This window comes from Diuraphis noxia, unplaced genomic scaffold (assembly GCF_037042655.1).
Source record: "Diuraphis noxia isolate RWA-SAM2 unplaced genomic scaffold, SU_Dnox_SAM2 contig0002, whole genome shotgun sequence".
In the NCBI taxonomy this organism is placed as follows: Eukaryota; Metazoa; Arthropoda; class Insecta; order Hemiptera; family Aphididae; genus Diuraphis; species Diuraphis noxia.
In genome coordinates this window covers 81,156,808-81,300,986 of record NW_028301712.1, presented here as the reverse complement: position 1 = coordinate 81,300,986, position 144,179 = coordinate 81,156,808, and the positions used below count along the sequence as shown (strand labels likewise).

The 144,179-nt window shown below is 27.0% G+C and overlaps 5 protein-coding genes across 5 annotated transcripts; 4 read left to right on the top strand and 1 right to left on the bottom strand.

Moving 5' to 3' along the window:
* The first annotated feature begins 15,212 nt into the window (after positions 1-15,212).
* On the top strand, positions 15,213-46,168 carry LOC107165650 (leucine-rich repeat-containing protein 23-like). Its single transcript, XM_015513990.2, has 9 exons — positions 15,213-15,385; positions 15,618-15,839; positions 15,964-16,112; positions 17,276-17,456; positions 17,650-17,728; positions 39,432-39,601; positions 39,678-39,814; positions 43,811-44,050; positions 46,108-46,168. The coding sequence occupies exons 1-9, from the start codon at positions 15,371-15,373 to the stop codon at positions 46,166-46,168; spliced, it is 1,254 nt and encodes a 417-aa protein (XP_015369476.2). The 5' UTR covers positions 15,213-15,370.
* Positions 23,516-24,982, top strand: LOC149058986 (52 kDa repressor of the inhibitor of the protein kinase-like). The gene is made up of 2 exons (XM_089220853.1): positions 23,516-24,554; positions 24,636-24,982. The coding sequence occupies exons 1-2, from the start codon at positions 24,410-24,412 to the stop codon at positions 24,980-24,982; spliced, it is 492 nt and encodes a 163-aa protein (XP_089076979.1). The 5' UTR covers positions 23,516-24,409.
* Positions 46,169-61,826: 15,658 nt separating the features above from the next.
* Positions 61,827-66,766, top strand: LOC149058985 (uncharacterized). Its single transcript, XM_089218518.1, has 3 exons — positions 61,827-63,221; positions 66,110-66,212; positions 66,744-66,766. The coding sequence occupies exons 1-3, from the start codon at positions 61,827-61,829 to the stop codon at positions 66,764-66,766; spliced, it is 1,521 nt and encodes a 506-aa protein (XP_089074644.1).
* Positions 66,767-82,295: 15,529 nt separating this feature from the next.
* LOC107165658 (ly6/PLAUR domain-containing protein 6B-like) lies at positions 82,296-141,943 on the top strand. The gene is made up of 5 exons (XM_015514007.2): positions 82,296-82,597; positions 135,700-135,848; positions 138,328-138,411; positions 138,466-138,596; positions 140,969-141,943. The coding sequence occupies exons 2-5, from the start codon at positions 135,725-135,727 to the stop codon at positions 141,179-141,181; spliced, it is 552 nt and encodes a 183-aa protein (XP_015369493.1). The 5' UTR covers positions 82,296-82,597; positions 135,700-135,724; the 3' UTR covers positions 141,182-141,943.
* LOC107165657 (aminopeptidase N-like) lies at positions 86,291-93,653 on the bottom strand. Its single transcript, XM_015514006.2, has 12 exons — positions 93,058-93,653; positions 92,710-92,865; positions 90,691-90,978; positions 90,411-90,591; positions 90,082-90,320; positions 89,762-89,945; positions 89,350-89,551; positions 89,009-89,286; positions 88,719-88,903; positions 88,474-88,644; positions 87,456-87,684; positions 86,291-86,705 (listed from the first exon to the last, which is right to left on the bottom strand). The coding sequence occupies exons 1-12, from the start codon at positions 93,525-93,527 to the stop codon at positions 86,373-86,375; spliced, it is 2,916 nt and encodes a 971-aa protein (XP_015369492.2). The 5' UTR covers positions 93,528-93,653; the 3' UTR covers positions 86,291-86,372.
* Positions 141,944-144,179: the final 2,236 nt, after the last annotated feature.

Below are 144,179 nucleotides of genomic sequence, written 5' to 3'. Positions count from 1 at the left end.
ATATTATTATCATTTTGTCAGAAGCTAAGGGAAATTTTGCCTAGTAAATTATTCGGACGAGGATCTTGACAACGATTTCGTTTTTTTTTTTTACTGTATATTTTTCCGTGCGCGACGATTCCAAACGGGGAGAAGAGGCGACGAGATTCATGTATAATATTGTTTATATTAATATATTGATATTAGTTCGTGGACATAATAAAACAATATTATATACGATCAATAATATATATATATATGTGTGTGTGTGTGTGTGTGTGTACCCGCACGCAAACATGCCGATAATTAATTGTCTTTATATAGAGAGACGCGCTTGTAACTGTGTCCGCAGCTTGTTACTTTTGTGTCGGACGTGATGTGAATGAACCCTGACAAGTCTGGGAAAACAGATGTGTTTACCCGGCGTTTCTAATGACAATTTTTATAATTAAACAGATATTTAACAACAGCCATAATATAATAATATAATAGTACCCACTACGTGCGTTATAATATATAATATACGAAATATATACATATACACAATATATATTATATAAATTTTAAATTATATTATATATATATATATATATATATATATATGTATATGTATACCACCGCGAGTACCAATGTAAAACGATGTTTCGTCTATATGTATGTATATAATATACTATATGATATTATACGCATATCGTACTTAAAGGAACGTTTTTTTTATCTCGAATACTCCATGGTTAAGCTCGTGAAATGTATATTATACCGTTTTAATATTTATTTTATCGTTAAAACATTTCAGATAAAAAATTATTTTTTTTTTGCTTTTTGTTTTTTTGAACATTATACGTAGAAGTAGAATATTTCAAATGTTTTGTCTATCTAGGCGTTCAAACGTGGCAGTTAAACAAATGTTTGAATACATTTCATTAAATAACATTTTACTGTAGAAATATACATATTATAACATGATACATATAACTAACACGTATTTATACCAACAATAATTATTGTATAAAAATTCAAGCATTTATTTTTTAAAACAAAATTTTTGGTTAATGCGTTTTATCCAATTTCAATTAACAATAACTAATATAAACGATTTTTTTTTATTATTATAGGTAATCAATTCGGTGTATGCATTTTTCATTTCTTTGAAGCAACTAGGTATAAGTAATTGATTGAACAAGCGATATCAATATTTTACAAAAAAAATAAAAATACTATTAAATTGATGAAAATAATATTTAAAAATGATTTAAAGTTTAAAAATTTAAGTTTCATGTTTATAACAAGTACCTACAATAAACAAAGAAAAAAGAGATACAAGATGGTTACAAGTATAAGAGGATGATAACACTCTTTTTAAAATCGTAAAAAAAATTTCTCAGAAATTTATTACTTCCTTATACATTTTATTACTTTTATGTGTACAATTAATGTTCATAATATAAAACGTTATTTAGATATTATAATAGTATGGACGTAAATTTACGAATATTACAATATTCATCATTATTAGCGTTCGGAACATACCAAAGCTTGAGTACTCCGTTAGTTGATACCTATTACGTTTTATGCATTATAATAATTCATAAAAAAATAAGTCCTCAACGCGTGACTTCCGAAAACATAGAAGACAACTGTTGGCCTAGTATAACATCGACGAATCTTATTTATGGCGTACCATATATTTTACGGTAGGTGAATATCATTGACGAAAAAATATTGGATTTCCCGTCTATCGCAATAATGAAAAATCGCTCTGTAAACATATTTTTTTTTATCTCATAAATATTTAATGCATCCTTTTGGGTAATATATATGACGTGACGTATATAATAATATAATATCACTGTGGTAAAAGAATCCTCATTGATGCGAATATAAATGTAAAATAATATATTATATAGGTTCACGTGGAATCTTGTATAAGATAATATTATGTGCGAGTACAAAAACACGAGTCGGCACCCATACGCGCGTAACACGTATATATTATAATATTATAATGTATACATATACGGTTCTATGTGTATTTAACCCTTTTGGGTGTTCGTGGGAAACTGTCCTACCCTTATGTATATTTCAAACCCGCAGATTTTTTATTCTTCACTTAAAAATAGATACATGTTTATGTCGGTTTTTTCGTCACAGTGTTTTTTTATTATTTTTATACAATCCCCAGATAATAAGTAGGGTTTGGTGAACCCTCACCACACGCAATCCAAACAATAATCACGGTACTTTGATGTTGACGATTTTTTTTTTTAAATCTTTAAAACAAACTATATACGTTGTTCCCTGTGGATGAGATTTAAGTAAACTAAATAAACTATAATTTTGTGTTGGTTATTTTGCGACCCGTATATGAACGTATTAATAGTAATACGTAATAAAGTAAATTACTAAAATAATTTATCCTGTAACCATTCATAGTAGTGGTATAAATTACTACGTATATATGAGCTATTATAGAATGTAAAATGTTTTTTTTTTTTTTAAATTTCGACCATCAATTAATATTTGGACTACGATACTAGATTGATATCTTACATGGCCTTAAGCTAACTGTATTTCGAGTCTCCCTTTGAACATAATATAATACTGTACTAATAAGTATGTTACCATCATTAAAAAATTAACATTGATAAAATCGTCTGTACTCGAATGATTAATAGCTTTTAATCATTTTTATAAAAGTTAAAAATATGGAAAATAATCTATACTTATCTTTATGCTTGTAAATTATTTTCCGACACAGTATATTACCTATGTAAAATAAATAAATAAAAAAATTTAGTTTAGATAATTTATATTTATTTGATAGTATCTCTACTTATACGGAAGCTTTACTGGGTATGAGATCGAAACTCATATAGAACATTGCTCCTTCTATCCACCTCTTACTAAATAATTTATGAAATATAATTTATTAAAACGATTTTAAATTTTTTTTTTTCGTACCTATACTATAAGCTATACTACTAATTTATAAAGAATGGAAAAATATTGGTAAAATTAAATTTTGTTCGTAATGCCATATACTATTGTAATTTGAACCGTTTGTCTTCATTAATAATGAAAAACATTAAGATAAATGAGTTTAAGTATTTACTACTTTTAAAATGTAATATTTCATAACGGTAGGTATAATGGAAGTTACCATAAGTACCAGCTAAGATATTACTTAATATTAATATAGATACGCCAGAAACTATCACAAAAACACAAACACAAACATAAAATTATATAATATATTTACATAGCGCATTATAACCTTCCGACAAAATAAAAAACAACTATACAATTAAACTGTTTTAACCTCGTTTGCTTAATTTAAAGTACGTCCAAATACTCTACATGAAAGATGTGAGCAATTTGCGGCTAGCGACTTATTATAAAAAAAACAAACCAATATTTACGATAAAATACAATAAAATTATAAAATGTATTTATAAATATTTTAGCTCTTGATATAATTGTATTTATACATGTGGTTCGTGGACATATTCAAGATGGACACCCTTGCTATATGGTATTACATTTTACCGACATTTAATTTCTACATCTGTCTAACGGGTGTCATAAGAAGCCTCAATATACTAGCTACTACGGAAACTAGTAGATTTTAGGCTACACTCAGTGAAACATTGCTCATCGTCGAATTAAATCTTTACCAGGCTCGCAAATTAATATTACATTATTTCAACTATAAATTACTGACATAATTTTTAGTTTTTAATTGTAGTCAGTGGTTGAAGATTGTCAAACCAAAAGACCACAATAAAATGTATGTAGTATCTCGTTGCTTGATAAACTAATACGAGTACAATAGACAAAAATATATGTGTATACCTATAGTAGTAATGCGATCGCGAATGGTTTTGTTTAGGTGGAGACATACATCCATCACTTATCTCTAGTGAAATTTATGACAATAAAGCAGACATTATACTGTACGGGCACGCGTCTAAGACAAACTTTTGGTTAAACAGTTTTGATATTTTGTTATGCATGAAATAAACGAACAACACGAAATACACTGAAAAATAAAATATACAATAACTTTTCAATGTTCAAAATTCTAATGTTATTGATATTACATATTATGTTGTGTTGTTTATATAGAATTTATTAGTTCTTACCTAATTGTATGCGTATTACCACCAATCATCATAAAACGTCGTGCGTATAATTTTTAGAGTTTTTTTTTTCAAAATCTTGTATCAAATTTAACTCAACATCAAATTGTACCTACAATAAATATTTATGGTAATTATAATTTTGTTTGTTTTATTTCATGATTTAAAAATGATTTTAGTAAACAATATTGTCAATTGTCAAAATAAAAAGTAACTCAATAAAAACTTTTTAAAAGATAAACTTAAACAAAACGTTCGTGAGCTAAAAATATCATTATTTCGAATTCGACATGAAACTGGATGTTTGATGTTTTTATTTTATATTTCTGACGGTAATTTATAAAGTTTAATGGCTGGTAATTAAATACATTCATAATATTAGACAGTTATACTTTTAAATATTAACTTCATTTATTTATTTTATTGGTATTTTAATAAATGTAAAATACATTTTACTATAGTATTACACAGGATTAATTCTGGCTTAAGAGATGATGTGTAGTGTTACATAATATTATAATGACAATAATTAATATCGTTCGGATTGGTTGGCCCTTGGCCCTACAGATAAATTAGCTACTTTTATCGACTTTCGAGGTTGAAAAACAATCGTCTTAATAAGTTTAATATCCCGATCCGCATTATTAAATATTTGGTTATATTATGTAATAAAAAACACATTATATGGTAAAATCTGTATTAAAATATAGTCACCAATATATTTTTTAGTGTGAAAGTGTAAACTGTTTTGATTTTTTTAAACAAAAAATGGAATAATCATTCACAATTAATTGCAGCCAAGTGTTTTTTTTTAAATTTATGAAAATAATAGATATATGTGAGAATCATTCACTTAACACAAATGTAGAAACTATTATGTATATAGTGCATGAATAGGTTTCCTACACTTGTCATGCAATGAACAAAGTGTAATATTATGGATATTCACATGGAATTACAAAGCTGCATTGTTAAAATTGTGGAATATTTCGAATCAAATACATTAATTACGTTTATTTTTCATCGTTAAATCGTTCACTTTGTGGTGTAGTTTAATGTACAAATTGACTTTGAATAATATAATATTTTGATAGAATGGTAGGATATAATGAGTAAATGTTATTGAAATAGTTTAAATTTATATTAAATTTAACGCAATTTTTTCCCACCTACATAATTTTATCTATAAAATATATTATATGACATATTTTTACTAAGGTATTGATAAAATATAACGATAACGGAGTTACCTAATGGGAAAATGTAATAAATAAAGATCCGTTGACGGTAACTTAGATAGCAGATTACACACAGTAAAACGGACCTCAACATTTTGGACCCTAAAACACCAAATTTCAATGATATTATTGACTATTGTAACCTTTAATACGTCACACTGTGTAGTAAATAATTACCAATTATAAATCCATTATGGACGTCGGACGATAACGTTAGAACATATATTTTGTGAGCAGTACTTTTAAGTTAAAGTGTAGATAAAAAAAAATTTTACAACCCAGACGTCAGACATGTATCCCCTAATCGTATTATCATCATCCGAATTAAGCAAAAAAAAAATCTCCCCCCCCCCCCAAAAAAAAAAACCGTTTCTCGCAGCAGAGCTGCTCTAGTTTTATAGGTTTGTGCAGATTCTCACGCGTTTTGCCTCATAACTTATTGCAACGACGACGTAATTTGACCTAGATAACACGGTGTCTCGGCCAATCTGCACGCGTCGCGACGTACTTCGTACAACCTAAACCAGACCACAATAACGACGACCGCGTTGATGATGATGATAATAATAATAATATTAATATAGTCGGCGGCGTGGGACTGCTTTTCACGCGATTTCGGTTTAAAATTACAAATCATTCATTTCGTCTATCATGGTTTAATTCGGTTTTGGCGCCAAACGATTGAGTAGATTTGGCGCCGTAATTGTGTTCGCAGAGACCGTCGTGTTGACAAAAGCGAATGCGTGTGTGCAAAATGTCCCGCAGCCACTGTGTATAATGTACGGCTAGATTCATTGGCGTGTGTACCTGGTACGCATTACATATGTTATATTGTACGATCGATGGCTGGTGTATAATGTACTGACGAAACCGCCGCCGCCGTTTTTGCCGCATACAATATTATGTATAGGCACACTGTTGTTTCTTGACCAAAGACTACATATTATTATTATATTATTATTATTATTATTATTATTATTATTATTATTATTATTATTATTATTACGGGTCGCGCCTACGGCGGATTATTGCCATTTCGTTACCAATTTTCGTCGGTGACATTCAAAAGTTGTATGTTGCTAATTTCCAGTCAGAAGTTTCGTTGTCTATATTACTATTATATTTTATTGAATACGTTTCGTGTAATTGTACATCTTATAAACATTGTTGTTTTAACAATGCGGGTGAAAATCGTATATTTTAATGTATTATTATAACATAATATTTAATATTAATATACCGTATTATTATGTCCAGAGGTGCATGCAGAGATGATGGACGATCGTCCTTAACCCGAAAATAATTTGTAGTCGAGTTATTAAAACGTACTTCATATTGTGATAATGATAGACATAAGTTAAAAAATGAGATGAATTTAGAAATTATTTCACTGAAAGTATTATCATAGGTTAAATTGTCAAAAAAGTTAAAAATTTTAAAACATCAAAAGTAATCTAATTACGATGATCAGTTATTTAGTTATATATTTAAATTTTAAATCGCATTTTTTTAGTGCGAAATAACGATGATTGATAGCCTTCTAGCTATCTTCTCAATTAGGTCTGTGAAGCTGGACACCTTCCAAATAAAAGTTATATATCAAATATTGGTATCATGAAATTCACGATAATACACTAGCTTATTCATATTGTAATATAATAAACTGAATCTGCATGTGAAATAAATGTTTGGTAGAATCATCTGCAGCAGTTTACCATTCAATAACCCGGTAAACCGCATTGTTAAAACAACAATGTTTATAAGATCAATTACACGAAAAGCATTCTATAAAACAATTAAAATGTTTGTATTATTATTATATTATTACATAAGTCAATATTAGAGTAAATTTTAATTCGATGACTACCTATATTTATATAAATATTAGCTGAATAATCCAGCTTGCTCTTGTGGATCTATATCTGAATTTATGACAACAGTTTTATGAAATTGGTTAATAACTAAGGATTTGTATGAAGTTCATTCATTTTAGATATTTTATGTTATATAATATTATAATATTATGGTAAATATTTGTAAAACGCTATTCACATGTTAAAAAATAAACATATATAATATATATATATATATAAATAGAAAAATATATATAGAATACATATTGATAACCGTGTTAGGTATATATAATATGTATATATATTTATGCGCGATAATATATTATTTTATCCCGAAAGACTGACTGAAAACATTGTACTGGTGAATAACACTGTACGTGTATCATTTTCAAAGTCTGTGTCCACAACACGTACGGATATTTCAAATACCTACCTATAATAGTAGTAACATAGTGCATTATATGTACTACTCCAGAGTCCAGACCATCAATCTCGCGTTGGATCTATACGCACGCCACCGAGCGTTCAAGGTCCGGGATTAAGACGAACGTGTACCTACGAAAAACGACCGGTTTAGGCTTAGTAACTTCATTGAAAACGATTAGTATTGTTTTTTCGACTACGGTCTTTGTTCCGATATGCAGCTGCTACTGTAGTGATTGCCTTACTAGTAGAATCCCCACAACTGACGAGTAAAAATTGTAAGTTGTTACGACTTTTATTCGCACGTCTATTATAGATTTTAAAGCCTAGCTAATACCAGCGTACGTTCTTGTCCTGCACTGGATTTCATTTGGCTGACGGGACATTGATGGCGTTTCAAAATTTAACCATTAAGAAAATTGTCGAATAATCGAACAAGACGAAATCAGTTTATACGAAAAATGCGCAGAATAGGTTTCTAATATTTTTAATTATTACACACTTAATATATTATCATCTCCCATTAATATTAATGTAATAATATTATTTAATACATAAGACCTCTATATTATATTTTTAAGAGACAAAAATTACATTGCTATAATGTAATGAGGATATGCCTTTATTAACAGATTTCAACCTGTGGCTGATACAAAGGCCACCAAATATCATTGCTATTCACATAACTTCTTTCACCATATTAATTTGGTAATTATAGTTATCTATAATAGAGTTACCTAAAAATCCTGTCGATAATGATAATGTCCTGATTAGTTGTATGCAATCTATGAATTGATTATGTAAACTTTGATGTGAAAAAATCAGAGTGAAGAAACCCAGTAGAACTATCACCTATCTTTTCATAAAGTTTCATTATATTCTATTAAAATCAAGCGTTGGCGTTAGCTTTGACAGTGACTATTTTCTTGTATGTAACCATTCATTCCAGTTCAGACAAGCTTTCTTATAAAATACAAGTTAAGTCGTTGTTACCAACTTGATCGATGACATGTTTGAAGTACCGGAGTATGTAATTTATATTTATATATAATAAATATTATAGTATCTACATTATATGACATATTTCCAAATACATTTTAAATTATTTACACAACATATATGTTACAAATGAACTAATTTCATAACTGTAAATTTATTTTGCGTTAACTATTTTTGCAGTAAAACTTTATTTCAAATCAGTCATAACGATGATTATATAAGTTGGTATTCATGAGAATATTTAGAAATTGGAATAACTATTTATCTTTAAGTATGTTAAAGTTTACTGTTAAACAATAATTTATGATTACCATAAAATCCCCTAAATCATTTGTAAACTTAAAAAAGACACAATTTATTTGTTACTATTCACGATTCCGTCGTAGAATAATGTTTGATGCAAACCAAACAAGTTTTATTTGTAAGAAAATGTATCCAGTTTAATATAAACCTGATTTCACATATTATAATATACTGCACAATGCTCCAAATTTCACTGTTAAAATCTGACTAAAAATTGTCTATGAATAAGACTGAGGCAATGACCGTATAGCCACTTAATGATATTATTTTATAATACACTTATAAGTTGAGATGGCTATATGTTTACACCTAATGTCAGTGTAACATTAAAACTTGTTTCAAAAAAAATAGCAAAGATAATAATATGTATATCTTAAAAATCAATCGCGATCGTATCTATACATTCAGTACGATTATTGAAATTAAATACAGAGTTGAAATAAATACCAATCGGCTTGTTATATTATTATTATTTTTTATATTTTTTTATTATATTGAACGCTTTAAATACGTTATACAATCATATTCAGACGTCGAAAATAATGTGTTAACGTGCAGATAACTTTATGTATTTAATAATAACATTTCACTGCAATATAATATTACTATAACTTATAAATCGAAACGATAATAATAGTGCGAACCATAAATTTTTCTATGTTATTCATCCTCCCACTAGAGAAAACGTTAATTTCAGTGTTCTCTGCAGTCACTCGAAAAGAAATACATATACCTACTGTGCTTTAATTTTCGCTTTCCCCAATAATTTTCATTCCATTCTCACCTGTTTTATGTACTTTGTCGATGATCACACTTTTACAGTCTAGATATCATATATATATATAATTTATTAATTTTATAAGTATTTGCATGTGATATATTCTATGTATGTTGATATTAAACTGTATTATATTTATTTTTCAAACAAATATTTTGTGAACAAAAGCATTTTAGTATGACTATTTTTAACTTATCAATCAGTAGTAATGGTACAAATACAAGTAGTACTAGTACGTATATAAAAAGTTTTATATAATTATATAAAAGTACGCATTAGTAGATGAAAAATAGTAATAATTTTATAATTTTTACAAAGTAGAAAATATTCTTGGGTAAAGGGCATCTGCAGAAATATGTATATGATATTGACGAGATATATTTTCTTTATCTTGAAAAAAAATATATATATATAAGTACCTATATGTACTTCTAATATTTATTTTACTTTTCATGTATGATAATAGTAAAAAAAAAGTATTCTATAGTGTAATAACTGAAATAACTGAATGTTAACTCTATTTATCTAGCATTTAAAGTAAAAAGATCCCTAAATTTAATACCTATTATATGAATCCAAATATTACTCGTCGTTATTACCAAATAATATTACTAATAATAGACAGCGCCCGTTCTTCTCGCTGTTTAAATTCTTAAACAATAAATTATATAATTGTATTTTGGTCCAGCCCTATGTGTAACTATTTGCCCTATTTGAAACGATTAAATAATAATATCAATATTTGATATTAAATATATTATTGAAGTATCCAAATAAGTTACAGAGTTTCACAATGCGTATATTTAAATTTGTTCTTACAGCAATTTAAAAGCGAACTCCATTTTTCTCACATTTAAAAAAAAACTAAGAACTGTACGGAGTATGTATTGTAATACATTTTATAAGTAGGTAAATGATAATACATTTTAATTCCAATTGTAGATCCTAAGTGAAACGGTTTTACAATGATGATGTGTTTGTGTTTTTTTTTTTATTTGTATCTATATCTACCTAAAAATTAAAAAAGTTAGAAATTTATAAAGTTTTCTCTTTTTAAATCTAAGATTTTAAAATTTAGCTCGATATTCATTATAATTTTCTCCATGATAATATCGTCAAAAAAATGTTTACTGGAAAGTCTAATTAAATTTTTACTGAGTGTTTTAAGAGTACGTAACAGTGGTATTTGTTATCTCCGTCTTACCAGTGCGTAATATAGCAAATTTACGCTCAGCAGAACACTTGTAGCTCCTTTAGTTTAAAAATTACAGTGAATCGACCTATTATGAAACTTGATGGTAAGAACATTATCAGTGTTTGTACGTTGGTGTTTTACGATAATTCAATTTTTAAGTGAGTTATGAGCATATAATATACAGTACATTAAAAACGCTCATAACTCACTTAAAAATTGGATTATCATTTATCGTAAAAAACCAACATACAAACACAGATAATGTTCTTTCCATTAAGTTTCATAATAGGTCGATTCACTGTAATTTTTAAACTAAAGGAGCTACAAGTGTTCTGCTGAGCGTAAATTTGCTATATTATGATGTACTGGTAAGACGGAGACAACAAATACCACTGTTACGTACTCTTAAGCAGGATATTCACACGGAACATTTTTTCTATTTAGTTATGATTTTATCGTTTACTACTTGATTTTAGTTTTAGTTTTTTCTTTAAATAACAATCAAATTTTATTTATTGGGCCGGAAAGCTGGAAAATATAATACAAGATTCCTGATTTATTGTTACAATCATATAGTTAAAAAATTTTAAAAATACATGCATGATGTTTTTAATAAGCATTTATAAAGTTCAAATTTTGACAAAATGTATCTAATTAAACATTTATATAAGTCGTTCAACTATTATAGCCAAGTACTAAAAATGTATAACAAAGTTCCACATAAGTAGTTTATTCCATAACCAAAAAATCTAAAAATATATAAACACAGTTTTCTTATATAGTATTTCAAGTTAAAATTTGGATGAAATAACATATTAAATAATCAAAAATAACTATTTTAGGTGTACTTTGTAATTCAAAAATATTTTTTCATATTTTCAGATAGATACTTCAAACTTTTAAACTGTATTATTTTATACAAATATGATAATATACGAATGACATTAATTAAACCTACTACAGTAGTAATAATAGCAATGTAAATTTAATATAAAATATCCTAGACCTACAAACCGTCTCAGCTCAGAATCATTTTTTTTGGATACAATGAAATTATAACATTGCATTAAATTTAATACCATCCATTACAGTGACCCACTTATAACTCACTGTATAGCTGCAGAGTGACACCCACTTATTCGCTTTTTTATTATGATTGTGTATTATGTATCTATACATAATTTGGATAATATTTTAAGATAAACAGAGTCATAGTTAAATTATAAAGTTGAATTTCCTCTTTTTCATTTACAAAAATCAAATTTAAAGTGTTTAACATTTGTAATTTATTTGAAAAATTTTAATGGGAACAAATACAGTTCAGATGAGTGCTTCATAAAATATCGGGAACCAATTTGTATGCCGCCAATATACCTTTTTATTGCTTCATATATATATACCTTCTAATAGTCCCGAATAATATTTTAAATAACTTACTACACTAATACAGTGTCCTTTAAAACGACCCGCAACAATCCTGCACTGTATAGTAAGGTATATATATATATATATATATATATGCGTGCACATGTTTTATTGATACTATAGTATAACAATTTCTATTATATAAATTATTCATTCGGCCATATAATATGATGGTATAATAATAATAATTTATATAATATAGTACATTCCTATCTCGATTGCGGGTATAAAATATAATGCAGCTCGGCTATATATGATTGATAATATCGTTTTGATATTTTTCCATACAATGGAAATCATCGTACACGCGGCTCGCGCTCTACACATTGCAGTGACCCGGCCCGGGCCGGGTATTTTTCTGGCCAAAACAGCCAAGTCATGTTTGTGGGCCGTGCCGTCACATTATCCGTGGCCGCGATAGCACGCGGCTCCGTTTTCTATGCGTACGACATGCTATCTGAAATTAAAATCTTAATTTAAATAAATACACAATTTTTTTTCACTTTCGGACATAATTTTCACGGGCCAATCGTTTCTTCTCGTTTTCCCTTCGGTCGGTTTATACATATATATTTATTATATTATTATACTTCATTTTTTATCGTTTATGCACGATTTTGATTGTCTGAGTACTATATGATTTACAATTGAAGCGCTTCCAAGACGTAGTTTGCGTCTAGACAGCGATTTCATGCGAATATCCATTCTTCGTTGCCATCATGTAAAACGTTTTTTACTGCAAATCTAAAATCCAATTATCTCTCACCTTACGCACGACGTACATTATTGACATCCATAAAAAAAAGGTTCTTCGATTTTATTTCTCAGGGTAAGAGATAATAATAACAACAATAATAATAAAAATAATAATGAAATAATCGCACACCGTCGAGGTTGTCAATATAATATTATCATTTCTACATAATATACATAGGTATTATACTTTGTGTTAGTAATCACTTCCTTTATCGTTATACTGCATTACGTTTATACGCATTGTAATTGCCGCAATATAATATGTGATATGCAAATGCAATGTTTAATATGTCGCACGATAACTTGCATAATGATAAATATTAATGTTATTTAATTGGTTTAAAAAAAAAATAATATGAAATGAAGGAAAAAAATTTCAACAATATAATTATTTGAATCAGAAAAATCAATTTATAAAACATTAAATTATATAATATACCAGATATCTATACGTAATATTGTTATACACAATGAACATATTAAACAAAGTTGCTAGACTACTAGAGTGTGATAGAATAAAACAATGTACCAAAGTGGTATCGATTTTTCGATTATACGGTTAATCAACGTAGAGGTCCGAAATGTTTTATACCGGTTAAGTTTAAAATTCGTGGACGAATTAGTATACCACTGAACCACTACCACAAATTATTATTATGAACATTGACGTGAGAAAAGTTAATAAAAAAAAAAGGAAAAATCAGGTTTTGGTAGGGGAGTAATCGGTATTTCTCGATCACCTCTACGTCGTGGCCGAAAAAAAGTAAGCCGCGGAGTGTTTCGTTTATAAATCAGTTTAAAACAGCGCATTTTTTAAAATCGAACAGATTTACTTTTTAAGCGGAAATCTAATCCATCGTTTAAGCCATTGAAATTCTCATATATTTTATTACTATAAATAAAACTATTGTTATTTAATTTAATTTCTAACTTTTTACTAAATTTAGTAGGTATAACATAAATGATAAATGTTGCATTCTCAAATCACCATTGCACTATAAAATATCTTGACATAAAAATTGCTTGAAAAATTAACTACCTATAATACTTAATGTTCTAATATATTATAATATTCTCATTTGAAGAACTAAATGTACCATTATGTCAATACCAAAATATTAAAATATCATTTTTTAATGTAAAATATAGCTGTACACAAATTCATCTTATATATTTGACTCTAATACAATATTTATTTATTCTATATTTTTGTAATTACGCTTTAAACGAGTTAATACGTTTTATACTTAAAGGTATATTGGTATATATACTATAATAATATATATATTCTTAAAAAACCTTTTGTGAGTGTCGTTATAACTGAAAACTATATTCACCTTAAAATTTGTCTACTTATTTAAATGTGAATATATTTTTTTAATGTATTATGTAATTTACCCGAATCCCGCTATATACGTTATTATTATGCCTCCTATAAACTCAATAAATATTGCACATTCTTGTAAAAATAAAAATAAAACAGTATCATATATTCATATAATAATAATGCATAATATGTAACAATTAGTTTATGTCGTAAAAAGATGCAACTACATTACAAAAGGTAAAATCGTGTGACATTTTGTTGGCATTATACACGTAAAATATGTGGTACATCATATGTATATTTAAATATATTATTAGTTTCTTGAAAGAGTTTACATCTTGATCATTGCGAGCGGAGTAAAAGTTTCAATTAAAAAAAAAAATCCATAACTAGACGACACGCACTCGTGAACGTGAAGAAGTGCATCTGGCATTAGTAGTTACAATATGGAAAAACGTCATATTTTTTAGTACACGACACCGTCGCATATCGTGTTTCTGTATATACTTTCTTCCTCCGGTAATAAATTTTAAAAATATAACTCCCTGTTTTCGAAATCCTTTCCCCCCTGACATCCACTATCCAGGAAAGGGTTGAGCAAGACCAACGACCCACATCCCTTCATCATATTTCGTTTCTATTTCGGTTATTTGTGATGGCGATAAAAGAAAAAGATATGGTACCTAACCAGACGCACGAAACACATTTTAATTGATTGTGTCGACAGATCTAGTGTTTCTTAAAGTGTAATTGCTGTTAAGCAGTAACTATGGAATAAAAACGTACTTCTACATAAACTACGGACCGTTTGCTGGTTGCGTTATTTACTGACTTTAGATACACGGTGAAATTATATTTTTATTTTCGTTGTGTTATTTCTACAATATAATTTGTCCAACTCGTTTTGAAGAAGTCATTTATTTTCAGTATCACTTTAATTATACTGGTTATTGAAATGAGTAAAAAAAGCGTAAGTAAATAAAAAGAATCTGTTTTTTTTTTACTACACGTTGAGTGATTGCACATTACCTATACTCGTATAATATAATATATTATATCTTCGTAATCACTGCAGTTATGTACCTACATAATAATATTATTATGATAAATATATAATCGCAGTATACTGCTGTATAGTGTATTCAAGTTATGTTTAATACTATATCGTATCAATGAATATGAAGTCATTCATTTTACTATAGATCGATACTGCATTTCCCGAACCACTCGATCGCACCCAATTGAAAAGAGACAGCATTGACAGCGTTCTAAACGCCGTTGGTAGTGAATTAGGAGTAACGGACGAAAACGCATCATATCTCGAGGCGTCGGTCAATAGTTATGGCTACGAAAACGATGCCGAAGAAGGGTATCCCGAGGATTGCGAAGAAGGATTTGTTTTCTGTAAGAATAAGAGGGTACAAGTGCGTATTTTTAGATAGAATATAAATTTAAAAAAGCTGAAACAAAGTTACACGTATATGCAGCACTATATTATTATAAAAAATTTATCTGACTATGATTTATGGTAAACGTCCTACTTTTTAGTATCCACAACGGTCGAGATCCATATTGGAAGAGGATGCATTCCTTGAAAACCCACTGACCGCCGCCGAAGCCAGAAAAAGCCTGAATCGCATCGGTCAAGTAGGAACGGGCTTAATTTATGCTTTCGTTCAAATCGACGTGGACAATAGGTGAAATACGCTTAAAAATTCTTCTTATAGACATTTCTATAGCTATAGGTGAAAAAAAAATGACTCATCGAAAACTAGAGTCAAAGATATAATTTAACTTGTTTTGTATACTTAGCAACAGTAATTATCTGTAATGTGCAGTGCAGTGTCTAGTGGGTACATGTTTTATGTAAATGCTTACTTATCTAAACGGTATATATTTTAAATACCTACATATCATAGTATTATAGTATCATATGTGACCATTTTAAAATATTTTACTAATATTAAAACACGTTGGAACATTTATAGTAAAACCAGGGAAATATCGAATTATAATATTATATATATCAGCATTATCAAAAAAAAATCTCTTTATCTATTCATAATAAAAATTGTAATTCACACTACATATATGATAAAAAATAAACTTTATATTTTAAAATATGGTTCTTATGCTTTTAGTAAGTGTAGTTAAGAGCTAGGTACTTATAGTAAATGTTGATGGAATAAGCTATAGTAAAATTTTTTTTTAAAGTATAGGATTAGAAATTTAAAAAAATTGGGATTCTAATTAATAAACTTACATATGTACTATAAATTAAAATTTGAGGTTGATTAATGATGTGCTATTATTCTTATATGCTTGATGAATCACCATATATATATATATATATACATAGAAATATGTTCCACCCATCTGTTCATTTAATTTAAATTATCATATTTTATTCATTTAAGTTATACATATTATAGTCTATGATAAATTAGTTTTCATATAGGCTCAGCCCTTCTAAATAAGTTGAACTAGGTCGGAATGGAAATAGATATACTTTCACTACAAAAAAATGTCATTTAAAGTCCTCAACTTGATATAATTTACTCATGCATAGATATCGTAAAAATAATTTTAAAAATTTTAATTTCACTTAATGTATACCTCTGCAGCATAATTACACGTCTACGAGTAATTATGTAATTTTATATCGGTAAAATTAATACTAATATTGTTATGATGCATTATATAGTACTATGCATTGTATAGTACTATAATAGTATAGGTAATATAGGTAATGGATTGTTTAAATAATATTATGTACGAATTTGGCACAGTAAAATTGTATGTGACAACAACAATAACAATAATACTACATAATATTATTATCTTATTTTAATAATTTTAGAAACCTCACAAGCATCGATGAAATCACCAACTTTAAATATTTGTCTTACATAAATGTGTCACACAATCACTTGGACTTAAACGCTTTGGACGTGCTCAGAGAGTTGGGGTACGTGGTTGTGATACAGGCTGATCACAACAACATCGATTCCCTTTGTCTGTCTCCAATGCCGTATCTACAGGTAAAAAATATAATAATTTAATATTGTACGGGATAATCGACTCCTCCGTGGGAGGATAAAATGTTATGACACATATAATACCATTACCGATGACACCCCGACGTATTCTTATCATTAATAATGTTTTTTTTTTTTTTAATCTTAATGAATAACAATAGTGTTGTATAATATTCCTTTTATAATTTTTTTACAGGTTTTGACCCTAAACTCGAACAGAGTCTCGTCGCTCTTGGGCCTTAAGCAACCGTCGCTAAAGTGTTTGGAACTGAACGGTAAGTGGGGTGTGATTTTTTTTCCATTCTACTCACCCTGTGTGATACACGATTGTATATAAAATGTACATATAATATGTTTATATTTTTTTTTCATTAGTATTACTATAATGCATATTTGTAAGGGGTAATTTATCAAGTCACAATCGCCGCAGTCGGACAACGGCCAAGTGTCGTGAATATATTTCCCTATTGTCCATGTCCATTTTTCTTGGTGGACAATTTATTGAATGCATTCAATTATTACCCCCGATATGTATAGTATACAATAATTTATATAATATATGCCATGCACTTATTTATCGGCTGCTGCACTGCATATTGTGCACTAAAGATTACAAATAACATTGGTCTGTGCAATGCCATATTATAATGATAATTCAAAATTTTTATTGCATGTGCATAATATTAATTTCATTTATTTTTCAAAGATAAACATCGTGATATTATGTCATATTTTTGGATATTTAGTCGATATTTGTATAATACATTTAATTTGATTATCCTAATATAAATCAATAACTTTACCCAAATACGTATGTATAGTACATAATAAGTATAATATACACTTTCCGGCATATCATGTTTTATAATTTTAGTAATAAACATTATTGTAAATATATGAAGTGTTATGGTTAATACCTATAGAATTTTTCTAATATTACTGGAGAAAGTTCGAATTTCGAGATTTTACCGATTGATCTTGGCAAAATAAGATATAGGTAATAACAAATAATTCGATCAAACCTTGAATACATAAATTTTACTCCACGGATTTTCAAAAACGATAAATGAATAACTTACCTATCTTCTAAGGCTAAGTTCAAAAAATATATAAACAATAATATAAGTTATGAAGAAAATTATTCATATTATAAACATGTAAAAGTTAAATTATTATTTGAGAATTATTGTTCTTATTTCATTAATAAATGTAAAATATGATAAATACATAATATAGTATTGTAGTACAGGGATATTATACAATTATAAGTTTATACTTAAATGTCGTAAGATTGAATACTGTATAAAATACATTTGATTGATTAAAAAAGAAAAAACTATCTGAATTTAAAATATAAAAACATTTCATAAAAAATAAGATTATAAACACAATTTATTTACAAAATATATAAATTTTATATATAAAATACTATTTATTGAGTACTACATGTTTGACTTCTGACTTTTACTATAACAGGTATGTTATATTATTTTTATCCTATGATTTACCATTCCTGTTTTGTAAAAACTCAAATTACAATTAACTTATATATAGGTACCTTATTAATTATTATAATTGATCATCATAATTGGTAAAATCCAAAATTTGGATATTTATCGGCAGTACTTAGTAAATTCTAAGTTTTAATGGTTCAACAAAGATTTTCCCAATGTTTGTTTAATTTTTTTAAAGAATGGAATATAAATATTTTCTAGGGTATAGGTGGTATGTTAGTCATAATTTAAAAGACAAAATAATTTGGGCAAGCGCTTAGCAAGTACCATAATGCGTTTTTGTATTTTAATTATTATTTATGTATTATTCACTATAATAATCACCATAATAACTTATTGTTATTTAACACCTTTATTATTTATAATCACTAACAATAATGTAAAATTTGCTACCGATATTTACTTAGAGTGCACAATATAGATACATTTTACGGCTATCAAAACAAAAACATCAATAATAATATTTATCTAAGATTTTTCATACTTCCTAAAAATAATACAGTTGTTTGCAATTTATTTTGTACAAAAACACAAATCAATATTACAAATATTTTGCCTTCGGCGGGCGTCGAGGGAGTGATATTCATTTCCCCGTACACACAATCGATAACAAAGCCGTTCATCTTTTGAATGTTTATTTTTTGTATAAACATCTTTTCTTTTTTTAGAATATTATATATTTCGCAAACTTTGAAATTAATATAAATTGTTCTTAAGTTCCCAGTTGAATATCAAATACAAAATATTTTGAAATGTCTTCGATATTAAAATAATTTAAAGAAAGATTTAATACGATTAAAAATAACACAAAAAACTTTGAACCAACTGAAATCCAGTGATTTTATTATTGTAATTCTACGATTAATTGAATGATATTCTGTTATAGAATTACTATTATTTATTATTTGTATATATTCATTATTCATATAACTGTTAATAATTATATTATATGCATATAATTTCTCAAAACATGAGTGTTTAAGAATGTCTTACATTAAAAAAATAATCTATTACTGATTTCAAATTGGTAAATTTCCTAAAATACACTCTAAATACAGCGATAGTAAAAACAATAACTATTCGAGATATTTTGTATTATTAAAGTTAAATCAAAAATATAAATAGTATAATTCCAACGGGAATGAAAATGCTTGAGTTGTCGAGTTGTTAGAGTTATCGCGACTTGGCTGTATTTCATGTCTTGATAGCTTATATTAATTTTATTATAGCGACACTAATTGTTATTCGGACATGATAACACTTTTGGTTTTGTCAAATTTAATAGGTTTAATGTTTATATTTTAATTTGATCTGACGATATATCAAATCGTTAATTATTAATGGTTATAAATCATCTCATTTTGTATCCCGCATATACAGTCGTACTCTGGAACAGCTACATCACGATCACATAATATTATTGAATGTGATTTTCCTTACTAGTTTTTTAATCACATAATAATAATAATATGAGTACCTATAACAGACAAATGCGTGGACGTGATTTTTAATGGTAACTCGTAATTTATTTAATGTTTTTCTTTCAATTTAAAACTATATTCCTATATACGTATGCATTTTCAAAACGATCACTATAACCTGTAGATCCATTATACACAGCGAGTGTACATAATATACTCGATCGTATTATATTGTTTTACACACGCGCATTTAAGGTAAACGTTTATTACTATCGTGTAAGTATATATTATTATTATATTCGTTATCCGTGTATGTATATAATATTATGTATTATATATTTATTATTCAAGTACGAGTGGTGTATAAAACGTATTCAAATACACATCCATCATAACGCTATATTATAATACGCAGTGAATTATATCAAAAATTTCCCCAGTTCAGATATTATATACACTCTTGTGGTTACGTTTATTATATCCATCCTGCACCTTACGGATTCCATTTAAATGAACGTCATAAAGTATCCTGACATTCGTTTAACACAACGGCAACGGTGGCGGGTCGTTCGTATCCGCGTCAACTATATACCTATATGCTGCAGTGTCTAATAGTAATAATGATAATAACAATATTATGTGTTATTCTATTTTTGGAGGCATTTTCTCTCGGCCTCGATTAACCACAGGATGTATAGTATTAAAACCACAAAAAAATAATGTTAAAAAGAAAAAGGAAAAAAAATACCACCGGCGCAAGACACCACTCGAACGACGTAAAATACCGGAATAAAATAAAAACCAACTTGCGCGTTTAAATGATTAACACGTGACGCCAATTCTTTTGACCCCACCCGGGTCTCCCTTTTGGGAAACGCGCTGCAGAGCAGTCGTATGGTATAGGTATAGACGCACTGCACCGTCGTCGTCCCACCGCAGCACGCACGCACTGACAGGCAGCTGTCGGGGTATTTCGTCGTGTTTATGACGTGTAAAATGTCGAAGGTCTCCGAAGAGTAAAAAGAGAAAAAAAATTCAACAAGACATAATATAGAGCTAGCAGATCTACAATTGAACTAATGACTAACATGTTTAATGTATTTTATTATTTTTTTTTTAAGTAAACGCTGTCCTATTATGCGACTCACATGTATTTCTCACATACTTTTTCCCGAGATTTTCACTGAAATCCAACCTATACGAAAATAACCTGACCCGTATATTATGTACACATGATGATGCGTTCTTATATACGCATGATAACGTATTACAAATGGCAATTTATGCACAGCAAAAGGACGATAAATGTGCGACGTATTTCACATTAAACGTACGCTCAATATGAGTTCATATTATGTTTTCTGAAAACGCCTGAATCACGAAAGTTCGCATTATGGTTGGTATTTAGGTATATCTCTTTACCATCTACATAACAGCTATTTTTTAAAAGAAATACATAACTTTGTATAACATAAAATGGGGGTACTTTCGATGTGCCGGTCGACTAACTAATCCATAAATAACTTTGATAGTTGTACATTCTAATAAATTAAATTAACGATTAGGTGTACGATTCAGATTTCGGAGAGAGAATTTGACAATGTTTTGGCTTTCCGCCACCATTCCTAAGCAGGCATTATTTATATTATTTTGACTGTTAAATATTTTAATATTTTTCCTTGATTAGTAAAATTCTCAAACAAAACACATAAGTATAACATCAGTTTAATATTATAATTATATTATAATAACGTTGTATTCGTATGAATACTTTTGTGTGCCGCAATTAGTTGTACCTATTATAATTATTTACAAAAATGTTTTATTATACTTATAACCTTCATTTACAGCAGGTTTTTTAATGTAAAAATAAAATAATATATTAATAGATTTTTTTGTTTTTCGTAATAAATAATTTGTACACACTATTTTAAATTAAAAGATAAAAGAATTTTTTCTAAACAAAATAATTGCCAAAAAAATAACAATATGTTATATTATTTTGTTTTCCACAACAAATGAGTACTATACATTAAGCTTTTAGTACCTTTTTTATTTTTGTAAAATTTAAATGAGGGACGCACGTCATTATATTATATTAACCGTCGCGCGAGAAATAAATTCATTATTATAAATAACAGTCCTAAACACAGTTTTGCCATTGACTTGACCGACCATTTAAAAATATTATAATATTATACCCGTAATAAACATAATATTATATCCAACCAAAGTGTCCGTAGTATTCCGGATACGTCATAAGCTTTTATAATATTAACCAAATAATTAAATGTCGTGTGCTATTACAATATTGATGACGGCAATAATATTATACACAACACATTTTCGTAATGATTTATACAATTCATCACTACTATAAAGACATACGGGAAAGTATATATATATATATGTTATATGCGTATAATTTATTCACACGAGTAGCTACAAAACATAATTACTAAAAATGACATTGTATTAAACTGCATATCGAGTGTATTTCAAAGGATTTCGACGGTTATGCTGACACTCGTATTATGTAAGTATAGAATAGGTAATACATTATATTATATAAAAGTTAGTTAATGACGATAAGCCACTATTATATACAATATACATATTACAACATAATATTACACGTAACGCACGCACACGCACACACACACACACACACATACATTGTATAGATGTATGATATACACATTTTTACAACGCTCAGTTTTAGGGGTGAAAACAACATTTATCTCCCGCGGGGAATGCTTACTAGAATTAATGTTTTCGAATACTTTCAAAAGCGTCAGGTTCATTTCTCTTTCAAAACGTCAAAATTTTTCTACGGTGTTTTTTATTATTATTATTCATCTATACATATTATTATTTTTTACGATTATTATTTTCCTTGTGCAAGTCTCCGAAGGGGTTAAGCTTCCTGCAATGTCATTTATCAAATATATATATGTATATATATTTTTTTTTTTTTGGTGGGGGGGGGGGGGTTGGTTCTTCGACATTTTTTTCATTTATTTATTTTTGTATCATATACAACACACTGCTCAATAACGATTACCTTTTATAATATTGCGGGCTTGTCGTTTTTTTTTTCATTTCAATACGATTATTGTCTAGTGTTTTGAGTATGTTCACGTAGCCTTTAATATATATATACCTATCTGCCTATATACGTTCAAATTTGGTCCGTTAACTGTTAGTCGTAGCACAGCATATATATTGTATAGGTGGCTTATATAACGATGACGAACAATAATGATTCGCCCTTTTAGGTATATTTGCAGTTTCGAGTACGTGTTTATTGGGATCTGGGATTTACTCCTCCCTATCATCCAAATCATCCCTTCTATCCTTACACAACCTTTAAACCTCGAGTTTCGATATAGATTTCACATCGTCTGCAATACAATACTTATATATTATATAAAAGGTCAAATTTTTGTTTTTTCTCTCGTTTGTGCGTATATGGGTAACAAATATACGTGGTAGTATAGTCTTTCGATTTATATTTTCCAAACTCCGAAGCTCACGTTCGTACCTACTGATACAGTTAGTTTGTTTGTTTTATTGACTTATATAGTTATATCCCAAATTTCTAAATGCGTAACTTTTAAAATTTTTAATTGAATTTATAACACACAAAACTACGCAAGTGCAAACAAGCGCCCGTAAGTTTGAATTTATTTTGGCCTTAGAAGTAGCAGTAGAAATATTGTCTTTGACTTTGCCAATATCACGTGAATTACAAGACCCTGGTTTGGATTTGACTAAATGTATTGAAATCATACAGACTGTATTAGATGTTCTTAAAAACAAAAGACAAAATGCAACATTTAACAACATTTTTAATCGAGCTGTATCAAAAGCCGAAAATTTAAATATTGAAGTTAAAACACCACGAATATGCAAACAACAAATAAATCGATCAAACAACATTACTTCAAGTCCTGAAGAATATTTTAAAATTACGGTATACTTCACAGTTTTGGACAATTTCATAACATCTATTCAATCCATGTTTTTTGACAACCAAAATCCAATATTATTTAAAATCCAACAACTGATACCTTATTATTTACGCAATAAATCTGAAGAACATATTATAGAAGGTGCCACTGTTTATGAAGCAGATTTGCCTGGATCCATAGACGAATTAAAATGTAAAAACAATTATTATAATAAATCACTAGGTATTACATTTTTGAAATAAATTATAAATGCATTATTACAATTATTTACAGGTGAAATTGCATTGTGGCAGCTGCATTGGACTCAACAACCAGTAAAAAAGGAAAAAATAAATACAGCAATAGACGCATTCAAAGAAACTGAAGATGGGTATTTTCCAAACATTCGTCAACTTTTACTAATTTTAGCAATATTACCAGTAACAACATCGACAAGTGAGAGGTCTTTCTCAACGCTAAAACGCATAAAAACATACTTGAGAACAACAATGGGGGAAAACCGTTTAAACGGGATAGCTTTGCTTAATATCCATAAACAAATTGATGTAAAACCTGAAGAAGTGTTAGATATGTTTTCAAAATCTAATCCTAGGAAATTACAATTATCTTTATCGTTATAAATATTTACAATATTATTATAATTTAAATATAATCTTCAACAAATAAAAAAAAAATACACATTTAAAATTATTGTCTATTTGTATGTATTTGTTAATTACTGAAAAAATTTAAGATTTGCATTTTGGACTATGGGCCCCCCCCCCCCCAAAAAAAAAAAATTAAATCCTGGATCCGCCACTGCCCGTAACTGGAAACTGGATAAAATCACGATGTCATTTAATTTCAAACGATCTGATTAATGGAGATATCTATTTAGGGGGTTCTAGTCGGTCATTTTCTTCCATTATGTGTCACGTATAACATGGTCATATCAATGTGTGCGAGTGTAAATGATCATTAGTGTGTGTGCGCGCTGGTGTACAGTGTATCAAAATTCTACAGAGGAATGTTGAGAAATGTTATTATTTTTACAGCGTTAAATCGAACCATCCGAAGTCTCACAATTTTGTCATAGCGAGACTTCTAAAAACGATTTTTTTTTGATCGACTGGAACCACCTTAAGAATTTTGTTGACTGATTGAATAATAAATGGCGGTTGATTATAATGTTATACAAACGTATCTACATACGATTCAAAATGTTAGAAAATTGCCTTTGCGTAATAACAATGCATGATTTTGTTCTTTTGAAATAAATAATATGCTAATATACTGTAATAAATTAACAAAGCTTTGATGAATATTCTATGTAAATTATAAAGAGAACAATACGTGAGACTTATTATAAGCCTCAACCGTAATTATATTGTAATACTTGCCATTTTCATAAATTTTATGAAAATACAAAAAAAAATACAAATCAACCGATTGATAAGTTTTGAAATATTATTTATTAATTTATTATGTATTAAATTGTGATATACATAATCACAATATAAAATGATTAAAATTCAAATAAATTAAGTAACTATCATAAATAAAAGCAATTGTCTTCTATACACTTAAAAGTATACAAAAAAATATGTAATCTAATATTTTGTAAACAATATTTTATAAAGATGGTTAGTTTTTAAAATGTTTAATGTACTTTATTTTTATAGTGTCGCTATAACTTTCATCGACTTCAACAGTATATTATATGTGCCATTTATTTCTTTTATTTTGACCTAGTGATCTCAAGACTGAATTTCCTGAACGGTTTTATTAAATCAAACATTGCTAGATCGGTTGTATCTATAGTATTTCTAAAAATGTGTTTTTATCAGTTTAAAATAGTTTTTCAAAGTAAAGGTATAAAATATAAATTAAAATTGTTCTTGGTTATCTGAATTGTGCTAATTATTTATATTTATATTTTTTATATTTATAATAATCAGCTCTATATGGAAAATCGTAATGATTTTTAACGATAAAAATATTATGAAAAAGTGTGACTTTATCGTTCAACTGTAAATTACTCGAATCATTTAAAACACATTTCTAAAAGCACCTATATAGGTTCATTTTATTTACATGTTTTAAACGCAAAAAGCGATTAATATTTAGTCAAAAAACCTCTTAATAATACGACGAACCACGACTATATGTACTGGGATTCTGTTGCGATTAAATTTCTGTAGATATATGTCGTATCTACGTAAAATAGTCCTTCGTTTATAATCAATCACTAGCAGGACCGAAGTTTTGGGAACGTCTTTACCTCCTAAAAAAAATAAGAGCACCTGGCGTCACGAACCCGTTTTTTTCGAATATAAAAATCCATGCTATATATATGTGCAATACCATCAATCATCAATAATCGTCACCACCAACGGCTTCTGTGGAGTACTGTTTTTGTAATAAGGCAGCTATATAGCTTAGTTAAATGTTCACAGAATTCGCGATACCCGTCTATGCAGTATATTGTACATAATACGTTTATTATCTCAAATTATCACTCTGTCGCTCTTCCTCCGGGTAGGTTACGACTATACATAATAACATGGATATCTGCTGGACTGGAAACATCGACGACCCGCGGGAGGGACAACCCATCCACTCGGTATACGTGTATATAACACGCGGAGATAGTCGTACAAACATTTCGTACATCAATCGTTTACAAAGGTAGGTATACACAATAATAGTAGGTAATACCTACCCATACTAATGATACTAATGTAGTAATGCACTATGTACAAATTACATGCATTTCATCTGCCAGCGAGCATTTGATAGGTATTCAACCTTTAGTGTATTTTATACAGAAATCTACAATAGGTAGTGTTTCAACAATATAATAAGTGTCGGATGCATACTACGTGACCGTGTTTCGCACATTATATTATAGGTTTGTGGGATCTAAAATAATAATAATAAAATATTATATAATATAAAGCGTGACGGACACGTTTTTCATTAATTATCATTATGGACCGACGCCGCGTTATGTATGATGATATATTATTTATAATACCCCCGATCCGGGTCAGTCCCGTGGAAACGATCGATTATCGATTAATTAAAATAATATTATATTACATTCGACGGCTACACATACCCGCATGTAGACGCGATATGGCTAAGCGGGATTCTTCGTCCAGGTGTAGAGAGTAATATTATACAAATTACACTATACTGTATGTATATAATACATAATGTGTACAAATGTGTATCTATATAATTATGATCATAGCTGCAGCAGGTATACTCGTGGCGAGCATTATTCGCGGCGTGTTTCTGACGGCCAACGTCATCATAATAACATTGTGCTCGGCGGTTAAGAAATTTCCTTTTCACCCCTTCGTCGACACACAACGGTGGCGGCGGTGGCGGCAATAGCAGTAATATAATAATACAATAATATATTATATTACACAATAGGTGCGCACGTATTTGAATCCTCGTGACATTATACAATTCTATGAATGCCAGCAGCAAATACGACGGTTTTATTTTTCATTTTATTAGTTTTCAACAACCATAACCAATGTGTTACCACACATATTATAACATATACGATCAGCCGACGTTTGAGCACCTATATGGTAATAAAATATTTAATGATACAGATTACCTCGCGTATAAATATTACATTTACATAGCACATGGATGACGAAACCTATAAGATATTATAATTTACAAATTTGAAAAATATATAAAACATCGATATAATATTTGATATAGATGTTTCGCATAAGATTGTGAAATTAAAAAAGGAATATGGCTATCATAAAAATTAGATTATCTCCCAAAAAGTATAGTCATAATAATATGTATTATATAAAATTATTTTTTTAAGCAAAAATTCATTGCCATAATCGTAGTGTGTGTTAAAAATAAAACACTTTTTTGATCTAAGACGTATTAAATGAATGCTCTAAACACATGGTTTTTGAATTACAATTAATTTGCATATATTCATGAAGTTTTGGCAATATAAGATAATATTATTATTAATTATTTCCGATTTCTTTATGAAGGTAAAATAATTTCCCAGAAAAAATATTGTTGGTATATATTATATTAAGCTGTATTATGATTATCTCGTATTATTTAAATTATAATAATTTATCAGAATAAAAATAGTATGCTAAACTGATATTGAAACGAGTTTCCTTTAGATGTCGGTCACGAAACGTAATTATTTTATAATATAGGTTTATTAAGGGGATACCCGACTGTTGTTTTTTTTTTAATTTTATGATCACGTCAATTTATTTAAAAATAATTAAATATTTATTTTAGAATAAAATATATATTAATATTTAATAATACGATCGATATCAACCACGTATAAATATAAATATTGGTGCACACTAAAAAATTTAAAAAAATTTCTCACAAGATTTGAATATTAATTTTTGTTAATTTTTCTAATCAAAATTAGAACACTAAAATATGCTGAAGAATAAAATACAATTATCGCAATGTCACAACCCGATATTAATATAATTTAGGTAAAATCTTAAATCACATCATAGCGTTTATCTACAATAGTATATAGTATTAGGATAATAAACAGTTATTTACACGATTAATTAATATTGATTTCTCCTATTTTATGAAAATTATAGGCACGTTTGTATGTTCTTAAATTGACCGAGATTCAATAAAAATAATTTGAACCAATCAATAACAACAACAAAATTCAATGAAATGTTAAGCAATGAATTTGTAAAAATCTGGTTTGTTGATTGAAATTAAGTTTCTTCTACATATAACATTGATATTTGTAGACGAAATTAAATTTCTTAGGACAATCTACCTAGTATGTTTAATTGGACTCTTTATAGTTATATTATTTTTTTTTTGCATTATATTGTCATAAAATATAATTTTTATCGTCAAAACATTATGCTAAGAAAATATTATATCAAATGCATTAATAGGCATAAACCGTTACAATAATGCAAACGTCGGGTAAAAATAATTGTGAAAATCGAAAAAAAAATATGAATGTAGAACGTTATAATTGCATTATTATTGAATTTTAAATAAAGTAAAACGTCATCATCGTGCGCACACAAATCCTTCGATAGGACAATATTATTTGAACGATTTGATTACGATAATAAATCGTTATCTGTCAATCCTTCCGAGAAAACGTAAAACAAATGAGATAATATGATGTACACGCATAGACGATACGGATAATAAATCATTTTATCCAAATGTTTACAAATATATTCATACAAATTGACTAACTGTATAGCTGTAGCCATATAGACATATAGTAGTGTAAAAAAGCTACTAAATATTATATAGTCTATTATAGGTTTATGTACGCTGTAAGAAAATTACAGCAGGATAATATAATAATAAATTCAGCATTAATTCATGACGTTCGGCTGTTTTTCATTCACATCCATAATAGTTGTTATTATATTATCCTATTAAAATCCGTATTCGCATTAGTCAAATACCATCACCAAACGAGTCTTATAACATCGCGTAATAAGGCATTTGTCTCGGAAGAATATAATTTTTCTTTTCAAAACCTCATAATAATAATTGAGCCATGATAACGATGATTATAATTTATTGAAGGGAGAACAGTTTTTTTTCTTGTTGTTTTCGGGATATGGTTTTGACATACCGTTGTTTCTAAAATATAACGATAGTAAAGTTCGATACGCTACTCACCGAAATGTTACCTATATAAGAAAAATCGTAGTCTCATATGCTAGACAATTACATATTGACTATAAATTATAAATACATATACATTTTTATTTTGTTTTATAATCAACGCATGCAATATTGAGGATACATCATGTGTCGCTCATAATATTAACACTCTTACATTGCATAGTATGTTTTGTCCACACATAACGTCTTAATAATTATTACCAGGTATTGACATCATGTGTGACAAATTATGATACCAAGGAGAAAAGCTTCATATTGGTTATATGACTTCGACATTTTTCATTTAATTGCCGATCTACTATACATACATATATATAGATTTTTATATAAAAAACACTTTTAATAGGTACCTACCGTATTTGGTCTTTAATCACTACAATATTTCTAGCGAGCGATTGACCCAGTAATTGGTTTGTGATTTTGTGACCTACAAGAAATGGTTTTGCATAGGTACTGATCCAGAAATATTTTTCACATTTTACTGTCTGAGTAAGTGTATTGAGAAATCAATTCCTTAGTGATTTATTTTTGTCAACCCGGAGGTTGGTTTACAACTCCTATTCTCCATTCTAACCGATTACTCGCATTTTCTTTAAGTTCCTTAAAGGTTTTGACTTAAGCGTCACATTTAATTTGTCCTATATAAGAGTTCCGGGCCTTCGGGGACGTCCTGCAGTTTTCTTTGCTTCTATCATACCCTCTAATATTATATTATGCAGTTCTTCTCTTCTGGGTGTCTCAGGGCATGTCCAACCATTTTTCATCGTCTTCTCTAATCGCATCTATGAGTGTATGTTTTTCTCCCATTGTTCTAAGTACTTCTTCATTCGTTTTCAATTTTGATTCCAATAATTTATTCTATTAGTTTTGCTTTCACTATATTTATAACTTTTTCGATGTCGCAATTAAAAATTGGTGGTGATAACGTTACACCCTTGTCGGACTCCATTTTTTATTTGAGCGTTAGTTGTGATTTCTCCTTTTTTAATGCAAGCTGTCTGATTCTTGTACAGACTAAGGTTAATTCTTAGGTATATTATATGTATATGAAAATACGAATATATACAAACATTTTTCTGAATACTGCATAGATGAACAATTATTATAAATTCAAATTTTCTTTGACCCAATCGTTCTTGAATTATTCAAATATTTACGACGATTTCCAAAATCCTAAACAACTTAAGGGAGTGCTAAATTAATTTTTTTTCTCAGATTGTCACTTCAAGGAAACCTTATGGCATTTTTTAAAAAGAATATATACTTTTTAAGCGCCTAAAAATGTTTCTAGGCACTTAAAATAATATATTAAATAATATATTATAATATCATAATGATCATAATAATTATAAAATATTATATTATATTATATTCCTTAAAATAGTGAGCCATATATAGGGCGTAAGTTAGTTTATATTTATTTTAATGTTATTGATATAATGATATGTATTTCGTTATTTTTATGTTTTTTAGCATGCCAATGATTCATTTTTTCATTGTTATTTAGGTATTTCTATATTTTGGTATTTTTAATGTTTTATTTTTTTTATTTAAAACTATATTTTACTTTGATACAAAATTGTATATCCTTCTAAGCTAAACTTACAATTAAAATATTATACACTGATATAATTTAATTTATTCAAATAAATTCAATAATACGTAACGCATTATGTCTCCCATAATAATTATATTGTTAATGTCACCATAGTTATATGACGATTCTCTATATCGCCCCGTGTATTGGTACCGCATACACTACACTATCGACAGCACTGTTGGTATATTGTCATTTAACTTGGCCGTAGATCAAATTTTCCTAAATAATTTAAGGCTCTGTCACCGTGCCCATATGTGTCAGATACCTCTGGTTTACAACCACGTCCGGTAATAACATATTAACATCAGGCATTCCGGTAATAAGCCTATTAATTATAACATAATCACACACAAAGGCTTTTACCACGACTTTATACACTCTTAACTAAAATATTACGAAGACTACGTAAATTACCATTTATTATTATCAAACATAAACGGCCATCTAACGGTCATTGAATATTTTAAAACTCAATCTTTAACTCTAAGCCTTTATTCAAAACAACTTAAACCAAACATCATTATTTTCGGACTATTATGTTTGGATGAGCCGTTCTTAAACAAGCTATGGGTGGGTGACAATAATATCCGAACTACCACTTTTTAACTAAAATCTAAAAGAACCACTCCGTAAAATTACTCAAAAAACCTATGATTTTAATTACTATAAAACCCCCTATTTTATGTTTATATGTAAATTGATGTACGTATACCTAATAGTGGCTACCACATGGAGTGATAATTCATAGTTAATACTGTATGTACTATGCATTACTCATTTTTAACTCATTATATTTCCCCCTATATGAATATTATTACTATGAAAAATATCAAAACATTTCTAGATAATATAATATATATATATATTATATATTTAAGTACTACTCCAAATTATTTAAAAAGATGACGAAGTCAGTAACTATGTGGTTGATCACTAAAGCCTTAACATTTACTTACTATCAAAATTATTCATAAAAATTAATACCTACGTTACAGTAGGTAGAAAGAATGCATTTAGCATTAACAGATTAGTGTTAACATTTCTTCTCTAATTTTTTCTGAACTGCCAAAAAGTCGTTTCAGAACTAAAAATTGTTATTTTCATTTTAACAATTATGTTTGTAAACCTTATGTTATTAATTATTATAATTACAACGACGATATCTCAGTTACTTAAATTAATTAATTTATAAAATATATATAACATATATAGGTATAGTGTCTAATATCTAATATATATGTATATATTATCTAATATAGGTATCAGCTTTATCTTTATTTAATTTTTATAATTAATAAATTATAATAATATAATTACAAAACCTACTGCAATTTCATCGATTTATCCTTTCGAAAAGCACTATCATCGTAGCGCAGGTCAACAGTTAAGTGTTTGGGGGTTACCATGACTGGTGAGTACTGAATGTAGGCAGTAAAAATCCGTAAAGGTCACAAGGTTTCTGTACGGATTTCTTGTAGTTTTCTATTTTTTTATGACCTAACATAACTAATAACATTGTGATGAGTTGCATTGTGTGAATAGAAAAACTGAACAATTATTGAAACCATTATTTCACAATTTATGATTTATTTATCTGTAATAATTACCACACTGAATCTACATTTTTTCATAAGATATATTATTACCTACATACTTTTTTGTTTTATTTTATAGAGTATGGATAGGTTAGGTAGTATATAGAATAATAGTGTCTTAATTTTTGAAACTTGAAACTTGACACTGTTTCTTATAATATAGTTAACTATTAACTCTATTAACAATTATTTTAAGAATTTAAATGTTTATGGTGTGCATATAAACATTATAATATATTATTTGGGCACGTATTAAATTATTATGTTTATACGATCACGGCGGCATCGTAATATTTACATAATTTTATTTACAACAATATATATACAACGCCATCTATCAGCGACAATAAGTGAACAAAAAAACTTAAAAACGACAATATTAGTAGATAATATTATTATCATTACAGGGTACATAATATTTTAATTAAATATTTAATATCGTAGACAACAATCCATAATATGTTTTTTTTTTAAATACTTTTTTTACTGGCTGTAATTTAATGTTCAATCCGACGGTTAAAATTTCTCATAAATTGATGTTTTTTAATTATTGGTTTTTTTATTCAAATTGATTTTAAAAATATCCGTAACAATAGGATAAATACGACTAAAGGCTGGGTTACTATTATTATTATTATTCATAATATTATATTTAGGACAATAATATCCTCGTGGTTAAGTTCCTTGCATTTCGGGTGGCGATTTGTTTGTCAAATATTTTAGTTAATGGACATAGGCCATAGATATACTATTGCTATACGGAGTATACATTAGTCTCATTTAAAACGGGAAAATCCTTTAACAGGTGTCCTACTTTGTGAGAATCGAATGAACTCACAAAACGTTTAAAAGGAAAATATACAAGACAGAAATGATGCCAAATTCGAATGAGAGATTTATCGTATTTCTTAGAATCTAGTATTATTTAAAAGAAATATAGGATTGTATGAATCATTTTGTTTAAAATATAGTCATTTATTGGTTACTAAAACTTAATGACGTAAATTAATAAAATTTTAAATAAATGAATGAATTGCATATATGCTATGATTTATAATAAATCTGTTAGTTTCGGTATATTTCACAGTTTCTTAAATAATATACTTGCTTTTATTTTTTAAACATTCGTGACCTACAACTAATTAAATATTTTAATAAATTAAATTTGTATACAAATATCCTAGGATATTTTTCATGATATATTATGATAGAAAAAAAATGAGGTGGATATTGATGAGAAACAAAATTATCTTGCAAATATATTATAGAAAACTTATTTTCTAACACTTATGACCTGTCACAAATCGCAGTAATATTTATTTTATATAATATACATATAACATATGTATTATTTACTAACGTTTTTAGTTCTTTATATAGAGTAACTATTTATAAATGAATACATAACTATTTATATGCTATTGTTATGGGATACATGTCAATTGATCGAACGAGAATTGCTCGAAAACTTTTGATCGAAAACCAATTGCTCGCAAACGACAATATTGATCGAAGAACAACTGTTCGCAAAAAAAAAAAAAATTGTTTGCTCAATAACGCGATAACCCGAATAAGTAATATAATCATTATACCTTTTAATAATAGACCGATCCACTTCATGTTTTTACCGAGTCACATGGATAATAATTTTATACCGTACGTTTACTTGGTGCACTTTGTACTAAGATATAAAGATAATATTGGATTCAACCACGATAGTAATTTTTTATCGTACGTCGACGTGGTGCATGGTAAATCCGAGACAATTATCGTTTCAATATTATAGTGTACTTACTTCAAACAATTTTGACACGTTTTAAGTTTTGCCATCATGAGTTTGGTGTATGTAAACAGTGAAAAAAATAAAATAAAGTTAGAATATAAAGAGTTTTTACATGCACAAGAAAAAATGTATAATGAAAAAGTGTATTAGAAATACTCCGAAAGTAAAAACTGAAATGAAAAGGTCGAGTTCGTGTTGTTAATGAAAATAACGTGAAGTTCATCAAACATAATATTCATGTACCGAATGCAGCAAAAATTGAGGTTCAGATTGCTGTATCACATTTAAAAGAGATTTCTTCCCAAACTACACTTAGTTCATAACTATATTAATAGTGTATTATATACCTAATATAAATATAAAACAAAAATTTTTAAATTAATTAAAAATGTTTTTTTTATAATTATTTACCAAGTACTTTAGCTGCAGATATGCCAAGTCAAAGAAAAGAAGCTTCTCCATCTAATCCAAATAACTTTGATTTTACTGTTCCTGAGCAGTATCGAAATACAAGTAACGTGAGTTATTTTTACATTATGACAGTGGCATAAATCTCCCGCGTATTTTGATTTATACAACCCAAACATTTTTTGGATTTTATGGAGAATTGTAAACATTGTTTCTGTGATGGAATGTTTTGGGTAGCTTCACCGATTTTTACGCAATTATACACAATTCATGATGGTATACGCTATTCAAATGTGGTTCCCAGTGTTTATGTATTGCTATACCTGATAAAAAAGAAGATACTTATCGTCGAATGTTTGATTCATTTAAAGTCATTAAAACCAAATTTAAATCCCAAAACTATAATGATTGATTATGAAAAAGCTACAATTAATTCAATTAAAACAGAATTTCTTAGTACTAAACTAAATGGGTAATGATTTTTTCATTTGTCGCGGTGTATGTGGCGATGGCGTAATGTTCTGGAATTTGGCTTTCAAAAAAAAAAAAATACAGCGAAGACTCTCAATTTGCATTGCAATTAAGAATGTTACTAGCTTTAGCATTTGTACCTAAGGATGATGTAATAAGTTAATATATAGTGTTGTAATTGAAAGTAATTACTATACAGAAAATGAAGAAATATTAGAACAATTTTTAGACTATTTCGAAAATACCTGGTTAGACAAATTAGATAGATGAAGAAGACGAAAACAACTAAAAGTTGAAATTGAAATGTGGAACTGTTTTTTAAGAGTAGAACAAGATATAGCAACAACAAATAATTCCGTTAAAGGTTGGCATAACTGTTTTACATCAATCTTAAGTGGAAAACATCTATCAATATGGCGTTTTATTGAAACTTTAAAGGAAGAAGAAAGCATTAATCGACTCAAAATTGAGCTGCAGTATATATTTGCATATATCTGGCATAGAACCTCAGAAAAAATAATACCAAGATAGAGCTAAGATAATTAAAAAAATTTGCACTGATTATAACGATCTATTCATTTTAGATTATCTACGTGGAATAGCCTATAATTTTCAATTAAAAATTTAATTTTCAATTTTACGTATTTTTTAGCAATTTTAATTAACTTTATTTTTTAAATATAATATAAACAATTATGACTTTTTAATTTATAAAAAATAATATATCAATAATATAATGATAATATAATTTTTCGATAAATTGTCGTTTACGAGCAATTGTATTTCGATCAAAAGTTTTCGAGCAATTTTCTTGCGATCAATTGTTTTCAATAAATTAACGGGGTACCATTGTTATGTATTTATATATTAAACTAATAAAGACTACCAACACTTTTAATAATTTTTAAGTCATAATAAATATATGTAAATTAATTAGTGGCTTATTAATTATTCCTGTTATTAGACTCATAAATCGAATTACTTTAGGTAAAATCTATCAGATGGGAAACATTACATAAACTAACCTAAGAGTCAGGAATTCAATTGAATGTTTAAGACTTCAAGTACTTATTGTTTAACTTCACCTAATGATTAATACAACTATTAACCATAATAATTTACTAGCTGAAATATTCAGGAATAAATAAAACCAAAATGAAAAAATCATCTACAGTGGATATTTATAAATAACATTTTTTTCTTACGTGTACCAAGAGAAATAAACGAATACGTGGTTATGATTATATGCGAATTTATAGCATTTAACAGTGGAAAATTCCTTTGTCTGGTCTATTATTTAAACCTACCACTAATAATCAAAATCGGTTGAGTAGTTTTTGATTTCAGAAACCTCAAACCATACATTTTTTTTTTTGATTGGTACTAATTAGTAGTACGAAAAAATTTTATTGATAATATTGACAATGAAAAATATTGATATTAAGATATTCAAATGTTTTTTTTTAAATATTTATTGTTGTAAAAAAAAATTGTATATGCTATTTTAACATCCAAAAATAAATAAAAACATTTTAATGAAGTGTCTTTGAATTCGTATAATAAATGATTATAATTAAAACGAAGCCACGTTATCTGGTTTTGACTGTTTATGTACTCTCTTTGAAAAAAAAAATAAAAAATAAAAAAAAATTTCAACGAAATCCCTTTTTACGTGGCTTCAGAAATATAAAGACCTGCCTAGTTAATTTATATACTTACCCCTTAATTTAATTACTGATATAAAATTGTGTAATAATTAATAACAAAATATAGAGATAAATGCACTAATTTAAAATTTAAAACACTGTATTCATAGTTAAATTATACTGAAAATATTAAAAAAACAATATTTGAAAAATAAAAATATCACCAACCAGTGGTCAAGGGGCTGAAGGTTATTTTGAATAAAAATAAATTTTATTTTTAAGTAAAAATGATTTATATATTACTATTTAATGTTTTTATAAATCTGATTTACGCTTAATAAATATAACTATTATTCGAACTAGTGTACCTACTACATATATATTAATTTTATCTTAAATCAATAAATCTACCGGTTTTAATTTAATTTTAAATCGTAATTATTTTTAATATTCAACTGTTACAAAAAAATGTAACTCTAAGAATGTTGAAAGCACTAAATGTTGTACTGTATTTATTTTTGAAACAATAAAATTAAATACGCCAACATTTCAGTTTAATGAAGTAAATATATTTAAATATATTTGAATATATTACTAAAGAATGTTTGGGCTCAAATGGATTGATGCAATGTTATTAAAATCGTTGTATTGATTCAATACTATCAACGTTAAAGTTGATGATCATATTAAAATCTTACCTTTATAATATTTTGCTTTGAATAATGCATATATTGCATTTAAGAAAACAAAAATAATAATTAGAGTTGATTTGGTCAACTTAATTTGTATTTAATCGATGTTTTGACCAATTAGCCGTTCTCCAGTATTCATTATAACCTACAACGAAATAGTTTCGGATTTTTTTTTTTCAGAATATTTCGTTTTACCGTTATTAATTGTTGTTTTTTGCAAATAGTGTGGGATAAATTGTGGCCCATATCGAATGACATCCATGTATTACAGAAATATAAAAATATACAAACAATAGTTTATATATAGCGTTACTTTTCGATTAGTGACAATAATATAAATTATATATATCATCTGCATGATCCAATGGTTGTGAATGGAATAATGTTTAAAATCTGTTTCCAGGTGATTCATTTTTACAAGGTGTCGAGATTTTTATTAGTTTAAATACAATAACAGCATATCGTTGATTTATTTCTCAATTTTCCATTATATTTAACAAATATTTACAAATCTATAATTAATAATAAAAACTGTAACGTATTAATATTCGAAACTTGTTAAGCTTGATGATCACAAAAAAAAAAAAAACAAATCTCACGATGGGCTTAACAATACTAAAACTGTATAAAAATTATCTGTGCAAGTTTTATTTTCCTTGAATTTGCTACTCTTGTTTATTATGATTTCCTTGAAAAATTACCAATTTAAAGCAAAATACATAATATTTAACCAATTATAGATATGCTGTTTGAAAACTTGTTCATAATTTCTACTCTAAAAAACAAAACCTGTAAAATGTAAATCACAAAATAGTATGGTTAAGTCAAAGTTTTTCTATCCCCTATTAGTACAGAAAAAACCTCATAAATCAAACAGTTTGGGAACACTTTACGACACTTTTTTTGGAAAAAACAAAATTTCACTGTTAAAAGTGTATAAGTAATTAAAATAATAGAACAAACCAGTAGTCAATAATACTATACAGGCACGTTTTTAATACTAAAGTGCAATTATTTTGATTGATATATTATTCAACTCACATTCTTAAAAATAACAAATAAAGTAGGAATAACTTCATTATAGTAGTTGTGAATGACGTGATAGTTTTATTACAAATGTCATAGCTATTCATCGTATTCTGTTCATGTCATACAGTAGCAAACTTACGTTTCAATATTTCAGACAACAAAATATCTTATCTGACCCGATTGCCGAGCAAAAACCATGATAAAAACTACTTCAGCGAAGAAATTGTTTGCCCGAACCTATCCACATTGGCATTGTCCAGGAACGCCTTGGAGACAGTCGAACAATTTGTGATTGTATCCAATAAATTACGTATATTGTATTTGGTAATTTGATTGAAAACTCATATTATATTGGAATGCACTAACACGAAACACGTTTTTGTTATAATAATGTCATCAGAGCTACAACAAGATTGGTAAGCTAAATGGATTAGACAATTTACGAAACCTGTCTCGTTTACACTTGCGTGGTAACCAGATATCGAACTTGGATGGTTTTACTGATAATTTGATGAATTTGTCGTACTTAAACTTAAGGTAATATTATACAATAGGTACACTCATTACTTAAATAAAATATTAAATTAATACATATCTAAAGATAAAGATATCATCAAAAATATTACCTAAACAAAAACCAGTGCCTACAATAAATAATATTATGATATTATGTTGATGTAAATAATAACCATTGTAACTGGCCATATCGCCGAGGGTAAATTTTGTAAATGAATAAAAAAACAAAACAAAAAATTATGATACAAATATTTTTAATTTTATTTTTATTACATTATATTTTACTAAAAACGAATTGCGTTCTATAATACATTTTAATAACTTTAATACAGAGCCTAAAAACACGTTAATCCTTAATACACTAAGTATACCTACTCACTAAATATTAATATAATTTATGTAAATACATTATAATTTATTATACCTATACATTTAAACACACACGTACAAAATTGCACGAACAATTATTATTGATTAAACGTGTCATAATAATACTATTATCAGTCACTAACTTTCATTTAACGTTCAAAATAATATGCCAAATAATTTGAATTCACTGGGCTGTAAATTGTAATATTTCACATTATTTTGCGAAAACCTTAAGCAATAAACTGTAAGGTTTTAATCAAATTAAATCTATAAAATATATTATGTATATTATATTAGAATACGTCTTGATTAGATAAAGAAACGTAATAAGATGAAAATCCTTTATTTTAATGGTTTCTAGTCAATCATTCAAAAATAAACTAGCTCCAGACTTACTTTAAAAAAAAAAAATTCAATTTAAAAATCATTGAAATGCAATTATTGCGATTAGTAAAAAAAAACAAATCGTTACAAAAAACAATTAAATAAAACAAATGGCGTAGAAGCCCGTTAACTTTTTTACGACAAAACATTTCCATTAGTCCTTCTTCATCAGTTATCCAGATGATTCCCGATACTTCCAAACTAAATTTCAAAAGTTAAATTCAAAATAATAATATTCTATTTCATTAAACATCTGTATTTGCTCTGTTTGAAATAAGTGTTGTCAACATAATATTAACTATTGAATGGTTTTTGAAATAAATATTTAATAATATAATATTTGGGTAAAAATAATAAAGTGTTGGGTATTGCTATTTTGATTAGAATGTATAGGTACTTATTGTATTTGAATGAAACTAACAATATTATAATACTCTTATACGATTCGTCTTATCGATTTTGTATTTTAAACAGTTCTTAAGACTTCTGAACAACTTTTATTGGAAACTACCTAGTTTATTTTAAACATTTTCAAAATGTGATGTATAAAAAATTATTCACAAACATACACCGTGCGATGAATGCATTGATTATTGATTTATAATGATGTATTATATTTTTGTTTTGTGTCTGTATGTGTGTATTATATTAAAAAAATACTTGAAGTGTGGTTTCACGCAGTAAATTAGATCTAGTTTGTACTTTTGCAGGTAAAATTATTATAACATTTCAAGTGAATCGGGGAAAAAAATAGAATTTTCAACCAAAACTGTTTTTGACAAAATCGATAGTTTTTTTCTGTGGCTAAAAAATAAATGTTCAAAAAAAAGTCATTTGAACATTTACTAGATCTGATAAATTTTTAAAATATTTTGTATCTTTTTTACTATTTTTATATCCTTGAAATGTTTATCTTTTTTGATTTAAGTATGATAATATATTTCAATATTTGGTTATGGGGAAACATTTTTATTAAATAAAATATAATGTTCCTAACAAGTTCTTATCGCATTAAATTTTTTTTTTAAATCTATAGATCCAGCGCGACGGTAGTGGCGCGAAGCGGTCACTACCGTAGTATATTACACGAGCCAGAGTTTGCCCATTGAATGTGTGTAAATTTGCCCGTTTTCTTTAGCCAGGGCTACAGACCTAATGAATGAACGGATTGGTCTGTTTGTGGTATCAATAGATCGGGCATGATTTGTAGATTATACCTTTGTCATTTTCGAAAAAATTGGTTGAATAATAACGAATATATTAGCAAAAAAGTCAAGTATTTTTGAAGCAAAAAGATATTGTGCCCGACCGTTTTTAGTTATTACGTTTCACGCAGCAGCGCACGAGACCGTATTACCCCCTCTATTCCGTATACGTTTTCGTCGCGGTCGTACACTGGGCAGCGGTTGCGACTTGCGGACTTCCGTTGCCCGCGTCTTTGCTTATCGTATTCGTAATTTCTGTTATCGACATTCATCATGACAAAATAAAAAATTTTAAATTAAATTTATTTTGTCATGACATTCATATTATTGGCGACGTTCGGTGTAGATGCGTATAGCCGCCGCCGCGCCGGTGGAAAAACTACGTTTTATTTGTTATCTCATTTTATTTGTTGTAGTTGTAGTAGGCCGTACTACCAGCTATACTACTATATTATTTATTTATATTATAATTTGTGATTCTTTATTTCTAAAATGGTTTCTAAAACATATTATAAACAGAAGTCACGAAAAAGGAGAAATTATTGAGAAAAAAAAACGACAAATACAATGTGTATGGATGAATGTTTAATAAAGATAATAAATAAATGGCTACGATGTAATTACACTGCAATACATTTTGAACGATGGCCTCGAGGGGGTAAAAATGTACATATTATAATAATGGAAAAAAAATTGAATATGATTTTTAAAAAAAATTAGAGTATATTAAATAAACAAACTGGACTATTTAAAAAATTTCCATGCCAAATGATACTAAATTTATTTTCTTTATAAATTAATAACTAAGACTTTTTTATAAAACAAATTTAGTATCATTTGTCATGGAAATTTTTTAAATAGTCCAGTTATGAATAGACATGTTTATTTGTCGAAATATATAAATTCTAGCCAAGTAAATATATGATTGAGATAGAATCAATTAATTTAAAATTTAATTTATTTAGCATTTATTCTTGATATCACAGCTTTATAATGTTTAAGTATTATAAATTACTAGTTTTTTTCAAATTTAAGTTATTTATGATATCACATATTTATAATGCTGAAGTCTTATAGATGACTAGTTTTTTTTTAACTAGCAATTTTTTACACGGAGTCGACGAAGTGTTTTTGTAGGGATACAATTTATGGATGAGTTTTAAATTTTAATATTTTACAGCATTCATCAAAATCATTAAAAGTTTTGGAATTATTTTAGATTTAAAAATTCATAAATACAAAGCTTAAACAGTCAAGAATTAATAGTGAATACACTATATTTATGGTTCCACATAAATATTATTCTAAATGTACCTCGAAAAACTTAAAATGATTAGCAACATTTTTCTAGTAAGTATTTAAAAAAAAAAAAAAAAAAACGTTTTGATTTTGACGAAAAATATATTTAAACAATGAATAACGATTTTTTTTTTGTAATTTAAAAAATCACATATTATGATTTATGATGTAGGAACTTGAATTTTTTATTTAGGCCCTAATTATTATTTACTAAACATGAAATTTTCAAAATATTGAGGTTGATTTTAAGCAATGGCTTATTAGTATTATTAGTTATTACTAACTTAACTTATTCACACCGATCCGCAGTAAGTATGACTCAGAAGTTATAACAATTATAATTGGTATAAAATATAAATAGATGTTATATACTTTAATAACAATTGATAACATTATAACAAATACTTTATTCACACAAAAAATTAATTCAATTTATCATATTATTAGTAGCAAAATAAACTACAATAATAATAACAATACAAATAGGTATATACATAGTTATATATTCTTGATAATATGGTCAGATATAATTTCTCCGCTCAGAATGGTTCTTCGTATGCAACATTTTGTCATTGAATTCAAATTTAACACGCCGTTTACAGTGACTTACTTAAAAACTGACAAGATATACACTATTTTTCGTCCTACTATTGAATAGGATAGAGGTTACCTATTTATCAATTTTTTCTATCTTGTCTTTTTGATATACATAATTTTTGCGAATGAATTATGGTTAAATTTATATTATTCCTTGTTTTAGGGAGAACCGCTTAAGCGACGTAAAAGAGCTTAACAAATTGGCCTGTCTCAAATCATTAAAAACATTGGTGGTGTCAGATAATAGTTTTAGTAAAAATTCAATCAGATTGAAAGTGCTGAAGTTGTTACCCTGGCTGGAGAGGATTGACAAAGGAACGGTTAGCTCTGCTGAAAGATCCCATGTAATGTTAAATGGGTACGAGGGAAACGAGGACGAGCAAAACGAGGAGAAGGAAGAGAAGTAAAAAGAAGAATAGCCATATTTTATTTCATGTTATGATAAAAAATAATGACAATTTCAGAGAATATATTAATATAATATTTTTGCTGTTGTATATAATTTTGGATTATATGGGGACGTTTAAAGTTTGGAAAACCAAATTTGAAATTTACCAATGTAGACGACATAATTAATATAGATATATGTTTTTATAAAACACATATAAAAATACATACCTAGTTATATTAAAATGAAATTATTTTATAACAAAACAGAGATGGCTTGGAAGATTTGGCTTTTAGTAACCACAAAGAAGGTATATATTATCGCATTATTTATGATCTAAAAATATAAAATTTTATAATAAAATCTTATATAATAATAATATATAAAATGGTTAAAATGGTTAAAAGTATAAAACAACTATAGTCGAATCTCGAATGGATATTTAAACTAATCGTACACTGATAAACATTGAGTTACCATATCTTTACTACGAGCCTCAGCAGAGCGCTGGTTTTCCAGAACTAGATAAGATATTTTAAAGGGCAAAAAACATGATACATATTATTTATATGTGTTGAAGTTTATATTATTATAGTGGAGTACCTACCACATTTGAAAATTGAAATTTGTGTTAGATATTTTATAATCAGATGTCAGATAATGAGTTCAGAGCACCTATAAGATTTTATTACTAAACAATTATAATCGAAAATTATATTAAAATTTTAGGTAAAATAAAATGTATAGAATATAGGTACTTTTTTTTGTATATGTTGATTCTGTACACTTTGCATCTGATAACTTAATGGTTTTAAAGACAATTCATAAAATTGTACCTATTTATTTTAGTAAAGACCTGCAAAAAGTAGAAGCCAGATTAAAGATTGGAACAAAAAAATTATGGTTATATAAGAATACAATAATCACATGAACATTTATTTTTACTGTGAGAAGGAGGTGATTGTAATGTTGTATAATATTTAAAAGATCCAAGACCTAACTCCCGCAATAAATACTCCTACAGCTCTGAGATTTTTCGATTTTTTAGCTTAATAAATAAAATATTACCAGGCCACCACTTCCACCCCCTTAACTAACTTAAATTATTAGTTGGAGCAAACATTCATCGAAGTTTCAGTCTTTTCAAACTTTTAATTCGTTTTTTATAAAAATAAATCTGAAGTATGCTACATGGTATAGGTAATATACTTAATATTATATACAATTTTCAAAGTGTTTATTTTATCCACTAACGTTAATAATACTGTGTAGGTATTATTGTCATATTTTCGGTAAATTTATATTTTTAAAACATTTGTTTTTACGGATTAGGTAAAACTAGATTTTTTGAAAAAATTACTATTAGATTATTACCTATACGTTTTTAAGTGACATTTTTTTTAGTTTGATATAAAACACGAATATTGAATAATTGTATAATAAATACATATGCCATAATTTAGGTATTTGTATCGCAAACATTGACTGTGGTCCTGACTATAAGTCATACAAGTATATGATTTTATGTGTGTGCGCGTTCGCATATAAGTCTTTCGTTGAAATAATTAATAGTTGAGCGTGTAATCATGAGTTGTGTGTAGTTTGATCGTTATTGTGGCAATGGCTACACACACTGCATATATTATTATAGGAATGTATACCAAAGCGTATATTACAATGAGCGCGATTACTGAATACTTAAAGTCCGTCACCAGATAAGAGCTTTACTAATTTAGTGTGCGGACTATATCCCGTTTGATTCGGGTAAACACATTATTATATTCTGGTATACCTATACTATACCACGACTCACGAGATCAGTCACCCCTCGGTGGACCGTCAAAAAGATTCACGATCAGATCTCAACTTGTTTCTGCAGACATAATAATAATAATAATATTATATTAAACGTGCACCACAACATAATAATTATTATACTTTGTTATTTTATGTAAAGCGAGCGCCCTTATAGCGTATATAAATGTGCTGCGATATTATAATATATATGATATATGTATAGTATATTATGTTTCGTATCAGTTCTTTCAAATGTATATCTATATAATATTTAGGTGGATGTATGTGCCAGTCACGTCTGTTGCAGTGAAGATGACTCCTTTATGTAACGTTTGATCTAAGGTACTGCACATCGGGTCACATATTTCCGTTTAATATCACATCAATTTCTGCTTATGGTCAATATTTTATACATTATAATATTTTACTTACTTTTTGTATCATAACGTAAAACTGTAAAAATAACACCATTATCTATAAACCTATAGATGTATATACATTTATGCACGTTTGTATGGAGCCTATAGAATTGGAAACTATACTAATTACCTAGCATAAATTTACATATTTCTCAATGCTCAAGACTTGGTAAGTGTTCTTTGCATTGCTTTTCAACCCATATAGAGTGGATCGCGAATGAGTTACGTTTGGATTCATCATGCAAACCACTCTCCTGTTTGTGTATATGGTTGCCGGGTTGATATTGGTTATAAAAAAACGGAAAAATTTGAACAAAATTGGTATTAGCTGGATTCACCACGCGTTGCTTTGGGATTTCCGTGAAATAAAATAAACGAATATTCAATTAATTTTTGTTACCTATTCAAATGTTCAACAAAAGCTAATGTCCATATGTTTGTAGCTTATAGACTTAAAAACTACTCTACCTATTTTGTCGAAAGTTTTAGAAATTGTTCTAAGAGATATCAAGAAAGTTTACGGAATAGTTTGAATCATGTTAGAAAATATATCAAATGCTATATCCAACCCATCTCAAGCTTATCTTGGTTGAATTAGTTCACAAAGTGAAGTACACTTATGCCGATTTTCCCGTAAACTAAGGTAAACTAGATACACTGGTTAATTACTGCTATATGTTATGTTTGTTAATTTTTCCCGAACATATTCGGATTAAATACTAGTGTAAATGAATAAAAAAATAATAATAATAAAAAATAAAAAATAAATAAAAAAATGAATTTTCAGTATTACGAAGAAGTTTTACAGTAGAACTCGATTTACAGTACAAATTTCTGTTCAAATAGCTTCAATAAAATTTATTTGATTTAGATTTTTCTAATTTTATCTAGTAAATATCTGTTGCAATTATATTTCATTTTAATCAAAGAATAAATACCCTGTATTAAATTCAACGGATAAAATATCCAGGTATAAAATAACCAATATATAGGACAAATATTTAAGTACAAGGGAAATTTAAAAGCCTGCAGTTTAAAAAGTAAATATTAATAACAATTACATTACTCTTTTTATTAAATATATATGTATATATTTTTTTTTTTATTGATACAGCTTCAACATTAAAATCATTAGCCGGGAACAAAACATGTTTACAAGTTATTTACAGTAATCTTAATATTTAAATAAAGGAAATACAAGAATATTACAAGTATATGGTGATAATGATATAATTAACAATAATATATAATTATTTAGATTCTATTATATTAAATATATTGTTCATTTATAAATTATATTTTAGAAACAATTAATAATATACAAATACTAAATTAATTTACAAAAACTTATTAAAAAGTCTACTAATAAACTAATGTATCATATTAGCTACGGTAATTAAAAAATATCTAATTCTTATTCCTACAATTATAAATATTCTTTATTAAAAAAAAAAAATTGGGCAAGTGGGTATCGCTCTGTTGACTGCTATATAGTAGAGATGGTGAGTAGGGTTACTATAATGGATGTGTTAAATTTGAATGCAATAGTATCATTGTATACGAAAAACGATTCTGAACGGAGATGATTTATCAGCCTAGGATATATTACATTACATATATTTAAATTAAAATATATTTTATACGCTCACAAAATGTTTTCTATATTGACTCTGGTATTTATTTTTACAATTATTTGAAGAAAGAATTATGGAGAACCTTGTGTTAGATTTTTTAACCTTAGGAATAAATCAGAACAATGTCATGAATTTTCAACTTCATAATTCCAAGCAAATTTTCGCAATTTTTACATGTTTTGTAAACATTTAAACTTTAAATGCTTATAAACGAAGAATGTGACTAACGATTTTTATTTTTTTTTTTATTACGTCAAGTAAAACTTATAAGAAACTTCGTATTAAATTTTAAAGATTTTTCGACAGCCAAATCTTTTTTACAGGCATAAAAAAACTTAGAAAAATTGAAATTTCAAGTGTCTATAAGCAGCTTAAAATAGTTAAAATATTTTCAAAATTGAATCTTGAATAGATAACGCTAATATAAACATTTGGCAAAAATTTCAAGAATTTACAATGATTCGTTTCTGAAAAAACCCGATCTAGTCAAAAACTGATTATGCGTAAAAATTCTTGTATTTTCGTTATTTTTTTAGGGTTTTTTCTAACACTTTTGAAAACTAATGAACATTTTTTACTTTTGACCCAAAGTACTAACTAAATGAATTTTCCTTTTCTAAAAAGGGCTGAAGTAGTCAAAAATCAAAGCATTACTTCTACTACAATAGTTGATAATAACCGACTGGTAACAACGACATTTAGTCGATCATATTATTTATTAATTGATCAGCACACACAATAAATGAAAATTAGAGATCGTATAAATACTTCAGAAAATGTTATGTTTTCTTAGAGTGGTATTTATATTTATCACAGAGAACTAAGAATTCATTATAATTCAAAATATTTGAAAAAAACTTAAGCATTTTATCTGATTTATTTTTGATTAACAATATAGGTTTAAGATCCTTATTATATAAAAGCGGAATATTGAGGAACAAAATCAAGAAATCGTTTATGCAAAGCATCATAAAATAAATTAATGTGGAATACCAATTAAAATACGACAAAAATGAACAGATTTTCTCGTAATTTTCCTTACAAAAATATTGTAAAAGGAACGGTCACGACTCTAATGAGAAATGAATTCAGTCGGGGATATCATTGTATACATCATATTAATTGTAAAAAAAAAAACGGGATTTTCCTTGCTTATATGTATATTTGGTCAACCCACTCGTTGTGAGCTAATCCAAATGTATCACATTCTACATTAATATTTCCATAAGTGGTTTATCCGTTTTATCCTCAGAACGTGTAACGTTTTGTCTGTACACCATGATCATATTATAACTTATAAAACTACCACGGTGAGTGAGATGCTAGTCACAGGAAGGGATTTGTGAGGCGGTCGACACTGCACCCTGAAATTGTCATGGGATAAATCGCGTGGCTTTCATAGGCTATGATAGTATCGTTTGTTATAGAACAATAATAAAACAACAGGCCAATTCCCATTTACATCAGTGGTCGTGCATATTACATATTATATACCTTACTTGATCTACGTATGTACATAAATCATACATATTTTAGAAAATCTCCATGATCTCATCCGCTACACTAGTAGTATGTAAAATATTTTTTTCTAGGTATAAAGATGATGTCTGAACTATACTCTATTTGAATTTAATTATAATAATATGACTGGATTAAATAATAATTAATATAAAGCATAAACTTGAGTGAATCAATCGACAACGAAAATGTCCGATAACACTTCGAAGGGTAATTTATATAGGTACTATACCAATTATATTTATTCCATTTAAGAGGAACAAATAAAATATAAACGTGAATTGTAATACGTTTTTATATTTCAAAAATATTCTTAGCTTAATGATTATAACTATCTATTCGACTAAATTATTATGCCAAGATTGTTAGGTATGTGAATATAAACTTAGTCGTCTCTGTAGTATGATATGGTAAATTGTTTCTAAATTTAACAATAGAATCAAGCCCAAACACTCCAAACAAAACATAAGAAATCTGTAAAAAGAAAAAAGGGTTAGAAGATACAAGCTTATTATTTCCAACAGATATTTATCTATATATATATATATATAGATATCACAACTATGGTGAGAAATATAAAAGCTTATTTAATATCTCCCGAAAGTTTTGGTTATTATTAAACAGGAAGTTTCATATTTTATATATGTACATGTAAAAAGTATTTTGAAGTACAAAAGTATATTAATGAAAAAATGTAAACTATTCAAACTATACAATTATCAACTTAACTAATAAAAATTTTACAGGTAGATACTTAACAACACTAATACATTGAAAGTTTGTATTTCTGTTAAATTTTACATGAACATCATAGGCAATATAAAAATGTGCGAACTTTTGAACTTTTTAATTAACTGCAAATGACGGTAATTTTGAAGTTAAAATATAAATAATTTGTTAAAAATAGTTCTAACCACAAACAAATGAACATTTAATCCTATGGGCATAACTAATATAAAATGTAAAAAAATAAAGTGCAACAATTATTTTAATTTGTACACCTAGGTAAGAACAATAATGTCAATAATTATGAAAATCTTAAAAACAATACCTATATTATAATAAAGTAATAAAATATATTATTATTATTTTGGATTTCTTCCACTCCTACTCTGTCATACTCATTAATTTTTTAACATCTAAATTTTAATCTAATGATTAATGAGAAATAAAAATAATCAATCGCTTAAGTTTTTGTAAACAAATAATAATTACATCATCGCTTAATATTTTCTGTCATCTTCCTAAATATGTGTAATCAAATATAGATGTAAATAAATTCAATGGATTTTTACTTTCATATACGCTTATATTTTTTAAATTAATTTCCACTGTTCTTGGTAAAATTATAGTATGTACATTGTACAATGTAGATGATTAAGGCATCGGTCATAAAATAAATATGACGAAATATATTTTTTTATCATGGGTTATCGTCGTATTTGTTTTATATATGTATTATCCTTGTCTGTATTTTATAATGTGTATTTATGTTATGTGATTATTGTAATAATATACAACGACTAGTTTTATCATAATTATATAATATTTACAACCATTAAACAATCGAATTCTTCTTCTTCCTTAGTCACGACGTTTAAGACCATACTGCTAACGATAAATTTTGCCACCTATCCCTAACCTCCGCTGTTTATCTCCATTTGGTACCAGTCTCTATCCTTTCCAATTCTGTCTTCACTCCATCTTCCCATCTCAGCTTAGGTCTACCTAACGGTTTTTTTCCCATAGAGTTTTCTTCAATTACCCGTTTGACTAAAGTACCCTGTTTGCACCAGACATGGCCTGCCCAACTTAGTCTTCGTTTGGCAATCTCTCTAACTTTGTTATAGGTCTCTGGAAAAAGTCTTTGGAGTTCCTCATCATGTAGTTTTGCCGTAGATTTGCCGTAGAACTTTTCTTTCGAATATAATTAGTCTCGATTCACATTATACTGGTAGAATAAGTTTAGCTAAAATTAAAATTTTATTTATGTATGTGTAAATTAATAAAAAAAACTAATTATAAAATTCTCGAACTTAAAAACAGTAAATATAATCAGAAACTCAAACAAAAATGAATCGTTAATTGGTATTCACACAACATGTTGTGTATCGTTGTTTTTATAAAAATTAATGTGTAATTAAAAAAGTACAAAAATTACACAAATTGACTACCTACGTCTGAAAACATGTTATTAAATTAAATTTATTTTGTTTTTTTTTATCATTTTAAAGCATGATTGGTAAAATGTAAGATTATTTACAATCTGTAATTATTCATTTATAGTAAGCTTTAAAAGTGATGCTCTTTCACAGGAATTCCTAAAAGACTGAGGTTATATTTAATAAATTAAAAACTGGTATAGATAACATAGATACTCTATAAATGTAAATTTAAGAAACATTTTTTCACTTTGATTTTGGTGTTAAAATGGGTTTTGGTATGCAATATATTATTTTGATTTATAGATCATATATGCATTTCTAAAATTAATATTTTAAAGGATTTAATGTAATAAACTTTTATGTTAACTCTGAAATGAAAAAGAAAATAACACTAAATATATACTTATACATAACAGTATAGTAGTAGTATACTAATACTAAAGCATATAAATAATGTTCTATATAACTTTTAATTTTAGATTCTGAGCGGAGCGATGAATGTATTGATTTTACCATGATGTGTGTGTTTTTTTTTTTTTGTGTCTGTCATCACGTTTTGGGGCAGTAAAAATGCTTCGATTTTTGACTTCAGTACCTCGTTCGATCAGAAAGTGAATCTAGTTGGTACTTTGGGGGGTCAAAAGTAAAAAATTCTTAATACTTTTCTAAATAATTGAGAAAAACAAACTAAAAATTAAGGGAAAAACGGGAAATTTTACGCACACTTATTTTTCGACAAAATCGATTTTGGTTTTTGATGACACTTTAAAACAAATGACCATAGATACATGAAATTTTCACCTAATGTTTATATAAGTATATTCTATCCACCATGCAATTTTCAAAAAATTTCGACTTAAGTTGAACTATTCATAGGCATTTCAAATTTTCGATCATTATTAGTTTTTTTTAAATTAATATCGATAAAAATTTATTTGTTAGGCAGAAAAGCTTGAAAATTTAATACAAGGCTCTTAACATATTGTTACAATAGCAGTTGAAAAATAAAAGAAATTCATAGTCACAATTTTTTTTTATAAGCATTCAAAGTTTGAATTTTGACAAAATACGTAAAAATCACGAAAATTCACAAATTATTTTAAGCTAGAAATTCATAAAAAATTTTATTTTTAAATCTAATATAATTAAATCTAATTTAAAAATTTAATACAAGATTCCTTACAAGTTTTTCAATCTTTATCACAAATAAAAATTCCACCGGAAATTCAAATTAAATTTTTATGAACATTTGGAATTTAAATTTTTACAACATTGGATTTTCACTTTTAGCGATTTCCTTATTTTGGTGTAACTCTAAAACAAATTACTGCAGATACATGAAATTTTGACTGAATGTTTATATAGGCGTTTTATATATTTGATAAAATTTTCAAAATATTTAGATTTGTTTTGAGCTGTTTACTGACATTTAAATTTTTCAACTTTTTTTGTTTTTTTTTCTATAAATATCGATAAAAATTTATTTGTTGGGTAGAAAAGCTTGAAAATTTAATACAAGGCTTCTAACACATTGTAACAATAGAAGTTAAAAAATATTAAAAATTTGTAGGCACGATTTTTTTTTATAAGCATTTAAAGTTCAAATTTTAACTAAATACGTAAAAATTACGGCAATGTTCAAATTATCTTAGATAGAAATTCATAAAAGTTTTTCTTTTTAATTCTAAGATTTGAAAATTTAATACAAGGCTCCTAACATATTTTTACAATAGAAGTTGAAAAATAAAAGAAATACATAGTCACAATTTTTTTTTATAAGCATTCAAAGTTTGAATTTTTACAACATATTATGTAAAAATCACGAAAATTCGTAAATTATTTTATGCTAGAAATTCATAAAAAATTTTCCTTTTATATCTAAGATTTTAAAATTTAATACAAGGCTCATTATATATTTTTACAATAGCAATTGAAAAATAAAATAAATATATAGTCACAATTTTTTTTTATAAGCATTTAAAGTTAAAATTTTGACTAAATACGTAAAAATTACGGCAATGTTCAAATTATCTTAGATAGAAATTTATAAAAGTTTTCCTTTTTAATTCTAAGATTTGAAAATTGAATACAAGGCTCCTAACATATTTTTACAATAGCAGTTGCAAAATAAAAGGAATACATACTCACAATTTTTTTTTTAAGCATTCAAAGTTTGAGTTTTGACAACATATTATGTAAAAATCACGAAAATACAGAAATTATTTTAAGCTAGAAATTCATAAAAAATTTTCTTTTTATATCTAAGATTTGAAAATTTAATACAAGGCTCATAATACATTTTTACATTAAAAATTGAAAAACAAAAGAAATGCGTAGTCACAATTTTTTTTTTACAAGCATTCAAAGTTTGAATTTTGACAACATATGTAAAAATTCGCAAATTATTTCAAACTAGAAATTCATAAAAAATTTTCTTTTTAAATCTAAGATTTGAAAATTTTTAATTATCTATAATATATCCTAGACAGATAAACCGTCTTCGCTCAGAATCGTTTTTCGTATACAATGATATAATATCATTGGATTCAAATTTAATTCCATCCATTACAGTAACCCACTTGTAACCTACTGTACAGCAGAGCGACATACACGACTTACCCGCTTTTTCCTGTTGTAGTTTAGATTTTTGCTTTGTGTATTACTTTTTTAAATAGGAAAGTTTAAAAAGCCTAATATTGTGTGTTTTATATTTAATTATGAAATAATACAACACTTAATATAATCAATCGAATAGCTCATTTATTGTGAAATGACGACCCGGACTGGCGTTCGATCTCGCCGAGTTCGTATACACCGTGGACAGTCCACACTGCCTACACTTAGTAGTCCCTTAATTAGTGTTATCTTAAATATAATTAAAACATTAAAGGTATCAATATTGAAAAACTCTCTCCTTACAAATTAAGTAGGTCCAACTAATTTACGTAAGATACAATTTTTTTTTTTACAGTAAACTATGTTCTAAATGCTAAATCTAATGTCTAGCTATAAGCCAGGGTAATGTGGATCTTATTTACTAAAGCCAACTGTTTTATAGCGGTCGGTCGATCTCCCCGTCTGTATCGTTCCCGCAACTATCCCTATGTCTGGTACAACTCTCCCCTCCTTGGCCCGGCACGCTTACGTTCCCTTCGACTTGGTGTGACCCCGAGTTTCTGTCGGGTATCTATTAATAGCCTGATCTAGGTGTCGTTTCGAAGTTCCAGCCTCGGTATCTCCCTGGAACGCGTGTTCATCCACGTTGCTCGTTACTGTCTCCGTTTCCTACTTATTTCCTCCCCTCGCGGTAATCACGTATACGGCCACTGCGTCTCCCTGCCAAAGTTCGTTCTGTCGTTTACCATGACGCTTTATTTGGGCGTTCTGGCGATTGCTAACTACGTCCTTTGTACCGGAATGAGGGTATCGAACTGTGTTCGGGTGTTGCACACTAACAACCATTTTGTCGGTGTCTGATGTGTTGCCTAGTGCGGTGTATTGTGGTAAAATAATAGAAAATTCTGTAATAGCGTCGCGCTGGTCGTCTTGTTTTATTAAAAAAATGTTCACTTTTTTTTACCCCTGACTCCGCTGCCCCGTTCGTTTTAGGATGGAACGGAGCTCTTATACTATATGTGTTGAATGCCTCCGTTGCCACAAAACGTACTAAAAATTCTGTTCCTATGAAGCACTTCGCTACATCGGAAGTAATAATCTTGAACACCGTGAATCGTGCAAACAATTCTTGCAATTTAGAAACGACCACTGTCGCGGTACCCGCGTTTACCTCGAACACTTCTAGCCATTTAGAAGTCGCGTCTACTGTTACACGAAATAGTTTATTTTTGTACGGTCCTAAAAAGTCTTCATGTAAGTGCATCCATACTTGTTCCGACCACTTCCATGGCGTTAACATTGCCTTCGTTGGTGTGGGTCGGACCTGCATGCAACTTCCGCAACTGGGCGCCGTATTTTCAATATCGCTGTCAATCTCCGGCCATCAGAAATACGAACCTTACTGCCTGCGCAGAGTGTTAACGGGGACGACCGGAACTCTATGCCCCCACATCAAACACGATTTTTTCGGTAGAAATTTCATGACGACGCGTGTAATATGGTTTAAACGATTCGTTTTTATCCACGTCTGTCGGCCATACGCCTACATCGATAGTCTCATAATTACCTGAGACAACATTATGTCGACCCGTGTTTGAGTTTTAATTTTAATCCAATTAAGAGAACGCTTCACCCGCATGTGTTGTCACCGTATTACAAGTGCGGCAACATGGCAAATTTTACGCTCAGCAGATCGCGTTTAGTTCCGTTAGTTCAAAATTGTAGAGTGAATCATCCTCTTATAAAAATAAAAGGTAACATATATATGTATATGAGGTCAATTCACTCTAAATTTTAAACTAACGGGGTCAAACATGATCTGCTGAGCGTAAAATTTGATATGTTACGCATTTGTTAAACGAAAACAACACGTCATGTGGGTGTGTAGTGTCCTCTTATAACGTAAAATGTGGACAGTTATCGTAAATTAAATTGAATCACGGCGGCGTCGTTAACTTCTTATCTACCATTCATATTTTAATTCGTGATAAGAAATCCGCCGTGTTTTCTGTTTTTCACTGAATTAACAAACGCAATGTCGAAGTCGAATGCTGTAAGTACATATGCCCACTTTTGGAGTAGGTGGGCCGCGTAAACTGGTATACTTTTCTTTTCCCGTTTCGTTTTTGGCCCGTGATTAAAATGAATTTGAGTGCGTACAAGTAATCGTAGAACTTTTGAACTTCGTATATTATTGCTAGCCTCTCTTTTATTTTTTTATTTGTGGATATTTACATTCCGCTTCTGACAGAACGCGCAATACTTTGGCTACTGGTTTTTAGTTTTTTACAAATAAAATTATTCTATGTGTTTACAAAAGTAAAAAAAAAATATTCAAATAAAACTTATAAATTGTTCAGCTAGAACTAAATGTTGATGAAATGAATAAAAACGTATTATATTAAAATATTGTGTTCATTATTTTAACTTATCCAAATCGAATCTTTTAGATGGAAAACAACTATATTTGGAATCAGAGGTTATACAAACTGTAAAATTATCACATTATGTAAATATTATACATTTATAATATACATATATTTTTTTAAACTGGTACATAAAACCCATAACATTGCATATCCAACAATGAAATACATCCAACCGTTATAGTTACGACGGAGACGTTTTACAATCCTAGATATATTAAATAAAATGTTATCTCCTTGTTATACAAATTATAAAAAAAATATGAATTACCAACATTGAAGTGTCCACTGTTAGCAAAACACTATTATTGACCTCTTAATGTGCACATAAATATTATGTGGTTCTATTTACTTAAAATTTATAACTAACTTCAATATATTTGTATACGAATATAATGATCAGTATAGGCATATGATAATAGTACAGTTGGTTAGGTTATCACCTACTCAGTATTTGATATATACTATAATATTGTACGTGTATAATCTATACATATTTACAAAACACAGGTAACGAATATAGTATCGTTATCATATTCAACATTCGAAACTTTATATTATTTTTGATACACCGTTACTTCTAATAGTATTCATACAATTTTATTAGTAACTGAATATCCAATTTGAAATACTTTTGAGAAAATGTCTTACAAATATTAAAATTAAACATTTATCATATTATTATAATTTATGGTAATACCTAATGTATTTCTTAAGTTGCATTTGAATCGATTCAGATTAATCCGTTTATATATTATAATATTGTGTGTACTTCAATGGTTTCCATTAAAATTTTTGCAAACAAATGATTATTTATATAATTTATAATAAAACACAAACATAATAATTTCAAAATAAGTAAATACGCTTTGAAATGATATTTTATAGAATAACTTAAATGTTATAATAACAAACAATACAAGTTGTACATGATATTTCTTCGTGTAAATAGCTCGAACTTTATAATAAAATTATCGACGCGATTTAAAACTACAACTAAATTAGTTTCATGGTTATAATTAGTTATTAGCATTATTAAATTGATAATTTCCCAGAGATTTTCTTGCATCATATTATGTTTAAGTTTAACACAATATATTTTACACAGGTACCATCGCAGCTGATAAAATGTTCATTAATTTAAAATCACTTTAGACGTTCATTATCTTATTTTTTATAAGGCCATCTGAGGTTTGTATCTATTTAATTTACTAAAGAATTTAACTCTATCGTTTAACGGTATCAAATTCAATATGTTTATTATTAGTAAACTCATAATTATTTGAAACTATAAATAGCAAGACATGGAGATTATAATAATACAATTAAGATGCACTGCCTGTACTTATACCTGCATGATTGACATTAAAATAAAATAAATATGAAACATAAATCAAGAATAAAAATTCAAAAATGTCCACAGGATTCAACTAAGCAATTGTAAGTAATAAATTATAGCTTAATCATTGGAAATGAATAATACTATGAATTTTATTATTTATGATACATAGTATACCAATATCCTATAGTCAGAACAAATCAATATTAGGACCCAGAGGTTAAGAGTTTAAATTATTTATAATTTTTGTTTCACCGTCTGATATTTCAATTTTTCGTATCATTTTGTCAGCTAATCAGAAAAAAACCTCAACATGTGTCAATGTGTGATTATTATTCCCAACGTTATGCCATACAATAATACTAGTTTTTTATAATAATAATTCAATTCTGATGTATGTAGGTATACGTTATATTGAAATATTGTTATTCTTTAATATACATCTTGTTATTCATAAGTTATAAACTTATAGCTAGAGCTTCAGAATTGCAGACATACAGTGAATCGATTCAACTGCGTCTTTAGAATGTGGTCACAGAAAGGGGTGGGTAGGGATGGGTCACATAATGCACGATAAATTTAACGAAGAACAAAGCGTTAACAGTGGGTGATGAATGATAATTTGTTGTTTGTTCGGTTAATGGAATGTTAATTATTTATGATACAATTTGAATATAATTGACCATCATGATTATTATATATTTGAACCAAACTTAGCTAAATATATTTGATATATTATACATCAGCTTTTATTCTGATAAATAGTAAATAACATAAATAACATAAATTATAATATTATATATGAACACTCTGTCTTTTTCTTTTCTCTTCATTGTATTTATAATATATAAAAATGTCTTATCATGTTAATACTGTATATTCATCCAACGACCATAGAATCCGCGGACTTTGTTTTGTTAATAAAAAAAATAACAAATAAATAAAACGTATTTTGTTTAAATACAAATAAAAATTAAGTTTTTAGAATATCGCAGACATATTATTTTTTTTGGATTGTGGTAGTATTATTATTTATAACATATTATTTATCTTAATTTTTGAAATAAGTATGAAAGAAAAAATTATTTGATGAAACATATTTACATTATATTACATAATCAATAATTTTAAGTTATATTATTTAAATAAAAAATAAAAATGTATTCAACAGGAAACCAAACTCCTTTATTTTGCCTTTTTAAACCTTTTTTTATTTATATTTTGCCCTTATACCTACCTTAAAACTGTGTTCTGTAGTGCATGAAGCTCATAGTGAGTAGGTGATCATTCACTTAGACTTTGTCCTTTCCAAAAAATGACCAGCTTATTGATCGTAAGGTTGAATGTAAATATAATTTAATGTTTTTTTTTTTTTTTTTTTTTTTAAACCGTAAGCAATTTTTAATCTTAAATTAAATTAAAAACAACCACATAATATTGGACTTCTGATTTTAAGAAAAATGCCTTGATTATATTTTATTATTAACATATAATAAAAAACAAAAATTCTAACAAATCATTACTAAATTAATCATAAAATGTTTTATGTATCCATATCCTGCATTTATAATTATATGATATAAATTACGGTAATACTATTAAAAACTATAACTTTATCTGTTATTGCTTATAAGTGATATTTAAAGTTTCAACAAATGTATAAATAAAAATCTTAAATATATAAATTAGAATATTAAACAACACAAAAATAGTATTTAATTTTGGGTGAAATTGTAAATAATTCTATCAGAAGTTCGTACAAGTGCACTAATTTCTGAAACTCTGTTACGTAGGTACTTAGAAGTATGAATATAAAAACGAATCCTATTATTTGGTAGTGCACCCTAATAATACACCATAGAGGTCTAACTATGAACCCGAGGTTAACGAGGAAAGGTATGAAACTTTAGTCATTCTCAGAATCTACTAAAAATTTGAATAACGTTGAACACTTTTTAATACATGGTAATATAACTATGCTTTCAGTGATAAGATAATAGTGGCAAAATTAAAAAAAAATATTTTACAATACAATATACTATAAACGAACACTTAATTTTATAAATGTGCATCTTTTGTTTATGGAATACCAAATAACAGCAGCAAATTCGGTCTATATACATTTCCCTGGACAAATTAATTATCTCGGTGTGTTGACAAACTTGACTAAAGTGAGTTGAGACCAAATTGTAAAAACAATAAATAATTTACAAAATACTTGGATGAATTCAAATATCGATCTTTCACTGTAATAGTTCAAGTGGAATTATTTCGTATCAAAACTTCTTGACATTTACAACAAATCGATGTTTGTATACAATATGATTTGTATTTAGATACAACATTCTGATTTTCGAGGTCTGCGCATTATTCGTCGTATTCAGAGTCTCGTATTATGGTAATTTTACACAAAAGGTCTCTGATGAACAAGCGAAAATTCACGTCAGCAACATTATTATAACTGCGGTACAGCTTTCGGTAATAAAACATCATATACCACTACGACGCGTATGTCGTGCCGTCGCCACATTCTTGTGTACAGACGATGTACAGTGATGGATAATCTGTAGAAAATATAACACAAACGAGATACGGTAAAAATACTAATATTACGTCGTATATTATAGCAGATGATGGACCAATGGATTTACGTGGACCGCTAAGCTGTTGAGAAAAAAAAATAATGAATAATATTTTAATTTAAGTACCTATACGCTTATACTTACATAAAAATGTGTACACGAAAATATTATGTTATATTATAAATTATTATATCGTGATTGAAATAAGGATGACATTTACTTTAAATAAATCTTTAAAAGTCTTCATTGAAATGTCGACATATTATAATCTAACAAAATGTATACTCGGCTTTTCATTCAAGTACATACAAAAAAAAAGATTATTTATACAAAAAAGAGTTGATTAAGTAGTATAGTGTATATTCTATCATAACTATTTTAAATTTTATTTTATTTTCAAAAAGGTTTAACTTGCACATTTGTTATAATTTGAATGACGATATTGTATTTATTATTATTATTATTTTTTTTTTTTTTTGGAAGTATAGAACGAACAATATACAAATAGATGATACAATTTATTGAAACTCCGTCACGTAATTTGACAGAATTGAATTTAAATATTTCTGTATGAAGAATTATTATTTTACAACAGTTTGACACTCGATACAATAATAGTATTATATCATACAAACGTAACACATTATATTTCAAATACACTAGTATATGTCCAACAAATAATCACGTGGGAATCAACACCTGACGAAATAATTTTCACAATACATGAAAATAGCTTACAAAGAACATCGAGCGTGTTAATTTCAAAACAATTATGCGCATAGTATGATTAATAAAGGAAATATCTAGAAAGTATGCAAGAACAATATTTATGGATAATATTTTGAATAATAAACTAAGTTATAACTTGCAAAAAATCTCAAAATGAACAAAATTGTGAAATTGTCATAATCGTTAATATAATAATAATAATTGGTGAAACACTATCAACAACTCATACCACTGAAAATGGTGTCCCCCAGGGCTCAGTCATCAGTGTCACCCTGTTCTTAATCGCAATAAATAATATATTTGACAATATCCTTCCCCCTATAAAGTATACCATCTTTGCGGATGATTGTAACATTCTCTGTAGTGGCGTGAACATAAAAACAACAGTCGAACTCATCCAGCAAGCTCTCGATGAACTCTTCAAGTGGTCAACCACAACAGGCTTCAATTTCTCACCATCCAAAACACAATGTATCATCTTCCACAAAAAACGTAATGAAAACTTATTCCACATCAATTTAAATAACACCATTATATCATATACAGATAAAATAAAAATACTAGGTATGACTTTCGACCACAAATTAAATTGGAACCCACACCTAAAAAACCTCAAAATAAATGCAAACAACAACATGAAAATTATGAAAACCTTATCTCACCACTCCTGGGGCTCTGAAAAAAATAGCCTCATTACTATATATAAAACAATTATACTAGCAAAAATGGAATACGGTGCAGTCATTTATAATACGGCCAGAAGCAAAATTCTCAATACACTAAATCCTGTACACAATCAAGGCATTAGACTAGCCACAGGTGCCTTCCGCACAAGCCCAACTGCAAGTATTATGTGCAACGCTGGAGAACTCCCACTTGAATTTAGAAGGATTAAAGAAACACTAAAATTTGTAACTAAATTCTCAAATAACAAAACTCAAGTTCCAACCAGAAGACCTCTGAATATACATAACAATCCAAACATACCTCTCACTATCGATGACACGTATAAGAACATAGCAGATATAATGAAGTTCAAACCAATTATGTTTAACAGAATTACCTTCCCGTCTTCCCCTCCGTGGATGTGGAATATTAAGTCCAATACCCAACTACTCGAATTTGACAAAAAAATCTCCTCAAACTCAACTATAATAAATAACTTTTCAGAAATAATAGAAGGAAAATACCCTCACCACATAAAAATCTTTACGGACGCCTCAAAATCCCCAAATGGAACCGGTTTCGCATTCATAGAAAATAACAAAACTTCAATGTTCAAATCTCCTCACGAAACCAGCATTTTTTCCGCTGAAAGTCAAGCCATCCAAAATGCAATCTCACACGCGACGACATTAGCGTCTGAAGAAATACTTATAATTAGTGACTCTCTTAGTGCACTCCTAGCCCTCGAAAATCCTTACCCCAAAAACGAAATAATTCAATCCATCCAAGAAAAGTTATCAAACACAAAAAAAAAAATCGAATTTCTATGGGTCCCCTCCCACACTGGCATAAGTGGCAACGAACTAGCTGATAAGGCAGCCAACGAAGCAATAACATCACCCAGCTCGGTACTAATAAATAAAATAACATTTCAAGACGCACTCTCAAACATAAATAATCTAACTAAAAGTCACTGGCAAGGCTCGTGGGAGAAGACTCCAAACACAAATAAATTAAAAGAAATTAAACCGTCAGTCGACCCATGGAAAACTCCCCCATCCTCATCCAGGCACGAAGAAGTAGTTACCACAAGAACCCGGATTGGACACTCTCGCCTAACACACCTACACCTCATAACAAAAGAAGACAGCCCGACCTGCGAACTCTGTGACAAAGCGCTGACAATTAAACACATCACGCTAGAATGCCCAAAGTTCACCAACTCCAGACAAATCCTCGGGAACCCATCAACTATGCAACAAGCACTTGGCGAAGATAACTCCAAAAACATATACGTTTTTTTCAAAAACATAGGATTAGAAAAATTAATTTAGAAAAATAATTGAATGTACATATACTCTACAAAATCCCTCTATTGTCAAACATAATGTGTCCCCATAGCTTTAAGATCATACTCTATAACTACTATTTTGTATTTACTGCAGGCTAATAACCTCAGGAGTTGAAGCCTTATTTAAATAAAAAAAAAAAAAAAAAATAATAATAATATAGTTCAAACACGATTTTAACCAACATAAGATACTATTATACTATAAATAGTCTTCAATAGATAAAAGCTTAAAAACGTTTTAAAAGTTATAACAATCATAATTGAGGTTATATTAGAGTATAACATACCCATTAGTCAGATATTGATAACAATACGTAATTTATGTACCTACTATCCATACATTCACAAACTTAATTTGAATAATATTGTCATATATATTATTATGTCATATAATTGTAGGTAATTCAAAATAAATTATCATAAACAGTTGTATATTTTCCTAAATATATTACCAAAAATCAATATTATAAAATATAGAAGCATCAATATAATATTATTATATTGTGTTTGTTGAACTTTTCAAATTGGTTCATGTATATTTTTACGATTAATACTAACAATGATAATTGTTGATAACATATAATTAAAATAAAGTTACTTTTTCTTTCTACTTTTGCTACTATTTTTTTCTCCAGATAAATCATACAAGGTGAGCGTCTCGAACGAATCCGGTATCTGTGTATATAGTATGGTTTTTTTTAACATTATTTGGTTTAGTAAACCATTATGATAAGTGGAAATCATAGATAGCTATAGTGGCGTATTTACCGGGAGGGTATGGGGATAGATCCCCTCTTGGTATCTTATTCGTAACTTATTTATAATATTGTGATGTCGATGGTACCCCTCCCCTTAGGGAAATCAAATTTTTTTGCTAACGTATATCCCCCCTTGACAAAATCCTAAATGCGCCTCTGGATAGCTAATGGTTGGAGTGTACGTTTTTCAAATTTCTCTATAGATATCTGCAACCAGAAGCAAAATTTAAATATAGATTTAAACATAACATTTTTTATCATTAAATTCGTTTTTGATTATATTTTTATGTTTACTATACAAGATTATATTGTATTAAATGAAATATATTATTTAATATATTGGTAAATTTAATTTAGACACTGCGAAAAATGAATATAAAAACAGTAGGTATCTGTAACCAAATTATATAAAGTAATAAATATTCATATTACATATTTTTAATAAAAATATTGCACCTATAAGATGGCCAAAATCTCTGTTGAGATTATTCAAAACACATTGGGAGCTGACAGTTATTAACTAATTATTTATATTATAATTAATTTCAAAACACCGTGTGGTTTTATTATTTTATTTAAGATTTCCTACAAGCTGCTGAAAAATTTTTTCTCCTGGGTATAAATATTTCACCTGTCATATATTATGTACGTATAATTTTATTCATGGAATCTACACTTGGGTATTCCTCACACGTTTTACGTAATATGCTGTCATACTACGTAGAAGGTAACTGTGCTTGTTGGTAGGCACATCGTTATATATCGCTATTTGTCAGTAAAACTATTTTTCTTAAAAACTTATGTGCGCATAGTTAACTAGGCTTATGCAATTAACAAGGTCGCGTTTTTAAACCAAGAAATGTATCGCTATTATTCATTCTCTATCAGAAAATGAGAGAATATAATAATATAGTTAATACATGAATATTGAATACCATGCAGCGTTGAATTGATATAGTGTCTCAATTATTATGTCAATCAAGTAGGTATATATTATCATGTAACAATTTGTTACTAGATAGTTGAATAATAATAATAATAATAATAATAATAAATAAATAAATACCGTAAAAAAATAATAATACATTCTTAGACAATTATTCAATACCAGTGGTATCATAAAATATACTCTACTGAAGTGTAATTAAAATTCAAAACACTTTACATTATTTGTTTAAAATATAGAGACGGAGATTGTCGACGCGTATAAGCCTAAACATGATTGTATTTCTTTTTTTTTTTGGTACAAATATAGCTTATGAAATAAAGTATAATGAATAAACCATACAAAATTATCTAAACATATCTATGAACTTATTTTCAATACTTTGTTCTCATCTCTATTATCCAGATAAAAAAGTTAGATAGATTGGGCTTAAATATATGGTCGCGTTTATTTATTACCTAGCTATAAAGTGTTTTTTTTTTTTTATCATTATTATTATTTGTAATTCTTTAAAAATATTTTTATTTGTTTTGTGAAGAATTATAATTATTATATTGTATTATAAAATACAATTATGTAATATTTTTTTTAGATTACTCGTATTAGAAAAAAAATTCTATTAATAATTTATTTGACAATAATTAAATTTATATGTATAGGCGTAAGTCTATAAAGTACAAATAATGCATTATTAATATTATTGTTCTATTTATAAAATAATGGTAAAAAATTAAAAACAAAAGGCGTTTCTATACAATAAGTGTTTAATCGCCCATTGTGCACTGTCGATCCAACTGACAACGGTCTACTGTCCATAGACTATAAAATGCTCATTAATAAATTAAAATTCAATGGTATATTGGGGTTAGTTTTTAAGTAAAATTTAATAAAGACATCTATGATGTGATACACTTCAAATTGTAAAATCAATTAAGTTGATTGCGATGATGATAAGCATTAGGTGAATCACGGCATTCATGGAAACAAGGCTTTTAGTACCTATACCTATACCTATCTTATTTATTATATTTTATGCGAATGATTCAATTAATTTGAACACCATATATAGTAGTTAATTCTTATGAATATTGCATAATAATTATAGTATTGTGATTTTGGTTAAAATAGATTATCAAACCATTTTTATTCATCCGACCGTTTAGAGTTAACCTTTTTTCAACAAAAGTTAAGATCATATTAAGATTGATGAATCTTATTACAGTGTCTGAAGGTAAAATTATTGTCCCTATACAGAATATTGTTTTGTAATTTAAAATTTAGATTTTAGGGTATAGCACGATTGTGAACGTTTCACCTTTTTTATAACACAATATCGCGAACGAATGTTGCTTATCGATGAATTTGTTTTTTTTTAGATGAAAACCGAACGATTGCGAACGTTTTTTTAGGCTACGTTGTCAAATTTATATTTCAAAATATATGTACTTATATTATATATAAATAATACAATGTGATATTATAACTACGTTACAAACTAAAATAAAATAATAGGTAATGTTTAAAATGTTGATTGATTAAAAAAAATCAATATGAATACTAATAATACTGTTCAATAATGCTTAATAAGTTACAAGCAAATAAATTTAAAAAAATTTAAATAGTTTTTAAAATGTTTTTTCTGTATTTTTTTTTTTATTTAAATTTTTTCCGTGGTAGGAATTTTCAGTTTTTTGTAAATATAAAATTAGATTCCTATGGATTTTATAATCATTTTAAATTTTTAATGTTGATTCAATTCTAGATTTATCTTTTTTGGCCACATGATTTTGTACTTTGTTTTTAATAGAATTTATTATTGTAAAAGTTTGTGCTTGTGTTTGTTTTAAAATTGAAAACATTGCGTGTGTTGGGGGAGAGGGTTATAAAACTGACTTAAAATAATATATAATATAAAATCTATTTTATAATATAAATATAATTTACTAACAGCGAATCTGGCAAGGCTGTACGGAAAAAGGCAGGTAAAAACGTTCGCAATCGTATATCGATAATGAGATATTAAGCTTAAAAGCAATAAAAGCAATAAAAGCAATAATCAATCACCTCAATAACAAAAATAATTCTGAGTAAAGTTCAGTCTAGGTATATATTATAATTTCTTGAGTGTTGGATACCTAATAAATTTAACTTTTAAATATTATATAAAAGTATATTTTAAATCAAATATTTTAAGAATGTATTGAATACATATTGTATAGTGATTACTGTGACCTAGGTTAGATGTAACTATGTTAAGTCTTGAATTCTTGATAGATAAATCGTAAGTTAATATAATGGATAATTTAATTACAAAAAAATATTATTGCAGAATAATTTAAGAAATGCATACTTGAAGTTTAAATTTTAAATCTTTACAAACTAATTATTCTGAATCACGACTTTTAATTGTTTTAAACCACGGCTGGTGTAACATAATATTATTAATCTATTATTAGATTTTCTCATTATGAAATATATAGTTAGTTAATGAACATTTTATGCTTTCTGATCACGTTCTATATCTATGTGTTATTATTTTAATTCAAAAACAATATTATAATATATATACATATATATAGAGAGAGAAATATTATAAAACACACATTTTAAAACTATAATAATTTTAAAATTTTAATTGAAATATGTAAGATTTAGAAAATAAATGCTAGAGATATCCATTAAAAAATAAATATAATTATATATTCTAATTGATAATACACTTTTAAGATATTAAAATATTTGAAAAGTTTTGTGAATTTTGAGATAAACTAGGATAAGTACAATATAACTAAAAAGCGAAAAACTATCATTGTCACCTTATTGTTTACTTTTATTAGTTATAAGTTATCATTATAGTATTATTGTTTTTATTTTGTTCTCAGTATCGCAAAAACGCATATATATAGTTACATTTGTTTTTTAATATACTCATCCTAAGAATAAGCTGTACGTTTAAGAAAAGTGCCATCAAGTTTGTACCGTCATAATTTATATAGTTAACTGTTTTTTGTTTTATTTAAAAATAAACGTGAATTTAGCCAAAACATCGAAATTTATTTTCAACACACTATATTAGCCAATATTTAAAACGTTGTGATGGAATACTTTGAAGTTGATCATGAATTAGAATGTAAGAAAACTATTAAAAACTAAAAAATTATAACTCGTGAATTTAAATCAGTATTCATTTTTTCGACTTTTATGAATGTATTTCATAAAATCAAAAATTTCTTTTTTTTTAATAATACTGCAGTTGTAACAAATAACAACACAATAATGTCATTATAATAAACTTATAGGTTCAAAACAAATAATTTATATTATTCTTAAATAATATAAATGTTATTTTAAGTAATAAGTATTGTGAATAGTAATCGATATTATATTTTTAATTAACAATTTTCAGTTTGATGTCAGTCTGTATATTTCAATGGATCAATCATTATTTTATAAATCCAATTTTGGGATAATATAAAATATGATTTCTCTTTAATATAATTAATCATGTTATAATCATCATCCATCATAACAATTGATAAATAAAATAATAATACCAATTTCTGTAGGCAACAATAACAACATAAGAGAAACGGAAAAATAAAAATTAATTAATTAAATATCTAATAATATATAAAATTTATTTTGTTTATTTTATTTATAAAATAAATATAGTAACTATATATCTAAAGGTACGTTTTTGTAATGTAGTGTATCATCAAAATGGGATAGTAATATAATACGTGAATATTTTATTTGACATCAATTTTCTTTACTTGAAAAACACATACCAAGTATTTTAATATCATACAAACATTAACATCTCAAAATAATTGTATGTGTAAAAAAAACAATTTTGAAACGATAAACCTTAAATTTATACATAAAAATATAGAAATATATACTATGTACCTATACAATTTCAAACATTCTCTTATTTCCATTTATTCAACATTTCTACACATACGAATTGTAAAATATCACCAAATAAAATTTTAAGTTATAAATAGTCTTAAATACTACAGTGAAATAAATTTAATATAATTTTTATAAACTTTTTTTCTACATACTTAGCCACTTAGGGTATAATTTATGACGTATTATCAGTAGATGAATAAATTAAACAGTGTAGGTATCCACTTATGTTAGATAGGTACTGTGAATGTTCAAAATATTTTACCAATCATATAATATGAATTCATTACTGCCGAAGTAATAATAATCAAAATCTATTTTATGCATTTTGTTAACTTTTATTCATAGAATTAATATACCTATAGGCATGAAGATTTTTTTTTTACAAAATGAGCACAATATGGTTGTCCATTATCAAGGCAGGTATGTAATAATTAAAAAAATTTTTTATCCGGAATAAGACTTAATGCCTAGGTTAATGGTACGAATATTATAAACTAATAAATCACAACAATTGTGTATATCTAGAAAATCAGATAATAATGAACCCAATATAGGTACTGGTTATTGTTAGCTAAAGCACAAACAATTGTTTACATTTAATTTATGGCTGATTCGACTATAGTATTTTATATGAGCGTATATGTATAACGTTTAGTTTAATTTTGTATACTTATTCAATGTTCATTCTTAATAAATCATTTTTTGAAGTAAAATTTCTTTCCGGACGTGGAAACCTTACAAAGGTGCACTTAGGCTTAGCCTCTAATTTTCTAATCATATTTTAACTCAAAATTCCCTAGTTGGACCGTTGCGCCTATAGAACAACGACAAAAAATGTGTAGCAAAATTATACTCATGACACAAAATTTCCATGAAAAAAAAAAATATATAAACCAGATTTTAATTCAAATCAATATATCAACTATTATTATTATTTATATGTTTAATAACTGGTGTGGAGACTGAGCATTGTGTTAATTGATACTGTTAAATAAATTAGATACAGTTAAATCAATTTAAAATAATCATAAATATTAAAACAATTGCCGGTTATAACAATGTATTATATCATTATATATTTTTTAATATACTTACGGCGGACTTACTGGTAGAACATCAAATAATTTCAATTATAATTTGATTTCAACTTTAAACTTATATATATATAATAAAATCAGAGAAAATAAAATAAATAAAAAGAATCATATAAAAAATTATTATTTGTATCGCAAACTCGAACCTAAAAATCTATAAAATCAAGCAAGTCCTCTTTCAGAAAACCTAGACATAACTAAAAACTTCGAAAGAAGTTTCATTTTATACGTGCTATATTGAATACATACATATATTTTTTTTTTAATTTTAAATAAACAAAGTTAATTAATTTAATGAGAACAATATCAAGACACACAGTACGTAATTAATTATATTAGTTTTAGAAATTCTCATAAAAAAATAAAATAAATTAATGATATAACATAAACAGCACAATACTATCACCATAGATACTCTAATATTGAATCGTGTGTGAAATAGCATTATATTACCTACAATATGAATGTTAAAATCTCTAATTAAAAAAATGTAGAATTATATAATTTATTATATGTTATTAAGAATATAATTTCCAAAATAAAAAAAAGCATGTGGAAACACTACAATATTTCCATAAAATGAGAACAATATAGTTTCATGAAAATTTACCAGCCCATTGTTTGAAAATTCACAAACATCTATAAATTGTAATACATTTGTAAATACTAAAAACTTTTATATCTAAGTCGAATAATGAGCATGACAAATTCACTTATTTTTACTGGCAAAATAAAGTAAAATTGTTATATTCTATATACATGTATGCAGTCTCATTATAATGGAAATTTGTATTTAAAAGTGTAATCAACTTAAAATTATGCAATCATGATAATTCTACTTTTTTTTTGACAACGCCAGTAGCTACTGGTGTTACTGTTCGTATATTAACACACCTTAAATAGTTGACATTTAACAACATTTAATACAGTTCGAATGCTAATGTGTATACTCGTACTATAAATACAAGTATAATATTATTCAAATAAAAATATATAAATATTATAATTAACAGCCTTATTAGTCAAGATATTAAGTCAATGTTATGTAAATTCTGATTTCTGGTTTCTGGTTTTACGACAAAACGCGACATTTTACTAATGCGTTATTCAAAATTTAATTTATTTTAATTATGCATACGCCGAATTCAAATTTTACAGTAATATGAAACAGACCAATGACTTTATTTTATGGATTTTAACTGATAACACACATTTCACATATATTATGATGTTATGATCTAATCCTTTTCATAAACTGTAAGAACCTTATTAACATATTATATTATTAATTACTATGCATACTCACGGATTTGTAGTATATTCATAGTAATAATATTAATTGTAATAATATAAATATATAATATTGCTACGCTAGTCATTAGCACGAGTCAATAGTTAAAGTTCAGTTTAATTTTATATTAACTCGCTATTTTCGTCGGTTGTAATTAAATGAATGATTATTAAATAGGTAACTAGTGAATATTGAATTTGATTTCAGTATAGTTGAATTATTACATACATTTTAGTCATATTGGTATTAACTACTAAAATAATAAATCTTCAAAATGCTACACGAAAATCATACCATTGTCCATTAGGTAAATATCATGTGGACAAAGAAAACTATACTAATTCAGTAATTCAACTATTATATTCTGTTTTTATATTATTTTCGTCTTCACTGAGATATTATTAAAATTGTAGAACTATTTACTAATTGTTGACCTCGTAAATTGTGTTTGTATGGTCAAAATAAATTACCCGACCTTAAAATATAATTCATTGAAATGCACGCAGCTTCAAAATTTTGACTATAATATTAAGTATTTTATCTAATACTTATTCGTGGTTTTTATGTTGATGTAGCTGAATTTATTTCTACGGGTTCTAAATGTTTTTCAACATGACAACATCGCTGTTGAAGTATGTCGGTATAAAAATAAGACATACCTACTATAATTTTAGAATTTAGAAAAATAGATATTTAGTAAAGTAAATTTAACGGTATTAAATATATGCCACGCATAAAAAATATTATATTACATTATAATATATTATATTATTATAGTTCATCCTAAAATTAATACTCAGTGTAATGGGTCATGTACTGATATTAATTAGTTCATAATTAGGTAGTGATAAAATGTAACTGGTATTCAGTAGGTATTGTACAAACATTTAAACTTTTTTCCAAATTTTTTATCCTTAATATTATATTGTCAACATTTTTTCCATTATTTTTAATAAAAAATATCGAAAGTTTTTCCATTAATCTTGTATTTATACAATACATTGACAGATTTTAGTCTTTAAAATAAAAAATTGCATCTGCTTGTAGATTTTCATACGAGTTTTCAAATCAACCAAATATTCGGTTCTACTTCTCAAAACTAAAACGAATGAACTCCACAAAATTTTGTAGAGTGGTTTTTTCCAATTCTTTAGATGTACAGTAAGAAGGGATTTAAATTTTTCATCATTTGAATAATAAGCTTATACAGGAATCTAAATATAACATATATAAGCCAAATACCTACCATGGTAAATCGACATAGTAGACGTGGTTTGGACCACGAACAAATCGTCACTGCAAATAACAATTGCGCCGGACAATAGGCTAATGTTAATAATTTCCGCGGCTCACGACATCACACCCCAGCCACTATTTTCTGTGACAGACTAAACTCCAATAAGACGCCAAGTAGTCAGCCAGGCAACAGGCGAGTGGTATCTTGCTGCGACAATATTTTGGTTTTGAAAAAGAACCAGTGACCACTTTTAAAACGTGTTTTGCGTCACACGTCGCGAACAATATAAGCTTACGATAGGATTTTTCCTTGGTATATATTGTATTCATGATTCACGTCATCGCTCGAAAGCGCTTAAATGTATTTGGTCCACGTTATCTATAGTAGCAAACTACTAACTAATTTCATTCACGATGAATATATATTTTTGAAGCGGTTTGTCTAAACCAATGCATCTCAACCGTTTTTTTACGACAACGCCCTTATTTGGATCCATAGCGATCCATTGTGACATGCTTAAAACAATTTATGAATTTTCGAAAAAGTAACAATTATAATCCTGTATATAAATTGAGTACATTTTCTCAATTATTTTTATTATCTATATTTATTTTATTATCAATTTATATGCCATAACGTCATATTGATAGCATACATTAATATTTTGAACACGTATACATTATAAATAAACAATTTTTTTGTGGCACACGTCGCTATAATATGCGAAACACTGGTGCGACGTGACACATCAGTTAAGAACTACTGATGTATACTAGGGTTTTAGAGTTCTTCAAAAATATGTGCAAATATTTTCTGATAAGTATTGAGATCAAAGTCGTGTATCATCCGATTTTATCAAAACATCACGTCTTGTAATAATATGATCTAGCAGGTGATTACCTAATATTTTACACCATGAAAGAGCCAAAAACATGGCCATTGAATAAACACGTTTCTAATGAGATTTTAATTATTCAAGTATACATTTATAATTATATTATCTATTCGAATATAAAATAGTTGAGAATTAAAATAACATTGGCTGTTCCACCAAAACCGAAAAAGATACGATACCTGTTTTCACCGAAAAAAGTTTGAAAACCAATGATTTAAATTCTCAAGCTATATAATATGTTGTTTTTTATATAAAACACAATTATATGACATGAATACAAAAAAAAATTACAGAAGCAAGAAATAATATCAAACCAGTTAAAAACTACTAAGGGCGTAATCATAAAAAAAAAGTCAAATGAAATTAGTAGCTAAATTTTAATCAAAACTGTTTCTTTTAATTATGTAAATTTTTTAAAACTCTATTAAGACATTATATGTTTTTGACCAATACTTGTATCATAATTTATATTTTTTGTGACGTTTTTAAATATTTAAAAATGAAGAATATGTGATTTTTTAAAACTCTGAATTAAATGTGGCCATATTATATGCAACAAATGTTTTATCATTCTTTACTTGTTTTATAATTTGAAATATTGAAATTCAATGGAAACATGACATGAAATCGTAAAATGATAAGAGTATTTTCTTATTTTAGTGTAGGTACACATACACTTACATGATTTTTACATTTTTACATGTTTCTAAAATAATAGTTACTAGTGAAACGTTTTTCTAAACAAATACATTTTGGTGAAAACGAGAATCGTACTTTTTCATTTTTGGCGGAAACGAGCTATGTCCAACTATAACCTTAATAGGCTGTTTTAAAGTACATAAAAAGATCAATACCTACCTATTCTCTTGTCCGATGACTGTGGTTGACGGTTATAAATCGCTGCTGGCACGGCCCACGTGCTCCACATTACCAAATAATGAAGACAGGCAAAGGAACTAAGTCTAAGTTTAATACCGTCATAATGCTGTCGAGCCAAAAGCACGGTCATCGCTCAAAGGAGTTTTTAATGAGCTTTTAAATGTCAATGAATGGTTTGGAAACATTCATATATATATATATGGACAAATTTTATATTTTATTTAAACCCATTTTAATGTTGCTTTCAAAACTGTAAATAAGAGTAAGTAGATTCATCGGTACTAAGTGGCAACAAATTGATAAAAAGAATCATTCGATAATTTGTTATCATTTAATACTTTAGAGTTATATATTTTCAATTTAGTAATGCAAAAACTTGACTGCAAAAACGAAAACTTTTATTTTGTGCATAAAACAACGATATATTGTTGTGTTCATCGATACCTTTATTAAATAATTATGTATATCGTATCTATCTATAGTTAGGCACTAATATAGCTTATATGAATGTATATGAGTAATGAAACTCAGTTATTTAATATATAATATGGATTTTTTTTGGATTTTGCGGTAAATGGTCTATAATTATATTCTTCTGTTGGATTGTATTCATACCATTTGCTCCGTTTAACATAAATGTGCACCTTTTAAATAAAGAATGTATATAATAATAATAACTTGTTTTTACTCTTAACATTTACACCAACAACAGGCGATGTTAATAAAAAATACTATTCATTTAATATATTAGTATTGTAAAAATATTAAAAAATATTTAAGACATAAGAAATTCATGGAAGTATTATTTTATGTAATGTTTTTGAGAACCGAGCTAAATCGAATTTATAAAATAAGCCCAAAAAGCGAGAAAAAAGATTTGAAGTTTAATAACTATGCAAGTTACCACCTAACAATTTAAAAAAATGTGAAACTAGATTTATTTCTTTGAGAAACCTATCCTTTTTAGACGATTTTTAACTTTATACGGTAGTTTTTCTTTTTGTTGACATAAAACATATACTTACAAATGAAAATAAATTTCTATCTTCACAATAAATACTTAACAAAATAACGAATATCATCACAAAAAACAGATAGAATCCTATAATGGTGTTGATCCATAGATAGTTTTATAAAGCTCATATGTTCTTCAGAATATGTTCAAGCCACACAGAAGCTTAAATTTGTTTAAAACACCTCAAGTACTATATAAGGTGTGTTAACTTACTACAAGGTGAACATATTTTTTGTAGGAAACTATTTTAATCAATATTTTACTAATTAAATTTGTTGTGCAATTAATTTTATTAATAACATTAAATTTTTGTAAAAGAAATTTTAACATAAAGTGAATAGAAAACTAAAAAATTTATGTTAATAATTCTTCATAAACTTTTTAAAATATTTATTCCAAATTTAATTTCAAAAAATAATTCATTCTTAAAAATCTTAAAAAAGATACATTAGTATAATATCATATCAGTAAGTCAATTTGTAGTCCACCACCCAAACTTATATTATACAATTTACTGGACACATTACATTAATTGATACTTTTCATTAGGTATACAATTATTTCTTTTATAATTTAAGGTCTAAATATTAATATCACACTTGTCTTAATATTATGTAGATTTGATATTTCTGCTGATTTAATGTATAAAAATACATACTTTTCCCTAACTCTACTATAGTCACTGTTTCAATATTAAATATTGTATAGTAAACTAATTTTACTAAATGATTACTATCTATACTCTATAGTTATAATTTTTGGTTGTTGGTATACATGTATATATGTCTATGTCATATTATTTTCTACACAGTTAAATAGAAGATATTAGATACCTACATTCGAATAAGTATATTCGGTTATCAAGGGTAATTACTCTTATTAAAATGTTTTTCTTTTTGGATTTTTACCATGAAAACATGGAATTTGCTGTCTAATAAAAAAGTTTTTTCGACCTTGTTCTATGAATTTAGACCCTGGTATTTTACAGAAGATAGAGTGGGTCTGGTTATGAAACCAAATTATATTTTTGAAACAGATATTTTTAAAATATAATATAATATCATGTATTTAAAAAAAGTAAATATGCGTATTGAAAATAGATTTTTATTATTGGTCTTGAAATTATTAATAATTTCTGCTTCAACATCAAAGTCCTTTAGCATTGAATTTTAATCACATTACATTACATAATATAAAAAAAAAATTTAAATATTTAAAAAAAATATGAAAGGGCAATATTATGGTTGTCAGTGTTGAAATCCTTTAATCTTTATATGCTTGAGCTTGTCAATGAAAATGTGGTTTATTGTTTTAGTAGGTTTCCGATGAATCACCTTCAGTTTCCATTTTGTTCTGGAAATAGGGTTGTTAGCAGCCGAATATCATTTATAAATGCTTTACTCCTTATGTTCATTTGGACAGGCCTTTATAGTTAATTTATATTATTTTGTAATCTTTTTTTCTTTGATTTCAATAAATTCAATAATTAATCATTGAACCTCTCAAATGTATTAAATAATGAAAACATTTCAAATTATTCTTTTGTACACATCAACAATAAAAGCCATTTTTAGTGACCTTTTTACTGTTAGATTTTCCCTTTATTTGCTGCTAAACCATCCGTTTGTCATTTGATGTTAATTTCAGTTGTTAAAACTAAACAAAACATTTTTTATAACAATGCCATTTTTTAGTGGTCACATAATACTGATTTTAATTATTTTACACGTTTAGTATTTGTATTTTTTTCTACTCCGGTTTATTGAAATATAATGGTTAAAATAAATTCTAGATGTCTTGAATTTAATTATTCTAGTAAGGTACCATCTTAAGTGAATGTGAAGATTTTTTTTGAAATATTTTGAAATGTCATCCATGATAATTGCAATATTATATAATAAAGAATGCTTATACAGTTGTGTAGTAAGGAATAAAATGTACATATTAATATAAATGACAACGCTTCATACATTATATAGGAAAACGATAATATTTTCTGTAGATAGTTTCAAAAATATAAATTTAAGAATCAACTAGGTATAGTAAAAAATACCAAAAGCACCACATGATTATGAGATTGATCAAAAAATAATTAAAATATTATCATATTTTACAAATGATGAAAACCGTATATCTTGTCATTGTTGGATTTAATAATATGCAACTAAAACTATTTATTTATGTAAAAATGTTTAAAAAAAAATATTATTAACTAGTGCTTAAAATTTGATGAGATGAAAGTACTAACTATAACATTTTTTTTTATTTCCTTCAACTATTAAGTCATTAGCCTCTTAAAATAATATCAAACATTAAGTTTACATTAAATAATATTCGCAATTATTTTTCTTTTAGAAAATGTATATCTGATAACTTATCAGTGATAAGCATCTATAAGTAGTAAATTAGGAATTATTCATCTTAAATTATTGATGTGATTTCAATATTCACTGTAGGCTACGGTTGCTTTTTCAAGACTTGAACATGAAGGGGTGATATTTGTGTGATCTATTCTTATTATTCATGATATTCTTTTATATCGTCTTGACATTGAAGAAAAAGTACGAAATAAAACAACAAATTTATTTTGATTTGGTGTAGTTTATTTTACGTCTACCCGTCTTATTTTCTTTTGAACCATTTAGCCACATTACAAAGTGAATTTCAACATGATGTTCAGTGACGATATATTGTTACACTGATAAATAATTTATATTGCTTTAAGCTCTGATCTGGTATCGTATCTAGATTAATAAAACAAGACGTATGAGATCTACAAAATGTTATTTTGTTTCGTATACTAAAAATGCAATATTATAATGTATTAGGCGTCTGTGAAATAATATGTCTACATAATATAATATTTATCACATTTTTTTTTAGATTTAATTAAATTATAAACCCAATATCAATTTCAAATAAGCAGGAAATAATCGAATACCTATGATTAATTATTTAAATGTATCATAATATACCTATCAATTATTTTTGAAATAAATTGATCACGAAATTCACAAAATTATATTATTAACGTATTTATACAATATCCCGGTTATACGAATGAAATATTGCTAGTTTACTTTTATAAAACCATTTTTTGGACGTTCAGTACCTGCTTAATCAGAATATTCCTTTAATAGTGCATCTCCAGGAGAAATATAAGATTAATTTCTTTTTTCAATACCAAGCAATGTTACTTTTAAAGGTATAAAGATAATATACCTATCACCGAATTTATGAGGGTTGCCGTTAATTAATTACCGCCCTTCGTAGTATGCAATGTTATACAATAATTACTTTAATGTTATTGATGATATTAGGTGTATTTAATTTTGTGGCCGATATTTTATTTATCATCGTGTTTATATATAATTTGATTGAATTTTGAAATCATTTGTGGCTAAATTAAACTGTTGACAATTAATTGCAAATGGTATACTTATTTATTATAATATAAAAGTGCCTAAAACAATAATATATACTATTAAACTGCAGTAGCATACAACTATAAAAATAGTCTGTACAACTTTTGATTTTTAAATTGTACCTTAAACGATCACTAAAAATGTTTGTATCTTCACAATAATTTCACAAAGTTTAGACCAACGATCAATTCGAAAATGTGAATACAAAATAATAATATACAATAATATTAAATTGAAATGTCTTATAATTGTTTGTTATAAAAAATAAATGAATAAATAACACATAACATTCTTATGCATGCAATTTAATATGTAATCAATTAACAAAAATTCAAAATAATTATGAAAACCTAATGCAACCACACTACGTATGAAACTATTATATTATATTTATGATTGTTTTTTAGTAATATTTCAGAATATTTAAGTGTAAGGCAGTAACAAGTATTCTAAATTTTTAAAAAATATGAGGACATTTAAAGAAACACATATTATTAAGATTAAATAATAATTAGTGTTTTAAATTGTATAATGTTGTAAATGTTGCAATTATTTAAAAGTGTATTTAAACGTAAAATAGCAAATAGAGTAATTTTGAAACTTTTGAAATGTAAACAATACGTTTTTAATTAGTACAAATTGAAACCATAACGTTAACTTTAAAATTTAGTAATTGTTAATTTAGTAGCCAATTACAAATTAATTAGCCATGTAACTAAAACTCCTGTAGGTACATTTTTTAAATACTTTTCGCTTCAAACATGTTACCTAAACAAATTCCCAGGCAAACTCATACAAAACAGCTATCTTTAAGTTCATAAACGATGATATAAAAAAATAAATTAGGCAGATAAATCGCACTTAACGCTCTGGTGAATTCACTATACAGCTGATAGCAAATACCACAAATTTGAAAAAGAAACCACCGGAAATAAAGCGTGTACCGGAAATGTTTGCGTGTTCAAAGCTTTAAAGCCAAAATCTTTATAAAATAAAAAATAAAAAACAATGCTCATTGAAATTCTTGAAAAGGGCAATATAGCTTATGGTACCTATACATAGAAATTTAAAGTAAAATATTAAATTATAGTGCTTACATCGTATTAATTAATGTGTTACAAAATACTTTTTAATTTTATATTTATCTATAATAAAAATAGATAGTCAGTATTATACACAAAAAAAAAAGATAAAAATAATGATTTAAAAGCAATTATTATTAAGCCCGACTTAGGAAAACATTATTCAAGAATCCATCATGGCGTATGGAATATATACGATTTATTGCTGTACTTGTTATACATAATGTTAGAGGATATAATATGCCTATAAAATTATGGATTTAATTCACGATAAATGCCGTCAAGCTGAGGAATAACTATTAATACATATATATCATTACATTAAGGTAACAAAAAAACCTTTAATCCTTGAACAATGATATGATATTCGGTCTTGGGGGTTTAAACAATAATATTAGTACATAAAACCAAAAGTTTTCCTTTGATATTGTATATGAGTCAAAATGTTCATAATTTGTAGATTCATTATTACCCACTTATATAATATAAACCATTATTGGAAAAACAACTATGGTCAACTAACTTTTATAATTAAATTTATATAAGTAGATATACGACTTTATAAATTATAATTTGAGAATGATGTACTTAACTTATTTCTAGAAATACTAGAATATTTTTTTTATGTTCTAAAGATGTGCATGACACATAAATTTTTAATATATATTTTCAAGGATACTATATTAGAATAAATTCGTCTTGTTATTTCACCCTGTCTCATTAAATACAAAATACATTTTGTTAGTCAGTTAATAATACATGTATTAATAATATCAAAGAGAATTTGTTATTTTAAGTGAAAATAAAAAAATGACATAAATTCATATAGTAATATTATTGTTTATTATTCAACTGTCAAAATAGTTGCATAAACAAGTCCGTATTCTTCCCATGTATAAACTATGATTATAATAATTTATCTTTAAGTTTATTATAATATTTTAAAATATTCGTAATACTATATTATTAGTAGGTACATTTTATAACGTATATCCATGTAACATCTTTCAAGAAATAGGTAAATCTTAAAGAATTCGTATACATTTTTGCTCTGCATTCACTGTATTTTGAAAATTGCCAACTAAAGAAATTTATGATTTTCTTCTGTTAAAAAAATAATATGCATATTACCATAATATATAGCGTCTTTACCCATCTTCAAATACTATCCCTCATTGTTATGATTGTAAAAAACCATTTGAGTTCTTTTCAGACATAAATTATAAAATCGGACACGATACAGAAATTGGCTTTTTCTCGTTTTTGAATAGTGTTGAGTTATTATTTTATATTTTAAATCACGCTATATAAAAAAAATGTCTATCTCATCATAGATGAACTCAGTTCAATTAAGTATAATACATTTTTATTTTAAATACTTCCATACTTTTGACCATTTTCAATTTTTTGATCAATAAAAAATAATAAATAGTTTTAATAATACGTCAATAAAATGTCAAGATTAGGTAGGTTATAAAATAATAATAATATATAACAATATTATTGTTGCTTATGAGATATTTCGAGTGCTATCTAGATCCAATTTCCAATTTAATATATTATACACTGTATAAAAGTTTTGGAGTCTTTTTTTATTATCTAGACAAAGTGTTTTCTGAAAAAATCACATTACTGCAACAAATGGTTTCTTTCCTCTCTCGAAAATCTAAAATTGCACATTCTCACAAACAGATAATAAACTTTTTGTTTCATAATGTTATAGTTTTTACACTTAATTTATAATATTCAGAACAACGTTATGGAGAATTTTAAGGGTAGATCAACATTTTAATAATAAATTATATCACGTAACAAATATTTCCGGGAAACTTAAAGCTCACGAAGAAAATAGAAGCGGAAGGATAAGTGAGCGTAAGAAAATGAAAGTTTTTGATGTATAGGATTTTCCGGACAAGTTAATATTTGGTATCAAGGTGATGATGGTAACGGCGATGAATATATTGGGCGGAGCGAGACAGCTGAAGTTTAACTTTTCAATATTTGCGTTGCTCCGTATAGTTTTCTCTTAAAAATAATAATAATAAATAAATAATAATAAAACAATTTCAAAACCGCTGCGGAGTATAAGAGATGACAGCTAATCTCGTCTCAATTTATCTTCTGCTATAGGCTTAAAAGATCGGTTTGACCCAAAAAACATTCGGATCACGTGCGTATTATATCTTTGTGTGTGTGTGTGTGTGTGTGTGTGTGTGTGTGTACGGGAAAGGATGTGGTCTGTGGAGCAGTTGGTCGACGGACTAACGGCGGCGGCAGCGGTGGCAGTGGCGGAAAACCAAAACGAGTGGTGATGAGGTGCGGCCGTGGTAGATAGATTCGCGGCGGCGGCGGCGGCGACGGTGGTGGTTGTTGGTAGGGGGTGACTGTGGCGCACCGAGGGGGGTTGCGTCGCGGATAGCTAGCGAGGGTGTAGCGGTAAATTTCTCGCTTTTCCAGGGCTTCGTACATCGCAGTCGCCGACCACGTCCGCGTCAGAGCGGTCCTACAGTGCGCTTTCAATCGTCACGTTTGCCAATCCGCTGGAGTAGTGAAATACTCGAGCGTATTTATAGCATCGTATGCACACGACGACTATACACGACGATAGAATTTCGGGGCAATCACGACGAAAATACTATCTATAATACAAATATATTATACGGTGGACATCGATCTGTTGTAGTTTTTATCAAAATTATTACTTGGCCGTCAATCACAGCAGTCGAGTGTATTGTCGTCGTCCGACCGGAAACATCGACGGCCTCACAAAAACCAACGAAACAGTGAGTTTATAATAATCACCAAAATATTATATCACTATACAATTTATCGTACTTAAAATAATAATACTTCACAGTACCATATGACTATACCTATATAATATTATTGGTATTTTTATTGTTTTACACTCGAATAACGATATCGCAACATAATCGGCATAAAAACAGTGAGTCACATACACGTATAAGTAATATTTCACTTATACTAACGGTATATTATTTTTTCATCTAGCTAACGCTTGCATTGCTATTCAGATAGATGATGACGATCATAATACGTACCATCGTACCCGTGCCTATTGTAATGGCTCATCAATAATTATTATAATCGACGTGTTTATGTTGGGTAAACACAAACAGAGCATCGTCACCGATAATGTTAGGTACGGTGGACCTCTGTAATACGTATGCATATAGCATAGCAGTGGCTTATCAAATATCGACGAACCGCCTGCACCACGTGTATAATTCATACATAATATAATAATATTATTATTACGGACTTAGGAATACGTCGTACTTCTTCCGATGGAGTGGAATCTGAGTTTCACAAATTTTCCTCCCCTCCCTGCTCCACCTAAGGTTTTAACCCATCACACAGTAATTATTATATATATACCTCGTTGTGTAATTAAACGCCTTATCGAATACTCACTGTGCCACGAAAACGAAAAAAAATTTACAATGTTGTGCACTAAAAGTGTATTATGATACATTAATATTATATTAATAATATATTGTTCACGTTTCATGACAACAATAATAATACCATCATTATCTACGTTTCGAGTAATATTCTCTCAAAACGGCAGAATGGGTTATTACATTATTTTTTTTTAATGGTTAATTATCATTCTTTTTTTTTAATTTCGCTAAGTTAAGGTATAACTATTGTTTTTTTAAGAGCACTAAATCTCATTGTGTATACGTTTATAGAAACATTCCTTTATGTTGAACCCGGTTCGTTAGGATTCCGCGTCCCTGTTTGTAGCTTTTAACACTTTTACGTAAAATATTCGCTTAAAACAATGCAAATACCCAAATTTGATCTAACAAATACAATTTTGAATGTTTTCAACTTTTATTTTATTTTAACGTTACTGTCTTGAAGATTATAATTAAATCTCGATTCATGAAGAAGAACCGTATATGAATACATATAATTATTGTATTACCTAACTGAAATAAATAGACCATATAGTTTTTATTCATCTAACTGTGAAAATATGAAATAATTTCAATTAATCTATTCAAAAGTAATATTAATAATAATGAAAGACTACAATTTAAACATATATTTAGATTTTAGAGAATATATTATAATTAATTCAGTTTTAAATATTAAATTTATTTTTATACTTATACTGTAGGTACATTCCTTTCCTTATCCAACATAAGTTTAAAACTATTTTTATGGGAACAGGTATAGTCTATAATGAAAATAATTTATTTTAATACTTAATAATATCATAAAAATATTTTTTCCAAAATGTTAAACATATTCCAGTAGAGAATAACTACGCTTTTCAGTCTTTTCTTATTATCGCTCATATTTAAATTAGAAAATGTTTTCTCTAATGCTTTTAAACATCATATATCATTCTTATTTTCAAAGATATGATTTTAATTATAGCGAATTGTTAATCAATAGTTTTTAAATTACAATAATGAACGTGAAATAAGTAATAACTAATAATATAATTAACTTGAAGTTACGGCTTGATTTAATTTTAATAATTTTATCACCTAACAAGTTAACAAAGTTTTCATTTACTACAGAAATATCTTATCAGTAAATTTTTAACGACAATAATTTTTAAACTTTTTATGAATATAGAAGAGAACTATAAGCCTATAAATATAAACACCATATATTGTTTTATAGAACAGCAAAAAAAATGTCTTTTCAACTTGATAAATGCACAAGAACGTTTTTTTTTAATGTGCATAATATAAATCAGGAATAGGTATAGTTGCTCTTGGTAGTATTGATTTATTACAAATCCCCTTGTACGATTTTAATTTATTAGTTTTTGTAACATTTATAAAGACTAGAAATTCAGCCAAAACAGGTTATGAGCTAGTAGTAGCTATTATAAATACGTTATACATATTCATAATGATAAATTTTCAGTATCATTTATAAATTTTGGAGACATAACATTGTAAATAAAATTTTAAAATGTTGGATATATCATATTATGTATCAATTAAAGTAATTTATAAATTTCAAGAATTAATAAAAGGTATGGTGCCTAATACAATAATTATAGGTTCTTACTATACTATTTACACTTAATTTATACAAAGTAACTCAAAGCAAACACAATTTTTGGTTTGACAAACCATACACTCACAAAATATGGAAAGCCCACTCACGTATTCAGTGTATCTGGATACCAAATCCACAAAGGATCATAATATTATTAAATATGTTGCGTATTATAATTTATAATACTTAATACCATGCAAAGTACCGGAAAACCAACCACACGACTGTGGTATACTTGTTTAGCCTATACATAACGCCGTGCGATTATTATTTTATGAACTATATGTACAGAAGTACAATAAAAATTCTAGATAAAATTAATTGTGAATGGATACTATGTTAAAGAAATGTGTTTAATGAATTTTTTAGTCATACATTCTAGCATAAAGTATACACACAACAAACTACAATTCATCTAACTTAAATATGATATGGCTATGTTATGCACATCACTTAAAGGAAAGCGCAATATTAATTTGGCATATTAGATGAATTTCATGCATATCAATATGACATAACTGTTAGGGCACTGATCAGTATTTTATGTATCTCATCCGTACCTCTATCTCGTACTAATCCAAGTGTTTACGATAATTTCATTTCATAGGATAAACAACTACAAGAATTTTTCTTTCAAAATTTCGTTGAAGACTTTTTTGCATTATCAAAATAACTAAAATTTTTGTTTTGGTTAAATATTAAATTTCATCAAAATTATGAATTCAAATATCTTTTTTTTAATGTACTTATAGGTATATATTTTATTAGATTTTTAAGTTTCAGTCAGAACTTCATAAGAGAAAGTAAAACCTTGTATTGTATTTTTAAGTTTGAGGGCTAACTATATTATAATAATATAGACCATTTCCATCTCATATATTGCATTGGCTTTTATAAACTACATATTTGTTCAAATAAACTTTTCACTTACAACATTAATGGATACTAAATGAGAACAAAAATAAAAATGGTATATTTTTAAGTTTAGATTACAGTCGAAATTATATTATATTTATACTTTCACATGATCTATAATATAAAAACAAATAAAATATAAAATAAATAAATATTTTATCACAACAATTTTAATTTTAAATTACTTTCTCATTGAAATTATAAAATTACATAGATCGTAAATACTGAACAATAAATACTAAATGATACTATTTTAAAACTGTCTGAAATTTCCTAAACAAAATCTATTTTCATAAAAATAATTTTTTTATATAATTAATATAAGTTCATTTTTATTTACAATATTAGTATTTTTTTCTCATCTTTATTCTTTATTGCATATTGGAGTAATTTTTCACTAAAATTAAATTCTTAAGTTAACACTCATCTTATATATTTAATATTACCGTACTAACTGAACATATTTTAAACGTTATACTTTTGAGAAATAATTATAATAATTATAACAATTATAAATATAATCTTTTTATTATATTTTTAAATATACAACATTAATATAATTCAATTCAATTAGGGTTATCTTATTTAATTTTACAAAAATAACGCTTTTATCAATACTGTAAAGACCGTAAGTTGTAAAATTACAAGGCTGTTGTACGCATTCAAAGTTGCACTTGATGGTGCTGGAGTAGAGGTCGGTGTTTTACCCGTTGCGGGAGTATCAGTTTTACCAGTTGGAGTATCTGTCACGGGCGCTGATGTGGTAATATCCAAATCTTTTTCTCCGTTTTCCAAAGTCCATTGGTCAATTCCATAAGAATAACTATTGAACCATTCCAAATTGTATTCGACCACTTTGTATGAGTTTTCAAAAGAAGGTCGTACAGATTCTCGAAGAGTGGAATTGTTCTTAAAATTTTTTATCTAAAAATATAATTTATTATAAAATACAAATGCACGAACTAATTAATATTAATAGTACCGGATTGCAGTTTTTTATTCTCAAATGTCTACCGTCTGACCGATATCTATTTTTTCTAACAACCAACAATCTTTGAAAACCAATACTGACTCGATACCTCGAATGCCTAACTATAACTAGATAAAGTTGCAAGAAAGTCACAATGACACCACCGGCCTACAACTACGGACTAGTCACGACTCGTGAGTTAATTGTTTATCGTCATTTGATTCACAGATTAATACTTCACATTATATGAATAAAAATATAATTATTGATTTCGCTCATTCCTGTATTAGTACCTATGTCCATGTATCAACCTGCGTTACAATTTTATACGTATGCCTAAAGATGATAAAAAACAACAAAAATATAGATACTTATATTATTCCGATTATTTCGATATCAAGACGAATGAAATAGAACAATAGAGCTAAAAAATGCATGATAGAGTGACATAATACTGTTATTAGACATTACTTATACAACAAAGTTTTTATTAATGATCAGACTATTTTGTTAGATTTATTTAAGACACGTTTAGATACACAATTTAAAGATGTCCTTATAATATTTCTCGTCAATAATAATATAATATCAACAAGTTGGAAGTTCCAACTTGGAACATTGTTAATCAAACCTATAGTGTGGTGCATAAAGTTTTGGTGCTTATGTTTATTGCATAAAATTTTTTTATGATTTTCATGACTCACTTTTTCGATATCATCATCGTTTGTCATCTTGGAAGCAAGGGTTGAATATATAAACGTAATGATATCTTCACCATTAGGTAGCTGGTCTATAGTTTTGTTTATGTTGATTGACATAAATTCGTATAGCACATCGAGACCCAATGGAGTCATTGATATTGCAGATACAACGGATTTCATGTCTTTTCCTTTGATTGGTCCGTTGGGTCCATCCAGTATATGATTTATGTACCTGAAATCAAATATAATCACTCAGAATTCAATTACGTGGAGATACCTATGGGAAAATATTCATAATGTTAAATAAGCAGCAAGATCAGAAATAATTCGTATATAATTGTCATTTCTACACCTATCTATCGTTAATGTTAAAAATATATGACATTTTAGTTGAAATGACCGACTCTTCTTTGGTAGTATGGTATATTATAAACCAATAGGTATACACTGTAAATGCAGTTTATCTATATAGTACATACTACACATATATATATATATATATATATATATGTGTGTGTGTGTGTTTCTTTATTTGTTACCCTATACATATTCAAAAACTATTGAGACATTTTCAATAAAAGTTATATCCTTGAATCCCTATAGATTAATATAAAATGATCATTCCATTCGAATTTTGCTTTGGCTAACGAAAATTGATTATTTTTTCAAATTTTTCCTATTGATTTTAAATTAAATTACTATCATGTTTTACATGCAGTAAAACATAATTAATATTTAAGTAAATAGCACAGAAAATATTTTAACTTTCCAATATTATTCACATTATTTAGGTCAATATTTGTCAATAAACTCAAATATTGACAAATCTTGACCAGTCGGGCTTATGAAAAGTAAATTTGGCATGTAATGCGTGTACATAGACATAAATAACAAATCGACATAAAATGTCACTCGAAGTTGCTAATACAACAGAGAGCACTACATTTAGACGTAAACAGGCGGTTTCAAACATTATTTATTTGTCACTCAAAGGTAATAATATTGATGGCTTTTAACATACTCAGACAATTGCGTCCTGTTGGTAGAACATCCTAAAGCGGACTCTGCAGACGATTTTTCCGAAATTGAATTTGTGCTGTTATACAACGCTAACATGTTGTTGAAAACCGTTGGACCTTTGCTGTTCTTCACACCGATGCAAAACGCCGCATCCGTGATATCAGCAGGTATTCTGTACAGTATAATTATTTGAGTTAAATATTTTGATGATCGCGGTGCTAGTATAGTATAATTATAGTTACTAACTTCTCTCCGGCTTGCCATTTATTGAAGTATTCCTGTGCTTTCTTCATACAGTATTTGTTCTCCAACCTACACGCCCAAGTCGAAAACGTTTCCCAAGCACTCAAAACTTTAAACTCAGTGTTGCCGTTCGATACGAGTTCTTCGAGCTTTTTGTATATGGTCCCGGCCAAACTGCTGACGTGAGACTGAATGCAAAAAATAATTGAAATATTTTCATTACATTTCTATTAGTTTATTACCATTGCGCAAAGTCTATATTATAACCATTTGATAAAATATTAATTGCATACCTTGAAGTCTTCATATCCTTTTTCGCTACGGGGCATGCGTTCTAACAAATACGAAAAGCCGTTCATTGCCGAATACCACGGCGTAGTGTTGTTTTCATTCTTCAGATATTTGGACAAGTGCAATGGCACTGAATAGTTCAATTGGCCTGACCTCGCCAAATTGAACGCGTCGTCTATCAGCTGGGCTCGGTTGAGCACATGGATATCGGTAGGCGTGTCCTTCAACTGCTTGATCAACGCCATCCAGTTGTCGACTTCGTAGTTCACTCTGTAAAAGCCTGTTAGATAGACAGATCAGTCTGAGAACTATTTAGCTCTAAAAGCGTCACATTGACACTAACCGGTTGATTGTGGATTGAAAATATACCAATTTATATTTTTGGGGGCTGGAAAAACAGTCGACAGCGATTTTTTATCCGTCCAAACGACCGATTTGTTATCATAATTAAAATTTTTGCTCACATCGGTGGTGTACGTGAGACCAATGTGCCATGCCGCCATTTCACTGGTGATTGCTTCGGTCTTATTCACATAAAATCGGCTCTATATACAAATCGAAAGATAAAAATAGTTATGAAAATCTTCCAAATATGAATACGGCGTAATGATATACACCGAGTATTTTTTTATTTTAAGTAAGTACGAGATTATTATTGCCATATTAAATGAATTTATTAATCTACGTATTCGAATAAATTGGAATATTATTTATCATATAACAATATAATATTATTATGATTTTTATTTGATTACTTGAATCACTAAAAATGTATTTGTAGTTGCATTTCTCGTAATATTCAGAACCGGATATCCCGATTGTAACGTCCAATTTGACATGAACTCGTTTACCGTCAAATCATTCCCAAAATCATAGTTGTTGTCAATTAACATATTGTCAAATGATGAATACAGATCTGAAGGTTCTGCTACATTATAACTATAATAATTTAATCAACTATTATTATTTTTTCAAATTATACAGACAGTGCTCAATATAAACAATATAATTTGATACAAAAGTTTTTGTTAACCTTCAAAGTAGGTGCTGAAGTTAACCGAGAGCAATTATTTACCTGAATTCTTGCAAATATGATTGAAGAGATTTTTTGAACAGATCTTCGGTAACCATGTATTTCAACATTCTCAGAACCGACGCCGCCTTGCTATACGTTATGATATCAAATATGTTATCAATCTCTTCTGGTGTGTTCACAGACGAGGTTATTGGATGTCTGGGAGTCTGATCGTATGCCAATGAACTCTGATAAGCTTCGACCACAAAAAGTTCTTCCATCGCCCAATTGGTCCTTACCTAAACCAACAATAGGTAGTAAAAAATGAAATTTGGATAATGATAACTATAATATTAATATTTACATATTATTAATAAATTGTACATTACCATGCCAGTGGCGAAATATTGGAAGTACCGAGCGAAACCCTCATTTAGCCATGTGTAATCCCACCATATGCAGGTTACCAGGTTGCCGAACCACTGATGCGTGAACTCATGTTGCACAACTTCTGATGACCGGATTTTCGTTTTCGTTTTTGAATCACTTGACAATAGCAGATAGGACTCCCTGCACAAAAACCAAATAATTTTTTTTTTTTAACTATTTTGACGAGAACAAGACGAACTTATTATCGTCTCAGTCTTCACCAGTTCATTTGTACTTTACCTGTAAGTGTTTATTCCCCAGTTTTCCATTGCTCCGGCACGGAAATCGGGTATCGCCAATAGATCCATTTTGGGAAGCATGTAGTTGATGGCCGTGTAGTCCTCCAGTACTTTGAGGTGTTTTGGTGCTTCGGTTGCTACATATTCAGTTTGATCCAGTACTTCTTTGTGTGTGTAAATTGTTATTTTTGAATTATTTTTGTTTGGTAAGAATTCACCAACATAAATAGCTACCAAGTAAGTGGACATCGGTGGGGTTTCACTGAAGTAAACCGTGGTATATTCTGAACTAAAATTCAAATTGTTATATATTTATTTTTAAATAAGACATTAATTCAATTCAAAAGTCTTTAGAGTTCATAATATTTTTATTGGTTAAATAATAATAATATTACTTTTAAATATTTGAATTTAATCTTATCCAACAATGCAAAATGTTGTAAACATTTTTATATTTATGTATAATCATAGAAGTATTATAGTTTTTACTAAATCTCTAACCAAATAAGTATTTATGTAAATATCACGTCATTATTCCTCAATTTATATTATTGTGGTTATATAAGAACATTTTAACTTTTAAGACTAACTAAATAACATGCATTCATATAAAAACTACAGGGTATTAATAGTAACCTAAATTATTCACGATTGTTGATATAATTCAGTTAATATTCGACGACACTTAATACTGCTTCATATGATTATATGTAATTCACCTGTGTATTATTTATTAGAATGCTTCGTAAATATAAAATATAGAGTACCTAAAAATTAATTTCACCAGTAACTCAATATGAATATTTTATCAATCAATTTGTTTGTACCTATATATATTTATATGCAATTAGTTGCTTGTTATAATATTTAATAATTACGTAAAATAATAATAAGCCACATAAAAAAATATGATCATCAAAATTTTTTATCAAAACCATTATGGTATTATAATTTATCACATGCATTGAATATTAGTTTGATTAATAACGTATTTTTTTTTTTTCTAGTTTTCTGTGCACTGTATATTAGTATTACTGAAACATTACATTTAAGGCTTTGACAAATGCATATAAATTTTTTAATTTACCTATAATTTTAACTACAATTCTCTACTTTTAATAAAATAATTAAAAATACGACATTTATAAACTATTTGTTTGAACATTCATATTATATCATCACATAGAGATAAACATTATATAATTGGTTTTATTATGGAATACGCTTTATGTAAATCAACAAATTCACCTAAATATTTAATTTTAATCGACATTAATTGAAAATCGCATTGTTATATAAAGTTATAAGTACTCGATAGATATTTTTAATTTAATACAAACATGCATCAATCATAGTATACTTGAAAATCCAACCGATTTTAGAGCAAACCACACAAGTACCTCTTGCATTTCATTATTGTCTAAATATTACCTACCTATCTTGCAAATAAATAATGGTTAAGTGTCCCACATAATAATTATTGGTGTCACACCTTTGTGTTAAATCATTGAAACCATTCACTTTTGATAGATAATTATAACCGTGATGTCATAAAGAAGTACACGTATGTACTATAAAAATCATTTTCAAGAATGTTTTGAAAGTAATTTTTTCCAACTAAACTACTTCTGAAGATATCAAAAAAAAAATGTATTTTTGGATAGAAAAATGAGTTTTAAATTGTTGTGTTAAATAATTCGTTGATGATTGAAAATAATATATTAGTATTTCATGTTTTTCACGTATAAAATGTTAGTTAATTCTTTACATTTTTATGATCTATCAAATAAATTCGAAAAATAATTCAAATACATAAACACAATTAATAAGGTCATGATTTTTACAAGTTATTTCGAACACAACCAATTTTGATTTTTATTGTAATCCAAAACATAATATCATTGCATCTCAATATATACGTCCTGAATTAAAGGATAATATCTTAATTTCGTTTGTCATTTATAAATTTGTATACCATAATACAAATACAAAATTCGATGTACAATTAAAATTTTCTTACCCTTCTTCAGTTCTTAGAATTGGCATATTGGATAATGCTGTCTGACCATTTTTCTTCACCACTGATATGTTGAACTTGGACTTATACTGAGGTTCGTCGTAGCACGGGAATGCCGTCCTCGCGGAACTCGCTTCGAATTGCGTCACGATCAACCACCTGTTGGCAGACAGACTCGGTGTAGTCGTAGTCGACAAAAAAAACTCCCCTTCAGAGTTCGTCATTATGTGACAAGTTACTCGCAAGCATTTCCCACAAAAATTAAATGTCTGCTATCATTTGAGCAAAGTAAATATAATAATAATTTTAAGTATAAAAATAACTATTACAACAACATTAGAAGGTGCTCACTTTGTCACTTCGTCCTCAACGTACGAACTCTTGTACAGACCAGTCATATCGTCCCTGATTTTCCCCGTATAATGAATGTCCAATTGAAAGTTTCTTTTTTTAGTCAAGGGTTTGTTAAAATGGATTTCAAATTGTTCATTTTTGGGCACATTGTTTATACTGCTATATGGCACTTCCCTGGTCGACTCAGAATTCGTGACGTCTGTAACCGACACGCTATTCACCGTTATATTTTTCAAGTTGAGCGTTATAGTGTCAGTTGTTGAGCCTGTCATAGTAACTATTATTTTGGCACGGCCCTCAAACGTCCAGTCACTCATGTTTGGAGCGAACCACAAATTGTACGACAAGGGAGTCGAAGTTTCTGGCAACCGGAACACGTCCATCTTCTCGTCATCGGAATCTTTTTGTCCACAGACCAGGGCGCACAGTAGAGCCACTGATAGGACCCCGACGAATGTATACATCATTTTCGTTCGACGATGATAACTATGATAATTTTTGGGTAAACAAGAAGTAATGATGACGGTAACAAATATTACACAGGGTAACTGCTGACACTAATCGGCCACGGCCTGAACTAATATGAACAGAAATTGTCGTCGCCAGCCAATGTTTCGTCGTCGTGTATAGTGGCCTCTTTTATCTTATCTCTTCGAGTGCGTCGCGATAGCGGCGTTTTAAGAGGACGTCGTACCAGAATGTGTAGTCTTCGCTTTACAAACAACAACATGGCAAATATGCGTTCAGCAGTTCCAATTATGTGTTGTTAGCTGAAAATTTGATATATGATCAAACTTAGAAGTAAAATTATGATTTGAGTTTTTTCGTTGAATTTTCAAGATCTTTAAGGTTTTCGTCAAGTTTTGAATCGATAATAAAATATTTAACTTGAACTATCATATAAAAAGCACATCAAAGAACATTGATAATGTTCTTACCATCAAGTTTTATAAAGCATAGAAGGTCAATTTCTTATGTTAAAGCTTACAATATTAAGTTGGAATTATAGCTAAACTTATATTTTGGTATGTCATTTTTTAGTTAAGTGGACAAACCACATACATCCTCTTATCAACGAATTTAATTTGGAACTAAGCGAACGCGTTGACAGTGTTCTTCATTCAAACCTCCCGTCTGTGTTTGCAGCTTTACTTGTAGGGGAAAGCGGAGTAATTCCGTACGAAAGTCAAAACTGTATGATAAAGTTTTCTCAAAATTAAGTCAATATATAAAAACAAATTATTGATGTTCTTTTTTCATGGCCATAATATATTAATACTTAATTAATTGTTATCAAATATGTGTTATCTTAATCGTTAACCTTGTTCGTATACATTTCCACTCAAATACTCACCATTACAAAATGAATTAAATTAGGTACTATTTTATTTTTCAAATATCAAACTATTTATTTATAGTGTATAAAGATAAACCAGGTTAATTGATTTAACATTATCATTGAACAATTATTCGAAATATTGAAGATATTTTAATCTGAGATTATCAATCAATTTTAATTGAATTCTATGTTGGTAAGAGACAAATCAATTTTGATAAAATATTGAATAATAATTGCGGTCTGTTTGATAATATTAAATCATTTTTTTAATTGTAATACATTTTTACGTACGTTTACTGATTTTAAGTTACCACAAGTTTTTCGTGCCTATAAAATTAAATAAACGAAAGAACTAAAGAAGTTAAAGTTTTGATACTCGTACACTATTTTCATTTTACTATATTTAAATTCATTTCACATTTTTGAGAATTTACCTTCACCTAATAATTTAAAACATTATATTGACACATGAAAAATTTACTAAGTATTTATTTCTAAAATGTTATATAATAGATTTCAAAAAACAATATAGAAATATTACTGTAAAAATAAGCAAAAAATTAAAAGGAATGAAACAAAATATATTATTAGATATGAATATAGATGTGAATATAGTATTCACAATAATTTCAGTAACAGCTATTTTGATCTCATATTTGGTTCTACATTATAGTTGGATCAAAAAATTGTTGTGTTGTCGGTAGGTTCTCTTAAGTTAGAACCTCTTTATATTTGCTAATTTGTATTATACTTAAAATTACAAAAAAATAGTTCTCAGCTTTGTCGTACGTGTTTCTCTGTAACTTTTACTCATAATCAAGTTAGCATGTATTTTGAACAGATGTTTGTTCTTAAAAACAGCATCACTTTGTCTTGCAAGTATATACTACTAAAACCCTACTTAATTATGAGCAAAGTATTTACAAATAAACGAATAATGTTATACTCCTTCGATTTTAATTTAAAATATCGTTTTAATGCAATGGATGGTGAATTGGGCACCTCATTAAGGATCATTTTCTAAAATGACATACGTATAATGAATAAACTCGAGTCTCTTATGTTCATATTATTTTTTAACTTCTTTAATTTTATAAAACACGAAACTATTCATCTTAAACGAGACATTTTACATCCTTGACTATTGTCGGTATGAAGTATTTTGATGATACTACATAGAATCGTTTAATGTTCATAAGACAAGCAAATTTAAACATTCCACGCTTTAAATCTACCGAGTATCATGTAGTTAAAACAGCTAAAATTGAATTTGCGAACATAGTATAATACAATGGTAAGTAGATAAAAGGATACCTACTAAGAAATATTTATACAGTTTCAAATGTAAATTACTAAACATTTTATAGTTACTATGATGGAACGCAACATTATCATAAATTAATAAATTGCAAAGTAATATGTACTTGTCTACTTAATATTAATGTGATCTCTAAAGCCTATTAATACGATACTATTACCGGGCATAACTTTATTAATTTAAAATGTTTAAGATTTTTTTTTTTTTTTTTTTTTTTTTATTAAACAACTATCCGCGGCGTCTATGGCCATTGGATGTAACAGTACATTATATATTAGTATATTTACATATTACACTAATATTTAAAAAGATATACAAAGTGATTTAGTATTTAAAACAAGACAAAGTAGTAGTAATTAGGAGTTAAGTGAATAGTATTATTTACAATTTACAGTTTATTTATAACATTCGTTTGTCTGAGAAATAGTATGATCTTGTGTATATTGTTGGGGTCCGGGTTGAGTGCTTCAGCAAGGTGGTTGGATATTTGATATAGCCTTCTTTCTTTGTCGTATATTCTGCATTCGGTTAAGATATGTTTTACAGTAAGTAGTGTTCCGCAACATGTGCAAACTGGGGGGTCTTCCTTCTTCATTAAGTGGGAGTGTGTAAGGTGTGTGTGGCCAATTCTGAGACGGTTTATAGAGGTCTCGTGTTTTCTTGAGATGTTATCTGGAGAAGGATACGGTAAGGCGGATCTCTTGATTTCGTTCAGTTTGGTTGACATTTCATTCCATTCCTTTTGACGCTGAAGTAATGTATCATTTTCGATGACCCTCTTTATGTCGTTGAGAGAGAAAATGGGTAGGTTGATAGAATTTGGGGAAGTGTGAGCGAGTTTGGCGGCTGTGTCTGCAAGTTCGTTGCCGTCTATGTTACAGTGGCCAGGAATCCAAGAGTATGTGATGTTTTTGTCCTGTTGTTTTGCTATGTAGTGGGTGTTTTGAATTTTTCTAACGATATCAGAAGGGGAATACAGATTTTGGAGGCTGGTAAGAGCTGAGAGGGAGTCACTAAATATTGTAATATTGTTGTCGTTTATTTCAGATATGGTGTTATTTAAAATAATTATAAGTTTTTGTAAAATACCCATCACAATATAGGTATAGTATACCTACTACTTATTATATATCGTGTATTGCTGGAAAAAAATACATATTTAATAATTAACAATACACATATATACACAACATAATATTAGTATTATTTAGTCGTACAGTTGTATATATGAATATATATGTATGATTATTAGTTGATTACTATATTATTATTGATGGAAAAACATATGAAACACAAATCTATTTTAGTAGGTACTTCTGCAGATCGAAATATGTTCCATTTGAAAATTATGAAATTTTCTTTTCTAAAAACATCACAAATGTAAAAAAAGGTTATTCTAAAGGTTTTGTATTACACTTTGTATTGATATACCTACCATCCTATTTGTAAATTATTTATTTGATTGTTATCAACACAATATATCCATCGTCCGTTATCAATATTAATATTCAATCACGTTTTTCCGTCTTGGTTTTAATATATTTTTTCTAGAAATTGAACTTAACAGCATATTATATTATACTTATGAATTTAAAATATACTTAATACCTATATATGTTTAAAAAAATTTTTTGAGAATTTTGAACAATCCTCAAATAGCATTTATACGTGATTTAATATTGTAAACAGTATAACTGCTTTAAGTTCAAACAAAATAAAAAAATATTGATGGTGTAGTCAATGATTATTTAAATCACTTCATTCCATAAAATAATTGTTAACTGTAAAAACAAAAAATGTTATTTTCTTACTATTCTTAGTATTACGGTTCAACATCAAATAAGTAAGAAAACAAACATTTAATTTAAAAGAAAGCTTTTAATGAGATACAACTAAAATTAATATACATAACTTATTTAACTATATCATGTTTATACTCTACCATGCCTTATATTTTAAGCTTAAAATAAAATTAGTTTTTGTTTGTGTCAAGTTCTTTAATAACAATAAGTGTTTTCGCATTATAATATGTATTCTATTTATTTTTATCTAACGGTTTCGGCTAAAAAAAGAACAATTGAAATTTATGAAAATAATATTATTTATCCATTAAGAGATAAGTTGTAAACTGGAAATAGTAGAAAGACTAGAAACCAATACATTTAAAATCTATCTTAACAAACAATGTTTTAAGAGTTGTACTACAGTGTAGGTATATTTCATAGTTTCATACATAATAGAATAGAATAGAATAGATTATATATGCAGTATTCACTCGATAATTCGAAATTCAGGAGACCGAGTTAAAAATTCGATTTATAGAGGTTTTCGATTTACCGAGTATTCGGATTATGGAGAGAAAAAAAATTAATTCGAATTAAAGAAAGGTGGAAAATTGTACAATATACAATATATTATATATACATATATATTACGTTTATTTTGACATTTACTTATTATAAATATTATTATATTTTAAAATTATGAATTTATATGAATTTATTGTATAGTACGATCTGGTAAACATTTGTAAAAAAGTACGGTCTCATCGGCATTAAAAATATCCCTATAGCATCATAATCAACCAATAGATTGATTAAATCATTTTTCCAAACTTATAAAATGCACGTGTCAACACTTGCACTCTCTCCGCATACTTTTTTGAAAGTCAAATGATGACGTTTTTTAAATTTTTCCAATCAACCCTCGCCAGTTTGAAAATTGGTGGTACCTAAGTTGGTACCTAGCAAACAACTTAGATTTTTCTTTTAAAATAGGTCGTAATATTGGAATATTATTTTTCCTACATTGAGTAAACCAAGCCATAATAGATTCTTCCAGATCGGTGTACTCACATTTTTCCTGTCTGATCCGCGATGAATAAAGTGTTAATGTTGTAAGATGGTCCTTTTGTTTTATTATTGTTGAAAGCGTAGAAACTGGGATACCAAAACATAGAGCAACATTTTTTTTCACCTGCTTCAACTGCCGTGATCACTTTTTTTTTCGGCTATTGCCAAACACTTGTACTTTACTTATATTGCGACTGACTACGTTTTATTCAATTTCATTAACGGTTTACCCATTGCAGAGGTTTATTTTGGTAAAATGATACAATTTAAGTTTAGATTAGGTAGGTAAGATCCGATAACATTTATAAACTACGATGATATTTAATTATCGTCGTTATTAGTTTCATTACGAGTACGTTAAATAAATTGTACATAATTTTTATACATATGAACTTACATATAATCTTAGCAGAATAGCAGAGTGTGCCTCACCAACAAACATTTCAAATTATCGAAGGGACCGGAATACATGTATTTTTTCTAATTATGGAGGTTTTCTCAGGGGACATAGTGTTTAGTTCGATTTATGGAGTATTTTGAATTATCGAGTGACTACTGTAATATTATGTATGATATAATTTCATATATAAAAATTATTTTAAAATTGAGTCTTCTAATAGTGAAAGAGTAGGTACATTTTATATAACAGCGCTAACTAAAACTATATATATAAGGTGATCCTTGAGGATATACCCATTAGCCGTAGAGGAGGATTCGCTTCCGCATAAAAATCAGTTTTTTGCCGTTTTATCCATAAAGTAAAAAAATCATTAAAAATCATAAGATTAATAAAAATAAAATGTTGAAAGGTCAACATTTTCAGGAAAATAAACTCAATAAAATAAGTAAGTATCTCTATTTTTTTCAAAAATTAAAAATAATTTTTTACCAAAAACTAAAATACATGTAGTTCTTGTCTATGTGAGTCTAAAAAATAAATAAACAGATTTGTGATATATTTACTATCTCATCAGGAGATATCACAATGAATAAATCCTCACGGGACACTATATATATACATATATATTAAATAATATATATAACTCCTGAAATTTGATAAATCATTGCTTATATTGTAACTAATTGCCAACTTAAAATAATATATCACATTATATTTATTTTATGCAGAGAAAATTAAGATTTTACTTGAGTAAAAATGAAAAACATTTATCAAAGTATTTTAAGCACTTAGAATAATAAAATGTCTCATTACCTATGTCATATAAAAATAGTATACAGGTAATCACGTGATTTTGATGATTTTATACAAATATGCTTCATTATAATTATTTAGGTAGCTTAAAATATAGGTTATCATTAAGCTTAAGGACTTATAACTATTGAGTATTATATAGTATTATGTTTTTGATAATATCCAACATTTGTATTTCATCACATTATATATAATTCAATACACATTGATATTATAATATATGAATAAGTTATACCGTCAAACACGTAAATCAAGGAATTAAAGTTAATGACTGGTCAATAACGATATTTCCGATTGGATTAGACTGTATAATATTATTATACATTGTCTAGGAAATAACGGAAACAGCCATTATTTTCGGGCAATAATTTTCCAATCAGCAATTTTGTCTATCTATATAGGTAACGATTATAATTTCAGCCTTTTTTAGACTCAATTGATAAAAAAAATCATTAAATCTGTTTGTTTAATTAAAAACGGACTTATTTAAAGTTAATATTCTAAAACCGATTTATCTAATCAGTATAGATACTTCGGTCTGTGTAATATGTCGACAATTGTATACAGTATTAAGTAAAATACATCAGCCGTTCATCGAATATATCTATATAGATTGTATATGATACAAATATTACGATAGTGGACAACTTAATTTTTTTATACTATTTAAACACGCCGTATACTGGCACATTGAATAACATAAACATTAAGTAACTATGTATAATATAGTCAATAACCGATTTGTTGTGGCATGTGTTACGTTGTTTTAAATGTCTAGGCCAATTTAAATATTTTGTTATACAAAACTATTATCAATATTGTCTACCAGAAGTAATTATTAGACATTAGTATTTAGGTAATCTACTAATCGTGTAGTCATGATTGCAATAAATTTGTTGAGAAAACATTTATAATAAAAATATGTCTATACTTTCTGTTAATGACTATAAGCATTGGCGATATCATTTAGGACCTAAATACTTAATACTAATGTTAGGAACTAATAACATTTCCTAGGAAACTACGGTATTCTCTAACGCATGTTCAACAGGACCATCACCATGAAATATTATGGTATAACGCGATGGAGATCGTATATTAACCATTGATAAATTATAAATTATATTGTATTCATTAAAAAGATTTACTCACGTGTTCGACTTCGAATTGGCAATGTCTTATATAAAACAGGGGAAGGTAAAGACACGAAACGCATCCGAAACAAATCACATACGTCTTACAATAATTAGTGTTTTCGGGGCAGAATGCCAAAATATCGGGCGTCAGAGCCACTTAGAAATATCGTTTATATATATTATATATTATATATATAAATATAAATATATATATATTTATGTGTGTGTGTGTGTGTGTGTGTGTGTGTGTGTGTGTGTGTGTGTGTGTGTGTGTACACAATGGTGTATGCCGACTTGGCGCAAAATCCCGAGCAATAAACATCGACGTTAATCGTGGTATCGGGACCGAAGCGAGGGTGTGTGATAGTCTTAGTCGTCTGCATGAAACTTTTTCTTCTTCTTCCGGTCTGTTTTTCTCTCCGCCCATTCTTCTCTATACTCCGACACACACAAACGCACACACACATACAACATGCACTCGAGTACCGCCCCGTCACACATGTACAGTTTTTCTACGTCTTGATATTACTATAATAATATTCCTTGGAATTATTATGATATCGTCCCCGAGAATATGGAATCACCATCCACGTTTCATTTCATTTCGTTTTGTTTGTTCGTTTGTTTGTGTGTTTGCTTTTTCTTTTTACTACATATCGTGTTGGAACAAATGAACAACTCAGTTTTCATATAAGAGTAACACATATAAAATGCTATGTATTATATATATATATGTACAAAAATAAAAGATCAAGAAAACTGAGTCTGGATAATAATATAATAAAATGAAAAGAAACTGCAGACAGAGAAAAAATAATAATATATCGACATTTGGAAAAGATCAAAACACTTCGTGGTTTTTGATTTCGACCTCCACCGCCATCACCATTGTTGAAAAGTTATTTTCTGGAATAATTTAAACGACTATACTGTTTATTGTTGTAGGTCGGGCAGCCACGATGACGCGAATGGAGATATCTATCTAACAATAGCGTATACACAAACGCGCACATTTACGTGTATAATATATCGTTATAATTTGCGTGTAGGTTACTGTTGTACGGGTGTGAAACGAACCGTTGATATCCTAAGATTTGTCAAAGTCGACCTGCGTATATAGGATTATGCAGTGAAGTCAATTGACCCGTTGAGTGTGAATACAAATCGTACGATTCCGTCGATATGGGGTGCTGAAATAATTCGTCTCGTATTGTGAATGCAGCAGTAGTCGATCCCGAGAACGTTTCGCGAGATTTCAATATTTATTATTTTTTCTCTCGTCTAAATTTCCAAAAGAGTACGTCTTACTCCACACTCACCACCTACCCTTGAGGCCCTTAACCATCAGTGCAACAACCCACCTGCGGAAAACAATGATTTGGGAAAAAACAATTATATATACATTATATATATATATTTATTATATTATTATATTATTATATCCATATCGACACGTTATCAATTGTAAAAAATAATATTGTTTTGGCGCTAATGATACACTTCCTTTTAGTTCAACATTACTAGTCCAAATTTTGTGATTCCAAAAACCACACTTAAACAGTAATATTCGCGATTTGCATTAAACTGTTCCTAATTACGAACAGTGGTCAAAGTTTAATATGATTTTGTAATCAACAACCGCAATTACAGGGTACAATCTACAAATGATGTGAGTGCTTTGAATTGGCACTTAATCAATTACATAATTTTTCTTCAAATGTCGTCAAAATATAGCCTATTTATTATTTTATTATCTTAAACCCCCCCCCCCCGCCAGTGTATATAACTTCCGGTTATAAAGGTCGTTTTTGTTGCGGTATATAATACACGCGTTACTAAGTATAGATACTTACCCGAACAGATGTTATGTCTGAATCTGATTATTCCGCGGTCGTCTGACCGCTGCACCCTCGCTGATTAACTCGGAAACAAACTTATACATTAAACATTTACAATGTACGAGTCACAGGCATGTATCCTTGTAATAAGGATACTGTGGTGTCCGCATGCGTGACGTGAGTGCGTCATCGTTATCAGCAATTATTATTCGTTGTAATACAAAATCCTTTACTCGTATGCTTATACTTTGCTATCGATCCGAAGTTCACCAAGCTTGTTGTACAAAGCTGTTTTTTTGAAAAATGAGTGTACAAACCAAATCTAAAGATCTCCGGAGTCTGCAGGTTCCCATATCGTTTGTTTTATACATATATAATATACAGATATATATAAAAATGCTTTTTCCTGCTGATTTGATATTAATTTGTTCGCTACACTATATATGGCTATACGTCATCCTATAAACCTCACCATTTCGTGATAAACGAAATCATAACTTTTTATCCAACGTTTGTGCAACATCATATTTAAAAACAATAGACTACATAGTATACAGCCATAAACATAATTTTAATTGTATAAGAATGAAGTGCAGCGTGAAAAAATTGAAACCCGCCGAAAATCAAGATTAAAAAGGATACACTATGTAGCCCAAAAATAATGAATGGGTGGTAAAGAATATCTCAAAATCTGTGGAAGTGATATGCAAAATGATTACATTATATTATAATTAAACGAAGATTTTAAATAACACCAACCGAATAATTTAATTTTTTAAATCTCAATTACGTATATAAGACTGGCCTATATTCATGTTATTGTATGTTCGTAGGTACCATAATTATATTATTATATAAGATTCGGCTATTACAAAAAACCACTATTATTCATAGTTATGAGGTTTAAAATGTTCAATTTATTTTAATTAAATAATTTATAGTTTACTAGTTTAGAAGTTTAAACTACAAAGTTGGTATTAGTTATGTCATAATTATTATTCATAATAAACTGTTTAATTATTTTTCCCAGGAACATTAGCTTATTCATTTGTACAATAATTACCATTTGTCTAATATATAATGATAAAATCAACAAAACTAAATTGTTAATATTTAGTTGATCATGATTAAAATATAAATGTACATATATTTACACCTAAATGTTAAGTTTCACACTAAAACGTTAAAAAAATAACTAATTTGAAATTTATTAAAAAGTACAAAAAAAAACATCATCATAAATTTAATTATAGAATTCGCCTTTTTAACGTCAATTTCATGAATTTTAAAATATGTAAAGGGCAATATTTCAACAAACAATTTTCAACAACCTAAAATTAAAAAAGTGCTAAATTCAAAATATGTACAAAAAAAAGTTTTATTTTAAAAAGGCATTTTTTATACATATAAAATAATCTATAATAATACTCCATACTTATTATAAAATAATGTTTTAAATCATAACTATTCATTAAATTTAGCATTTACATTTTTTAAATGAATTATTGTATTTTACACGCTGTAATTAAAGTAGATACACGAGAATTTAAATGTTTGATTAATAATTATATAATCAAAAGCATTTTAATATTTTAATATTTTAATATTTTTAGAAAAATGTTAGTGAAAATTAGTATATCGATATAATAAATAAAATATTATAATCAGACTGAATTTAACAAAGATATAATGTAACAGATAAATTCGTTAAATATCATTTTCTTGAAGAAAATGTCATCAGATATAATAGGTACCTATAGATTTTTCTTTTTTTTTACCTTATTTTTTACTGTTCAGCTGCAATGTTCTACATTTTAGTTTTCTTTTATTAATATATGGTGTAATGTCTCTGACGATTTTATTTTATGTATACATTTGTTGTATATTCTTAGTATATAGTTCCAAAATTAAAACTCTGCACAAAGATTTATAAAAAAAAAAAAATAGAAAGCATTTTCCATAAATATAAATTATTTTCACAGTCACTAATAATTTAAAATAATGTTTAAAAATGAAAATAAATACTACTACTCCATTTTTCATTCAGTTTCAAGAATATCAGATTGCTTTATTTTTTAAAGATATTTTTTTAAAGAATAAAAGTTCAAAGACAATTAATTAAGATCATAATCATAATGAAACGGCGAGTCCATTATAAAATATATTTGGTATATAGGACTTTTAAATTCAAAAAATATAATTTCTATGATAATCAGAAAAGTTTTTTACTACACGATTGTTGATTTTTTACAACTAGATTATTTTCATACACCATTACATACCTACCTGAATTTATTATAATAAACAAAAATGAATAAATGTATTATATTAGTAATCAAATATTTAAAAAAAAAAAAACTATGAACATTTTTTTTGGCAAAAAAACAAGTAAAAGAATAATAATTTCCATTTCTTCTTATTTTTAAATAAGCTTTACCTATACAATTACATAATTGACAGAAGTAGCTACTTCACTAGTTTTGTACCTAACACACTTGTTCTTCATCTTGTGCTCTAAATTGGTGATATTTTCAATTTACTAGAAGATTTTTTTGTGCACTTAAAATATTAATCCTTAACTCCTTGTTAAAATCATTGTTCCTTAAATTTTGTATATGCACTTAAAAATGAAAAATTTAATATTTTAAATACTGCACCTATAATAAATTAAGCTCTACTCAGAGTAGCTTCACAAATGTGAGGATGTATTTGTATTCAATCACTACTACTTCAAAATTTTAAATAATATAACCATACTAAATATTACATTGAGATAAGTAAAGTGAAATTAATAATCTATCAAATTTATTCGAAGAATAATCATATAGCAGATATGAGATAATACATGTTTTATTAAAATATACATGAATATAAATAAATAAATAAATAACACATCTATTTTATACTTCTAAGAATATAGATAACTACAATTTTTACTTTAATTTTTGTAAAGGTAAAAGTACATGGTTTTTGAATTGGTATTATTGAAATCTATCACTTTTTTGAGCAATATCTTAATCGGTGAACATTGTTATAGCACGGGTAATATTTATTTACCTTGAACTGCGTTAACATTTTCTTTACTGCATTTTTTGATTTAATTCAGTATTTCGTCCAGTTATTAGAGATGACGATAGATATAATTTGTATAGTGATAAGACTTATTTAAAAAAATTAGGTAAGTTTTATGTGGCTTACTGCCAAAACTAAGACACTTAGCATTAGTAATCATATGTAATATGAAAAAGGTAATGCGCCTATTTTATTTTATATGTTTTAATTTACGTATCTAATTTATTTTGTGTAGCATCTTACGTGTTTTTATTTTATCTCCGTGTTGGAACTTAAACATGGGTATATTTTTTTCCTTAGGGAACTTACATACTTATGTAAATGTATTGGTACAATGTTGCAATTACGTTTCATATCACAACTTACCAAACTTCATATTAATATTAAACATTTCTAAAACAACTAACTATTCTTTTATGATATAAAATACAGGTATCATTCTTATCTATGTATATAACGTATTCAATTAAATAATAATAGGAATTAATATATGTAAACGATTTAAATAAAAATTCATTAACTGCATAAAGATTGTAAATTTCATTAAACTATAATAATTAGCTTCGACCATGGATTATACTCTGATAATATATATAAATAATTAAAAATTAAACGTATGATACTATTTAGTTTATAAATACTAAACATCTAAGTATTAATATTTTTTTCAAATCTATTAAAAATTAATTACTATAAAATACATTGTTCATTATATAGCTTATAGATTTTGATTAAGATATGTCTAAAAATATTGCCTATAAAAAACCAAATTTCTTTAAGCGAAATACGCGGAAATTACATTTATTACAGGTGATTTTTTATGATTAACAATAATGTTTTTTACAAAAATTATTAATTTTTTAGTTGCATACACCGATATAATAGTTGAACGTACAATATTACCCTCAATAACACTTAAATATCATGTTATTCGTCGATTATTCAATATAATCCACGCTTCTAGAAAATCTTCAAATACCCAGATGGTGTGCAGGAGAATGTGTCAAAAAGGATGATTGAAGATTTACGACTGTTCAATATATTATTATGTATTTCATTTAAAATATTCAGGGATTTTGTATTTTGTATTTACAATAATCTTATGAATGATTGATATTTGTTTTCATTGTTACTGGAGGTGAAAAAAATAAACAATAATCATCTATTTGAACGAACAAAATCGCAGTTTCAGTGTGAGTAATACTTTAAATTCAATCAAATTGTACGACTTACGCACGAAAAATCGACTAATAAGACCAGATATACCTTTATAAATATTGTATGCTATGAAAAGTGCTACATTTCGTTTATTTCCCGTGGGAATATATATACATCTGTCTGTATATATTGGTACGCTTTAGCAATGACCATACAAAACAAATCAAAATTAGTTGTCCCTAGAGCACAAACACTAAAATTAAATTGTATTGTATTCATCAAAATATCTAACAATTTAAATTTTTACAGTGCGTTGGTGTGATAGCAATCTTAAAATCAATATGTACAACAGTCATTTTTATTGAATTAATATAACATAATATAAAAACAAAACATAACAATTTTTAATATATTTAATAAATACTCTAAAATAAAATGTGATATTTTACAAAACCGTACTACAGTATTAATTGTTTCCAGGTTAACTTACTACTGTGACTACAGACTACAGCATAAGTACTTCATAATATTATAAATCTTCCCAATGTTCCATTTACGGATTAATTAATAAAATTTAAATACAATTAGGTACATATGATTTATTAAGTAAACTAAAATTTGCAACTTAATTTATTTATAAGTATAAAATAACAAAAAAGTGTGAGCACGGAAATTTAGGATACTAAAAACCTGTTTCAGCATATTATGAGACATTTGTCTCGCTTTGTTTACATCTAAATAATTCAGAATTTTAAGATTAATTAGGTATTATTATAATTTCGAAAGCGAATGCACATCATAACGTTCAAAAATATATTTTAAGTACAACACGATTAACTATTTTGTACTTGTGTTATGAACTTTATGCTATCGTCAAAATATTGAGTAATCATGGAGGATTTATTAAAATGATGACCAGGTGCAGCCAATCAACCTCAGTCAAATGTATTTTTATTTATTTTAATATAAGTATGGAAAATAAGATCATCTCTACGATATAATTTAAAATAACAATATACAACTATCAAACAAAACAGCATACAAAGCCATATAAATGCGACCACCGTCTAAAATATTAATTTTTCACTATTTTAAATGTTAAAGTTTATCTACCAACATAAAACTAATATAGTTTAAAATAGTGAATTTGGAAAAATATATATTTTTTTTTTAATAGTCTCCATCTCCACCGCATGGCTTTTGTATATTTCAGCAACAGATTCCACACATGCACGTGCTATTATACCTACGTACCATATAATATTTAACGCACACTAATTACTAATATAAATAACATTTAGGTTAGAAAATGTAATACCATATTTATATTTTATTCACTTACAAAATATACTAAAAACTAACACGTTTTGTCCTTATTTTTAGTTGGTCGTTTCAGTTAGTATATGACTTTTCAGTTTTCACTGAGCTGTTTATAATCCTCAAAAAGTTTTATTTAGATCTACATAAAAATACAAATTGGAAAGTTTTATCAGTATTTTAAATAGGATATTTTTCGGTCTGTTCGGTAGCATTTTTAAATGAAAAGAAAAACTACCAACAAATTAATGATATAAATACCCATTTAAAAAATTAAAAAATAAATCTACATAGACTATATTGTGATAATTCAAAAATAATAATCTTAAATACTTATAAATTGTATATATATATTATATCGAAATTAGCAATCCATATGATGTGTTACCTAACCTGCCATCGGGTTAATAAACGGTGTTTTTATGTCATTTTGAATTTCTTTATAAAAGTCCCTTTATTGTTTAGTATTAGATAATGTATCAACGCCAAAATACCATTGTTTGGGTAAAACTTTTTTCTTTCATTTTGCTCTTTGAAAAAAAATTTCATATATTTTACAACTTTTCAGTATTTTTTAAACATAATATATAAGTACACTTAATTCAGTTCTAATTAAACATTTTTTCCAGCCGATAATTATTGTTCTATCTGATAATGTACCAAAATTGGCTGAAATGTCCTTAATTTTTGAACTAAGTACCATTATACATTTTTTTTCTGGCATGCTTTAACAATACACTTTCAAAATATTTGTTTTTTTTCTAACTGGGACATTACTGTATGGTCACTAGGACAAAACCTTTTTGTTGGTACTTGGCAGTAGCCCATACTCCTGAAGTAGTTCAATAAAATCTTTTCTACATTAATAGGTAACTGCCAACTTCCAAAATGGTTGTAACATTACATTTTTTTTTTTTTAATAATGTGATTTAATTCAATAATTGTTAAATCAAAAATTCATATTTATAAACTAACAATTAATATAAAGGTAACGTCATTTTTGTAATCAATATTATCGATTCACAGAAAACAGCATAATAATATTCGATATATTCCGTAATAGTAATAACTAATAATATTAAAATAAGTATATTACATTTATGTACCTCAACAGTATATTTATTATGATTAGTTATGTATGTGTGATGTATATATAAATATACAGGGTGATTTTTTTATCGAAGAACACTCATTATTTAAAAAAGTATGAGTGTTCTTCGATAAAAAAATCACCCTGTATATTCAAAACTCATTTAATGATACTAACAGCTCTTAATCATACTAGGTCAAAATCCACATAAGTGCACATGTTACACCAACAAAAATGGATATCGTAATTTTCATTTTTCCAATCAAATGAAAGAAATTTAAACAAACACACAAAAATATAGCAAGCAATAATTTAAGATTTCCACTGACATTTGACAAGCTAAAAGTCTGTTAATTGTTGTTCATAAGGTTATAACATCCAATTATTTTTATACTCAGAGAAATTATATTTTACACGTAAATTAATTAAATCAACTATTTCAAAGTTTGTTTTGGAACCAATACAAAGTGTCAAATAATGTTCAAACCCATTGAATCCAATCTAAATGTTATCTTATATCCATATTATTATTATATTTAAGATCTGATCAAAAATATAAGCTTTAACAATTAAAAATTGCAATATTTTTGACTAGGTATATAAAAAAGTATATTTAATATTATTACTAAATTATTTAGTAGGTATATGGTGTATTTTGATATTTGATAGCATATTCATTTTCGATACCAGAAAAATTCTGGAACAGATAAATTTACTATTACAAGTATAATGAATTACTTAATGGTACATAATAATTCAAATAATTATTGTTTAGATAAAATATGGTTATTCAATCAAAACATTTTGTTATATAAACCCGATATTGTTATATTTATGCTAATTTAATATCTGTAATTAATTTGGTTTAAACATTTTTTATTTATCTCGACAACGAAAATAATTGATAACACTGAAGTAATTGAAACAAAATATAATTTTAAATATGAATTAAATATCAAATAAATAAGACGGATAATTAAAATTAAAATTGCATTTAAACGACTTCATCAAAATGTCTAGGTACTTTTTAAATGTATTTACTATATTCATATGGAATTTAAACACGGTGTATATAACATGAATCTTGTATGAATCTCGTTTAGGCACTATATTTATATATATATAGTTATATATCAAATTAACTACAAAACGTCAACACTTAGAGGCAACATTTTTTTATCTTTTTCTCATTAAAATTGATATCTAATACCACCAAAATTTTAAACAATGTTTGGTTAAATAAATAAATAAATATAATAAAATAAAAGCAACATGTATTTTGTAATACTACAATTTTTGATTTTAACCACCAAATAATTACTGTACTCCTAACCTGTCCATGAATACAGTCTGCATTGAATACAATTTTTAGGTGAATATAACTTCTGTAATTTAATCGAAAAATAATTAATTGTTGTGATTATTTTATTATTTAATAACTAAAATATATCATAATTTAATTTGATAAATAGTTTGAATGGTACAAACAACTTTGATAGCTGAAAGAATGAGGTAGATGATGTTCATCGTAATGTTTAAAAAAATAATATAAATTAGGTAAGTAATAATATAAAGGTTAAGAATGGGTATTATAATAAACCCATTAAAGGCCATTAGTAGAACGTTAGACCTGTAAGAAACTATTTTAATTCTGTTATTAAATATTTTTGTATCTTCAAATATTATAATTTATAATGTATGATTTTACCAAAGGTAAATCGCATTATATGCGTCATATGTATTTATGAAAAGGTAACCGTATAGTCAGTAGATTACGTTCTGAAATTTTTTTATTTTATGTACAATATATTTTGTGGAATAAGATAAATATTTAATGGAGTACACATTTAATCTAATGTTCTGAAACAAAACTAAATATCTGTTTTGTAAAATATAGCAATAAAATCTTATAATACAGCCTCATAATGGCTATAATAATAGTTCGAAATCGAACAATATCCTATTTCCACAGTATTAAATCAAAAATAATTTCGGTCATAAAACAAGTCGATTATTGATGATATAGCGCAAAGAGAAATATGTAAAAAGAAGAATAGATAGTAATATGTGTATATTTATAAAAACCATATATCATGAAAATTATTTTTTTTAAGAGAATTAAACCGTATATTTTCTACACAATAATTTGTATTAAATAGCACATCATCTTTATATTTCTATGACGAATACCGTCATGGCTGCATATTTTTTTTTTACCAGAAAATGTATAACTAGAACAAATAATAAATAAAATAATAGAGTGGTTGACGAAAAAAAAACATACGATAAGACAATTATATATCATCACTAAAAGCTATAACAAAGAATTTTATGTAGATATACATTTCATATATCAAATGTATTTTATAGTTTAAAAACCAAAAATGTTATCAAAAGTTACCATGATGCTTTGATGTATGACCACAACTGCATGATGTAAATTGTAATATACATATTTTACTATTATATAAAAAATACGGATCTTATAGTTGTCCACTAATTTTAATTTCAAACTAGTTAATATTAAAGCAATTATGTTATCGAAACGAACGTTATTTAGATTTTCAGCAAACAAAATTTACTTGATGCATAAAAACAATTTAAATGATCTTTATAGTAGACCTGGAAATTTTAAAATGCTCAGTCTTAAAGAACATGAATCTTTTATTACAAGACTTAAGTGTGTTTAAAGGTTACTATTTTATACTACTTTGAAAACAGTTATTGCATTATAGGTACCTACATACTGTAAGTATTAGCAGTATATAAAACAAAATATAGTTAAAATGTTTATTTTATGACTAATATAAGCTTAAGAGTAGCGGTAACCTATATAAAAATAGCATTAGTCTCAAAAAGTCAAATTCATACAGTGTTTTTAAACATAATTTTAAAACAATCAATAAAAAAATGTAATACTCCTTAAACATTATTCAAGTTATTACATTTTCATTAAACTTTGTTTTGTACACAGTACTCATATAAGTTAAATAATAAATAAATCTGTTAATTTGGTTAAAAAAAATATATTTTATGTAATTTTATGTAACTCAAATTTTAAAAAATAATAGTCTAATTTTTATTAAATTATTATAATTTTAACTAACTAATCATATAAACATACATATTATTAATAAATAAAATAAATTTATGAATTTAAAGTGTAATATTTATTGCTTACATTTGTATTTTTTTATACAAAATTGACACTAACTAAATAATATATTGATTGTGGTAGCGATGATTGTTTATTACCTATTAAAAGTTAATTGAGTAAAATCGTCAAATTTCAACTTAGAATATTTTTAACATCTAACATATTAGTACTTTTATAAATAATTATTTTTTATTTTACTAACTATATTAACCATTTCATATATATCTTTTATTTAAAATTAAGACATCAGAATAATATTTAGAAATTTAATATACATTTTTCAGGCTTCTTATGACCATGTGTAGTGTAACACTTAATTAGAAAACTGTTTCAAAAATTATTCGGTGATTGGCATATTATGTTCCAACTTGATTATTTATAAATAACAACTACTGCTCCAAGCACTTCCAAAATTGAAATTTAAAAATAATTTAAGTATTAAAGAAAATATTATATTGTTGAATTCTGCAATATTTAGCTTTAAATTATCTTAAAATTGATTTTTTCCTAACTTTACCTTATAAGTATACTGATAGTTCTTAGATTTGAAAGTGAAATAAGCTGATCACTTACCTAATTATATATTATAATAATATTGTTAATATTATAATTCCAATTAAAAAATGGTAAATATTTAAATAATTTTTCATTAATGTATGTTGTCCAAAAAAATTACAGTTGTATTTTAATATTTTAATTCAATAAATACTGAATAAATAATCATTTTATTAAATTCCATGTTTTTTTTTTCATATTATTTATTTAATTTGTACAATCTGTAAGAAAAATATTTACAATAAAAATTTTATATTAAATTAGCCATGTACATATATTTTCCAACTTTCCAATAATATATTGATAATATTACAACTATTATATTCTATAATTCAAATTACAATAAATTGACTTATTATTAAACATGTTTACATTTTATTTCATTGAGTAATTGAACTTTATGTACAATTAATCAATTTTGATCTAGGCACATTTTAAATTTACTTTCATCTAATCAGGAGTGGCTATCGCCAAATTCACACTGCAAGTATCACATAAAAAACATATTGAAAGGATTAAAAGGTCGTGATTAACGTATCAAAGCAAGGAAATAATACAAATATCAAAAACAGGTAAATCCAATACTAAGGCATGTTTAGCAATAGTATTTAATAGTATGTTGTACTGATAACAGAAAATATTTTTTTTCCCGTTTATATAAAACATTACAATTCCATACAAGATTTTAGGAATTAATAGTTTCACAGTATAGGCATCTGTATTCAAGTCACCAAACATCTATAAAATTTTATATCAAAAGAAAAAACGAACGACTGTTGAGGGTATAATATGTTTCGTACTTAAATTGTGAAAGGTACCAATTTCAACAAGGTATTATAATGTTTCCTTAAAGAGTTAAGTTTAGTACATAATTTTTATGCATTTTCAACTGTTTATAATGAGTACGGGAATGAAAAGTGTGTGACGAACGATGGCAAAAAGCACAAATTTTAATAGGTTAAGTTATTGAAATAAGTTTTAGTTCTATTCAAGTGTATAAATAGCATTTGAAGTATCATTGTGAAGATTACCTAACAAAGAATAAAATATGATTATACAAAAGTACAAGCATTGTGAATGATAATATTTAATATTAACAACAGTTTTTTTAAATTAAAAAAAAAAGTTCAAGTACAAAAGTTATTGTAATAAATCACATATTAAATCAAAATAAAATTGAGAAATATTGTAACGTTAAATAAACGTAAACATATATTATTATAATTCATCTATATAAAAAAAAAAAAAAAAAACGAAAATTTTAAAACGATGAACAAACAAACATAAATTTTCTGTTAAAATGTATCCTATAATTATTCGAGAATTAATAGATAAAAAATGTCAATCTATTTATTATAATTTATAGCTAAACCACTGAGAGCGTAAACTTAAATTCAAAATCCAATATTACCTGTATATGTATACAAAATAAATATGTTTAGCTAAGAAAGTTTAAGACACCAACTTAGCGTATCTTGTATAATTAACTTTACCTTTAATTACATATACCATATTAAGGTATTATCTCTAAGGGATTCATCGTAATCATATTTATTAATATTGATTTAACCGATCAGATTTTATTCAGATTGATGGTATAAAAAAATATATTTGTACAACCCTTATTATTACCTAAATACCAACACAAAAGAAAAAACATTTTTATTTATAATAATTGAAATACTTACAAGTTACTTTATTACAGATGTATTTAAGGTAGACATAAATGGTTCTACTCCTATACTTGAGGGTACCTACTTAAATAAAATAATAGGAGGATGAGCGACCAAAGATTGATTTATGATCTCGTCAAACTTCACACTCTTTGATACGTCTACCATTGAATATAATTATTTGAAATTTCTAATTAAGGTTATAATTTGCATAAGACTGACTTCGAAACAATAATAAACATTTCAACGCGTTTTATTTAACATTATATCAATATGATAATATATAGTTAATCACAAAATACGTAGTAGATTATTTTTTGAATAAACTAAAGATTTCAAATTCTACTTAAAATGTATAGTTTTGAAATTCACAAAATATAACTTTAAAATCGTGATATTTATTCCATATAAATATATAATGTCTAAAAAAAGTATTATTATAGAGAATTAAATTTCAATTGGATATTTAAAACTATTATTACGCTAAATAAAAAAAAAATCAGATTCGAATTTGTAACCCATGTTACTTTTATAGCATGTTAAACCAATAAAAAAAAAAACCAAAAGTATATACTACCAAGAAACTTTATGTTACATGTAACAATCCAAAATTTCAAAATTAATTAAAAATACACAATTATTCTAAATTGTATTTAATTGAATTTTAATTATTACATTTTTTTGAATTATGAAATAAAATATAAATAATAATTTATTTGCTCTCGAGACATTTTCATGAAACTTATAGTATTTTCTCGTGGATATCAAATACTACAATAGACCAAGCAACATATCTGAGTATATTATAATTTATAACGTGTTTTGTACTGTATTTCATCGATACATAAGTTATCTATTCAGTAGATATGGGGAAACATTTCTAAAACATTTTAAATTTTACTACCTAACAAAATAAACATTAAGTATTTTAAAATTATAACTTTTTGTATAACTATGTATGTTACCATTCAGAACCTAAACTATAAACTGTGTTGTTAATTCTATACCTATATTCATTTTGACTTAATAACTAGCTTTAATTTTGGTGTTTACAAATACCAATTGATTATTTAATAGGAATTATATTTTTTAATTCCAATTTTAATTTACGGTTGTAAGATATTATTTTCTTTGTATTACCAACAGTAATAGGTAAACATTATTATTTCGATTATCTCAATTACTTCATAATTTCATAAAGCGCCCAATGGTTAAATAACTTTGTTATAATGATTTGAAATCATTCATACATGACATTATTTTCAGTTTATTAATTTTTAATTCACTTTATTTAAAAAAAACATAAATATACACCTAAGGATTATACAGAATATTTAGATGCGCAGGACACTTGTCTTAAATAAATTCAGATGCATAAACTATGATTTACTAATATTATATGCAAAAATCACAAATTATCAACCTTAAAATACTCGTGCTCTGAATAAAATCAATATTATGGTAAAACAGATACCATGTTATTAGTACAAAACTTGTCACAACCACCTTCAAGCACTACATGTCAGTTCTAGAACGAATATGCGTCATATGTATAACAAGTTATAAGCACTCGTTCTGTTTCCAAAATTATTGTCTTAACTTGTAATATCAAATAATATTGTCAAAAAATAAAATATTATATTGTTGGTTCCCTCTTATTCGATTTGAGTGGACCATTTAAAATACCTTATTCATAATTGTGCGTGTCACTGTGTCAGTAAAACAGTAGGAAATATAAGTAAGCCATAGATTTTTAAGCTATGCTTATTTTTACTTGATAATTTTGTGTATAATATTAGTCATTACGAATTTGTCAATAGCATTGTACATATCTATTGAATAGGACATAAAATGTATACCGAATTGAATATCGATTATCGAGTGAAATAATAATTGTAACAAACGCAGCAATACATTTAAATTAGATAAATAAATTTTCAGGTAAAAAACAAAAAAAAAAAAAACATGTTATGTGGACTAAACTCGGAAATAAATCCATATTAGTGAAAACAAAATTACTCTAAAAATAGCTTTATCTTCTAAAATTCGAAACCCATTCATTTTCATGTGTTATTAAAAATGTAGTTTTACAGATATTTTTATAAAATAATGATTGATTGGGGTAAAATCGGTTGTCATTGGTGCTAACCGAAAAACATGGAGGCACCTTTCAAAACGTCCTCCTCCGACGTACGGCAGATGGATTTGTCCAAATTGGTTTTGATAAACGAGGTTGAAATTGTTTTCACAAGTTTACATATGGTTTTCCATGTATGTATGGTGTACAGAACTTTTTTTTTTAACGCAAATCAATATACATTTTTGAACTAACGTGGTGTTAGTGGTGGTGGTGGTATCAACGTGTGCCGTTATATTATGGATGTGCTCCTGTGTGCACTGAACTATAAATTAACATGACCTATGGGCATATTAAACAGTGGTTTTTATTGTTTTAAATTAGCCTTGGGTGGAAGGACAAGTGAAAAAAGTAGGACCGTATAAAAAAAGTAAAAAATTGGGTGTGTACAACACAGAAAGCGAGAAGAGCGCGCAGAAATTTCAATTCTATTGTTGTTCATAATTTGAATGCACAGGTTTGTTTGAGTTTTACACTGGTGATGATTGCAATCGAAAACTTCCATAATCACCTAAAAGCGCGGATTATTTCTACTGGCATCGCAGTGGTTTTTTTAGAATTCATTTCAGCACCGAACGCTTTATTATTATTATAAATATAACAAAAAAAATCTTCAAAGAACCTTATCAAAAAAATTTTTTTTAATAAACTTATATTAAAAGCAACAATAATTATATAAACGAAACCCTATTTAAACTAAAATCACAAATTTAACTATATTACGTAATTTATGCTAGAAAATAATCAACATCAAAACTAAGTTTTGAATTTTAATTATATTTTATTGTTTTAAAATATTTATTAATATTGTGGATATTATTCTGATGTTAAACATACAAATAATATAATTTTAAAAAAATCATAATATCCTAAAATTTCAAAGAATTTTCCCCTTAGCTAAATTACCTATCTATACCGCCGTGTTTTATTAATTTAAAATTTACTTATTAAGAATAAAACATTACCATGGAAATGGCCCTGCTGTATAGTGGACGAGCGTTTTAGCTTTTCGTTGAGTTACTGTAATGGTTTTAAATTCAAAACTACACCTAGAGTCTAAAATAATGATTATGATGTTGTATGATATAATCTGCCTGGAAATTTACTAAATTATATAGTAGGAACAAAATAAGGTAAAAGCCATATCGAATGCATATACATAAAGATTACCATATTCCAAGTAACGATTCTCGCGGAATCACTAGTTTTATACTTTTATAGGATAAATTTCGAGCAAAGAATATTATATTATACAGTGGTCTCCGCTTAATGTGATCGCATTTGTCTGAGAATATTTTTATCACTTTAAGCTGCAACTCGAAAAACAGATAATAGATAAGTTCCATTCCTGTGATATCTGATCACTTAAAGCAGCTGATCCATAAAACCATTGAACTCTTAAAGCAGATACCACTGTATTATAAACATCATAATACATATTATTATATTAATACGTTCATATGCGAAAGTATTTGTACATTATACCGGTTATATTCTTTCGATCTTATATTATTCAATTATGAACGCTTAATATAGTGTTTTTTTCCATTTTTTAGCCCCCTCCTCTCATGAAATTTTAGGTCTAATTGCACCTATGCCTCATTCAAAATAAAATTACCACAAAACAAATTAAAATATATGTCTATATTTTTATCTCATCTCACATAACTTAAGCAAAACTTTTTTTTCATTGTATTTGTACTATCCCATTTTCAATTTAATTGTTGGTAAATATTCTTAGTTATAATCTCAAATTATAAACTATTGACTGTGTAGGTATTCTATGAGATTTTATAATGAAAATCGCATTGTTATTTTGAAATATTAATACATTAGTACACCAATAGCAGTGGTTGCCTATTCTTATGCGGAAAGTAGTTAAAAAAATTATTAAATAAATAACAAATTCTAAACACACTAAAAATCCTTTTTAAATAAATTAAACGGTGGTTGTTCAGATGATTTCAGTCTTTGTTATATTAAATTTAAATAATTCAAACTTTATGTAAAGTAAATAACGAATTAATTCTTGAAAATTCAAATTCTTCTTAAACCATATAATAATACACTTAGCTCATACACTCATTCCACTTAACCCTGGTATTTTTAGCTCCAAAGGATATTCCATGCGTAATTTAACTATTAATCATTGAACATAATTATATCTATTATAACACAAAATATAATATAAACTTGAAAGTTAAACAGATGGTTTGAATTTTAAGTAGTCTATTGTAAATATTATATAATAATAAATGACAATAAAACAGTTCAATAGTATTAATTGTACAAATAATTCTTTTATATATTTTAATTGGTAACAATTTAATATAATATGATATTCATTCTCCTCAGTGTTCAAAATTGTTATTGTTAAGTTATTTATCAATTTAATTTATACTTAAATTTTACTAAACTAAAATATGCATTAATTAATATTTTATATTATATTATCTTATTAATATTAAATATGATATAAGTAAACATGAAACGTAAAATTAAATTAAATACAAATTTATTTCATACATACGAGTAATTTTGTATAATTTATGGATAATCACGAATATGGTAATTTTATTTGTATAAAATACTGACTTTTAAGTTCTGTATGTTTATATTAAGTTAGCTTGCAGAACGTGGATAAAATGTTGATAATATAATAATAGTACAAATTAAATATTTTAGAGAACACAATCTTCACAATAATGAATACTAATATTTTTAATCTACATTAATTTATCTAAAAACTTAAATGCTACGCAGGTCACATAAAGTTTCAATTAAAAATTTAAAAATTAATAAAAATATATAATACTACAATATTTTTTCAGCATTGTATAAGTTTGAAGTATCTTACAAATATATATATTTTTAAATATATTCGCATTATAGCATTCCAAATTAATTATTTTAACAACGATTCAAATTCACAATAAAATAATTTCAATATATGCAGTTTATATAATGTATAAATTACAAGAACTATTTAACTTTAATTAAAGACTCAGTATCTTCTTACCATAAGAGTGTTAACTAGTTTTTGATTATTTTTGTTACAATACATAATTTTTAAATAAAAATAATTTTAATGTGTATATTTGTATATTAAACAAAACTAATCCATTGCATACCACATAACCACTATAATAAACAATATAAAGAGTACAAATAAAACAATATAAATATAATTTTAAATACAACAATATTTATAACTGTAGTAGGTATTAAGAAGTCGAGAGACATATAAAATTTGAGTAATTCAATGGGGGTTTTTAGAGTATTGTGAATTATAATTTTAACCGTAGCTCGAGGGTTTCAGAATAGATAGATCAAACTAATATCAATAATATGTTTTATTAAAAATAACTCCTAATTTAATATAGTATTCAATACCTACAGTACGATTAATAACTTATGAATGTTATGATCAACGTACTATTGGCTCAGTTCTGTTGAACTTGTCATAGTATACATCTTATATAATATTTTAACTTACTCTCATCAAAAAAGAACCAGCACCCATATGTGATACTTGCAACGTAGCTCTATCAATTGAACATATCGTAATCACCTGCCCCAAATACACTGAAGCTCGTAAGATACTCCAAAATCCTGCATCACTCTATCAAGCCTTCAAAGATGAAAACACAGCTGCAATCAGTACATTTTTTCATAACATCAACACTAAATACCCATTGTAAATAATAACTATAATAATGTAGTAAAATGTATTCTAGAGCTGGCGGTATTTACGGTATACCGGTGAGTCACCTGTATTTGGAACTACCGGTATTTGAATATTCCGGTATACCAGTATTTTTCGGTACGGCGAGTAAAGATACGGTATTTATCGAATGTACGGTATTTACCGAAGAGACGGTATTTACCGAAAAATACCGAATTACCGGTATGTAAATACATACCGAATACCGGTGAGTGAATTTCACATACCACCAGCTCTACCTCAACGTATTAACGAAGTTTGAGACTATACACGGAACACGGCGATAGTATACGATATTTATATGATCTAACAAAATACATGTAGTATTTATTGAATGTATACGGTATTTACCGAAGAGACGGTATAAACCAAAAATACGGTATTTATCGAATGTACGGTATTTACCGAAGAGACGGTGATTATCGAAGATACGGTATTTATCGAATGTACGGTATTTACCGAAGAGACGGTATTTACCGAAAAATACCGAATTACCGGTATGTAAATACATACCGAATACCGGTGAGTGAATTTCACATACCGCCAGCTCTAATGTATTCTAAAATTTAATGTACACATATATATATTTTCTCCTTTCTTTTTCTTGTATAAATTTTAATTAATGTAGGCTAAAAACTTGTGTTGTTGAAGCCTTAATAAACTATTAAAAAAATAAAAATAAAAATATTTTAACTTTAGTATATAATATGTATATGTGTAGTGTGTACCCGATTGACTATAATAATAATATTGGTAATACAGAATGAAGCTTAATATACATTATAATTGTATTTATACTTAATACTTTGTAATAGTGACATACATAATATGTAAATACTCGTATGTGATCCGTTACAACTGTAGATAAAATGTATAATACTATAATGTGTTTGATATATTATTTAATTTAAAATAAACTAGGTTATAACTCATAAATCATCACATTCAAAAAATAATAATTTAATCAGATCTAGGTTTACTATCTTATAAATTTTCATAAACATAACTACTTATATCTAAAAATTAAAAATTAAAATATCTCTTTAAAGATATTCTTTTCCATTGTATAAACAGTATACGATATAATTCATTATTGATCTAAAAATTAATATCACAGTACGCCTCTATTCTGCACTAAATTGGGAAATTCAGAAAGATAGCAACTACTAACGACATTTATATCAGTAGATTCTGTATTTTTTTAAATTATTTATTATCAATTAAAAAAGTTGAATATTATCTTTGCCAACAACGTTTTCAGGAACTAAACCACTCTAGCTTAGAAACTACCTTTGTTGTAATTCATCAAAAAAAAACATTATAATTTAAAAGTTTTTTTTTTATTTTACACAGTATATACACAATCTATAAAATTTAATGCGCAATAAGCGTATAAGATAAGACTAAACATAACATGAATTATTTGAATAAGAAGCCACCCATTAGTGACACTTAGCTTGGCATATCAAATTTAGAAAGTTAAATTATTTTTCCACTTCAACTTCTATCATAGATTTTGTCACATTTACCTTCTTTAAATTTAAAAAAAAAAAGTTATTTTATTAAATTATGTATTTAACAAGAGCATCACGGCTAGTGTAATAAAAAACATTTTCACTATAAAGTCTGATAATATAATAATAGTTTTATAATTGTATTAATCTAGATAAACAGTGTACCTATTTATCTTATGGCTATTAACTAGGTATTTGTGGACAGATAGATAAATAATAGATGAATGATAAAGCATTCGAACTCATCTAAATTATGTATTAGTATTAAATTTCACGAAATTCAACTATAACATATATAGAGTTTCCTAATGTATATAAAATATAATATTTTTAATGATAGGTACTATATTGTGATAAGTGTAGTGATTCACTTTGAAAATCAGTAAATCTTCTAAATATTCAACATAATATTACATTTTATACCTTTGGCGATTTAACATCAAATTATTCATGTGAAACCGAGAAAATCCGTGGGGTATACTTTTAAGACCTATATATTATAATGGCTTCGCATTCGTGAACATGGATGTGGTAGGTATAGAGGTATACTGGTACACACCAATTATATCATATCACATTTGGTCTACATTTTTTTCACTACACTGTTTTTATGGTACTTACGTACTACGAACCAGCTCTGAATTGCCTGGTAGCGACTCATAAATATTTTTGTGAGGCCAAAACATATTATGAGTACACGTAGATTATTGACTCAATAACGGTGCACCACGACTTCGCTCTTATTTTACCTTTTTATATGAGACGATCACAACGCATCACAAATCACAATCCCCAGCCATACGAAGCATATACCTGAAATTCGTTTTAGTTTCCAACGAGTAACTTCCCTCCATTTCTATACATGAACAAATAATAATAATAATTTAAGTATACAATTATGCCAGTATTATCCTTACTTAAGTAAAATTATAAACAAATGTTTATGGAGAAAACCACAAATACTAACTCGTTATGTCGGTAGACAAGAATTACAGATCCCATTTGTTTTTAGGTACGTTAGAACATACATAATTTATTTATAATATTTTGTTGTAAAATAAACAAGAAATTATTTTTATTAATTTTAACAGCGGCAACTGTTAATGCTTATTTTGAGAAGATATCTACGACAGACATATAATTTTTTTTTTTTTTAGTTATATTGTTACGTATTATTATTACATTATTTAATTTTATTTAGTCCGTCATATACTGGTTATCAATAGTAATTGAATAATTCGTATGAGTGATGGTTGACGAGGTAAAATTTTAAGATTATTATCTAAGTACAGAATGTTATTGATCTAATTTGTCCACAGTCAGCAAAGTATTTTGATCTTAATTCATATTTTAATTATAATATACAATATTTATTTTTTGAATCGTCAAAAAGATCGCCATCAACATAGTGCCAAATAAAAAAAGTGTTTCAATAAGTAAGGGGTCATCACGATTCCCAGACCACTTCCTCTCCATCGCATGACACGTAATAAAAACTGTAATAAAGTATACCATTAAAGGCTCTGGTAAGTTAAAGCTTTTATATCATCAAAAACAAAATTTTATTTTTATGTCCAAGTGTTACCAGTATAGTTAACTAGTAATATCATAATGAATAACAACTTCTCGAAAACAGCTACCTACAGATTTTATAAAAATAATAAAATTATTTTTACAAAAAAATATAAAACAAAACAGTTTTTACAGACTTATACAGTAATGTGATGCAATAGTATAATAATTAAATAGATACGTGAATGGTATGAAAAATAAATTTGATAATATCTCATTCAACTATTTATTCGTTAGTATGAAAATAGCTATTTTGTTTTAGCCAACGAGGAGATGAGTTATCATGGATTAAAAATGAAGCCACATTTTATATTAATGACTTAGCTTTATAGATTAATATGAAAAGTCCTTGTTTCAGTTCGTAATTTGTAAATCGTATGTATGTATGAGACATTAGCAATAAGTAACACTGAGCAATTTGTTTCTGGAAAACTGGATAGAATGGATTGGATGGATTTGGATAGTTTGTCATATATCTGTACATCGTATGACGAAGCAAGTCTGATAACAGCTTATATGTAGGAAGTAATTTGTTTCTGGGATTTAATTTGGAATTAAGAGAAGAACGAAAATATGCAGTCTGAATTTGTCTTTTCTTCTCTCAGTTTGAAAGTAATATTTCTAGGTGAACCACTTGTTCATTGTTATATCAAGATATTTTGCTTAGTTTTGTTCTGGAATATATTTCAGGTAATTAGTCATATAATTTAATGAAACCGTGTTGGATAGAGAGCGAAAATAACTTGAGCATATTTATTTTTGCTGACTTTTAACCAAAAGTTTCAATACCATATTCAATAGGTAGGCACCAAACTGTTTACCTATATTATTGACAATCCTGATTCATAAGAGTACTAAAATAGAAGCAAAGAGTGGATAGTTTATCATAAAAAGTCAAACATGTGGCATAGTAAATCAAAAAATACTAGACAGATTTTGACGATTCAAGGGATGTTTATAGATAGGTAATAGATTGAACCTGGTATTTTAAGGTGGCCGCTCTGGTTATAATAATATTCGTTAATCAAAGCGAAAAAATTACTTACCTACTATCCACTGAAGGTAGAGTGCCTACCTCGATTTTATTTGTCCCCAGACAATACCAGCCATATGTAATACAGCTGGAAATTTATAATAATGAAAATATTCCGATCAAAATCATATAAAATAATCTTGTATTCTTGTACATACTTACTTTTGAATGTTTTCCTAAAAGATCCAAAAATTGTTTATCTTGCGCTTTATTTACTTAAAATTAAATCATATTAAACAATTCTCAATTTCAGCTTTACAACTATTCTTTATTGCTAGTACCTGATACGATTTTTGTAGGTTTCAAATTGATCAACTTATATGCGTATTTGGTTAGCTTTTGGCTTTTGTAAACCTCCTTATCCATTAACTACCAACATTTCTTCGATAAGATAACAATTTCCATGATATCTGTTTATATCTATTAAGTATATACATATATATATTTTAAAACATGCCAGTATAAAAATATGGTTCGATATTTTTACTTCAAAAACTTACTAGACATGCATTTATATTTCTCGCTTGCAACAAGATGGTATAATGTTATATTATTATATTTTATTATCATCAGAGTTTTTAGCTTTAGAAACGTTGATACTATAGTTCACTATTTTTTTATCACAAAAATTTAGATACAATTTGAAAGGTGTCGCTCAACCCTTTCTCGATCACATTTAAATATGTTTTAAATATGGTAAAATAGTAGTTTTATTAGAATTGTAACGAAAAAACATCAGTTCTTCGACTACAATGTTCTGATTCTATTTAAATTGGCTATAACTTATAAGTTTAAAATTTTAATTATTGAAGTTCTCAGAATTAATTTGTATATAGCTATCCAATTATAATAACAAGCAGTTTACTACATCTTTATAATGAGCCAGTGAACGTTGCCACAATGTCATTTCCTAGTCATTATTAGTTTATCTTACCATTTTAGATGGAAAACAATTATTATAAAAAGGTGGGAAACTACTACTACGCTTACGGATCATGCAAGAAAGTACAAAAATATTCCTTTCAGTTTCGGAACTACATTATCGTACAACACAATTGTAAATTTTAACTTTTATAAGGTCCCCTGACGTAAAAATGGTTTTAAGTATTCACAACGATTCCAGACGGAAGACACTTGAACGTCTCCAACGGGAGTGGTTTATATTTTTGGAGTGCTAGGAGCGTTTTTTTTTTTTTATTCTACTTGGAATTTAATTTAAAAAAAAAAATGCGAAATACTTATGTTAAATGTATTTATTTCTCACGTCTTTATGAGAAACTATACTTCTTGTACTTTATTACAATTCATTTTAGTCGTTTCATTGTCAGAATAAAATACTCTTGATAAATATCAACACCCGTACGATATCATATAAGCACGCGTGCTGAATCATACGTATAGTTTTTTTATAAGGATTTTTGTTTGCTGAACAAGAAAAAATATATAAGTATAAAATGGTTCGAAAAATAATATAATATTTAGTCAATTGTGTACAACGCAAATGGAGGGTGAATAAAAACGTGTTGGTCGAGCTTTGGACGAAATACTTCAGCCGGGAAGCTGTACGCACCGATCACAATATTCACAATACGCAGATCATTATCGACAGACCGGAATGATGGCAGTTTGTGATTTCAATCTCTGCTCGAATATACATCCAAATGACACTTTTCTGTTATATTATATGGCACGGAACACAATGTCAATATGCCTGATGGGAGTATGAGTCTAGTTGATATGGGAAATCCCTTAAATCCCTTTTCCCTTTGACCAACACCGATCACCTACCCAAATTCCACTTTATGCACATCCGGTATAATAAACGTCGGATATAGATATAACTGAAATGATGCGTACGTATTGTAACGCAAGGCAACGTCACAGATGTCGCACTATGTAACAATATATATACCTATAATATTTATATTTATTATACATAATATTAAAACATGTCATGCGTGTTGCGTCATTCAAATCAATGTTTTTTCCACGGATATTACATGTATATAATATGTATAATAAATACCTACAGATAATACGACGTTACCTTTGCAATTATTATAATATAACGTGTATGTGTGTTATTGATAAATCGTGTATGCGTATCATTATAATATGTGGGCGCGTCAATGCATACATATCATATTGGATATTATTTGTATTACAAGATCATCATTAATATTTTTACAATATTACTAATAAAACATCATAGATTATATTGATCGCTCACAAAAATCATGTATGCTCAAATGGAATTTTTGGATTAACCTGTCAAAACTTGTCCATAGTGATAAAGGAAAAACGCAAAAAATTCTGTACGTATGAGGAATAATACTAAAAATAAATCTGAATTCCAAAAGCTTAAAACTTTAGTGATTATTTTTATTTTTAATTGCATACTATTTTTAGAATTTGCAGGATAGTGTTTATATTATATTTGTATGTATACAAATACACCTACTCATATTTGTTACAAAATACATAAATGTGAAATGGTAATTTTAACTTTTAAGACAAAAATTAAAATATATACAAACTTAGTTGAAATTGGCAATCTAAGAAATGTGTAGATTCACTGAAAAACAATACAAAATACCCTCAATTTTTTTCATTTTACATTTAATCTTGACTATTATAAATATTTATGACTATACATAACAGTATGTTATATAGAAATTTATAATTCTTGAGTATATAAAAAGTAAGTATTAATATATTTCCATGTTTTCAAGAAATAAAATTGAAAATTGTAGAAATGAAACGTATAAAAAATTAGAAGTATAATAATATTGTAATCTGAGTGATTGAATCTAACTTCCAAACTTCGAAATTTTAACAGTATAACTTCTAAATGGGTACAATCAATATGCGTTCGATAAGAAAACAACTTAACAGCTATACAACGTCGAAGAAATTTATTTGTGTACATTTGGATTTTTCTATAGAATTCTATACATCGGACATACTTAATCCGGATTTGTACGTTACCGAGATGTTGAGTACCTTTTTGTCTACCTATTTTTATTTTTTTTTTGGTTTTTTCACTTTACGACTTTTCATTTTATCACAAATAAAATTACACAAGGAAACTAGATTTTTAATATTCTTATAAATTGCCATGAAATAGAACAGAGTAAACAAACAATTTTTTTTTTTTGGTATAAAGAAGCAATAATTTTTTTCATTCGAGATATTCAACAGAATATTATAATATAATTATAGAAGCTTTGTAACTTTATCGTTAGTCGATACTATTAAGTATTAATTATCTTTAGTTAAACTTGTATACATAAGTAATATAACTAGTACTTACAACAAATAATTAATAGTATTTAATGATTTAATGGTAACTGGAAAAATCAATGTTTTTTTTTTTTTATTGATCTTAAGCCCGGTGACTAAGGCCATTGGCTGTTTGTAGGGGTTATGAACTGTGGTAGGGGTAAGGTTTTGGTACGGTAGATTGTTTTTACGTTTATTTCGGTAGGTAGCAAACACGTGTATGTGTGGCAAGGTTTTTAACTGTGAACCCGGGTGGTCACCCATCCGGGAGCTAGTAGCTGTGGCCGTTACTTACTCCCAGTCGCATTACGCGACTGGTACAGCAGCCAACGCGCCACGCCAAGCTACAAAATCAATGTTTATCAATATATATAATTAGCATTACAATTATTATTGTTCAACTTATATTATGTTTAAAAATATTTTTACAGAGGTTATTTATTTTATAAGAAGAATTTGAAGTATTCGATGATATATTTATATAGACTTTACCAATCTTAAGCTTTTAAAAACGAATAATAAATAATAAGTAATAAATAATAAATAGATTTTAATTCATCAATCAATTACCTACATCTTGAATTATTACTTATTGTAAAAATAAAATATATTACTGATATTATTGAACTGTTAAGACATTTAGTTTTTTCTTTTTATCAGATGATATTTACCACATAATTTTTAGTATGTACTTATAGATTACTAAAAAATACGTTCTGTAACTATAAACAAGTATAAACAAATATTAGAAAAAAAGGATAATATATTATACTTAAAATCATGTAATTACTTAGGAGTTTGTTTCATATAACTATAAGGTTATATAAAACAGTGATAAACTATAGAACAAAATGATAGTAAAGAACTGCATTATAATACATGCAATATTGAGACATTAATAATAAGTAATAAAAGTCGTATAATCTGAAATCAATTTTATTAAATCCTACCATTTTAATTTCCATTGTTTTTATGAATAATGTTTTACAACTCAAGTACAGAAAATATTTACGACTTATAGAGTTTATCTCTAAGAACTTAACACATCATTCAGTTGCAATATAATAATTAGTAATTACATAAAAACCGTTTACTAATACCAATCACTAATATAAATGGAAAAAGTACAATTTAAAATTTTTGAAACCCATCGATGAGTGACATTGAATAAACTTAAAAATCATAAAATATGGAACATTATTATATTTGATTAATCAAACTATTCATCTTTTATATTTTACAAATATTAATTAATTGCAAAAATTAGACTTCATTTCATTTGGAAAAATCATAAAACTTTCTTTTACTGTTAACTTTTTAATATGAAAATAATCCAATGAAACCTATGAAATGTAAAAAAAAATATTGTATATAAGATAATAAATAAACTAAAAATATTACCTCTTACCTTTCAAAAACATAATGTTTTAAACACAGAATGATATAATCTCGAAAATAAATAGCAGTCATTTGTTGAATACTACGTTTGATGAATGAATGGATAATATTAGTGTTTCCAAAGTACCATTTAACGCAAACAGTTGATTTTTGCTCGTTTTTTTTTTTTATTTTTTTTACGTAATGATGCTTACAAAGATGAGACAAAATATTTCAATATTTAGAAACTGACAAAGTTTTTGTGATGAAACTTTTGAAGTACTTCCAGAGTACTTTCGTTGAAAGGTGATAATTTTTCAGGCACATAAAAAGAGTAAATAGCTATACTATAAACTTAAATATGTGCAAATGTACGTACAGATAAATAAGTTATATTATGGTACAACCATTGGTTAATTAAATTATTTAATAAAAATAAACGCTAAAGATGTTTTATAAAGAAATTATACCTGATTATTCAACATTAAATAATATTTAGTATAAGATACTTGTTATACTTAAAATGTTCGTTTTATAAATAGTTTCTATAATACTTATCATTAATTCATTAATATGATATCTAAGTTTATAATCGTTAAATCTACAATAATGTTTAAGGTCACTAATTAATAATATTTTTTTAGAATACAATATTAGATGAAGTGTACTGCGGTGTTTATATTAATATTTGATGAAAATATTATAATTTTCAATAGGTACTTGAAAAAAAGTGGACAAGTAAACAGCTCTGTTTTGGAGTAGGTGTGTAGGTTGTAGGTAGTGTACCTCGTCATTGAGTAGGTCACTGAAATAGATGTGTTAAATTTGAATTCAACTATAAATCATGGCATACCATTAACAATGCTGAACGGAGATTGTCTGTCAGCCTAAATACCAAATATATTGTATTACGCATTTTTATTGCTAATAATATAATAGCACATTATAATAACTTATTTTTATTATTTTTAGTCATACGGTAGGTTGGATTAATTTTTTACAAAAACATTAAATTTATTATATTAATAGCACGAGAACTCCCGGGTTTTGTTATATTAATAGCAGTATGTATTTATATCATATTATATTAATGTTACTAACATTTCTACAATCGATACCGATTATGAATATTTTTAAATGACAGCAAAATAACTACAATCTTTATTCTTTGTATAATATATTATATCCAATTTTTACTACTACATATAATAAATCTTATGTAAGATCTCGTATTAAATTTTCATCAACACGTATAAAAAAACTCAAATTCCAAATAATTTTAAATAGCTTAGATTTAATGAAAATATTTTTAAATGCCATTGGATATAACAATATGTAAAATTAGATAATATAAGTAACACTATACTTAAACTAATGGTTGAGTGACGAATTGAGACAGGTATATTTATATTATTCTTAAATCAGTAATACATTGTTACATTTTAAAATAATATTGAGTGATGGTCGGATTATTTTTTAATAATCACCTTATTTTACGTTTCTTTGCCCGCTATATTAAGGTTTTTTGTGAAAATTATTTCCATAGAATCGTCTATGTTTAATAATTATACAATGTATAGAAGTACCGAAAAAATATTTTTTTAGCAAACATTATTTTGGTCAAACTAAAATTTGACAGGAAACTAGAGAACTATATAGAATCAATTGATTTAAGTATATTTTTCTTGTGTACTACGTGGTAGAAGAAAATTTATGGAAATCATACACTGAAACTAAGATTACAATTAATTTTAAAACAATTACTTTCTCCACATTACAACTTTCTAGACTTAAATGTTACACGAGTAGATGGTATAGATAGAATAGTAAATTAGTAAATTACCTACCTATATGTATTTATCATGTCAACAAATTTATTTTATACCCGTTCATCGTTCATCAAACTATAAACAAATCGCTTCATTGCATTTTTTTCATTTTATATGTCAAACTGAAATCGAATAAGTAACTTAATACTACATTTGCAAGGAATTTTAGTTCTTTTTTATATTATAAAAATAATTGTCAACATTTGAAATGTGTTTTCAATAGTTATAACCAGTTGAAGGTAACAATAAACTAATAGTAGGTAATTGTTTATTTAATATAGGTGCCTGCAAGTTTAAACATTGAAACAATCTTCATACAGCATAGTATTAACTATAGTATTAACACTTATTGATGATGTTAGTTTTAAAACAGTCTATATTTATCTAAATTGAACAGCTTAGCTATAAAATGAACAGAGTGGTTAAGCCATAAAATTGTATGATGGATATAAACAGATAATGTTCCCGACATAATATATCATAAATACACACAATTATTATGTTTATGTGTGTAAAATATTTAACTGACTACAAAAAAAGTTCAACAAAAAACTAACAATATTAAAAATCGAACTGTTATAGACTGTTTAGTGTTATATATATATATATCAAAATATTATCCCAAAATATAATATATTACAAAATTATATTTAGATATCTATATGTACATTTTGGTTTGAAAGTAGGTATATAATAGCAAAGTACACGTCATATTAAATACTTATGCATGTAAATATAAAACAGCACTATTGTACCTAATCTACATACATAATTTGTACCTACTGTTAATTGTAACAAATAAAGGATGATTAGTTCTAAAAATGTATGAAATTCCAGTACTAAAATATTTGTAATAAATCGCTTTTAATGGGAATTATTGAAGAAACAATCTTAAAACAATGCACAGAAACGAACACTAAATTTCAAAAACTGTCAATATAATCACGATTATAATATCGTTGTAGTACTTTAAAACTGGGGTACAGCTATAGAAACTATATTATCGAAATATTATCAAATATAGGTATATCGCCAATATTTTGCACTGACAATGGCTCGAAATTAGAATTTACGCATATACGTGACAATAATTTAACGCACGCTACCTAAAACGTAATATTCCAATTCCTACCTGAACGGTTTAACCTATATAATTGGGTTGAGGTTTGTAAAGATTTACATAATAAAACGATAAGAGAAGGATATAGGTGGAAAGTGGCCGGGTTAGCAGGACAATAAATAATTCACCGACAACAGATGATGACCCTATTAATACGTAAAGTTTGAAACGTTTAAGGATGACCAAGTTGGTTGGAAAGTGCGGAGCAGTGTTAAAAGTTATATGACCATCATCGCATAATAAACAACAAAAGAAAAGCGAGGACCATGTGTTTTCATTAGCGCGGTGCAGCGGACACGTACGCCAGTGTTGTAGAAACACTACTGCAATGGGTATTATTAATATTATAATCGGATACAATGCTCTCTTACAATACGCGATATTACACTGCACACACTGAGATAACAGCTTTGTATTGTTCCGTAGAAATTTACAACGATAAGCCGAGCTTTTTAAACGGCAATGACACCAACCCTCAAGTATGCTCACGTGTGTATATAATAATATTTTATATTATACATAATGCGCGCCGTGTACAGTGCACGCGTATATTGTATACCCATCCCCTCACGCGTGGTCAAAAGTTACCCTCAAAAGTCTAAGGTAATAACTAATAACGACATGTAACTGTTGGCAAACTGTCACCAAAATCCCTCCATTCACTCTTACTTCTCATTATACCTTTAAATTATTGAGAAGTTAGTTTTCCTCGACGACCTATTATATACGGAGAGGTTCTGTTGAAAACTTTTCAATGGTTGCGACAACGACGATAGTTAATCTTCACGCAACACTTAAGTCCAATACTTTTGTCTCGCATCCGTAGCTCATTAGTGAGAAACTTAACAGGAAAAAATTGACAAGTCAGAAAATAGTAAATCATGGCGAAAAATTATCATGATTTTAAAAATATAAAAAAATGGTTAACCAGATACTGGGTATTTGTCATTAGTGTCTCTTCGTTCCGTTATAAGAAAGTGATGCATTTTATTATTATTATTATTATTTTTTTTTTTTTTTTTAATTTAAAATCTTTAATAAATCATCATAAATTGCATTTCGAAAGCAATAAAAATCTAAGCAAAGCCAAGTTTATAACATGATTTATATTTCAAAGTAAGTATTTTAATAAAAAAATATGAACTTTTGTCTGCAGTATAAGCATAACGATACAATTAATTTTATTTAAAATGAGTTTGGTGTAACTTTCACAATATTTTCACTGTTTTTTTTTCATCTCTTAAAACCTTCTATGATATTCCAAAAATCCCTTTTTAATCATCTGACTATAGTTTCAATTCAAATCGAAAAGGGACTAAATAAATATTTTTTTTTAACATGCAATAGATAGCTTTTAACAAATTCATACACATATAGGTCAAGCGACTTGATAACTGAAAGCAATAAAAAATCATTGTATTCAAAATAAATTCTTAGCTGTCTCCTGTCTAGACGTTTAAAATAATCTTAACACACATTATTTTACTTATAAATCTTCTACTTTTTGGAAATTTTCAAAATGTATCAAACTTTCAAAAAAAAAACAAATTGTTAAAATAGATAATATTTATTTTTAATTTAATAATCTAAAGATATCGAGCCAGAGTGTGAAACTTTGTAAGCTACTTTAAAACCTTCTTATCTTAGTAAAACTGTATCTATAAAAAAATAACCACACATTATAAAATCAATAGCTTCTTCAGTTCTTATATTACTTGGAATATAAAGTAATAAAATAATATCTACTTTAATAATAGGAATATATACTAGTTAATAGCTATAAAAACTATTCGATGAAAATATAACTTTATTAAACATAATATAGAGACATAACGAACAATATTGAGCAACCCTTTCAAACGTTGAGCATATAATATGTGTATGTTTGTCACACAACAAGTCTGCAAACAACTAGTTTATTGTAGAAATTTTGGGGAAAACATTATATAGCTATCAACAATAATTATTTGCATGCATTCTAGTTATTATATCATATGATTATGAAGGTAATAATATTCTGCAATTTCGCAAAAATAAAAAACTAAATAAAGCACCTTCACTTTTACTAAAGTAATTAAAACTAGAACGGTACCATAAAGTACATGAAGGTTGGTTCACTTAATACATATCATAGAATGCTGACATTATCAGTTAATATGTAAAGTTACACAAGTATAAAAACATAAGAGATACGAAAAAAATGATTTTTAAAGTTTTATTTCATCGTTTATATAAAAATATTAATAAGGTAAAGTTATTTTTAACTTGAATATATTATTCTATTTTTAATAATAGGGCAAAGGTCACCGAATGGTGGCCCGTAGACAAATTTTATCTGACCCACAGACAAAAAAATAAAGCTTTTTATGGTAAATTAAATGAGGTTTTCATTAGTCTTTATTTTATTTTTTAAATGGCATGTGCATAACTAATTTTTTTAGTGAGTATGAAGTTGAATTATCATACTGTTATATTTTTAGAAAATATATTGATAATATTTGGTTAAACAAAAAAAAAGTAAAATTGTTGTTTTTTGTGTATAATGAAATTTGCCCGATAGGTATATTAAAAACGATCTGTCCTAAAATACGTTATCTAACTCAAGTGCTACAATAATGGTGAATGATGTAATTAATTAAATGATATTCAGTTTAAACACTATTGCATGAATAACTCCAAACATTGTGTGAACACAGAACCATGCCCAACATATTGATTATTGAACCATTCGAAAGACTTAAAAAAAAACAGTTCAGTAATTTATTCATAAACGTCATAGCCACATAGGTATCATCATATGGCATACATTATTATTACATTATTAGATCCGCAACTATGATTACATTAAAACAATAAGTTATAACTTGTTTTTTCTTTAATTATTATTATAATTTAAATAAAATAATAAAATATTGAACTAGCTCAGTGTGATTCAAATGTTACTATTAGGACATCCCTATTTAAATTTAAAAATAATGAGCCTTATACCTCACATTTCATTCAGGCCATTTATTTTGGTAGATAATCGTCAATTCAACTTAAAACAAATTACTTATTCAATATTTGAAACAGATATGGTTAAAAATGGATGATTTTTTTTATCCAAAATTGTTTGAAATTTATTCAACCACTATCTTTTTTGAGTTTTTTCAATATCCAATCCATATTATGATCGTTTAAATATAACTAACTGATAACATATAGGAGCGTTTACTTCAAAACTTTTGGAACATTCTTTCTACACAAACAAACTATATATTATATATAAATAAAAATCTAATACTATATTACCTATGTTAAAAATCTAAAATTAATTTTTCTTGATTGTTTTAGGTAATGTTTGGGGTCATACAGAGGTATGCCTCATGGTTGCCCGTGGATGGTACCACTATTTAGATGGGCCTTATTGTCTGGTTGCGTAGCCAGACCGCTGAGTTCCGATACCAAAATGACCGATGTTGTCGCACAAAACATGACAAAAGGTAATTCACTGGTAAACAATATAAAGCCATTTTGAAACATCGTATTGTGGATAATGGCAGTTTTTTAACAACAAACTCTACAAACCCTAATCAAATATTCAAACACACATTCTCTAAAATGTGTCACACACTCACACTTAATCCGAGGAGAATGCGATACACAACGCAACAACTCGCATGAACAATAAATTGTTCAATATAATACTATTATAATATACAATAATGCATAACATCTAATTCTGAGCATCATATTTAATTCACTAATAATTCTATATACTTGAATACTTATTAGTAATTTATGTTTGACTATCGTTAGTCATTACTTATTTTAAACAGTTCAAATTGTTTTCCTTAGCCATTTTTAATATGTTTTATCACGATTAAAATATATCAGTTTAGTTAAAGTAACTTTAAAATGTCACCTTATTATATATTGTATAGTAGGTAAGAAAAAGAACAATGATAATAAATACGCACATAATTTCAGATAAAAAACGCATTCATTGATTAGAAGTATTAAATCAGGATTTTAATTAGTAATAATTTAATTACGACTTAACATAGTTGAGCATTATACAAACTAACTACAAAACTATTTTTAAATATCATAAAATTTAAAAGTACAAATACTACACTTATGATGAAGATTGTAAACCTGTCAAATGCAATAAACTTATAATATTACCTACTCCAGGTAAACCAAAGCAAAATATGATAAAATAATTAATATGAAAATAGTTTTAATTTAATCACAAATTTAAATTAATTCGTTTATTTGTTTTTGCAAAAAAAAAAAAGGTGCATTCTTAAACACAGAACTATATTTCAACTTAAATTGACTATGTTACACGAAAATTCTGACACAACAGTCTCACTAGGTACCCTAAAAGTTTATTTTCTTGAGATCAAAAGTCAAAACCCATTGTTTTTAAACCAATTTTTCTCGGGTCTAAGAATCTTAAGACAGACACAAAACATAAAACAATGCTTGTAAAACATATTATATATTTGTAGAAATATACAATTATATGTAATTTTCCACCCAAAAATAATTTAATATTTAAAGTTATATAGTAAAGGTCAATGTAATAATAGTTTTAAATTATAAAGTTTAATTTAAAACAAATGCTAGAGTAAATATTTTTAACTAGTATTTCAATCAATAAATCATAACATTCTCGTCGAAATCTAAACGCCAAACATTATCTTAAATTTATAGTCTATCGTTGGTTTTAAAAACAATAATAAAATTAATATTTAAATACGATGAAATATTTATTGTTATTATTTGTTGTACTGTGGTTTTGATGAAAACGGAGCACAGTGTGTGTCACATATATTTCTGTGTGGAAATATTTTAATATAACTTAATAGTCTTTATAATTGTTTTGAGATTCATCCTTTAATTTAGGTTGTAAAATAAAAAAAGAGAAACACAAAATAAGACTCTAAGTATGATCAGGAGTCATTAAAGCAATTATCCTTAAAACATATTGTTAAAGCTTAGTGCTTACAATACTAACAATACATATATTGAAAATTAACAAAATAATTTTCTTAGCACAGCAAAAAATACCTCAATTTACTGCACTAATTTAATTTCGAAAATTGACTATTGAATAGAAAACATTAAACTTGCCAATTTAAGTGCAATCAGTTATAAAAAGAAAAACAGTAAAAATATTTTTTTTCAAAACTTATAATGATCGTCTAAATCTATTATAACAACTGAGTTAATGATAAAAAACGTCACGTAGGTGCCAATATTTTTATTAATTATTTTCTTTTTAATTATTATAATAATTATTATGGTATATAAATTTTCTTTTTTTACACTAATATTTGATGGATCACATCGTTAGGTTTTCTGAAAACGTTTTATTAATAATACATTGTCAGATTTTTTTAGTTACTCACAATTTATAGGTACTTGAATTTTAACAATTTATATACAAAAGTTTACACCCTTCACACAACTTAACTAATATTATGTTTTATTAAAAGATATGGTGTGTAACTATTTGATTTTAATAGGAATTAATAAACTTATGTATAAATTTAAAAAAAATAGGCTGTAACCAATATGTGATAAACTAGCTGATAATATTATAGTATCACATTTTTATAGCAAAATAAAATAGACTACCTATACTATTATCTATACTGTATATTTTCTTCAAATCTAATTTAAATATCAAGTAGCCAATTTGAATAATAGCCAAACACATACAATGCGTCGTACGTGTTGGATAGATATGTGTGTGTATAAAGTTATAATCATGAGTCAATACCTGCTCCGGCCCGATACAGTTTATTTAAAAGTATACAAATAGAAAATAAATAAATGATAACAATAATAAATTTCCACAATAACGTATAGAATACAGATTGATATTAAATTATAGTTGATACGAAAACGTATATCATTTAAATTATAATGATCTTACATTCATTTCATAGATTGCTTTAATTATTTCAGAAAATTTAACTTGCTACACTTGCGTAAACGTGTCGGACAATTTGACATGCAACCAATATGCCATTGATAAGCCATGTGCTCGAGGTATGTATCAGTTTTAAATTTAAACTTCAGTGGAAGTAATTTATGTATCCGTAGATCTAGACTACTGTCAGACGTTACACATAATGGATTCAACTGGATCTAGTGTTATTGTGAACAAAAAATGTGCTAACCGAACAGAATGTCATCCGTCCACTGTCGGTTGTCTAAGCATTGACAGACAGACTGTAAGTTACATAATATAATGTTTAGACATAGTACTAAAGTAATAGTTAAGTGGTATTATCAAGTGCGCCATCGTTGTGTAATATTTTTATTTTTTATGTATACTTTTAATTATTAAAGAATAAACAAAAAATTTAAGAAGATGGAAAACATTAAATGGGTATAGTGCAGTTCTATAGGCTTATAGAAATATACTAAACGGCTGTTTAGCCAGGTGAAGAATTAGAGCCAACCCGTATCCTTAACCGTTCCTTACTTATTTCATATAATATAGTTATTTGCAGTAATTAAAATTGCGTAATTTATTATTAGTATTCTGTTTAATTCAGCGATAATCAAAATTAAAGTTGACGAATTTGATAATTATTGTTTGTGTTGGGAACTATCAATAACGAAATTCGAGCGATTATCATTCAATTTCGATTTCAATTGTCCATAAGTGGTGACGGATACATCAAACGCGATAATGAGAGGAGGGAGTCCCTCAATACCATTGCTGCTAACTTAATTGCAATAATTAATTATATCGATTTAGTAATTAGTAACTTAAGTTTAGTACCCATCAGACTAATGTAATAATTATCTACCTAGGTACCTATAACGTAAACATTATTATATTGTCCATTTGTTAATGAAAAATAGATATGATGGATGTGTAGATACAATTAATGACCGGTAGACGGTAAATACTATAAATACAATAGCTATTACATGTACATTATGATTATTGACTTAAAATATTATTTGTACATTAATAAAATAGTCTATCGTTATTAATATAGTAAAGTATAAACAAGAGTAAAAGCCTAGACTATATATCGTACAATGACGTAGATTATAAAGGTATGTGTTGACAAAAATGGATATGGTGTGAACATATATAACGAATGATGAATGGAAACTGAGTGGGATACATTTGATTTAAAGATACAAAAATAATAATAAATCGATGTAATGTCAGGAGATAAAATAAAATGGAAAGGTAAGATGTTGTGGATGGGATTTATACATCAAATAGATGGCCGGAAGAAAAACAAAAAAACTCCATTGTGATTTTTGTCCATTGTTCATTTTAATCAATCACTATTCAGTATTCACTATTATAATCGGTCTTTAAAGCCCGCTATCAGCTACATTCTTATTTTTAAAGCAATAATTTAACTAATAAAGTGCCACTAAAAATAACTTTTACATATTCATGTCAATCAAGAGTTCCCTTCTTGAAATTTTAAATCCACAATATGAAAATACTACAAACAAGAAATATAATATAAATAAAAAATGCATTTCAATTATAATACACATTGTAAAAATAATTGCATTATTAACTATCTATGGGCTATTATTACTTTACCTGAAATATACATTTATTATAAATAAGTTGAAATAAAATAGGTATCTACCTACACAATTTATTAAGTCCATATAATACTATGTCTATATACTTCATATGATCATATAATTTTATATCTAGAAAATGTATACTTTATAAAAATGTCCAGAGTATACAACTTATAATATACTGCACGTCATTTTGTATGCCAGGTATATATTAGGTATATAATATTATTACTCTGCCTTATTTTTGTCTTAAATACGACTATACATCGACTAGTCAACTCTGTTTACAAGTATTGAAGTATCTTTCTATATTTTCATAAATTTCATTAAAATGATGTCCTAGTGCATAAACATGGGTATTTTGTACAAATAAAACCAATATTCGTTATAAAATATATTACAGTACCTATACGTAGGTACTTAATGATGTATATACTTGAAAATGACACAGGCATGACCTCGTGGAGTGCAAGACCATACACTTAAATGTTCTGACATTTTTATAGGACGTTGTAATATGTATAGTATCATTTTTCTAAACGGTCACTCAAAGGGTTTGGGGTAGTGGGTAGTTTTCAACGTATATACGCAAAGACGACACGTAGCGACTATCGGTTACAAACTAGTTACCTTCAATGTATACCAGTAGCATTATTCTTTAATTATTTATTTACATTTTCTGTTTAATTTTACTATGTGTGTTTTGAACAAGAAGTATATAAGTACCAATCACTTCATTTTAGTAAAAGTACAAAATTTCCTACTAAAGAACAACAAGCTGTGTGTAATGGCAAGAATAACGAGTGATCTTTTAGGAATAGATTTATACTTATTGGGTATTATTATTTAAAGCATTGCAAACAAAGATCTTTTAATTTTTTTTGCTACTGAAATTGAACAAAATTTCACCTATGTCACCAAAACCATAACCCTTCAACGTTAAATTAATGTAATAACAATGATTTTAATCAAAACTTTGAATAATACACACCTATCATATAAACACAATACACACAATGATTATTGTTCACAGGTATGCGTATCCTGTTGCGATGACATGTACTGCAACATGACCGTGCCAACAAACCAAACGAATGCAGTGATAACAGTCACACGGAAACGTCACATGAATCCTACCAAAGGGCCGAAAACAAAGTCTGCTGGTGACGTCCCGTGCACTCAACTGACGGTTTCATCATATTTATTGTTGTTTCTTATGTTATTGACCACAATTTTGCAATGCTAGATCGTTAAACATTTATATAAAATATTATATCTTAACCGTTACCTCAATAATAATTATATTATATATGTAGTTGAGTTTAGATTTAGCTGTTGTATAGGTTATACACAAACACAATACAAACAAACTTTAAACTTTTGTAGTTATTAATCATTTGAACTACAGCAAGTTTACACCTGTGTATAGCCTATTCACAGTTAAACACCAACAGATAATATTCGGTGGAAACATTAAGACTTTAAATGTAGGTGGGCAGAGCGAAACAGGATGATCAAAAATACATTATTTGAAAACTAAAAGTGTAATAATTTCTTTTTATCTGAATATTAAACTTGAACCGTGGTAAAAAACTTTTAGAATCTAAACTGAAAAAATAATAATTATAAAAATAATGGATAGGTTACGCTGCACAATATATCATAGTAGGTAGGTACGGGTAAATTGTTTTATGAGAAAGGTCTATAAGTCCCATAGGAATCAAAGTAATCAATAGTTTTGATATAAGTTAAATTACCATTTAAATATAACAAAAAATATTAAGAAAAAATGTATTCATAAAGTTTTTATAAAAAAAAAATATTCATAGAAACCCCATCCATAAGGCTTATTTTCTTGCTCTGTCCTCTATTCAATATATGAACAAAATAAAGTCGGTAATTTTGTTTACTTATTTGAAAATGAAAATGTTTTTAATCGAACTAAGTTTCGTGTTTTTTTAACCTTCTTGTTATAACATAAAATAAACGATACTATATAATAAACTTATCTTTTTTTTAAATTTATTTCAATACAGGACCCGTATTTTACAAGTACCTACAATACCTACAATAATCCTAATAGATATAAAACTTGTGATGAGAAAAAACGAGTTAACATGGTTAATTTGGTAATCAACGTCGAAATCAAAAAAATTAATATAAATAAATAATGCAACAATTGAATTTAACTATCTACCCCTAAAATGATTATTACAATAATATGTACCTATTTATAGCATAAGGATGTTATCATTCTGCTCAATTTCTTTGCCGCGAAAGAATAGATTCACAAAATTTTAAATTTAAGACATGACAAAATTATTGCATTAAAAAAAAAAAAAAAAACAACAAACTGCTCGTATTTTAGAAAATTATTATGTTTCATAAGAGAATCACCGCTTAAAGTTATCATAATTTATTGTATAGTAGTTTGCTTTTATCTAAACTTTAAATAATTTTTGTTGATAAAATTATATTTCTCAAAAATTAGTGTTATCCAATATCAATTGATGAAAATATAATTTTATAATTATTCAAAAAGTTGTATTTCTAATTTCCACCAATTATTTAAATAAATATGTAAGTCATAGATTTTAGGCCACAGGTAGTAAAATACAGATATTATTATTATAACGTACAATAGTTGGCAAGGAATTTTGGTAAAATAATATTATTATTACGTATCAACGAAGAAAAACAAAGAGAGAGACACCCTGTATAAGTATATAATATTATATCAACGAACAAGCGATTTTACAAAAACTTACACCATGATGATAATAGCTAATCCTGCAATTAATAATGTGGTATACCTATCCAACAGATGCTATTAACGTACGATTTAGTGCCCCTTAACTTTAAAGGGTTATAAATAATAAAGCTAAATAGTTTCATTATGTAAGGTAGGTTGTTATATTCTTGCATGTATTAAAGCAGATTTTAGAACTATACAGTAGAGTTATGACGTTACGTTTCTATAACTTGTAAGTTAGAATATTAAATAATGAGGTCGACGACAAAATGTCACGATAAAATGGCTGTAGCCCCAAGAGAATGTTGACCCAAATCACACATGTAGATATATATATATTATGTATGAACAAGCAACTATATCATGTGTAAATTAATTTTTCCAAAGTGTGAATTCCAGTACACAACATTGAACATGATGCAGACCATTCTCACGGAGGAACAGTGCAGTTATATTCGTCTGATTAAATGTTTAACGACGAGGCTATGACAAATCGGCGTTATTACGTAGGTACCTATAATATAGCATAAGTAACAATAATATTATAATGGGAAAAAATAAATGATGAGTTTCTACACTTCATTAGGTAATAAAAAAAATCATGCAACGTTGCGATATATCAAAACATACAACATTATGGAAACATGGATTATATTATTAGACTATAATTATTTTCCAATATTGTTAAACAAGTTTAAATAATCTGAAATAGATTTTAATAATAATAATATATAACCTTAAAATATATATAGTTCGAATCGTGTCACCACGGCCGCCGGTGCCCGCTGGCCAGTCATCGATCAAGTGACGCGTAATAATAATATAAGCCTGTTAAAGGAAAAAAAAACAACATCAAAAAAACTACCATCGCGATAATAATTTATTTCATTACTGTCAATGTTTGTCTACACGAAATTAAACCCTTGCTAGTGCGAAGCATGGCGGACAAAGGCCTCTGGCGTATTGTACGGTCGAAACGCGTCTTGACAGGTCTGTCTACGCATAATCAAATCGGACGAAAAACTTATTGGGCAGACACCTACTCGCAGGGTTCGGAGATCGCCGTAAGAAGTAAAACCATTTGACATCACGACACCGCTGAGAGACGTTCGTCGGAGTCGCTCGGAATTATTAATAATTAACATCACTAAAATAGTAAAATGACAATATTCCCTAACAAAATTACGCGATCGCTGCAGCACGCGGAATTGTTGAGTGTGCGCTAGTTGTTCTATTATAGGCACCACATCGGTCGTGAGTATAATATAATATTAATCTAGTGGGGGTATCTCATGGTATTTATTATAATAATAATCAAATGTATTTATTTTCAACAAACGTTTCAATAATTAATACCAAAAATGGTTTTGATGTTTTGAATATTAAATATTGCTGAGCACACCTTCGCAAAATCAAAATGTGTACGATATAGGTCAGGTCAATATTTATATATAATATAAATACAATAGAATTGATCGTGTATTGGACCCTT

Coding starts and splice junctions, on each gene's coding strand:
- LOC107165658 (XM_015514007.2), top strand. CDS start 135,725: ATGCCTCATGGTTGCCCGTGGATGGTACCACTATTTAGATGGGCCTTA. Junction 138,412..138,465: donor TGATAAGCCATGTGCTCGAG/GTATGTATCAGT, acceptor ATGTATCCGTAG/ATCTAGACTACTGTCAGACG. Junction 138,597..140,968: donor TAAGCATTGACAGACAGACT/GTAAGTTACATA, acceptor TATTGTTCACAG/GTATGCGTATCCTGTTGCGA.
- LOC107165650 (XM_015513990.2), top strand. Junction 17,457..17,649: donor CTCCAATGCCGTATCTACAG/GTAAAAAATATA, acceptor ATTTTTTTACAG/GTTTTGACCCTAAACTCGAA. Junction 39,815..43,810: donor TTGTCGTACTTAAACTTAAG/GTAATATTATAC, acceptor TCCTTGTTTTAG/GGAGAACCGCTTAAGCGACG.
- LOC149058986 (XM_089220853.1), top strand. CDS start 24,410: ATGTTTTTTGACAACCAAAATCCAATATTATTTAAAATCCAACAACTG. Junction 24,555..24,635: donor ATCCATAGACGAATTAAAAT/GTAAAAACAATT, acceptor AATTATTTACAG/GTGAAATTGCATTGTGGCAG.
- LOC149058985 (XM_089218518.1), top strand. CDS start 61,827: ATGACTTTCGACCACAAATTAAATTGGAACCCACACCTAAAAAACCTC. Junction 63,222..66,109: donor ATAACTCCAAAAACATATAC/GTTTTTTTCAAA, acceptor TGGTTAAAATAG/ATTATCAAACCATTTTTATT. Junction 66,213..66,743: donor TCTTATTACAGTGTCTGAAG/GTAAAATTATTG, acceptor ATTCAATTCTAG/ATTTATCTTTTTTGGCCACA.
- LOC107165657 (XM_015514006.2), bottom strand. CDS start 93,527: ATGATGTATACATTCGTCGGGGTCCTATCAGTGGCTCTACTGTGCGCC. Junction 90,979..92,709: donor ATTCTAAGAACTGAAGAAGG/GTAAGAAAATTT, acceptor TTTGAATTTTAG/TTCAGAATATACCACGGTTT. Junction 88,645..88,718: donor AAATGGCAAGCCGGAGAGAA/GTTAGTAACTAT, acceptor TATACTGTACAG/AATACCTGCTGATATCACGG.